General features: G+C 41.4%; 1 protein-coding gene across 1 annotated transcript; it reads right to left on the reverse strand.

Moving 5' to 3' along the window:
• Nucleotides 1-61,114: 61,114 nt before the first annotated feature.
• On the reverse strand, nucleotides 61,115-101,744 carry LOC116523608 (NACHT, LRR and PYD domains-containing protein 12-like). Its single transcript, XM_032238724.1, is given in 4 exon segments — nucleotides 61,115-62,479; nucleotides 62,481-62,776; nucleotides 98,543-98,581; nucleotides 101,453-101,744. Coding segments are annotated over 4 exon segments (1,971 nt in total). The 5' UTR covers nucleotides 101,724-101,744.
• Nucleotides 101,745-135,076: the final 33,332 nt, after the last annotated feature.

Consider the following 135,076-nt stretch of genomic DNA (forward strand, 5'->3'; position numbering starts at 1 on the left):
GGCAGTGGCGTCATAGCAGAGCGAGTGAAGGAATGGCAGCTCCGTTCACTTTGCTCCAGTTTTCATGTTGGAGATCCTGAAAAGGACAACATCGGACCCGTACAGTGCGACAGGAGAGAGGGAAATCTCGGGGGAATGTTGTGGAGATATGCAATCTCCCAAATGGATGAGAGAAACCCCTTGAAACCAACAGAAAAGAAATTGGTGCCTACGATCTATTCGGAGCTGTGACGACCGTAAATGAGGAAGAGACTAGAAAGCAACACGACAACATCAGAGAAGGAAACAACATCTAAAAACGGTAAAAGATTTATATACAAGAGTGTGAGCTAGAAATTTGAGGCTCTAAGGAGTCGGGCTGAAACACAGCCCAAACCCAGCAGCAATAAGGAGAGAGGAGCACACGAGGATTTCCTTTGGCAGCTGAAAAGATTGGGAGTAAAAAGACAAAAGAGAAGGAGGGAACACCAGAGGGTTATTTAACAACAAACCCACGGAATTTGGACATTGGTGAAATAGTGATAGCTATGAAGGTAGAATAATATAATTAAAAGGTACCTGGTGAGCCACAGGAGCGGACATGTGGCATAAAAACTTTTTTTTTTTTGCAAAAAAGACTGGAAATATCAAATGGAGAACACGACAACAGCGCCATCTAGTGAATTGAGAAATTAGAAACTGAGTAAAGAGACCTGATAAGTGACTGATGCAATTTTCTGAAAAGTTACAAGGGGAAAAGAAAGGGATTTTTGGAGGCTTGATTGTGGAAGTAAGAAAAAAAAACTTTAAAAGACTTTACCTATAAGAAAGTAGAAACCTAGACTAAACTGAATTGTGGATAGATGCAAATATTGAAGAACTATATTGGATTATATATGAATTATATGTGATTATATATGAATTAGGAATTACAACTGATGGCTAGATTGAATATAGGAAATACCCGAAATAGAAAATGTAAAAAAAAAAGAGTGGGCTGCAAATATTGAATATAGAATTAGATATAAAAGTAGATTGAATTGAATAGTGGATATATGTTAGAATTGTTGATTGCATATGAACCATGAATTATAATTGATCGTTGGATTGAAAATAGGGAATACTAGAAAGTGAAGTTGGAAACAAGTTATTATTTAATACTATTCAATATATAAGTAAATAAACAATATATATAAATATATATAGTTAAGTATTATATTTTTTTTCATTCCATATACGTATTTAAAAAACATATATTTACATAATTATATGCATAGTTTGTTATACATAGATTGATTTATTTGTTATAGATATAAAATATACCAAAGAGGGAATAATCAGATACTGTTGGGGCTAGAAAGAGGGAGGAATAGAAGAAGTGGGAGGGGAGACTAAAAGGTTAAAGTATAAACAATATAGCAGTAGACTTATATACCGCTTCATAGGCCTTTCAGGCCTCTCTAAGCGGTTTACAGAGAGTCAGCATATTGCCCCCAACAATCTGGGTCCTCATTTTACCCACCTCGGAAGGATGGAAGGCTGAGTCAACCCTGAGCCGGTGAGATTTGAACCGCTGACCTGCTGATCTAGCAGTAGCCTGCAGTGCTGCATTTAACCACTGCGCCACCTTGGCTCTTACAACTTACAAATATAAATAATTATATCAGTATATGCTATTTTGGAAAAATACTGTGCACATGATAAACATGATGAGCACAACAACCATTAGTAAAATAAATAAGAAGGCGACATATAATCCTGCATCTGCAACATCATCGCCCTCAAACCAGTGCTCAATAAGCACATGCTAAGCATAGAAAAATCAAGCTCAACAACAAACCTATAGAGTAGGCAAGCAACGTTACTTATGATTCAAGAAACAATGATGAAGACACAAGAGACAATAACAAAAAATCATGAGGAGATTAGAAAAAAACATGAAGAAATCAAAACTGAGGTGGGAGAAGTGAAAGGTGAGATTAGAAGAATAGATGACAAACTAGGAAAAATACAAAATGAAATTACCAAGAACGAACAAAAAATCCAAAAAAGTAGAAACAAAGGTAGAACAATGGAGAGAAAAATGGAAAGAATAGAACAGAAGCTGTCCACAGTGAATAGGGATTTAGAAGAAAAAATAGTTTTCCTTGAGATGGAGAAGGCAGTTTTCTTTTTAGATTCTAAAACATAGTAGAAGATAAGGAGGAAGATTTAGGAAAGACAATTGCAGAAATTCTGGTACACATATTACAAAAAAACAACAACAAGATATATAAAGGAACATAGACCAAGTGTACCGAATTCATACAAATTACGCTAGACTCCCAAATTACAAAGACTCCCAAAAGAAATACATATACGATTTACAAAAAAATCAGTAAGGGATGAAGTATATAAGAAAGTGAGAGAAGAACAGATAACATACAAAGGAAGAGAAATACAAATTCTGAGACAAATACCAAGAAGAGTTAGAGATCAAAGAAGGTATTATCAGTTCCTCACCTCACAATTAATAAGATACAACATAATGTTCAGATAGCTCATTCCAGGGGGAATCATGATCACTTGGCAGGGAAAAAAAGTTCAAAATAACCACAATAGATAAGGCACACGAGTTTTTCGAACACCACTTCACAACTGAGGAAGAACAAGAGAGTAGGGAGAAAGCAGAATGCAGAAGTCAAGAAGAGCAGCTAATAGAAGATAAGGAGGTAGAACAAGAAGAAAAAGGAAACAAGAAAGAGAACAAATAGAACGAGAGGGCGCAAGAACAAGAATAGAGACAAGGATTATGAGAAAATTAAGTACTATATACAAATAGTGCAATAGAACAAGAAATTAAGACAGAAAACAAACAATAAACCTTCTGTTCCAACCCACACAAGTCGTGGTCAAGAATAGACATGTTCTGGATGACACTGGGATTGAGAAGAGATATAGAGGAGATTGAAATAATGACTAATATCTGGGCAGACCACAATCCAATAAAAGTAGTATGGAAAGGACAGGGGAAAAAAGAGATGGAAAATTAACCAAAGAATATTGAAAGATAATGAATACATAACAATGATAGAAAAAGAAATGAAACTCTTCTACAAAGTAAACAAAAAAGAAGAAACATCATTACAAAACTTGTGGGGTACAACAAAGGCATTCATTAGAGGACTGACAATAACATATTTGGCAAAGAAAAACAAAGAAAAGAAACAAAAATGAGAATATTAGAGAAAGAACTTTAAAAAAATTGGAAGTAGGCCAAAAAGATCCACAAAAAAACAAAAAGAAAAGAAAAGAAAAGAGAGCACTGATAAAACACATATTGAATTTGATGATACAAGAGGAGATGGCCCAGAAAATTAAAATAGCTAAAAACTAAATGAAATGATCCACTCAGATCAAAATGGTTTTTAAAAAAAATGACAACTGAAAAATAACATGAGAATAATTATGAATACATTAGGATATTATGAAGAACACCCAGGGAAACAAGTTGCTCTTTTTAGACTCCCAAAAGGCTTTTGACCATCTGAATTGGTAATTTATCATTACACAACTAAAAATCATGAAATTTGAAGAAAAATTTGTAAAGATGATTGAGACCAGTGGTGGGTTTCAAAAATTGTTGGAACCTAGTCTGTGGGTGTGGCTTCCTTTGTGGGAGTGGCTTGCCACCCATGTGACCGGATGGGAGTGGCTTGCCACCCATGTGACTGGATATGAAATTATGAATTAGTACTTAGGTCAGTCCAAGTAGCTATTCAGAAACTCTGGCATTGAAGCATGCAAGTCTTAAAGCTGTCAAGTTACAAAATCCTCGCGCCCCTAACCCTTTAGGAAAAAACCCCCGGGGGTCTTCAAACCTGACAGCTTTAAGACTCGTGGACTTCAACTCCCAGAATTCCTCCTCCAGTCATGTTGCAGTGACGTCATCTGCATGGATCTACTCCATCTTCAGTTTTTTCACAGGGGGCAGGGCTGCCGCTGAAGATGCCGACGACACTTGTCAGAACCACCTTAAATTACCTCACACACAGCACTGGCAGGCATAAGAATATGAAGTAAACTTGTTTTTTAAAAGGCATCTTTGGTTTGTGTTAAAACAACTTCAACACATGCAATGTTCTGATTGCACCACAAACGCAGTAGTCATCCTTACCTTTCACAGAGGCACTGAGTTTTATAAATATGAGCATGATAGTGTAGAATAATCATATCCAAGGACCTTTTCTCTTATCCCCAGTCATGAAATTCGGTTTTTTTTTTTTTTACTTTTTTCTTTTAAGAAAGAAACGTTTTTCATTATTAGGCCCCATTGTCTTTAAAGAAGCCAACAGCTGCCAAGAGTCAAATGAAAACCAGAGTGGAAAAACGGGGCCTAACAAGGGGAATGAAAATAACGAGACAAAAGTAGAGAAAGGGCTTTTCTAAATAATTACTACCAACTGAGAAGAGATAGAATGTCAGGTGCAATCATTTTCCTAGGGAGGACTTCCATCCTTAAATAGAAGTGGGCAAAGAGATACCATCTAGGAACATGTACAAACTGAAAAAGAAGCAACGTAGGGGATAAAGAAAGAGAGAAATGCAGTTGTTTCTTGGAGAAGATGGGTAAACTTGGTAAGCCCCCTTTGTGGGCGGCCAGTCCTTGCCACTAGTGCCCAATGCTGCAGCTGAGGTGAAACCCTAAAGCCCCTGCTAGCACTGGAAACCTGCTGCTGCCTCCTCCTCCAACAGCACTGCCGGATTTTCTGCCCGACGCTGCGGCTGAGGTGAAGCCACCAAAGCTCCCGCCGGCACCCCCGCCCGTGGCAGTGACGCTTCCCCCTCCGCTCGGAGCACCTGAGCGGGGCCCCGCATTACCCCTGCCCCGCCTCCTCCTCCATTGTGCTTTTGAGAAGCCATGAGGCTTTTTTTCCTGCTCCTGCCCCCTCCGCCGCCTTCCTACTGGCTCCCGTGGCCTCATGGCTCCTCTAAAGCATGATGGAGGAGGAGGGGTGAGGGATAACGCGGGGCCCAGCTCAGGTGCACCGAGAAGATGGGGAGGTTTTGCTGCCATGGGTGGGGTTGCCAGCGGGAGCTTTGGCGGCTTCACCTCAGCCGCAGTGTCGGGCGGCAAATCCGGCAGTGCTGTTGGAGGAGGAGGAGGAGGAGGAGGCGGCAGCAGATATTCCGATGGCGGCGGGGGCTTTGGGGCTTCACCTCGGCTGCAGCTCCGGGTGCAAGTGGCTAGGCCTGGCCAGCCACAAAGGATTTCCCCAGGCTTGCTTTGCTGAAAATGGGGCGACTGGCGCTAGTTTGAGATGGGAAAAATAAACACATAGCTATTTTCAAAGGCATCAAATTAGAAATACCTTACTGCAAACATGGTTAAAAATTTAAAGAAAACATTATAATCAAATTCCAATTTAGCTATCGACTATGGAAGCACTAGTCTACCCAAATGTATTAGATATAAATACAATAATAAGATATGAAGATTTATTGGACAATCAGGTGAAACTAAAAACAAGACAAGAATTAAAAAATGAGGGAATTATAGAATGGTGGCCGTATATGCAGATACAGACTAGGTATGAGAAGGATCTAGAAATAGATGGATTTTACAAAGAACCAAATGAACTAGACAAAATTTTACAAGGGACTGAAGAAAAACTGATCAAAAAGATATACCATTATTTATTACAATTCAAAATGGAAGAAGTGGTAAAAGAAACCATGATAACATGGGCAACAAACTTTGGATACAGAAGAATTAGCAAAGCCTCTGGGAAATAAATTACAAGCTAACAATGGCAATGGCATACAGGGAACATTTGTACAAAATGTTATACAGATGGCATCTACCACCAGCAAGAATAGCAAAAACCTTTCCGGAATATTCACCTGAGTGTTGGAAATGTAGCCTGGCACACGGAACTTTTTATCATAAGTGGTGGACATGTACAACAGCAAAACAAGATTGGATAAAAATAAAAAACTGGTTGGAAGATATAATTACACAACCAATAGAATGAAAACCGGAATTATTTGTATTAGGAACAAATACAGGGAACTATGAGAAAAAAATCAAATATCTACTGCTACATGTAATAACGGCAGCAAGAATCATATCCACACAGAACTGGAAAACCAAAAATACACCAACAGAAGAAAACATGATAAAAAAAAGTACTAAAATGCACCAAAATGGACAGACTCACAAAAGAAATAAAAGAGAAAGAAGAATCCGAGTTCAGTTCAGTTCAGTTCAGTTCGCTTTATTTGTATGCCGCCCTTTTCCCTGGGGGGACTCAGGGCGGCTCACAGTTCAAAAGGGGTAGGGGAAGGACAAACAATTTACAACATAAAAACATTACATCATTTAAAAACTCAACAGTCATACAATTCGAGTAGGGGTTAGAATCTTTAATCCCAGGCCAGCCGGGATAGCCAGATTTTAAGTGCGGCGCGGAAGGTCTGGAGGGTGGTGAGGGTCCGGATCTCCACGGGGAGTTCATTCCAGAGGATCGGAGCAGCCACCGAGAAGGCTCTCCTCCGAGTAGTTGCCAGTCTACACTGGCTAGCTGATGGAATTCGGAGGAGGTCTAATCTATGCGATCTTATCGGTCTAGTGGAGGTGATTGGCAGTAGGCGGTCTCTCAAGTACCCAGATCCAATACCATGAAGGGCTTTGTAGGTGACAAGTAGCACCTTGAAGCGCACCCGGAGATCAACAGGCAGCCAGTGCAGCTCGCGGAGGATAGGTGTTACGTGGGTGAATCGAGGTGCACCCACGATCGGTCGCGTGGCTGCATTCTGGACCAGCTGAAGTCGCCAAATACTCTTCAAGGGCAGCCCCATGTAGAGCACATTGCAGTACTCCAGCCTAGAGGTCACAAGGGCACGAGTGACTGTTGTGAGGGCCTCCCGGTTCAGGTAGGGACGCAACTGGTGCACCAGGCGAACCTGGGCAAATGCCCCCCTGGTTACAGCTGACAAATGGTGTTCAAAAGTCAGCTGAGGGTCCAGGAGGACTCCCAGGTTGCGAGCCCTATCTGAGGGGCGTACAATTTGACCCCCCCAGCCTGAGAGATGGAACCCTTGGCCAATTCGTGGGAGGGAAGCACAACAGCCACTCGGTCTTTTCTGGATTGAGCACAAGCTTGTTAACCCCCATCCAGTCTCTAACAGCCTCAAGATCCTGGCTCATCACGTCCATCGCTTCATTGAGTTGGCACGGGGCGGACAGATACAACTGTGTATCGTCCGCATATTGATGGTATTTTATCCCGTGCCGTCGAATGATCTCACCCAGCAGTTTCATGTAGATGTTGAAAAGAAGGGGGGACAGGACCGAACCCTGCGGCACCCCATGTGTTAGGGGCCTAGGGGTCGATCTCTGCCCTCCAACTAACACCGACTGCGACCTGTCCGAGAGGTAGGAGGAGAACCACTGTAAAACAGTGCCTCCCACCCCCACCTCCCGCAGTCGTCACAGAAGGATACCATGGTTGATGGTATCGAAAGCCGCCGAGAGGTCAAGGAGCACCAGGATGGAGGCATGGCCTCCAGCCCTGGCTCTCCAGAGATCATCGGTCAATGCAACCAAAGCGGTTTCTGTGCTGTAGCCAGGTCTGAAGCCGGACTGGAATGGATCGAGATAACTGGCTTCCTCCAAGGATCGCTGGAGCTGAAAGGCCACCACCTTCTCAACAACCTTCCCCACAAAGGGGAGGTTGGAGACTGGACGATAGTTGTTTAAAATGGCTGGATCCAAGGATGGTTTCTTCAGGAGGGGTCTCACCACCGCCGCCTTTAAAGCGGGGGAAAGACCCCCTCCCGAAGGGAGGCGGTAACAACCACCTGGATCCAGCCTCGTGTCACCTCTCTGCTGTTTACAACCAGCCAGGAGGGGCACGGGTCCAGCACACATGTGGAGGCGCTAACAGCTCTCATCGCCTTGTCCACGTCCTCAGGGGTAACAGCTTGAAAATCAATCCAGCAATGGCTTACCAGATTATCCCTTAGTGCCTCGGCTGGTTCTGCAGGATTGGAGTCCAGGTCCGCCCGGAGCCGAGCAACCTTGTCCGCGAGAAATTGGACATAATCCTCAGCCCTGCCCTGCAGCGGATCGCCCGTGTCCCTCCTATTTAGGAGGGAATGGGTTATCCTAAACAGGGCGGCTGGGTGTGACTCAGCGGACGCAATCAGAGAGGCAATATGTGATCTCTTAGACATCCTGATTGCTCAAATGTATTCTCTGATGCAGGTTGTTAAAAGTGCTCGGCTCGATTCAGATTTACTGGACCTCCAATTGTGCTCTAGGCGTCTCTTCCGGCGCTTCATCTCCCGGAGTTCCTCAGTGAACCAAGGAGCCCTCCGGGATCCACTGCCTCAGAGCGGCCGTAGAGGCGCAATCCGGTTAAGGGACTCCGTCGCTGCCGAGTTCCAGGCAGCAACCAGAGTCTCCACCGGACTGCGGGCAAGATTATCAGGAATAACCCCAAGCTCCGTCTGGAACCCCAAAGGGTCCATACGTCGCCTGGGGCGGAACCACCTGGTTGGTTCCTCCTCCCTACAGTGGGGGTTTGGTCTCCGAAAGTCAAGCCTCAATAGGTAGTGGTCCGACCATGACAGGGGCAAGATCTCGCTACCCCTCAGACCAAGATCACAATTCCACTGCTCCGAGAGAAATACGAGGTCAAGCGTGTGACCCGCTGAGTGGGTTGGTCCCCGAATTACTTGGGTCAAGCCCATGGTTGTCATGGAAGCCATGAACTCCTGCGCTCCATCAGAGTGTTCACCGAGCAAAGGCAAGTTGAAATCCCCCAGAACCATAAGTCTGGGGAACTCAACTGCCAGCTCGGCTATTGACTCGAGGAGCGAGGGGAGGGCTGCTGCAATGCAGTTGGGAGGCAGGTACGTTAGCAGCACACCCACTTGACCCTTGAGGTCCAACTTCACCAGCAGGGACTCACACCCGACAAGCTCCGGAGCAGGGATCCTACGAGGTGCTAGAGACTCTTGGATAACAATGGCCACACCCCCACCCCTTCCCTGAGCCCTCGGCTGCTGGAGCACCTGAAAGCCCTCTGGGCACATCTCTACGAGGGGGACTCCTCCCTCCGGGCCCAGCCAGGTTTCAGTAATACATGCCAGGTCTGCCCTCTCGTCTAAAATTAAGTCCCGAACGAGAGGAGCCTTATGAACTACAGACCTGGCATTTAGCGACAACAGCCTGAGACCAGGGTCCTGATTACCGTATTTTCACCCATATAACCCGCCCACGCAGATAACCCGCACACGCATATAACCCGCGGGTTTTCTGGATCGTGTAAAATGTTTCCCGTATACCCCGCCCACGCATATAACCCGCCCACGCAGATAACCCGCACACGCAGATAACCCGCACACGCATATAACCCGCGGCGAGTAAAAGAGAAGGGAAACAGCTGAGATGGGGGGGGAAGAAACGGAGAAAGAAAGAAGCCTGCGCACGCTGGGGAAAAGGAAAGGAACGAAGGAGAAGGAAACAGCTGAGATCGGGGTGGGGGAAGAAACGGAGAAAGAAGCCTGCGCACGCTGGGGAAGAGGAAAGGAACGAAGGAGAAGGAAACAGCTGAGATCGGGGTGGGGGAAGAAACGGAGAAAGAAGCCTGCGCACGCTGGGGAAGAGGAAAGGAACGAAGGAGAAGGAAACAGCTGAGATCGGGGTGGGGGAAGAAACGGAGAAAGAACCCTGCGCACGCTGGGGAAGAGGAAAGGAACGGAGGAGAAGGAAACAGCTGAGATCGGGGTGGGGGAAGAAACGGAGAAAGAAGCAAGCCTCCGATCGTGTAAGCCTCCGATCGTGTAAAATATTTTCTGTATACCCCGCCCACGCATATAACCCGCAGGGGGGCGCTGTGCATGTAAAAACCGCATATAACCCGCGGGTTATATGGGTGAAAATACGGCACTCGCGCCATCTGGCCTTGGAGTGGGACTCATAGGGCCGGAAGGAGGGATCTCTGTAACGTAGCGAGCCCTCCTTCCCCGGTAATGGCCAGCCCTAAAGTCCCCGCCATATCTGCCCCTCCCTGTTAAGACCATAATGCTCCGGCCCACTCCCGTGTCCGTAGTTCCACCAACCACCCCTATGGATCCCGCATTCCTCGACAGGCCCTCCGAATCAAACACACTCATTCGTTCACCCAAGCAGTCCCCACGTAGTAATTAAAACACAGAAAATACAGCAATAATAGGATAATAAAAGTGGGATCATTCACTCAATCACATGCATATCCCATACACTCACCATACAAGAATAATTGCGCAAGTATTAAAAGATGTAAAAAGCGTGCAAGTTCGGGTAAAATCTGTGGATGGGTTCATATAAAGTCCAGTCCGGTGGATTCGCAGAGATATAAAGAGGGAGAAAGATTTTGTCTTCCCTCTTCTTGCGTAATAGATGGTAAAAGTGGTGTAAGTAGTCTTGGGATAGGAGCACCAAAGGGGCTAAGACGGAGTCTCTTAACAGCAACGGGCGGCAATGATTGTACCAACCAGGACTAGATCATAGGTCTGGTGTCCAGTGTCCAGTAGCCGTAAGTAAGGAATCATATGGTGAAGTCCCGTATAAGTAAGAGCAAACCGAGGGCCAGGGAGAAAAAGAGAGGCCGTGCTGTAGAAAAGGCCTAGGGGGTAGGTTAAGGGGTTGTGGTAGTGGCTGTAAGGCCGACTGCCAGGTCTTATACCGCCCCATATTAGACCAACTACCCCACTATAAGTCAGTCAACAGTGTCTAAGGAGATACCAGGAAACAGGGCCAAAGATGTCAAAAACGCCAAAACATCCAGTAATAAATCCACCAGAGTAGAGAGGGAGGGGGGGGCGCCTAGGGAGACTACAGCAGCCGGGAGAAAAGCAGCTGCCTTGCCTCACCCAGCCTCGTTCGAATCACCCACCTCCTTTGATAACAGTAATCCTCCGGAGACAATAAACACCAGGGTCCTCTCAATCAGCAGAGGAAATAGGGCCAAAGCTAGGACCATAAAAGATCGTAAAAACGCTGGTCTGAGGCTGTTTGTAGATGCCTAAAACGCCTAAGGCTTGAAACGCCGAAGCGAAGCCTTTAGCGAAGCGCCGCCATTTCCGCCAGCCTAAATGACCTGCAAAGCACACTCCAGGCTGCCGCGTGGGAGAAGGAACGTTTGGGAGCATCGACCCTCTGAGAGATTGATTATTCAGGTCCCCTGGATCTCGCTCCGTTGCAGGGACCCTGTTTTGTAGGGCTCCGATCCGAAACGCCGGTTTATTTTAGCGTTTTTCTGCTCCACCGGACAGAGCAGAGGGAACCAGCGGCCATCCTGCCTCGCACAGCAGCCATCCTGCCTCACACATGCGCAGAGTACTATTCAGTATGGAACTTATGGTACAAATGGCTAGAGGAAAGATGCAAAGAATAAGAAAGCAATAAAGGGAGGAAAAAAGATTAAGAAATCAGAAAATAATCATAAAACCAAAGAATTAACAAGAGGGGGGAAATGTAAAGAAGATTATATATAAAATGGTAAATATAATAAACAATGGAAGGCAAACTGCTTCTCTCTGGATATATTTTCAAAATATTAACCTTCACAAGATGATTTTGTATAGGAAAATGCATTACTTACTTTAGCTTCTTTATTGTACATTCTGAATCATTCAGCCCACCACATAATAGTTCCATTGTTTTGTCATCAGGACTTTCGAAGAACAGCTCTAACTCTATCAATCTATGGTTTCCCCTGAATACTTCTGCAAGATGCCTGCTGCAGGATTCACTCAATATCTCTCCATGAAGCCTGCGGAGAATAGTACAAACAATTAAAAAAACCTGGAATCTTTCCTTATAGGAATTGAAGGGAATGAGATTATGTATGGCAATTGAACTGCCTCACCCTGGATTTATTTCCAGAATACTAAAAATAAAATAAAAAACAGTTGCACAGTTGAAACTGAAAGGAAAAAAGAGTCACTTACTTTAGGGTCTCTATTGTACATTCTGGTTGTTTGAGGCCCTTACACAGTTCTATCACTGATTCATCATCTAGTTTATTGAGGAACAGGCATAATGTTCTTAATCTCTGGTTTTTCTTGAGTACTTTTGCAATATCCCAGGGGTAAATGGAAAACCCGTACTCTCTCTCAAACCTGCAGAGACAAATCCAAAAATTATTTCTGTGGGGAAAAATTGGATTATTGAGCCCATCGCATAATAGTTCAACTGTTTTGCCATCAGGGTTTTTGAAGAACAGATGTAACTCTCAATCTCTGATTTTTCCTGAGTATTTCTGCAAGATGCCCGCTGCACAATTCACTCAATATGTATCCATGAAGTCTGCGGAGATCGGTTTGAAGTATTTCTTGAGAATCCATCATGCAACGTATTTTATTGGAACTGAATGGAATGTGATCATACAGTGCATTCAGAACGGATTGGGACCTTTAGGCTTCCACCCTTGGCCACACCCAGTTCACCTCAAGCCACCCACCTCAGCCCATTCACAGCCAGCTTTTCTATTCTGCTGGCCCTCCCCCAGCAATTCACTCTAGCCCTCCACCCCTTGCCCTTCAGCTTGCCCCATTCACCCAGACACCATTTGTCCCAATTGTATTGCTCCACGGGACAAAAAGCCACCAGCCAATCAGGTGGCAGGTGGACACAATGTACCTGGGAAGAGTGACCAAGAGGGCTCAGAGGTGGATGTAACTGTTGACAGGTTACGGAAGAGAGCAAGGAGGGAAGGCAGGTAAACCCTACCTGCGCGCAGCTTGTGCTGGGAGGGGGCAGCAGGCAAATGCTGCCTGTGCCTGGTGCTGGTAGGGGAAAACAGGCAAATGCTGCCTGCACACTACTCCTGATGTTGCAGGTACAGGTGGTGTGTGCACAATGGGGGAGCAGCGCAACTGCCCATTCGGCTGGTGTCCAGGTGCAGAAATAATGGTGGTGGTGGTGGTGAAAATGAGAAGCCATCGTGGGCAATGGGCAGGAAGCAGTAGATGGGGGCTTCCCAATTTGACCTCTCACTGCCATTGTCTCTGTGTCTGGACTCTGGCTTAACCCTGAATGGGTAGTTCAGCTGTCCTCCCATTGTGCACCATACCATTCTACACCCCTAATCCCAAAACCACCATCAGTTGTGTTTACTATCAATGCACTGATGCCCCCCAAACCCCCTGGAGCAGTTTAACTCTGAATGGGGAGTACATCTGCCCTCCCATTGTGCACCACACCATTCTACACACACACCCCAACACCACCATCAACCATGTTTACTGTTGCTGCACTGCTTCCCCACCCCACCCCCACCCCCCCAGGAGCATTTGACTCCTTCCCCCTCCCAGCTCCACTAGGAGCTGTGCAGAGACATTAACCTGCTTCCTCCTACCAGCACCAGATGTGCAGGCAACATTTGCCTGCTGCCCCCTTCCAGCAGAAGCACGAGCTGTACGCAGGGAGCATTTGCTTGCCTGCCCTCCTTGCTCTCTCCTGTAACCTGTCACTAATCACATTCCCCTCCTAGCCCCCTTGGCCACCCTTCCCAGCACCATCATTGCCACTTGCCATCTAATTGGCTGGCAGCTTTTTGTACCATGGAGCGAAACACCTGGGATAAATGGTGTTTCAGCAAATGAGCCAAGACGATTCACAGCCAGCTTTCCTCCTCTGCTGCCCCTTTCCCATTGATTCTCCCTGGCCAATGGGCCTCCGGGCCTCCGATCCTTGCTCTTCGGCTCGGCCCATTTGCTGTAACACGAATTATCCCAGGTGTTTTGCTCCAGGGTACAAAAAGCTGCAAGCTAATTGGTTGGTAAGTGGCAATGATAGTGCTGGGAATGGCGGCCAAGGGGGCTTGGAGGGGAATGTGATTAGTGACAGGTTACAGGAGAGAGCAAGGAGGACAGGCAGGCAAATTCTGCTTGCATACAGCTTGTGCTGGTGCTGGGAGGGGGCAGCAGGCAAACACTGCCTGTGTGCTCCTCCTGGGAGGCTGTGGGAAAACAGGTAAATTCTGCCTGCACATCTGGTGTGGTAGGAGGAAACAGGCAAATGACTGTTGAAATTCATTTTTTTTCTCATTAATCTACATTCTATACTGTATAATGACAAAGAGAATTGTTTTAGAAATGTCTGTAAATTTTTTTTTAAAGAAACTGAAATATCCCATTGGCATAAGTATCCAGACTCTTCACTTAGTACCTCGTTGAAGGATCTTTGGCAGCAATTACTGTCTTTTTTGGTTTGATGCAACAAGCTTTGCACACCTGGATTGGGAGATTTTCTGTCATTCTTCCTTGCAAATCCTCTCCTGCTCAATCAGGTTGGATGACAAGTACCAGTGGACAGCCATTTTCAGGCCCCTCCAGAGATGCTCATTAGGGTGCAAATTAGGGCTCTGGTTGGGCCACTCTAGGACATTCAGAGAGTTTTCCCTAAGCCACTGCCCTGCCACCTGTTGCCCTTCCCAGCCCCACCAGAAAAAATATATGAAAAATTACAATTATTTCTTGAATATCAAGTATGCTATGTATTTTATAGGAACTGAAGAGAATAGGACCATTTATGGCAACTGAATTGACTCTCTAGATATATTTCTAAAATATTAACAGCCAAAAGACACTTATGCAGATCAAACTGAAAGTAAATAGTCACTTAACTCTAATGTCTCTATTGTTTATTGTGGATGTTTAAACCCATTGAACAATAATTCCATTGCTTTGTTATCTGTGTTGTTAATTTCCAAGTATAACTCTCTCAAGCTTTCTTTTTTCCTGAATACTTCAACAACATACCTCATTTCAGGACCATACTGGCTCCATCGACCAAATCTGCAGTCCAAAAAAATTACCATTACTTCTTGAAAAATAATTATGGATTGTATTTTTATAGGAATTCAATGGAATGTATGTATGGCAACTGAATTGCTTTTCCTTGGATATAGTTTCAAAATATTACTCAATTTGAAATATTTTTCATCAAACAAAAGGAATAAATATTGACATATTGTAGTTTTGTAAGAAATTCACATATTCACTTCTTACAATTTTGATTGAAAGATTCTTCACAGATTATATTTTGTAAAATGATTTTTTTAGGTGAAATATTGTACTGTGGGTAAAGAGAAAGTAAAAATACTACCTTATATTGGCACACCTGTTTGTTGTTCAGTTAAATATTTAGGTAGGAAAGAAACAATAATAAATGTAGCACAATATGGGTGATGATGTCCATTGAGAAACAGTAAATAAATGTGTGTATTTGAAAGTGTCTATTAGATTTATTCAGCACCACCAACTGCACAGAATTACAGGGATAGTCATTCTTGTCTTCTGATTGTTGAATGTTATGATGATGCTAAATGAACATGCCTTATGACTCATGCCTTCAGTTATGGCCATTGAAGCACCTCTTAGTCATGTGATTGTGATCTGGGGGCTTGGCAACACTTATAAAAAGTTGTCCAATGTCTTAGAATCTTGTTATTGCCAATTCCATTTTTTCCTACCAGCATCCCCTGAAAGTCCATGCAGAACCCAGCAGGAAGATTCACAAATCATTTCTGTCTACCACGAGAACTTGGCATGGAGATGTTTCATCTAGCCTACAGAGACAAGTGGCTTCCCTGTCATCTCTAGGGGCTCACTGAAAATGATTGCTGTTCCCAATCCTGGTTAGACAAGAGGGAAGCCCTCTAATTCTGGCAGGTGACTGAAAAAACTCTCTGCTAAAATTCAAGAATCGAAGAACCTTTGCCCCAGGGCAGAAGTTTTGACTGTATTCTGGGACTGAAAATCCTCCATAGTTTAAAATCCCTCCTTCAGCAGGGAGGTTTTTGTCAGCCAGTCCCCAGAGCACAGTGATTTCTCTGTTGGCTTTACCCTTGTTGTTTAGCCTTCACCACCCCATTTGCTAAGCAGCTAAAACTGCACTCTCTTCACAAGCCTTTCTGAAGGTGGTGCAACTTTAGCTGTATGTAGGATATGTTTGCTATGAAGTTGGGCTTGAAAAATAAATAGAACCACAGTGAGATGCTGGGTGCAAAAGGTGAAAAATTTGATTGGGAGAGGAATTGGGCAGGAAATTGGGAGAGAAAGTAGCCATGGGAATGAATGCTTGCTGGCACTTGCTGAATCTTCCTGGGCACATTGTGCAGTTCTGGGTGTGCTTGCCAACCTACAAGGCAGGGGGCAGGACAGTAAAAAGAAAAGAGGTGGAAGGGAAATTGGAGAAGGGAGTTGGTGGTAATCCCGTTTTCTTACCAAAGACCGATCCCAGAATGGCTTGGACTGGGTGGGTACTCAATGGCCCATGATTTTTTTGTTAACAACAACTGTGATAGATTCTACAGGTGAAAGGAAGGAGGCCCTTAAGGGGGGAGTTAAGAAATATTCTCACTTTAAAGTCTATTGAAATACTATATCAGGCACTCCTAAAGAAAGCTTGGCAGTTTGGTGAGATTCTTGTGAACTGTTGAATCAACCATCAAGAAACCCTTTTATCTAATTTCCAGAGCTGTTCTGGTTCCCTGTGCCTGACATTAATCTCAGGGAGAATCACCGGGAAAGGGCCAGTAGAGGAAGAAAGCTGGCTGTGAATGGGCTGAGGTGGGTGGCTGGAGTCAAAGGAGGCATGGCCAAGGGTGGAAACCTGAAGGTCCTAGACCCATTCAGAAATTACTCAGACCCCCTTCACTTTTGTCAATTTTGTTATGCTGCAGCCTGATTCTATAGTTGTTGAAATTCATTTATTTCTCATTAATCTGCACTCAATATTGCATAATGACAAAGAGATTTTTTTTAGAAATGTCTGTAAATTTATTAAAAAGAAAAAACTGAAATATCCCATTGGCATAAGTATCAGGACTCTTCACTCAATACCTTGTTGAAGCATCTTTGGCAGCAATTACTTTCTTTTTGGGTATGATGCAATAAGCTTTGCACACCTGGATTGGTGGATTTTCTGTCATTCTCCCTTGCAATCCTCTCATGCTCAGTCTGGTTGGATGACCATTGGACAGTCATTTTCAGGCCCCTCCAGAGATGCTCATTAGGGTTCAAATCAGGGCTCTGGTTGGGCCACTCTAGGACATCCACAGATTTTTCCCTAAGCCACTGCCCTACCACCTGTCCCCCACCCCACCCCCACCAGAAAAAAAAATTCAAAAAGTACAATTATTTCTTGAATATCAAGTATGCAATGTATTTTTTAGGAACTGAAGAGAATAGGACAAAGTATGGCAACTAAATTGACTCTCTAGATATATTTCTAAAATATTAACAGCTAAAAGATACTTATGAAGATCAAACTGAAAGTAAATTGTCACTTACTTTAATGTCTCTATTGTGCATTTGAGCCCATCACACAAAACATCCGTTATTTCGTTATCTGGGTTAGGAATTGCCAAGTATAACTTTCTCAATCTCTGGTTTTTCCTGAGAATGTCTGCAATAAGCCTGGTGCAAGATTCAGTCACATAGCCTGCAACAAGTCTGCAGTCCAAAATAATCACAATTAGTTCTTGAAAAATAATTATGGATTTTTTTTAATAGAAATTCAAGGGAATGTATTTATGGCAACTGAACCACTTTTCCTTGGATATATTTTCAAAATATTACTCAATTTGGAATATTTGTGTTCATCAAACTGAAAGGGATAAAGGTTGAAGAGAGCAAGGGGGAAGGCAGGCAAACCCTACCTACGCACAGCTTGTCGTGGTGCTGATAGGGGAAAGCAAACAAATGCTGCCTGCACACCACTCCTGATGGTGCAAGGGGGGGGGGGTTCACAGTGGCGTAACAGCCAAGCTGCCCATTCGGCATCAGGCTGGAATCCAGGTGCAAAGGCAATGGTGATGGTGGTGAAAATGAGAAGCCACCGTGGGCAATGGGCAAGCAGCAGTGGGCAGGGGTTTCCTAATTTGACCTCTCACTGCCATTGCCTCTGTGTCTCTGGCTTAACTCTGAATGGGCAGTTCAGCTGCCCTCCCATTCTGCACCACACCATTCTAACACCCCCCCACACACAGACACCCACCATCAGTCATGTTTACCATCGATGCTCTGATGTTCCCCACATCCCCCAGGAGCAGTGCACAGCCAGCATTTGCCTCCTTTCCCCTTCCAGCTCCACCAGGAGCTATGCACAGTCATTTGCCTGTTTCCTCTTACCACACCAGATATGCAGGCAGAATTTACCTGTTTTCCCCAGCCTCCCAGGAGGAGCGCACAGGCAGTGTTTGCCTGCTGCCCCCTCCCAGCACCAGCACAAGCTGTATGCAAGCAGAATTTGCCTGCCTGTCCTCCTTGCTCTCTCCTGTAACCTGTCACTAATCACATTCCCCTCCAAGCCCCCTTGGCCGCCATTCCCAGCACTATCATTGCCACTTACCAACCAATTAGCTTGCAGCTTTTTGTACCCTGAAGCGAAACACCTGGGATAATTCGTGTTACAGCAAATGGGCCGAGCCGAAGAGCAAGGGTCGGAGGCCCAGAGGCCCATTGGCTAGAGAGAATCACTGTGAAAGGGCCAACAGAGGAGGAAAGCTGGCTGTGAATGGGCTGAGGTGGGTTGCTGGAGGCAAAGGAGGCATAGCCAAGGGTGGGAGCCTGAAGGTCCAAGACCCATTCAGAAATTACTCAGAACCCCTTCACTTTTGTCATTTTTTTAATGCTGCAGCCTGATTCTATATTTGTTCAGATTCATTTTTTCCTAATCTACAATTCATTTTTTCAGTAATCTACACTCAATACTGCATAATGAAAAAGAGAATTGTTTTAGAAATGCCCGTAAATTTTTTTTTTAAAAAAACTGAAATATCCCATTGGCATAAGTATCCAGACTCTTCACTCAGTACTTTGTTGAAGCATCTTTGGCAACAATTGCAGCCTCGAGTCTTTTTGGGTCTCATACAACAAACTTTGCACATCTGGATTGGGGGATATTCTGTCATTCTTCTTTGCAAATCCTCTCATGCTCAGTCAGGTTGGATGATCATCCCCAATGGACAGCCACTTTCAGGTCCCTCCAGAGATGCTCATTAAGGTTCAAGTCAGGGCTCTAGTTGGGCCACTCTAGGACATTCAGTGAGTTTTCCCTAAGCCACTGCCCTACCACCTGTCCCCCCTCCCAGCCGCACCAGAAACAAATATAAAAAATTACAATTATTTCTTGAATATCAGGTATGCAATGTATTTTATAGGAACTGAAGAGAATAGGACAAAGTATGGCAACTGAATTGACTCTATACATATATTTCTAAAATTTTAACAGCCAAAGACACTTATGCAGATCAAACCGAAAGTAAATAATCACTTACTCTAATGTCTCTATTGTGCATTGTGGATGTTTGAGCCCATCGCACAATAGTTCTATTGTTTTGTCATCTTCGGTGCCGATGTCCAAGAATACCGCTCCCAATCTCTGGTTTTTCCTGAATACTTCTGCAACATGCCTGCTGGAGGATTCAGTCAGGATATGTCCATTAAGCCTCCAAAGAAGAGTATGAAAAATTACAATTTTTTTTTTTTTAATATTAAATTTTTTTTTAATTTTAATTTAAAACAAATACAACATCTTTCTTTACATGCTATAGAAAGTGTATCAGTCGGTCACAAATAAACTTTCGTACATCTCCTCCACAGTCAACAAACATAACTCATGTTAACTCAGGCATTTTAACTCAGATAGTCATACATATCACCATCATCATATATCCATTTTCATTTGACTGTAATTATTATTTAAAAATATTGATAATAATAATACTCTTAAACAATACATGCCCACACCAGTGGGAAAAGAAAAAAACAAAAAAAAAAAAAAAAAAAAAAGACAAAAAGAACAAAAAAACAAGGCAGGGAAGAAAAAACAAAAAACAAAAAAAAGGAAAAAAAAAGAACACAGGTATATATTATAAAAAAAAAGTATATCAGCTGGTTACAACATGTTTTGGTGCATCTCTTCCATTAATTCATATTAATTCAAATATCTTAACTCAAATTTTACCATATTGACATCATTATACCTCCACTTTTAGTTAACTACAGTTATTTAAACATCCTTCAACCTTAACTATGCCAAAGATTTAGTCCATAACCACATGCTGACATTTCATTTACTTGTTTGTAAAATCCTCTATTAACATCAAATCCTCATATCCTATTTTAGCTGAACATCCATAATATTTAATACCAAAAATTCCATCTTCCATGCAGTATACTTTATTATCATTCTCCCTTCTTTATGTAGTTATATCGTATATCATAACATTTTCCCCATATTAATTAACATTTCACTGTATATATTTTATTTTATTTTTTAATAGTGATAATTATTGTAATTAATAACCTTTATATATAGTCCAAAAGTATTTCCAACCTTCCTTTCTCATACCCAATTATTATTTATCATATCAACTCCACATTATATACATTACTATCAATATCCATTATTATTCAGCTATATCTATTACAAATAAGAGTAATTAGATTTAGCTAATTTTAGGTTGTATTCTTCCATCTGTCAGCCTATGTCTCTCCAATAACAAAACCTTCTCAGTCCTATTGCCATTCGTTGAATAAATGTTTTTATAAGCAAGTCCAAACAGGGATATCTTCGCATCTTTTTGCTCAGAATGTCTCTGATGAGATAATAATGTTGTCCCAGGCTTGTTAAACTTTTCAAATTGATTTTAATTCTCAAGGGTGGAATTAAGAAATCTGCCAATGATGTTTCATAAAGTGTAGATTCTTTAATACTTCTCATTTCTCCTGCGCTCTGTCTCTTAAAATGAATCTTCTGTACTGCCCCCCTTTCCAGCATTGAATTTCTTTCTTCCTCCGAGATAGACCAGACGTCATTTCTCACATTTTTCATTTGTATTTCAGGAACATTCAAACATTCAACGTTCTCACCTTTTCCTTCATATTTTAATGTCAAATAATCCAGTTTTTTTTCAAATCTTTGATGTGAATCAAACAGCTTTTGAAATGCAGAAAAAAGTATTTGAAATGAGCCCTTGGGAATATAGATCGACGCCATGTTGTGACGCAATTAGAGACTCTAAGATATTTGCAAGTAAAAACACGCTGGGGGCTGTGCGATCTTATCTGATCTTAGACCAACACAGCCAAGCAATAAAAGTGTCGGATCGTGAAGGGCCAATTTGTAGTAGGTTAGTTTTACAACCCACTTAGAAAGAGTCAGGGGGGAATGTTGAAGAATTCCTTAAAGTGTTTAAGAAATAGGGTAACCACTGGCCATAAATCCATTTAAAAAAAAAACCAATTCGCCGCTAGATTTTTCTATTCTTTGGTTTCAATTAGCTTAAATTTTAGTGCGGACCGTCTCTCTTTGAGTAATAAAATCAGCTTACCAGTTGAATCCACTTTCACCATTCTTAGGGGCAACCTGCAGTTTCGGTTAGCATACAGCTAATCCAGAAAGGAGTTGGCAGGAGGGGTTAATTCCAAGCCCCCCAGAGACTTTGCGAACGTCTCTGAGGTCACTGGATCTCCCCTCACCTTTCACTGTCTCTCCGGGACAGCTAGGGTCCGACGACCCGTCCAAAAATTCCTTCGGAATAGGGGAATTTCAGGAGTAGCCTGAAACTCCGTCTTCTTACTGCTAAGCCTCGCCTTCTTCCAAAAATTACAATTATTTCTTGAAAAACAAGCGAGAATGTATTTTTATAGGACTTCAAGGACTGTGATTAAGTAAGGAAATTGAACTGCCTCACCCTGAATGTATTTCCAGGAAAATCATAATCAAACAGTGGTTGTGCAGATCAAATGGAAAGATATTTGCATTTCTTACTTTAGCTTCTTTACTGTACACCCTGGATCATTGAGACCATCACACAATATTTTCATTGCTTTGTCATCATAGCTTTCAAAGTACAGCTCTAACTCTCTCAATCTCTGGTTTGTCTTGTATACTTCTGCAATAGGCCCACTGCAGGATTTTGCCGAGATCTCCCCATCAAGCCTGCATAGATAAATTTGAAATATTACAAGTATTTCTGGAGAATCCATCATGCAATGTATTTTATTGGAACTGAAGGGAATGTGATCATACAGTACATTTAGAATGGATCAGGACCTTTAGGCTCCCACTCTGGGCTGCACCCAGTTCACCTCAAGCCACCTGCCTCAGCCCATTCACAGCCAGCTTTTCTATTCAGCTGGCCCTCCCCCAGCAATTTTCTCTGGCCCTCCACTCCTTGCCCTTCAGCTTGGCCCATTCACTGAGACACCATTTGTCCCAGTTGTTTCACTCAATGGGATTAAAAGCCACCAGCCAATCAGGTGGCAGGTGACAACTATGTTCCTGGGAAGGGTGACTGAGAGGGCTCAGAGGGGGATGCGATTGTTGACAGGTTACAGAAGAGAGGAGGGGGAAAGGCAGGCAAACCCTACCTGCGCGCAGCTCATGATGATGGTGGGAGGGAGAAGCAGACAAAGGCTGCCTTCCCTTGATCCTGGAGGTTGAGGGCAGCAGGCAAATTCTGCTTGTGTGCCTGGTGCTGATGCTGGTAGGGGAAAACAGACAAATGCTGCCTACAAACTGCTCCTGGTATTGTGGGGAAGGGGTCTTTTTTTTAGTCTTTTATTGACATTTATAGGCCGCCCTTTTCCCTGAGGGGACTCAGGGCGGCTTACAATTAAAGGGAAGGGAGTGCAAGACAAGACACAGAAAAAAAATGTGAATAAAAAATAAACCAATAAAACACAACATTCATACAGCATTCGGGTGGGGCGAGGTTAGTCTATCCCCAGGCCTGACGGGATAGCCAGATCTTGAGGGCTGTGCGGAAGGTCTGGACGGTGGTGAGGGTGCGAATCTCCACGGGAAGATCGTTCCAGAGCGTCGGAGCTCTCCTCCGCGTAGTCGCCAGTCGGCACTGACTGGCGGATGGAATTCGGAGGAGGCCCACTCTGTGTGATCTGATGGGACGAAGGGAGGTAATTGGCAGAAGGCGGTCTCTCAAATAGTCAGATCCACTACCATGGAGGGCTTTATGAATGGTGAGTAGCACCTTGAAGCGCACCCGGAGATCAACAGGTAGCCAACGCAGCTCACGGAGGATCGGTGTTATGTGGGCGAACCGTGGTGCGCCCACGATCACTCGCGCGGCCGCATTCTGGACTAGCTGAAGTCGCTGGATGCTCTTCAAGGGCAGCCCCATGTAGAGCACATTGCAGTATTCCAGCCTGGAGATCACAGTGGGGGAGCAGCCAAACCGCCCATTCGGCATAAGGCTGGAGTCCAGGTGCAGAGGCAATGGAGGTGATGGTGGTGAAAATGAGAAACCACCATGGGCAACAGGCAGGCAGCAGTAGATGTGGGCTTCTCAATTTGACCTCTCACTGCCATTGCCTCTGTGTCTGGACTCTGGCTTAACTCTGAAAGGGAAGTTCAGCTACCTTCCTCCTAAAACCCCCCACACACACACAACAAACTGTCAGTCGTGATTACCATTGATATGCTGATCTCCTCCAGGAGCAGTGCACAGGCAGCATTTGCCCCCTTTCCCCGCCCAGCACCACTAGGAGCTCTCCATAGGCGTTTGCCTGCTTCCTCCTACCACACCAGATGTGCAGGCAGCATTTGCCTGCTTCTCCCCCCCACTTGTTCTCTTCTGTAACCTGTCACTAATCACATCCCCCTCCTAGCCCCCTTGGCCACCCTTCCCAGTCTCATCGGTGCCATCTGCCACCCAATTGACTGGCAGTTTTTTGTACCATGGAGCGAAATACCTGGGATAGATGGTGTTTCAGCAAATGAGCCAACCCGAAGGACAAGAGTCGGAGGCCCAGATGCCCATTGGCCAGGGAGAATCACCAGGAAAGGGCCAGCAGAGGAGGAAAGCTGGCTGTGAAGTGGCTGAGGCGGGTTGCTGGAGGCAAAGGAGGCATGGCCAAGGGTGGAAGCCTGAAGGTCCAAGACCTATTGACAAATTACTCAGACCCCCTTCACTTTTGTCAATTCTTTTATGTTGCAGCCTGATTTTATAGTGTTCAAATTGATTTTTTTCTCATTAATCTACACTCAATACTGCATCATGACAAAGAAAAAATGAAATTTTAGAAATGTCTGTAAATTTATTAAAAAGAAAAAACTGAAATATTCCTTCGGCATAAGTATTCAGACTCTTCACTCAGTACTTTGTTGAAGCATCTTTGGCAGCAATTGCAGCCTCAAGTCTTTTTGGGTATCATGCAACAAGCTTTGCACACCTGGATAGGGGAATTTTCTGTCATTCTTCCTTGCAAATCCTCTCATGCTCAGTCAAGTTGGATGATGATCCCCAATGGACAGCCACTTTCAGGTCCCTTCAGAGATGCTCATTAGGGTTCAAGTCAGGGCTCTGGTTGGGCCACTCTAGGACATTCAGAGAGTTTTCCCTAAGCCACTGCCTTGCCGCCTCTCCCCTGTTCCAACCCCACCAGAAACAAATATGAAAAATTACAATTTCTTGAATATCAAGTATGCAATGTATTTTATAGAAACTGAATGAAATAGGGTCATGTATAGCAACTGAATTGATTCTCTAGATATATTTCTAAAATATTGTATTAACAGCCAAAAGACACTTATGAAGATCAAACTGAAAATAAATAGTCACTTACCATAATGTCTCTATTGTGCAGTGTGGATGTTTGAACCCATCGCAGACTCCTCTCATTCCTTTTTCTGATATGTACGACATGTCTAGGCATAACTCTCCCAATCTCTGGCTTTTCCTGAGTACTTCTGCAATATGCCTGCTGCAAGATTCAGTCATGATCTCTCCAAAAAGTCTGCAGTCCAAAATAAACCCAATTATTTTTTGAAAAATAATTATGGATTGTATTTTTATAGGAGTTCAAGGGAATGTATGTATGGCAACTGAACTGCTTTTCCTTGGATATCTTTTCAAAATATTACTCAATTTGGAATATTTGTGTTCATCAAACTGAAATAAATAAATGTTGACATATTGTAGTTTTGTAAGAAATTCACATATTCACTTATTACAATTTTGATTGAAAGATTATTTACAGATTATATTTTCTAAAATGAAATTCTTTAGGTAGAATATCATATCGTGGGTAAAGAGAAAGGAAACAATACTGTCTTATATTAGCACACCTCTTTGTTGTTCTCCATAGTTTAAAATTCCTCCTGGATTTCAGCAGGGAGTTTTTTAGCCAGTCCCCAGAGCAAAGTAGCTTCTCTGTTGGTTTTACCCTTGTTTAGCCATCACTACCCCATTTGCTAAGCAGCTAAAACTGCACTCTCTTCACAAACATTTCTGAATTTTTCAGCTTTTAACCCTTGCTTAACTCTGCTTGAGTGATCATAAAACGCCAGACTAGATGAAGCACGTCGTTCTCCCGCCTCCTCCTGTAGAGGGCACTTTTTTAGAGACATTTTTAAACAGTTAAGCACTAAGCAGAGTCATCCACGGTGATTCTGGCAGCAACTAGTTCAGCCTGACCTCAGCTCTTGTCTTTTCCTTTTACATTTTTTTTTCTTTTCATGATGACAGTTGTGAGGCTCTGCCTCCCCTGCCTCCCCTGCCTGCACATCCCTCCTGGAGCCCGTGGCACTTTCCCTTCATCCTAGGTGCCATCACTTCATCTTGGCAAAGACCAGGTCACCACACTTGTAGTGCAACACTGTTCACCTTTGTTTTGCAGTGGGAGAAGGAAGAAAGCAAATGGCGGTTCCATGATGATGCTCTGGGAGGGCATGCAGATGTCAGCAGCCAGGTAGGGAGGGAGAGCAGCAAGAGTGGTGGCAGCCCCTTCCAAGCAGAACACACAGGTGAGCAAGGCAGCCCCAGCGCACCTGTTGCTGGGGAGGCAAAGTGATCGCTTAGCCAGGATCGCCTTGGCCTCTCTGCCACATGCCATGTCCTGCTCTGGCTAGCCATGCAACTACATGTGCATGGACAGATCAGGGGCGCAATGCTTCAGGTAGGCAAACTGTGAAGCAGAGACTGGGTGGGGTGCATGCACAGTACTAAAAAAATGGTTCTGCGCAGAAGCAAAAAACAAGATGGCGCCGCCATAGGCACCACCGATTGAACCAGTTCAGGGACGTGGCAGTCCAAGTTACTACCTACTCGGCCAAACCGGGCCAAACTGATAGTAACCCGCCTCTGCACCAGACTCATTGCTCATGGGAAGGAGGCATCTTTGAACATGGTTGTGGGATCGTAGGCAGCTCTACAGTACATCTCTCCAGCAGATGCAGAAACTTTACTCCAACACCGACAGGAGACGGAAGGAAAAATGTGGAACTCAGAAGCAACGGTACTGTCAGGGCTGCTTCCATCAGTAACCAAGAAAGAAACCACTCAACTCCATTTCGCAGAATTAAGAGTACTTTTACTGATTATGATTAGATAGTAGCTAGGCAAAGCAAGATCTGAGGCAAAAGCGCGCGTAATCATAGATCTCAATATGTGACCTAACCCCCACCTCTTGGTAACCCCATCCCATAGTCCAATCCAAACACCCCATAGGTGTCATGTGGGAGACATCTTCAAAAATCATCATCAGGTTGGTATGCCAGACAGTTGGCCTTGGAGGCAACTCCTGTCTCTGCAGCATGCGCAGTAGCTGGTGAGAACAGCTCCCTTTTTACAGTCACTCCTGTACAGAATACTTCCCACACCCAAATATCATGCCCCCCCTCCCCGTTTCAATGGCAGCCGAAAGCAAGCAGCAAAACAGAGGCTGATATCCGGCATTCCATCAGGAAAGGAAATCATCCCTACAGAAATCTCCCTCAATGAGAAGAGGGGCAGGTGGTGCAGGTAGAGGAACTCACAGAGAGGAAGTGTGTTCCGGCTTCAAAAGGTTGACATGAAACACTGGGTAAACACAGTTAAGGTATTTAGGCAGTTCCAGGGTTAATAATACAGGGTTAATAATCTTTACAATAGGAAACGGACTGACGTACTTAGGACCCAGTTTCTTAGATTTCTGGGTGGTTTGGGGAAACTTGCTAGACAAAAACACGATCTCCAACCTTGTATTCCCTTTGCTTAGTCCTCTTCTTGTCAGCCTGTTTCTTGTGTGCTCGATGAGCAGCATCCAATGCCCTATATGCCAAAGGCCAGATTTTGTGGAGTTGGTCACTCCATTCTGAGAGGGACAGGACTTGTGGCTTTTCTCGTGGTACCCCCGGAATAGGTACAAATTCATGGCCAAACACTACTTTAAATGGTGTAAAACCCGTGCTGCTGTGCACCGAGTTGTTGTAGGCCACTTCAGAATGAGGTAACAACTCAACCCAATTATCTTGCTGATAATTAATGAAACATCGGAGGTACTGTTCCAAAACAGAATTAGTCCTTTCACAAACTCCGTTAGTCTGCGGATGGTGGGCGGAGCTTAGCCCCTGGGCAGAGCCAATCAACTTCAAAAACTCCTTCCAAAATAAGGAGGTGAATTGGACCCTCTATCGGAGATAATGCGGTCTGGCATATCATGCAGGCAATATACATGTGTAATGAACAATTTAGCCAAGGTTTTAGCCGACGGGATTTTGGAACATGGAACAAAAGGAACCTGTTTGGAAAACAAGTCCGTAATGACCCAAATCACAGTATTTCCTTGACTCTCTGGTAATTCAACAATGAAATCCATAGATATTTCTTTCCACGGAGCCTCCGAATGGGCCACGCCTTGGAGCAGGCCCTGGGGTTTCCCTTGTGGGCATTTCACAGCAGCACATGTGGGGCAACTGGCCACATAAGACTCAATGTCCTTCTTTCTTAAAAAAAAAAGGCAATTTTGTAACTTCCGCATTTGCTATAACGATATATCTTCAACTTCCTGGACAGATTTAAGGGATTACAAACTAATTAGCCCTGTTCCCTCGAAGATTTCTTTTTATTAATTGCCAGGGGTTTTTTGAAACTACCTTATCTCAAATTAACGTGAGTAGAGACTCTGTTTGCTTCCCTTTTTATCATGGCACCGAAATCGAAACCCAGACGCTCTTCTACATCAGCATTTGTTACGAAGCCGCTGTCCTTGCCTTCTACGCCCTCTACTGGAGATTTGCTAACGAAAGAATTTCTTTTTGAAATCCTTAAAGAGTTCAGAGAGGAAATGCAAAAATTTATTTCAGACTTTTATGACAGACTTGATGCCAAGATTGCTCAAACAAAGGAGGATATGTCGAGGTTATGAATGTTATGACAGATTATATTGCTGGAATGGAGGATAAATTGGAACTTTTGGGCTTCTGGGGGCGGAGCCTGTCGCCGAAGAGGGCTCAACCGAGCTCCTCTCAGAGATCTGGTCTGTATATCTAAATAAGATCATAGATATCACCCCTTTTTGGCTAGAAAGGGGCAGGGAGTAGCTCGGTGGCTAGGGTCTATTCGTAGTTCACAGCCTTTTTCTTTTTTTTTTGGCTGTGGACGGAGATTAGATCCAGCGTAAGCTGAGCTCTTATCTCCAGCCAGTTCTTCTCAGCTGCTTTTTATGCAGCCCTAGACAGGTGACTCCCCCCTCAGGACAAAGCAAAGTTGTTTGAAGCTATGATTAATACGAGCGGGTCCCACCCCTGAGAGATTTTTGCTTTTATTACTATCTTAAACACCAGCCTCATTTGTCCTAGAGGCTTCTTTGTTTAAACGCACTTCAAAATGGCGACTTTTTTCCGTTGGTGATTGATAGGGGACGTACTTAGCCGGCTTTACCTTCCTGCAGACCACTCCTTATTAACTATCTAAAATCTACAAACAAAATAACTTTTTTTTTGGAAACAGAGGGGAGCGAGAGCGCTGTTTATTTGTCTATTTATAATGGCTCCCAGATCAAAACCGAAGTGTTTCTCTACGAATGTCCTTAAAGAATCTACTATGAAATCGCAGCCCTTGTCTCCTACGCCCTCTATTGGAGAATTCTTAACACAGGAACTTTTTTTCCAAATGCTTAATGATTTTAAACAGGAAATTAAAGAATTTGTATTGGAGCTATATGATAATTTAAAGTCTAAGATTGCCCAAATGGAGGCGAATACGTTTGCAGCCGTGTCTACTCTGACAGATTATACTGCTGAAATGGAGAATAAATTGGAAAGTTTGGAGGAGGCTAACTCTAATTTGACTACTAATATTCAAACATTACAACAAAAAATACAATACAAAAAATACAAAAAATTAGAGATACTCAAGAACAGCTCGTTATGATAAACTTTAACAAGAAGGCATTTGCAATAAGAGTCAGAGGATTGCGCGAAAAGGAGCGAGAGAATCTGAAACAGACCTTTGTTGAAGCCTTCAGCCATGCGGTGGGAAGCCCGGGACTTAATTTTGATTGGCAGATTCGGAAAATCTATCGCCAGAATTCGTTGGTAGCAGAACAGCGACAGCTCCCAAGGGACATAATTATATATTTCTCCACAAAAGAATCCAGAAATGCGATCATGCAAAAGTTCTACAATAACAGGTTGCGAGTTGATGGGCAGGATTTGATTGTCTTCAAAGAAATACCATCCCAGATGTTAAAAGCAAGAAGAGACTATACTTTCTTAACTAAAGAGCTTAGAAATCACCAGATTCAATATAAATGGGAGGCCCCAGCCGGCATTACGGTCACATTTGAGAATCAAAGATTTCGTCTCAATTCTGTTTCGGAGGCTCGAGATTTCTACTACAAGACTTTGAAGGCGGGACTTCCTGATTCACTTGGAAAAGAGGAAAGACAAGCCGAAGGAGAAGGCAAGCAGCAGACCACATGGCTGCAAGATGGAGGGGGTAGCTCTCCCTCTCTCGGAGAAGCAGAAAAGCGGAGATCGAGGATTTAGACACTCCAAAATATTCGTCAAAGTTGTGGATTGAATGGGGGTTTGCGACCTCTCTCCGGTAGAAAAAGCGGAATTGGATATTGGTGGGGTGATGCTGAATGTATATTTACGGGACTTGTATGTCTGAACTTTAATCTAAACTGTCCAGGACTCTAAAGTGAAGAGAGTGGAGATGGTAACCTTACTGAACTTTAGCTTGGGAGGAGGGAGCCGGGTAACGCGGGATAGGTGGAGGGGGAGCGAAAGCCTGACCAGAGTATTTCGAGTTAAAAGGTAAACTGACTCTTGCGTGAATTATTATTTGAAAATAAGGTTAAGAAGATTATTTGGAGGGACTATGGGAAATAGTGGTAAACATCAGAGAAGCAAGGGACGAGGGTAAAATGCATGCGGAATGATTTACGTTGTTTAAATCCTATTAGAAGGGAAAGCTTGATGAGATCATTTTAAGATAGAATGCAAACTGATTTTTGTGTAAAGTAATATTTGATCCACGCTGCTTAAATTTTACTAGAAGGGAAAGTTTGGTGAGATTATTTTGAGCTAGATTGTAAACTGATGTCTGCACAAATTTGTATAAATTTTGACTCTTGTGTGAATTACTGTTTGAAAATAAGGTTAAGAAAGATTATTTGGAGGGACTATGGGGAAAAATATCAGAGAAGCAAGGGACGAGGGTAAAATGCCTGTGGAATGATTTACGTTGTTTAAATCCTATTAGAAGGGAAAGTTTGATGAGATTATTTTAAGATAGAATGCAAACTGATTCTTGTGTAAAGTAATATTTGAATATGTGGAATGATCCACGCTGCTTAAATTTTACTAGAAGGAAAAGTTTGGTGAGATTATTTTGAGCTAGATTGTAAACTGATGTCTGCACAAATTTGTATAAATGTTTATCTGAATATAAGGTTAAGGAAGATGAACTGGAGAGTCTATAGGAGGTTGGGGTAAATAACAAAGAAGCAAGAGACGAGAATAAAATACATATAGAATGATTTATACTATTTAAACATAAATAAAGATGGGGGGCTGAGCTTAATACAAAGAGTTCTTTTTTTCTTTTTTTCTCTTTTTTTCTTTTCTTTTCCTTTTTATAATTTGTATTTTCTTTCTATCTATTTTTTTATATATATTACTTTTATTTTTAATTCATACGATCATAAGATACTTTAGAAGGGGTTTGACAGAGGGCAGTGCCAGGTGTGGGCCCTGGGAAGTCGGGGGGATTAGGGATGGGGATTTATGGGGGGTGGGTGGGTGGGTGTTAATATAGTTTCAATAAGAAAAAGAATGCACTTGTATACAGTTGTTCTTTCTTTTTTTTTCTTTTCTTTCTTTATATTTTCTTTCCTTGGTTTATTTTTTTTTTATCATATTATATTAATAAATAACAGTTGAATAAAGGAACACACCAAGGGGAGAGGTAGAGGGAAAGAAGAGGGAGGAGTAAGGAAGGAGTAAGGGGAATGTAAGGAGGGCGTAAGGGGAATGTTGGGAGCAAGGGGAGAAAGGAAGGTTTGAGGGGAAAGGGAAGTAGGAGGGGAGTGTTAGAGGGAGGAAAGGAAAGTTGGAGGGGGAAGATGGGGTGTATGGAGGATGGAAGTGTCAGGTGGGGTTGTGAATGATGATGAGTTGTGTTTTCTTTTTTATTTTATTTTATTTCTTTTCTTATAGCAAATATCCAGTATATAAGTGACTGTAAAATGGAATGTGAAAATGAATAAAATATATTTGAAAAAAAAAAAAACAACATAAAAAAAAAGGAACTTTTGGAAGAAGCTAATTCCAACCTGACATCTAAAATTGAAATATTACAACAGGAAATCCAAATTGCCCAAAAACAACTTGTCATGATAAATTATAAGAAGACTGAGTCTGCAATAAGAGTTAGGGGATTGCGTGAAAATGAGCAGGATAATTTGAAACAGACCTTTTTTGAGGCTTTTAGTCGCTCGGTGGGAAGTCCGGGACTTAACTTTGATTGGCAGATTCAAAAAATCTATCGCCATAATTCGTACGTAACAAAACAGCGACAACTTCCGAGGGACATAATTATATATTTCGCCACAAGAGAATCCAGAAATGCGATAATACAGGAGTTCTACAATAATAGGCTGCGAATTGATGGACAGGATTTGATTGTTTTCAAAGAAATACCACCTCAAATATTAAGAGCCAGAAGAGACTATGCCTTCTTAACTAAGGAACTCAGAAACTCTCAGATACAATACAGATGGGAAGTGCCGTTTGGTATTAGTGTTACATTTGATAACCAAAAACATTGCCTCAACTCTGTTTGGGAAGCCTGAGATTTCTATTACAATATTCTGAAGGCAGGACTTCCTGAATTACCCGGACATGGAGAAAGACAAGGAGAAGGAGAAGAGAAACAGCGGAACACGTGGCTACAAGACGAGAGGCATTGCTTTCCCCCTCCGGAAGGGCAGAAGAGTAGAGAATAAAGACTTAGTTATGCTTCTAAAACATTTGCTTAATTTTTAATCTGAATAATACTTTGTGATTTCTGTCTTGGGTAAAACGGTATAACTGCATACTGACGAAGAGACATTGAGACTGAAAGAGACTGAAAGAAGTGGCAATGATTTTGGAATATATACTGTATGGGATTTAAACAGGATTCGATGGATAACTTTGAATTTCTACTTTAATTGTTCATGATTTATTTTTTAGGGTGAGGAGAGCGGAGATCGTGATCTTCTTGGATTGTGGTTCGGGTTGAATGGAGCTGGGAAGTGTGGGGTAGATGGGAGGGTAGTGAAGGTTTAAGTAGAGTTTATTTTGAGACAGAAAGTAAGCTGATCTTTGTATAAATTGTTATTTGAATATAATGTTTGGAAAGATATACCTATAGAGTCTGCAGGAAGGTGAAGCAAATATAAGAGGAGTACGGATGAAAATAAAATATATATATGGACACGGGTAAAGGCAGGATGGGAGGAGTTGGAAAAGGAAACCGAGAGAAGTATTTGAATGTTTAAATGGTTTAATAGAGAAGGAGGTAAAAGAGATAAATCAAAGGTTTGGATATTTAGATAAAGAGATATGGCCTTCGCTGGAATTCCATTTAATTAACTTACTTGGTTTCAATATAGTTTGAAATCCTGCAAGTAATAAAATAACTGAAATTAGGAATGAGGTACATTGTTTAAGATTTAAAAATGATGGGAAGCTGAGTTTAATGTAGAGAATTTGTTGATTTTTCCCCTTTTTCATTTTTTTGTGTGTGTGTGTGCGTTTTTTTTTCTTTTTTTACTATTTCCTTTTTTTTGTTTTTCATTTATCTTTTATCTTTTAATTCTAAAGTTATTTGATTTTAATATACTCCAGACTGTGCTTGATAAAGAGTTATGCCGGGTACGGGACCTGGGAAGTCGAAAGGGGGTTAGGGAGGGGGGTTTAGAGGGGGAGGGGGGAAATACAGTCCCAATTTTCAGAACAATAAGAATGCACTTGTATACTGTTGCTCTCTTTTCTTTTCTTTTTCTTTTTTTCTTTTATTTTCTCTTTTTTTTTCATTTTTCTTAATTTTAGAGTAAAATATAAACTGAATAGATTAATGAATTGTAGAGATACACCAAAGTGAGGAGTAGAGGGAAAGAAGAGGGAGAAGTAAAGAGGGAGTGAGAGGGGAATGTAAGGAGGGTGAGATGGAGGGAAGGGGAGAAAGGAATGTTTGAGGGGGAAGGGAAGTAGAAGACAGGAATGTTGGAGGGGAGAAATGAAAGTTGGAGGGGGAGAAGAAAGGGTGTATGGGGGATTGAAGTGCTATGTTGGTTTTCTATGGTGGAAGATGAGTTGTGTTCATTGATTTTCCTTTTTTTTTTTAAATGCACATAAGTGATTGTATAAAATGAAAATGAAAATGAAATAAACAGTTTTAATACTAAAAAGACTCAATGTCCTTCTTCAATGATGGCCACCAAAATTGCCTTTTAATGAGATGCAGAGTTTTTACAAATCCAAAATGGCCTGCCATGCGTGAATCATGGGCCTGTTGTAGAACCAAAGTTCTAATGGCAGCAGGAACATACAATTTATCTCCTATCCAAGGTAGACCGTGTTTCATGGTACAGTCATTTGAATGCTGTTTAAACCATTCATCGGACTCAATGCCCTCCTTGAGTTTGAAGACGAGGTCCTTTGTGACCTCAAAATTAGAGCTGCTCTGGCTTCTGGTGACCACCGGAGCAGCAAGATGACTGGGTGAACTACGCTAAGCTTTGAGCTGTTGTATTGAGGGAGTCTGGATAAAGCATCTGCCATAAAGTTCTTCCCCTCTGGGATATACTTTAAAGTGAAGTTGAACCTGTTGAAGTGTTGTGCCCATCTCATCTGTTTAGGAGATAACTTTGAAGGGATCTTTAACGCCTCCAGATTCTTGTGATCAGTCCCCTCCAGGAAATGTCGCCAGATCATCAAAGCCCACCTGACTGCAAAAGCCTCCTTTTCCCATATAGGCCATCATCTCTCTGTATCAGTCAGCTTCCGAGAGGTGTAGGTGCAAGGTTGTAGCTTTCCATCAGCATTTGCTTGTAGCAATACCGCCCCCACTGCAACATCACTAGCATCCACCTGGACCACAAATGCCAAATCCATGTCCCGGTGTTTCAAGACTGGTTCAGCCGCAAACAGTTGTTTTCATTTTTTCAAATGCGACTTGACACTCCATAGTCCAATTTAATGGCTTCCCAGGTCTAGGTTTGGCCTCTCCCTTTGATTTCAGGAGGTTCATAATAGGGAGGGCAATTCTGGCGAACGAGGGAATAAATTGACGATAAAAATTGGCAAATCCCTAAAAACTTTGCAATTGTTTGCGGGTGCATTGGGATGCCCATTCAGTGACAGCTTGGACCTTTGCTGGGTCCATCTCTATGCCATTATGGGCGATACGATATCCAAGGTAGTCAATTTTCTCCTGATGAAATTCATACTTAGACAATTTTGCATACAGTTCCGCTGCCCAGAGTTTCTTTAGCACTGCGCAGACCAATTTCACGTGTTCTTCACATGTTTCCATGTAAATAAGGATGTCATCAAGATAGACCATCACGCCTTTGTAGAGGTGGTCATGCAAAACCTCATTAATTAGTTACATGAAAACAGCTGGTGTCCCCTGCAGGCCAAATGGCAGTACCCAGAATTGAAAACACCTAAGAGGGCAGTTGAAAGCAGTTTTCCATTCGTCTCCCTCCTTAATTCTGACTCTGTAATACGTAGGTCTCTTGCCAGTCTAATTTCATGAAAATCTTTCCTTTACCCAATTGGGCCAGCATATCTTTCATTACCGGTAATGGGTAGAGGTTCTGACCACAGTTAAGGTTTTTATAGTTAACAACCAGACGAAAGGAGCCAGATGACCACAGTTAAGGTTTTTAACTGTTCTTAACTGTTTTTAACAGTTAAGTTTTGACCACAGTTAAGGTTTTTATAGTTAACAACCAGACGAAAGGAGCCATCTTTCTTCTCTCTGAACAAAACTGGAGCAGCCACTCGGGGTCTAGCAGGCTCAATGAATCCCCTCTGTAAATTTTTGTCAATAAACTTCCTTAACTCATCCATCTCCCCGGGGGTCATTGAATAAATATGAGGTTTTGGAAGTTTAACCCCAGGGAGAATATCAATGCTGCAGTTAGTGGCACGGTGTGAGGGTAATTTATCAGATGACTTTTCACTGAAAACATCTTTTAGGTCCCAATATTCTTTGGGGATTTTCTCCTCCCCCTCAATTTTTTCTTGCCCCCTGGCTGCTAGGTTGGGGCCAGCATTACTCCATTTGGGAGCCCACCCTCTCCTTCAGGGGGTGTAGCAGATCGGATGTGTATTCACCCTTTCCTCCAATTGATGTGTGGATTCCATTTGCGCAACCAGGGTAAGTCTAATATAAGAAGCTAGTACATTCCTGGAGCTACAATAAAACTTACTGACTCTTGGTGAGTTCCCATACACATGTCTATTGGCTCAGTCACAAAATGGGCCAGGCTCCCTCCAGCTATTGAGCCATCCAACTGGCAAAAAAGCAATTGGGACTTTCAAAGTTTTTAGTCTTAGGCCCAATTTTTCCACCACTTCTTTCTGGGCTAACAGTCATTCCTGCACAGAATACTTCCTACACCCAAATATCATGCCCCCCCCCGTTTCAATGGCAGCCGAAAGCAAGCAACAAAACAGAGGCTGACAGGTACTCCAATTAGTCCAGCAATAAGTTCAAAACTCCCAGCTTCCACCTACACCAATGATGCAACCATTTTTTTATGTTCCCAGAGTGGTTGTCTGAGACATTTGAAGGAGAAGCAGAAAAGATGAGAACATCTATTGCTCAATGTGAGTTTATTATGGGATCCTGAGCCACAGAATTTCCTACAATACTTTATTTGAATGACATCTTGATTTATTCTGAGTATGCAGAGGCTCATAGGCAGCATGTTGGAGAGGTGTTGCAAAGCCTTTGAGAGGACAAACTGTTTGCCAAGGTTGAGAAGTGCACCTTTGATCTCCAGCTAGTAGACTACTTGGACTACATAATTTCAACCAATGGTCTTCAGATGGATCCAACTAAGGTACAACATATTTCATCCTGGAATTCTTCCCCCACCAACATGAAAGATGTTTAATACTGGACTTTGCAAATTTTTACAGGAAGTTCATCCCTAATTTCTCCCACAGGGTTAAGCCTCTCACATAGTTGTTGAAAAAGAAAGCTAGATGGGACGAATGGAAGAGACAGGACTCGATGATCAGCAATGAACAGCTCTTTATTTGGACAACTATGTACAACCCAGCAACTTGCTTATCTGACAGGTCGCCCTTTTATAGGGAGCTCTCAGATGGGTCGATCAATCACATTTGAATTAGTTTCCCACTGGAATAGCAGACCTGAGTGTTCCTGGTTATATCTCTCCTTCCCCTCAGGCCAGCAAGCTGTTGGGATGTCTCTGACTCACTGAAGAATTATTCTGTTTTGTCTACAAAACTCTTCTATCACTACCCCACTTCTCTGTGTCTGCCGAAAGTCCTGAGAAAAGAAAGGGCACTTCCAGTTCGGCTTCGGGCCTGATAAAACCTTTGCAAAAATCCTCCTGAGTGGAGCTTGGGAGTGGTGGGCTCATCACTTCGAAGCTCTGTTTGAACCAGAAACAGGCTTTTTCCAATGGGCTGCTAAAGCCTACAGGGATACAATCTTCATGCAGGCTTCAACAACCAGTTGCTTTGCTGGTACAAACAGAGCTTTGGAGGGATGTGAATATCCCCATGGGCCTCCTTTCTCATCTACAAAGTGCTTGAGGAGGACTCCTTTCTCATCGGCAAAAGCTCCTTAAGCCCTTTGAAGCAGGGATCCATAGGTGCACAAAAACATTTCACCCACAGACTTGGAAGCTTTAGGGGGCCATGATCTCGTGCAACTTCAGGCACCCATCTGCTTTTGCAGAGAATGGATGCCTGAAGTCCCATGAGATCAGGGCAACCAGAAGCTTCCAGTCTCTGTGAAACATGTTTGCATGCCAAGGCTTGAAGCAACATGATATTGCTGCCAAAACCACCCTTCGGCATGCAAATGCTTTTCCACACCAAGTGGCAGAGAACTCACTGAGGCTGCTGCTGCTCCACAAATGGCAGACAGTCCTGGTAAGTCAGAGAAACTGAGCAGCACACCCTGGAGGATCAGGCAAAGAAACAGAGAGGCTGGAGAGGAGACAGATCTTCATAAGTTAAGTGACCAGCAGAGCAAGATGTGGGGGAGCAATTGTGGGAACTCCAGGAGAGGAAGAATGAGGTATCTTAGTGGCTCAGGGGAAGCCTTGGGTAGTCTGAAGAAGGCAGCCTGTTCCATCACTAGGCCCCGATGGCCTTCCCCACCTTGAGATACCTCATGTACACTTAATGACCCATTTGATTATCGAATGCATGGGCAAAAGGAGGCAGTGATCACAGTCAAATTATATGATTCAATCCTACAAATCCTCTGGTTACGAATGTAATTAGCAGGCTCCATTATATTCATAATTCAAGGACTACCTGTATAATCTTTAATTAATTAGCAATTATCTTGTGAGTAAATATTTATATTAAAGCAGATTCCCAAAATAGTAAGCAGAAGAAATTTTCAGGGAACTTTACTGTGTTAAAGGAAACTATTAAGCAATTGAAGAGAAAGTCCAAGAAGCGACAGCAAAATGACATAATCCACCCAAATAACAAAAAGATTGCTGTAAATTTCAAATAAAAATCTTGTCATAGTGTAAAAAAATTAAGCTATATGAGAATTCCCCCAAAATGACCATTTATAGACCTATAAATCTGCAAAGCAAAGCTGCAGATTTTTTAAATCAGTAAAATTGCTGTCATATCTGCAAATTGCTTAATGAACATTTATAAATTTCTGAGCTCATCCCTAGGAACTGATCTCTTCCCTAAAATGTAGTCCCTCTATCAGATTCTCAGCAGTTAGTGGCTAAGAAAGTATCTCATATCCCCCAGAACCAACTATCATCATACCATTTTGATTATAATCACAGACAGAATTGTATCTTAGAAAACAGAAGGAACAGAAGATAATATGGTTAAATATCACAATTGTAGTTATCTTTCCATGGATACTTTTCCAGAATTCAAGAGAAAGTAAAACATACCAAACTTAAAAGTAATACTGATCACTCACTCTAGTTTTTCAATTTTGCAGTCTGGATCTTGGAGCCGCTCACACAGCAATTCTACTGTCCTGTCATCTATGTTGCCGAAATTCAAATGTAACTCTTTCAATCTCTGGTTGTTCTTCAAGACTTCAGCAAGATGCCTGCCGCAGAACGCTTTGAGGGACCATAAACCCAAACTGAAAGAACAGCAATTACTCAGAAGAATTAGAATGATACCTTCTGGTTAGTAGTATCACATATAAAAATAGACAATAATAATTTAAAACAAAACAAAAGCAATACGTATGGACATATAATCAACAAATCGAAGGTATCATATGGTTAGATATACTGTAGATACTATATTAACAGTACCATATAAATAATTTATAATTTTAAGTTGAAGTAAAAAAAAAATAAGTCCTAGAATGCAAATATTGGATCTGGCACATTTCATGTGTGCAGTTGTAATCTAAAATGTATTCCAAATAGAGTGGAATTCTAAATCTAATTTCTTTTAAAATAAGGAAGTAACCTAGGCAGTGAACTATATTACCACAATTTGGTTAGCTATTTTTAATCAGAAGGCATCAAACATCATTTTCAATAAATAAATGTATAGAAATATCATAGGTTTTGACATAATCGTAGTACTTGGTATATTTCTTAAAAATGTGTCATTTAGTAACCCTTAATAAAAAATAGAGTAAAATGGGATTGCAACTTTCAAAAATTGTTCCAACCTACAATGAATTATTTATCAGTACTCTTGGACATTAAGTATTGCCAGCACATATGGAAGAGGGATTATTACGTGAAGTTGTTCTGAAAATAAACTCAGTTTGCAGGGGGGGTGGATTAATAAAAGGAGGACAACTTTATTTCACTGAGCATACATAAAGAAGGAAAGGAGGGATTACCAAATACTTCTCAAAGAATGCAAAACAATTACTGATGCTGAAACTCTCCAATTAAAATTAGTTGACTATTTTGATAAATCTTCACTGACACTGGGGAAGTATAGTTCTGCATCTTTCATATACAACAGCTAGTCACAGGATTATTTATTTGCTGGGGCAGCCCTGAGCTTTCTCCTTATCCTCAAATTCAAAAATGCCATTCAGATTTGAAAGACAGAACTCAGGTGCCAATGTTGCTTTAAGGAAACAACCATTGCAACCCCCCTCCCCAAGTGATGATGGGTAACTGCCCTGTGCAACTCAGGTCTAAAAAATGGCTGCCAGTATGAGTGAGCTCAGAGTGAAGTCCATGGCTGTCATAGAGGCTATGAAATATGGTGTAACACCAGATTTCATCCTGAAGACCTGGAACATTCTTACTTGAGGACTTCACCATAATCAAGCAATGAAATCTGAACAATACTGCTGAAGAGCAATCATCTCCAGCCTGTCCCTACGGCGTCATGTAATGGCACAATAGAAAGAGACAATTGTTCTCTGCAAAGGTGCCAGGTACAATAGTTGCTATCCCCTTCCCTAACTAAGGGTCTTGGCCGATGGAAGAACAAAACTGGGTAAAGATATCCGGTTCACTGACAAATGCGTGCACGACAAAAGCGCACCAACAAAACCGTGGTGAGAAAACTGCGATGTCGAAATTGCGCCCACATAGGCGCGCCGACAAAAGAGGGCCGACAGAAGCGTGCCATCAACAAACAGCGCGAAAACAACGTAAGAACCCTAAACCTAGCCCTAACCCTAACCCTTACCCTAACCTGTACCTTAACCCTAATCGCGCTTTTGTGGGTGCACCTTTGTGGGCGCACCTTTGTTGGAGCGCCTTTGTGGGCGCTGTCGACATTGTGGTTTTATCGGCACTGTTTTGTTGGCGCGCTGTTGTCGGGCACACATTTGTCAGGTCACAAGATATCCATGTATCCATGTGACTGCCTGCTAAGGCTGTTTTTATAGCAAGCTGGCAGTGATTACTTGGATGGAATAGAATAGAATAGAATAGAATAGAATAGAATAGAATAGAACAGAATAGAATAGAATAGAATAGAATTCTTTATTGGCCAAGTGTGATTGGACACACAAGAATTTGTCTTTGGTGCATATGCTCTCAGTGTACATAAGGAGAATAAAATACATTCATCAAGAATAATAAGATACAACACTTAGTGGTAGTCAAGGTTACTAACAAGCTATCAAATCATACTAGGAAACAAAAACAATATAAATTGAAAGATACAAGCAACATGGCTATACTCATAAGTGGGGGGAGAGAGATACCAGGAAGGAAGAGAAGAATAATAGTAATACAATCTTAGTAAATTATTTACAGTGTTGTGGAAATTAGTTGTTAAACAGAGTGATGGCATTCAGGGAAAAACTGTCCTTGTGTCAAGTTGTTCTGGTGTGCAGTGCCCTAGTTGTTTGGAGGGTAGAAGTCAAAACAATTTATGTCCAAGATGTGAGGGGTCTGTAGATATTTTCACAGCCCTCTTTTTATCTCGTGCAGTATACAGGTCCTCAATGGAAGGCAGATTGGTAGCAATTGTTTTTTCTGCAATTCTAATTATCCTTTGGAGTCTATGTTTGTCTTGTTTGGTTGCAGAGACAAGCCAGTTAGTTATGGAGGTGCAGATGACAGACTCAATCATTCCTCTGTAGAACTGAATCAGCAGCTCTTTGGGCAGTTTGAGCTTTCTGAGTTGGTGCAGAAAGAAGATTCTTTGTTGTGCTTCTTTAATGACATTTGTGATGTTAGGTGTCCATTTTAAGTCTTAAGATATGATAGAACCTATAAACCTGAAGGTCTCTACAGTTGATACGGTGTTGTCTAGTATTGTTAAGAGGTGGTAGTCAGAGGTGGGTTCCTACCGATTCAGACTGATTCGGCCGAATAGGTAGTAAAAGGTTCGGCTAGACACACACCCAAACCGGTTCTATCAGCGGCACTGTAGGCGCCGCCATTTTATTTTTTGTTTCTGCACATGCACAGAAGCATTTTTTTTACTTCTGAGCATGCACAGATAGCACACGCCCAAGGTGCGTCCCTGAGCGAACTGGCAGTAAATGAAGCCGGAACCCACTCCTGGTGGTAGTATACAAGGTTTTCTTCTAAAATCCACCACCATTTCTATGGTTTTGAGTATACCGTATTTTTCGGAGTATAAGACACACCTTTTTCCCTCAAAAAAAGAGGCTCAAAATCTGGGTACGTCATACATCGAATACAGAATTTTTTGCCTCCCGAAGCCCCGCCCTCTTCACCAAAATGGTCATGCATACCCTTATGGAGGCTTTTAGAGACCTCCTGGGGGCTGGGGAGGGAAGAAATGAGCAAAGAATGGACTGTTTTTTGCCCCCCCAGCCCCCAGCAGCACTCTATTATGCATCTCCATAAGGCTGTTCTTGGAATTTTTTTTTACAAAAACCAGACCCGTTTTCTGCTAGTTTTTGCCCCCCCCCCAGCAGCACTCTGCAAGCCCCCCCAAGGCTATTCATGCCTTTTATTTGAAAAAAAAACAGGCCGTTTTGGGGAGGTTTGCAAAGTGCAAAAACTTTTTTTTCCCTTTTGGAAACCTCTTTAACTGATTGATGAAAATTATATGGATCAAATGCTGTGCCAGCAGGAACAAAGTTAGGTGCTGTAGATTGTCAGCTATTTCCTTCTCCAGCACATGGATAAGTACACCTGGAAACATCTACCTACCTACCTACCTACCTACCTACCTACCTACCTACTCTCTCTCTCTCCCTACCTAACTACTGTATTTCTCCCTCTCTCTCTCTATCCCTCTATCTACCTACCTACCTACTCTGTCTTTCTCCCTCCTTCCCTCCCTACTATATTTCTCTCTCTCTCTCTCTCTCTCTCTCTCTCACTCTCGCTCTCTTGCTCTCGCTCTCTTGCTCTATCTACCTACCTGTTAGAGGTATCTCTGTTGGGAGACAGAAAATAGTGCAGCGGAATGTACAGCTAGAGAGAAAGAATGTTGCTAGTAGAAACACACGAATAGAGTTTCAGACACTGCTAGTAAGTAGCTTTACTACTGATAATTGCTTCACAAACAGTGATAGTAGATAGTAGATATTAGTCCAAACACAATTCAAAGAACAAACAATAGCTTACAGACATAGTTCACATTCCAGTCATCAAGTCATCAAACATAGGACAAGCAGAGAGAGAGAGTGAGCTCTCTTGACTCCTTCTTATTGTAAAGTTAATTACAGCTGTTAAATACATCCACTCATTTAAAGCAACAACGACCATTTGTTATTGTAGATAGATATAGATTGCCTACCCAACACTAGGAGTATACTCCCAACATTCTCCCCTTTGGGTAGCCAATATATATTTACAATTTTAGTCCATATCGTTCACAACTTTCTTTATGTTTAACAGCACCCTGAGCCTTTGTGAAATGGTTGGCTATATTACCCTCTGACATACAGTATGTTAATTCCACTAGCTTATTTTTAATACTCTCCCGTACATTTAAAGAATTCAAATCTGTATGCTTCGTTCTAGTTTTAACTGGCAAATTAGTAGCCATTTGAATAGTTGCCTGGTTGTCCTCATATACAGTAATAGAATCATTTACTTCTATTCCTAGATCTATCAGTAACTGTTTTTAACATATTAAATCAGTACATAGTAGTGATAGACATGAGAATTCTGCTTCCATAGTAGACAGACTCAGATGTTTCTGCCTAATAGATCTCCATCCAACTAATGCCTTACCCAAAAATACAACTATTCCAGACGTTGCCTTAACTCCTCATTAGGTTCAAGGTACAATGCATAGTGCATCGTTTGCTTCAAATACCTTAAAATCCTTTTTACAGCCTGCCAATGCCTCTCAGTTGGGTCTGAATTATACCTAGCTAATTGGTTCGTGCTGTATGCACTGGCATTGACCAATTGCTTAGATATGACAAACTTCCGATTAGTGATTGGTATAACCCCTTATCAAACATAGCACTTTGTTCATTGCTATTGTTGAAATCCTGATTCATAGGAGTCTTTAATGGTTTACATAGTTCCATCTTGAATTGTTTCAATAAATTGTTTATTTTATCCGTCTGTGATATTTTAAACCCTCCCCTGGTTTTATCTGTCCTTAATCCTAAATACTGGCGTATTTCACCTAGATCTTTTACAGTAAAATGTTTCTTCAACTGTTCAATTATATTAATAGCCTCTTGTTCTGCCTTAGTTAACAAGGCTATATCGTCAGTGAATAAAAGAAGTAATGAAACATTTCCATCCCGTTCCATTCTAAACAGACATGGATCAGCTAAACCAGCTTTAAATCCAATGCTAGTTAAAGCGTAGACTACACACTGGTTCCACTCATAACCAGACAGTTTTAAGCCATAAAGACTCTTCTTCAGAAGCCAACATTCAGACGCGTCATTGTCTTTGATTCCTGCTGTTTTTTTCATATAGATTGTATCTTGTAATGATGCGTGTAGATAAGCTGTTTCTACATCTAAGTGTTTAATCAAATACTTATATTTTGCAGCCCAAACTAAAGCGGCTCTAAGTGTAGTGGATTTTAGACTAGGTGTGAACACTTCATCGTAATCTGTGGCTGTTTGATCTAAACCCTGAGCCACTAGCCTAGCCTTATATGTTATGGCTCCATCTACTCCAGTTTTTATTTTATATATCCACTTACTACTGATTGCTTTCTTACCTGGAGGTAAATCAATGTTTTCATATACTTTCATATTCTGCAAAGACTTAAGTTCTTTAGTCATTGCCGTTCTCCATTCCTTTTGATCTGCTAGAGGAAATGTGGTCAATTCATGGTATGTTGCAGTAACTTTGTTAATCTGATAAGCCCTAGTTGCCTGATACCTATCAGGTGGCCTAGTTACTAGTGTTGAACGCCTTGGTAATTCAGGACTTATTACCGGACTTTCTATTTTCAATTGTTCCTGCTCTACTACTCTCCCTTCAGTAGACAACTCATTTTTATTATTCAATCCTGGTTTCTCATCACCTCCATTAGTGCTTGGCTTGGTTTCTATAATCACTTCATTATTTGGATTTAACCTATTCCACCCGATATGTTCCCTAAATTTGGCATTTGCACTGCTAACAACCTTTGTTGATCCTCTTTGCCAAAACCCGTAGGACCTGTGGTTAGCATTATAGCCTATAAAAATTAGCTGTTGAGCTCTTTCTTTCCTTTATGTCTTAATTGCGAGGGAATATGAACCCACCCTGGAGTTCCAAATATATGTATGTAACTGAGGTCTGGTTTCTTGCCATACCATCTAGTAAACGGTATTTCACCAGTTGTGGTGTTAATTACGTTGTTTAAAATATGATTTCCACACATCATCGCCTCACCCCACAATGATTCAGGCAATCCAGCATCAGCCAGCATCATTCTAACCATAGATTGCAATGTCTGCCCTCTTGTTTCCACAAATGCATTATGCTGTGGGCAATAAGGTGCAGAACATTTATGTTGTATGCCAGCCTTTTGCAACGTAGTTGTAAAATTGGAGTTTGTGAATTCTGTACCATTATCAGTCACTACGGTAACAATCTTATGATTTGTTTTCCTCTCTACAAATTTAACCCAGTTAGTGAATCGTTGAAATGTTTCTGTTTTGTTCTTTAATAAAAAACAAAAACCATATCTGGAATAGTGGTCTAAAATGCTTAGTACATAACAGGCACCCGCCAAACTAGGTTTCATTGGCCCTATTAAGTCTGCACTTCTAGTGGTTTCTTGGTCTTAAACCCGTTTAACCTATTAGCCAGAGTAGCTCTACTCTTCTGTTCATTACAAACATTACAATTTAGATAATGACTATATGGCTTTATCTTCACTCCATCAACTAACTTCACTGTTTCTTGCAAGATTTTGAAACTGATATGTCCCATTCGCCTATGCATTAAGTGAATACACTCATTGTGTGGTTTAACATTCGAATACACAGAATTCACAACATAGGAATCAGACATTGCATACAACCCATCTTGTAGCTTAGCAGTAACCTTAATACTCCCTTTTTCAATAAAACAATTATCCCCTTCAAATGTTACAGTGTAGCCACGATTAACCAAAACTTTAACTGAAAGCAAATTAAACCTAATTTCTAGTACATATAACATATGCAATGTTTCATCAATATATGGACATTTAGCAATACCTTCACCCGATACCTCTAGCCTCCACCGATTTGCTAAAGAAACATGTTGTTTACTTGTGACCAACTTTACAAACTTTTTTTCTATTTTTAGTAATACACATCAATGTCCCACTGTCAACAACCCACAAATTGTGGTTAAATGATGCATTATTAGCTATAGTCACATTAATCTCATGTTTTCTAGATTGTAGAGGTTTCTGTAGTCTTGGCTTCTTGCAAAACCTGGCAATGTGACCCTTCTTACCACAACAACATTTTACAGTATATACATAACTAGGTAAATCACTACTCTCTGGCATCCTCTTTCTTAACTGTTTTCTATCTTCTCTTCTTCTAGACTCTTCCAGCAGTCTTGAGGTAGTGGAGATCAATGTAATGTCCTGTTGAGATAGAACTTCAAAAGACATTACAAAATCGTCATAGCTTTCATCAAATGATGAGAGAATAATATAAACTTGGTGCTGCTCCGAAAAAATTAACTCTTTTTCATGTAGCTCTTGAAATATCTGTTTCATGTAGTTCAGGTGTGCTAACATGTTACCACCCTTGGTGAGTCGTGTTCTAAAGAGTTTTCTTGTAATATTAATATGAGCACCCACAGAGTCTCGAACATATAGTTTCTTTAAATTGTTCCAACATTTTGCAGCAGACTGTTCACCTCGGGCATGGCTCAGTTGTTGGTCAGCCAATGTGAGACCAATAATGCATAACGCCCATTCATTCCTTCTCTGGAACTCTACAATCTTCTTTGCATCATCATCATTGTTTGCATCCCAGGCAGTGATATCCAGTGGGGTCTGTACTACGTCCCATAGCCCTTCGTTACGCAATAGCAAACTACATTTTGCAGACCAGGGTACGTAGTTTGTGCCATCCAGCTGGGTGACAATGATAAATTCAGAGTTTCGCCTTGTGCCATCTTCCCAGGTATGTCTGACTAACCAGATGTTTGCAAAACTATAACGTATGTAGCAACTCTATTCTCTTAATGCTGCAGCTGGCACTCTGGATATACTGGGTATACTGGGCCCATAACCAGTGTTAGGGGTATCTCCGTTGGAAGACAGAAAGTAGTGCAGCGGAATGTACAGCTAGAGAGAAAGAATGTTGCTAGTAGAAACACACAAATAGAGTTTCAGGCACTGCTAGTAAAAACAAGTAGCTTTACTACTGATAATTGCTTCACAAGCAGTGATAGTAGATAGTAGATATTAGTCCAAACACAATTCAAAGAACAAACAATAGCTTACATTTGCTGTTCACATTCCAGTCATCAAGTCATCAAGCATAGGACAAGCAGAGAGAGAGAGAGAGAGAGAGAGAGAGAGAGAGAGAGGGAGAGAGAGAGAGAGAGCTCTTGACTCCTTCTTATTGTAAAGTTAATTACAGCTGTTAAGCAACAGCTGTAATTGAAGCAACAACGACCATTTGTTATTGTAGATAGATATATTGCCTACCCAACACTAGGAGTATACTCCCAACACTACCTACCTCCTCTCTCTCCCTACCTACTGTATTTCTCCCTCTCCCTCTCTCTATCCCTCTATCTACCTACCTACCTACTATCAGGCCTCCAATTATATTCCTTTTAGAATTTTGGCCTGCCACACTTTCTCTTATTTCATTATGCTGTTTCATTAGTATAGTTGATGGGAGGGGGGAATAGAAAGGAGTAGGATTGTGGAATGTGTTGTTGTCATTCCTTTCTAGAAGCCAAGGTCATCTTTTGTCTTCGCACTTTTACACCTGACTGGAAGCAGCTGGATGTAGATGACAGCGTGGAAAAAGATTGGACCATGTGATGGATTGTGGGTGTGGGGACAAGATCATGAACTTTTAACTGGGTGGGATTTTGATGTAATTTCCAGAATTGGGATTACACAGATGTGCTAAAATGTCTGATTTATTAAATTGGAACTTTAAGGATTGTTTTGCCTTGGACTCTGCTTTAATTCTACATGATACTTGGAATCCTGACACCTACTCTGTCTCTCTCCCTACCTATCTACTGTATCTCTCTTTCTCTTTTTATTTCTCTCTCTCTATCCCTTTACTTACCTACCTACCTACACTCTCTCCCTATCTACCTACTGTATTTCTCTATCTATCTCTATTTCTCTCTCTCCCTTTCCCTCTACCTACCTACCTACTGTATTTCTCTCTCTCTATCCCTCTATCTACCTACCTACCTACCTACCTACCTATTCTCTCTCTCCCTACTGTATTTCTATCTCTCTCTCCCTCTCTCTCTATTTACCTACCTACCCCTCTCTCCCTACCTACCTACTGTATTTCTCTCTCCCCCCCACCTACCTACTGTATTTCTCCCTCTCTCTCTCTATCCCTCTATCTACCTCTTTCTCTCCCTACCTATCAACTGTATCTCTCTCTCTTTCTATTTCTATCTCTTAATCCCTTTACCTACCTACCTACACACACACACACACACATACACACTCCCAATCTACCTACTGTATTTCTCTATCTTTCTCTATTTCTCTCTCTCTCTTTCCATTTATCTACCTACCTACTTTTTAAAAATTTGCCTCTTCAAAACCTTGATGCGTCTCATACTCCGGTGCATCTTATACTCCGAAAAGTACAGTATTTATTTCAAGATAGTTCTGGCTACACCACCAGGCTAGTTGTTCAACCTCCCGTCTGTATGCAGATTCATTGCAGTCTTGAATGAGACCAATCACTGTTGTATCATCTGCAAACTGGAGTATTTTAACAGAGGGATCTTTTGAGATGCAGTCCTTGGTGTATAGAGAGAAGAAAAGTAGAGAGAGCACACAGCCCGGGGGAGTTCCTGTGCTAATTGTACAGGTATCTGATGTGATTTTGCTCGGCATTCAACACCATCATTCCTGAAATCTTTGTCTACAAACTGACTTAATTAGCTGTGCCTGACCATAGTTACAGATGGATCATAAGCTTTCTAACAGATAGCAAGAAGCAAGTAAAGCTAGGCAAAATCACATCAGTTACCTGTACAATTAGCATAGGTGCCCCTCAGGGCGACTTGCTCTCTCAGCTACTCTTTTCTCTCTATACCAATGACTGCATCTCAAAAGATCCCTCTGTTAAAGTACTGAAGTTTGCAGATAATATAACAGTGATTGGTCTTATTTGAGATGATGACGAATCTGCATATAGATGGGACATTGAAGAACTGGCCCTGTGGTGCAGCTGGAACAATCTTGAACTGTACACATTCAAAACTGTAGAGATGGTAGTAGATTTTAAGAGAAGCCCTCCTATTCTATCACCTGCAACAATCTTAGTCAACACAGTATCAACAGTAGATACTAGAGTTTCTGGGTTCTATAATCTGCCAGGACTTGAAATAGACACCTAATGTTAGAAACATTATTAAAAGGCACAACAAAAAATGTTCTTCAATTCAGAAATCTCAGAATGCCCAAGGATTTGCTGATACAGTTCTACAGAGGTATAATTGAGTCTGTTATTTGTTCCTTGATAACTGTCTGGTTTGGCACAGCAACCAAAAAGGACAGGTACGGACTTCAACAGAGAGTTAGGACTGCAGGAGAAAAAAGTTGCAACCAACCTGTCTTCCACTGAGGACCTGTATCCTGCACGAACCAGAAAGAGGACTGAAAAAATATTTACAGACCCCTCACATACTGGACATAAACTGTTTCAAGTTCTCCTCTCAAGATGCCACTATAGAGCATTGCACACCCAAATATCTAGAAACAAAGATAGTTTCTTCCCCCATGCCATCACTCTGCTAAAAACCTAACTCCTACAGTATTTATGCCTAAAGATATGTATCCATATAGTAACCTGTATTGCTATTATCCTTGTTATCTTCTCATCTTTCTCATCCTCTCATCTTTCTCACTTTTCATCTTTCCTACTAGCTTCTCCTATTGGTATATTATGATTTATCAATTGTCATTGTATGTTATGATTTATGATCTATGACTTACCATTTTGTTGTTTGTACGTACACTGAGAGCTTATTGACCAGAGATAAATTCCTTGTGTGTCCAATCACACTTGGCCAATAAAGAATATTATTCTACCATGTTCTGTTCTAGCCTATTTCCTGCCTCTCAATAAGAAATTCCAGTGAAAGTATTGCACCCTTCCTTGAGTTTTCCAAACTATGTTTCCTTCTTTTTCAGTGTCAATTATAACTCAGTTCCATGGTAGGCTTTAGGAACTCCTAGTAAAGCATCTTCTATTGTTGACCAAGAGAAATTGATGAGAGACTGCTGTAACAATATATTTAGTTTAATACACAAACTTCTAATATTATATAGGGGTTTCATTATCAATACCATCTAAAATAAAATGCTAGCACTTTCTTACTTCAGATATTCTAAGTTTCTCAGTTTCGTCAGTGCTTTAAAGACGTCTTCCTCATTTCTTTCATCCAAACACTGATGCCTAAAAAGGAAAGATGCAGACTTTTACTTCAGTATTTCCAGTTACTCTACTTTGCAAATATATTTCAGTCCATTTGAAAAGTAATCACAAATAAATTCACTCATATTGCAGCTTGAGAAATTAGTAGTAGAAAAAGACCACTTTGTAAATGAAATGGTTATTCTTTTGACCAACAACGGTTGGAATCTGCCCATTACAGTCAGAAGTCATGACAGCTGTGCAGTTTCCATGTGATTGTCTTACTTATAACTCCCTACCCATGCTCTCCCCAAAGTGGTCATTAAATGAAGCACAGGGTGCACCATGTGCTTGCTGGGAGGCTCTGGGAGGCTTAATGCAGGTTCTGCCATGGGCCTCATAAAATCACTCCTGAGAAAACCCCATGCTCTGATTCCCTCCTCTCAGGCTCCTCATAGACCTTAGGCCTGCTTCCCAACCTACCAAATCCCATATACTCCACCCCATCTGTCATCACCAATTGCTCACTTATATTTGTGGATCTCTTTTTTTTTTTTTTTTTTTTTTTTTTTTTTTTTTTTGTAGATTTTATTGGTAAAAAGAAAATACAACATCCATAACTTGTAACAAAACAATACAACTACATTTCGAGATATTCCCATACTATCAAATCATTATAAACATCAAAGGTTAGGTATCTTTCCCTCCCTCTTTTCTTCCCTCCCCCCTTACTTCCTTCTCCCCTGCCTTCCCTCCTTTCTTTTCTCCTTTTCTCCTTTCCTTCCCCCTCCTTTCCCTCCCTCGCTCCCCCCCTCCTTCACACATACCTTCCCTCCTTCCCTGCCTCTTTCCCTCCTCCTTCCTTTTCTCTTAATCTCCCTCCTTTCCTCCCTCCTTCCCTCCTTCCTTTCAACTCTCCTTCTCTCTTTCTTTCCCTCCCTCTTTCCCTCTTTACTACCCTCTCTTCTTCCCTCCCTCCTTCCTCCCCCAGTTTCTTCTCTTTCTTCTCTCCTTCTTTCTTCCCACCTTCTTTCCCTTCTCTTCTTTCTCTTCCTCCTCTTTCTTCCCCCCTTCTTCTGCCTTTCCTATTCCTCTCCTTTCTCCTCTCCATCCAGACTTCCCTACTATCCTCCTTCCCTCCCTTCTAACCTTTGTTACATTTGCATATTTTCCTCTGCTGAGGACAATCTGGTTCTCTTTCCCTTTCCTTGCTTGAAGAGGCAAGGATTATACGTCTTCTCGCCTCATCTAAAGTGAAGTTTGATCACTAATTTCATGCAGGTAATTATAGCGAATTTCCTATCAGCTTTTTAAAGTTTTCCCAGCATTGTAGCGTGACAAAATTGCTCGACGGTGGGTTCTCGCCCCTGATACATTTCTCCTTTCGTTTATCTCTCAGTTGTTGTATATTGTTCATTTAAGTTATTGGTTTAATCGTGATAGGTTAGTTAGCTATCTCTTTTTGTGTCTAGGTCTTCACTGACTCATCAAGCCATTTGTATAGCTTCTCCCAGACTGTATAAAAGTCTGTGTCTTCTTTGTCATTAATTCGCATCGTCAGTCTGTTCATTTCTGCTAGTTCTAAAATTTTATTCATCACCATAGTGTTGGTGGGGGCATTTTCACTCTTCCAGCACTGTGCGTAAACAATCCTTGACGCTGTCAGAATATGGACTAGGAGGTATTGGTCAGATTTGCAAATTTTTTGATCTATTATTCCTAATAAGAAAGTTTCCGGCTTAAAGCATAGTTTAATTGACAGGATTCCATTCAGCCATCCTAGTATTTGCTTCCAATATGCTTTGGCTACCGGACACGTCCACCACATATGGTAGTACGTGCCCAGCACCGTTTTACATTTCCAGCATATGGCTGAAACTTTTGAAGACATTTTCGCCAGTCTTGTCGGTGGAAGATGCCAGCGGTAGAACATTTTATATATATTTTCTTTATAGGCCGTCGACTTTGTCAATTTTAGATTCCATTCCCAGACTCTTTCCCAGTCGTCTAGATCTATTGAGTGGACTTCCGGTCTGACGTCACGCTGGAACGGGCTGCTGACAGACTCTCTGTTCGGTTCGCCCGGTCTTTCCACGAGCGTGGCCGTAATAGGCAAGGTCCCTTCGAGGTGCGAGGACCTTTGGAGAGGGGAAACCTCTGTGCAGTGGAGGGTGAAAGGCGATCTCCTCCCACGAAGCAAGAGGCTCCCTCAGAGTTCGTGCAAAAGAGGTCGGCTGATTAATGGCCGACCAGAAGGCGTGACTGCCAGCCACTAATAAGGAAGGGAGAGACAGCTGCAGGGAATATATAGCGGACCAAATGACGGTAATCACAAGATCTGACTTAAAAGCCTAAACCTAAAAGATAAACAACTTTACTGCAATAAATACAGATACGTGTGTGGGCGCATTTATCTGCAGTGGCTATTAAATACAAACAGTGGACTTTTGTGAAAGCTGATTGACGTTGTGAATAGAAGAAGACAGGCTTTGGACTAGTTAAATTTGAGGATTAACAGAGGACGAGACGAAGAAGAGAAGCTGGATTTGCCTGCCTGGGAAAAAGGAAAGAAGTTTAATCACAAGGGTTTGAAGTACCCGGTGTCATATTACAGCCAGAGACAGCAGAAGGAAAACGCTACACTGACAACAGGAAGAGATTGATGGGTGAGTTCTAAATACTTTCTGGCCTCTCCTGCACCCTGTCGTATCACGCTGAAACGTTTCTCTTCCTGACTCTCCCAGATACTAGAGAATTAACTGAGCCTATATTTCACAGCCCTGCTCCAGCTTAATTACCCTGTATGTACCCCGGGCTCTGTATAACTACTTAAGCAGCACTCAGAAGGTACTAGACTTACACCTTATAGGGGAAGAGCTGAATTAAAGCAAATGGCAACGAAAACAGTAACCTTAATTAAAGGGAGTAAAAAGCAAACTCCCCTATCTACCCCGGTGAGGGAAAAGTCCCCTGAGGGCAGGCAAACGGGAGATAAGGCAGCCCCAACCCTGCAAGACCAGGAAGTAACAATGGACTCCCTACAAGAGACAATATTGAAGATGGGGGAAAGTGTCGCCAAAGGCCTGGAGGGAGTAAAGAATGAAATGCGTGAAGTAAGAAACAATATGGGAAAAATTGAGGAACGTATAGGAGTAATACAAACAGCGCTGCTGAAAAATGAGCAGGAAATTCAAAATGTTAAGGGGAGAACGGAAATAGCGGAAAAAAGGATAGACAAAGTGGAGGACAATCTGGAATCTATAAACTCAAGCCTGGAGGAGGCCATCCTCCAGCTAGAATTAGAGCGATCAGCATATTATTTAAGACTACAAAACGTGGAGGAAGCAAAAGATGAAAACCTCCGGGAGCTGATTGGAGAAATCCTGGGATTAGTCCTCGGCAGGCCGAAAAAAGAGGTTATTAATGATCTGGACGAAGCCTATAGAGTCAATACAGGCTTCGCGAGACGCCACCGGCTTCCGAGGGAGATCCATGTGAGGGTGTTGAGAAGACAGCTGAGAGAGGACATTCTAAGTACAATAAGAGGGGACTCTCTAACATACAAGGGTAAAGAAATTCTCATCTTAAAACAGACTCCACGGAGAGTCAGAGAGAAGAGAAGGAAATACAACTTCCTCTCCACACGTTTAAACAGAGACAGAATTCAGTTCAGATGGCTCCTTCCAGAAGGAATGTTGATAACATGGAGGGAAAAGAAATACCGAATAGATACCTTGGCGAAAGCTCAAGAATTCCAGGAACTTTTACTAGCAGACGATGAGAGATTTAATAAAGAAGGACTTTTAAGACAGGGGGACACTATAATTGAAACTCAACCAGAGGGGCGGGGGCCAGGAGAGGCCAGAGAACGAGAGAGATATGGCAGAGAAGATTCGAGAGCAAGGTCACCCATCGAGACTCGATCCAAAGGTGCCCTCAAAGCGAATAACGTGTAAGGGAATTGAAGAATGGGAAACGAATGTACTATCAGCTAATGTAAATGGTCTTAACATAACTTCCAAAAGAAAACGAGTACTGTTGGATCTAGTGAAACAAAAGTTAGATGTAATCTGTCTTCAGGAAACTCACATTAAAGAAAAATACAATAACCTGTTGGTCTGTCCAAAACTAGGTAAAACATTCTGCTCGTCAGCACAAACCAGAAAAAGAGGAATTGTGATGTATATAAAAGAATGGTTGAACCCCAAATTAATATATGCAGACAAAGATGGTAGGGTATTAATGGTGGAGATAATTAATGGTGGGAAAATTTTTTTACTAGTTGGAATCTATGCCCCAAATCAAAAACAAGAGAGATTATATATTAATCTATATAAGAGGATAAATGAAATAGAGTGGCAAAATATATGTATTCTAGGGGATTTCAACGCTATAGCAGATGGTAAGATGGACTATAAGGGTACCCACAAGAAAAGCACAAGAAGGAAACTACCGTCTGCCTATGTAAATATGGTGAAGGATTTAGATCTTTATGATGTCTGGCGAGCAATGAATGACAAGATGCAACAGTACACGTTTTACTCCCATCCACATAATTCATGGTCCCGTATCGACATGGTTTGGTCAAACTCGGAGCTACTCATGGATACTGTAAATATTGAAATAATAACCAACAAGTGGGCCGATCATCACCCAGTCTTATGGCAATGGAAAGGGAAGGCAAGGATAAAAGCTAGGTGGACATTAAACCAGAACATACTACAAGAGAAATAATTTGTACAACAAATAGAAAAGGAATTGGGCTACTTCTTTAAAGAAAACGGTAAAGAGCAGACCTCAATACAAAATGTTTGGGACACGATGAAGGCAGTTGTGAGGGGAATTTCCATAGCCTATATAATAAGAAGAAACAAAATGCACAGGGAAAAACTTAATACACTGAACAAAGAACTAAGAGAGACGGAACTGCTGACCCAGAAAGAGCCAGAAAATAGTAGACACAGGGAAAAAGGAGAGTTAATTAAACACCAAATAAATTTGATCTCCCAAGAGGAAATAGCACAAAACATTAAGAAAATGAAGCAGAATTATTTTGAACATGCAAATAAAACTGGGAGATGGTTGGCCCACAAAATAAGAAAGGAGAAGGTCAAAAGAATTATTAAACAACTGTATGACGAGGAGGGGAATCTGAAACAAGAAATAGGAGAAAAGAAAAAGATAGTACAGAACTATTATAGGAAACTATATAAACAAGACGAAATTAATGAACAGGACATTAGAAAATACCTTATAAAGCAGAAGCTTCCAGTCTTGTCGGAGGAGATGAGAGAGATGCTCGATAAAGAAATTACACAAGAAGAACTGAAAAAGGCCATTCAAAAACAAAAAAACAATAAAACACCTGGGCCGGATGGGCTCCCGTCGGAAATATACAAAAAACTTCAAAATACCATAGAAGACAAATTATTAGAACTATGTAATGATACATTGCAAAATGGTGGGGTCCCAAAATCATGGGGGGAAGCTTACATTACCCTAATACCAAAGGAAGAGGCGGACAGTAGCAAGGTCCAAAATTATAGACCCATATCCCTGTTAAATGCAGATTACAAAATCTTTGTATCAATATTGGCGGAAAGACTAAAAATAATATTAAATCAAAGTATCCATTCGGATCAAAACGGCTTTCTCCCAAAAAGACATATTAGAAACAATACAAGAATAATAATGGACACCCTGGAATTCTATCAAACAAGATCCGAGAAACAACTCGCATTAATCTTTGTCGACGCTCAGAAAGCCTTTGATAACCTAGATTGGAACTTTCTAATCACTCAACTAAAAATGATGAAATTTGGCGATAAATTTATTAAGATTATAGAATCTATATATTCACGGCAATCTGCAAATATTATAGTCAATGGGGAACTAATGGAGAGGATACAAATTGGAAAGGGTGTTAGACAAGGGTGCCCGCTCTCCCCACTACTATTTATTACGTCTCTAGAGGTCCTTTTAAATCGGATAAGATCAAATCAGGAAATTAGGGGCCTGACCATAAAAAAAGAACAATATAAAGTACAGGCCTTCGCGGATGACATGGTCTTTATCGTGGAAGACCCCTTACTTTCAGGACCGAATTTGATGAAGGACATTGAGAACTTTGGGTGTGTGGCCGGTTTAAAAATAAACAAGGAAAAAACAAAAATGATTATAAAAAATTTCCCCAAAAACCAGATTGGAGAACTAGAGGAAACAATGGAATTAAAGGTAACTAAAAAAATTAAGTATTTAGGGATCTGGCTGTCTGCGAAGTGCTCTTCCATAAAAGAAGACAACTATGATAAGTTGTTACAGAATACCCAAAAGGACTTAAAAACCTGGTCAAAACTACAACTATCACTGATGGGAAGAGTCGCAGTAATTAAAATGAATGTTCTCCCAAAAATCCTCTACCTATTTCAAACGGCACCGGTTAAGCTAGGGGAAAAATTTTATAATGATTTGGACAAAATGATTCGAAACTTTATATGGAATGGCAAAAAGCCCAGAATAAAATATATGCACCTGCAGGATAAAAGAACTCAAGGGGGAATGGGATTACCGGAATGGAAAACATATCATCAAGCAGCAACAACTATGTGGATAAAAGAATGGGTAATGTTAGCTAATAAAAGAATCTTAACAATAGAGGGCCACGACCTGCAATACGGGTGGCACAACTACTTATGGTGCGAGGGAAATAAAATCCACAATTATTTTAGTAGTCACCATTTAAGGGGGGTATTGATTAAGGACTGGCTCGAAATTAGAAGGAGATACTATACGCAACTACCTAAATGGATATCTCCGACGGAAGCCCTGATATACCCGAATTTGATAAACTTGGATAAAATTGTTACCTACCAACAGTTGCTAGACGACCAAAACAAACTAAACCCCAGGGAAAATTTGGCTGATAAGGGAATAAACATCGATTGGTGGCCATATCTTCAAATTCAAAACAAACATAAATTCGATCTAGCACAACCTGGCTTCCAGAACAAGAACCAGGAATTAGATAAAATTTTAATTGGACCAGATGAGAAATTAATTTCAAAAATATACAACTGCTTACTGATTCGAAAAACGGAAGCAGAAAGAGTAAAAGAAGTCATGGTAACCTGGGCCCAAAACATCGGCCACTCAATAGATCTGTGGATCTCTTTCTAAAAGCTCTGGAGATGACATTGAGGAGATCTCCACAGCTCCACAGTGCTCCATAGTGTCAGCATTCCAACTAACCCCTCATAACAATCCAGAACTCCGAGACAAAGTCCATCAAAGTAAGAATTTATTGAAGAAGTCATATTGGCTTATCTGGAGAAAACTCAAATCTGAAATATTGTGTCCCCCCCCCCCCCATACTAAAACTCACATCCTGCCCTGTTCACTGACATTCACATCACATGGCCCAATCAACTCCCTGTCTCAACTGCTGCCAAACTTTGATCACTCCGCTCCAGGTGCCAGCAGTCTGACCTTGATCCAGGCCTTGATCTCATGAAAGAATATTGTTATGATTTACTCCCTTTGCCACTCTCCCGGTCCCACTGTGGCAGCCCTATAAGATGTATCCAGGGCTGACATGTAGAGCACATTGGAGAAGAAGAGCAAACTGTTCTGTCCCAAGGCTGTGTGCTTCACTTCCAGAAGCAGATGCCATTTTCAGACTGACTTCAATGAATTTTGGCCACTGCAAAATCGTGCTCACTTCTGAAAGTGGGCCATGGAGTTTACAGATGGACCAGCTTTCTCTTCTTCTCCAATGTGATCTATGGGGCACTGTAAAGACTATGGAGCTCTCTGGAGATGGCTCTAGAGAAGAGCAAGCTGCTCCATTGCTAACCGACATGGCCTGCTTTCAGAATTGAGCACCATTCTGGACTGGCCACTATTCAATTGGCCACTCTTAAAATGGTGGCCACAGCTGGGATCAAGCCACATGGCTAGTGGACAGCATGACTTCCCCTCCTTCCCTAATCCAAGTTCTGGAGCTTTGGAGTTCTTCAAAAGGTTATGGGTGCTACGGTTGATGAAAGGTGAGGAGAATGGTGTGGGATCCAGTGAGGTGGGAAGCCATTTAAAAGAAGATACAATAGCACTGAGCCTCTTCAGATCAAGCATTTATTTTAAAAAGCTTCTTCATTTTGTTAAGTTGCCTAGAAAAATAATAAAGCAGTCTTTAAAAATAAAGTCTAATCATTTGAACATTCTATAGGCATTTATAGTTATTGACTTACCTCCTTGCAGCAAACAGCTTGATTAGCACAAGAAAAAACAATCTGCCTCTGCCTCCCAGCAATTTGCCTTGTGCAGCAAACAGCAAGTTTCACTTTCAGTTTCAGCAGGGGCCTCCCAATCAACGGCTGTTTCAGACTGCAGGGATTGCTATAGCCCAGTGATGGCTAACCTTTGTGCCATCATGTGCCAAAAGCGGGGGGAGTGCAGGAGAGATCATGCGCTGGCATGCCCACACCCATAATTCTATGTGCGAGACCCCCCACATGCATATGTGCACGATCCCCACCCTCCCCCTGCTTTTGGCGCATGATGAACCCATTTTTCACCCAGAGGCTTTCTAGGAGCCTGGGGATGGCGAAAATGGCATCCCCCCCCCCCCCGAGGCCCTTCAGAGACTTCAAGAGGCTTCCCTGAAGTCTCTGGAGGGCAAAAAACAGCTGAACGCACATGCATGTTGGAGCTGACAGAGCAATGCCACGTGTGCCCTAACAAATGGCTCCACGTGCCACCTGTGGCATGCGTAACATAGGTTCACCATCCTGGCAATAGCCTATTGCCGCCTCCAAAAAACCCATGTTCCCTGTTTGCTGCAAGAAGGTAAATTTCTAAGAGGCATAGGCCAAAGAGTGGGGGCCAGTGGGTGAGTGAAGCTACATTCAGTGTATAAGACACACTCAAATTTTCATCCTCTGTTAGCGGGGGAAGGTGTGTCTTATACGCTGAAAAATATGGTAGTTGTAAGGGCGAATGACTGCAGGGATGTTGCAGCATTCATAACTTCAGAACTGAATTGTTAGTAACTTTTGCAGGTCCATCTTAACTTTAAACAACCTATCATAAGTCAAGAACTTATTGTATGTCTAGAGCATCTCTTGAAGGAATTAAGATTTGAAGTGGCATCCTGAATACAAAGAAAAGAAATAAGAACAGAAAATATTTCAGGAATCTCTAAGTGCAACAACACACTGTATTAAGCACAGTCTGAGGAGAACATGAGCTCAGCCCTGTGGCTAAAGCAGAAAAGTCTGAAACCTGGGAAGAGAGCTCTTCAGTCAGCTTTGTTTCCAACAGGTAACAAGCAGCTACAAAGTACAATGTACAAATTATTCTTGTTTCCTTCTATTGGATGGAAAAAAAACCTACATTGAAGCCAATCTTCACAAGAATGAAATAATTTTAAAAAACTGTGAAACCATAAAGCTGTAAAAGTGGGGCCTTAAATGTTAATCCTGCAGTTTATTCAGTATAACAATTTTATCAACAAGACTAGAAAATGAGCCCTTTATCAATTCAATGCTGAAGCAGAGAAAATATTCTCCCAGGAATTGTCTTCAAGTCACACCACTGGGAGGAATTCCTTATCTTTCTCAATCTATATCTCTTATTTGAAATGAAAAATGAGATAGGGTTTGAATTAAAATCTCAGATAAAATCTCAGATATAGTCAATCTTTTTTTAAAATGACTAATTTCAAAATGACCTTGTTTTAAGGGAGGAGCTTAAGAAGTTTCCAATTATTACAGAAGCACCTTTTTATGTTATCTGCCATGTAAGAGGGAAAGATTTACATGCAATGAAACTCTCAAATGTAACATTTGAGAGTGTTGAATTAGCCTTTTTAATTAAAGGGAGAAAGACCCTGAGTTTTACTATGGCCCAGTGAACTTCAAATTTCTGTAAAGACTGTCAGGAATGGGCTCTGCATAAAATAATCAAGTTTTTAATTTGTTTATTTAAAACTGCTACAGCATCTAGATCTCAATAGCAATTGCCTCTCTGCTCTTGAGCTGAAATAAACACTTCCTGATGATGTTATGATAAGGCTCTTTAAGTTTGAGCAGGATTGATTGATATTGGCCTCACAAAAGGACAACTGCTCATTTTAAATCATCCTCCTATCCCAGCTAGCCCAAGCTATCTTTTCATTCAAATAGAATAGAGCTGGAAGGGACCTTGGAGGTCTTCTAGTCCAGTCCCATGCTCAACCAGGAGAACCTATACCATTTCAGAGAAGTGGCTGCCCGATCTCTTCTTAAAAATCTCCAGTGATGAAGCACCAGGGGTGGGTTCCTGCCAGTTCTAAACTCTTCTATAGAAGAGGTTCCACAAATCTACAGTGCCATTTAGAACCGGTTCCAGCTCCCTCCCCGCCATCCGTCCGCACATCATCAAGATGTAAAGCAAGAGGAGGAATTCTGGGAGTTGAAGTCCACAAGTCTTAAAGCTGTGAAGTTTGAACACCCCTGGGTTTTTTTTTCTAAAGGGTTAGGGGTGCAAGGATCTTATAACTTGACAGTTTTAAGATTTGCGTGCTTCAAATGCCACAGTTTTTGAGCCAACATTTTGGTTGCTAAGCAAGAGCGTTGTTAAGTGAGTTTCACCAGATTTTACAAGTTGACCACACTCACCCAGTCACATGACTGCCAAGCCACTCCCACTCAATCACATGGCTGGCAAACCACTCCCACAAAGCAAGCCACACCTACAGAAGAGGTTCTAAAAATTTTTGAAACCCACCACTGTGAAGCACCCACAATTTCTGAAGGCAAGATGTTCTAGTAATTGTTCTCACTGTTAGGAAGTTTCTCCTTAACTCCAGGTTGCTTCTCTCCTTGATTAGTTTCCATCCATTGTTTTCTTGTCCTGCCCTGAATTTGACCCCCTCTTCTTTGTGGCAGCCTCTCAAATACTGGAATATTGCTTCACTTCTCAGAAAATACTTATCTTCACTTCTAAGGACTGAAAGCCATCATTAACTTAGCTGCCCAAACACACTTATGCATACTCCCAAATGACATTTTTCTGGTCTATTATTATATTTGAAACAGTAAGTTATAGAAACATGGTGACAGGATCATAAACTAAATGAAATGTTCAACAGACTTTCAAAATACTTACTCATTTTTTGGAATATCAAAATATTTAACAGATAGTTCCTTTAAATTCTGGAAGTGTTGTATACAATAGCTGAGCTTCATCAATTCCATATCAGAGCGGCAATCAAAATCCATTTTAGTTATGCCACTTAGTGCATTTTTTAGAAAATTGTCATTTTGTGTCTCATATAAATAACTGAACATTTCTGTTAGCTCTCCGAAACCATAACTATCTTTTTTAAGATTATTTTTCACCCAGTCTTGCATGAATTCTTTACTCTTAGGAGAAATTTCCCATCCAAATTCTTTTTTCAACTCTCTCATTCTATTTTCTTCATTTAAAAAACCAAAGAGGAAGTGAAATCCTACTTCAAAATCAGTCTTAAAAGATGTATTTGTTTCTAATAATGTCTGCAAATTTTTATTCAGATTTTGAGAATGCTGCTCATCTCCTTCTTCTTCTAGGACATAAAACAGAGCAGCAAAAAACTCCTGGAAGCTTAAGTGAATGAAGCTGTAGGTTTGAATACAATCAATGTCCCTTTTGAAGATGCTCTCATTCAGAAAAAGGGGGAGGGAGTTTCCCTGATCTAAAATGTGCTTCTTGACTTCTTCCTCCATAAATAGTATTTGCCGTTTGCGGATTCCTTCTTCAGCCAAAGAGCATAAGCCTTTCACATTGGTTTGGACATCCTTTATGGTGGATTCTTTATGGTGATACTTTAACAAACTGGAGAGATACAGCATATAGATTTCAGTGAGGGTGTATGGTGTCTTCTGAAGATCTTTGCCTCTCTCCATCTCCTGTTTCATTACTGTACAGATGATCCAGCTCACAAGGGGAATGACACACATGATGAAAAGCGTATAATTTTGTTTAACAAATCTGAGAACTTGAGTTGCTTGATCTTTATTTCCAAAAAAATTGTAGAAATATTCTTCTCTTTCCTTTGTAGAAAATCCCAGTATCTCAAAATAGCCTGGGCGCTCTAAACATTGATGGAGTTTCTTCAAAGCAGTTGGTCTTGTTGTGATTATAAGAGAGGATTTACGAAAAAGCTTTTTTTGAAATAAGCTGTTCAAAAGAATTCTCACTGGTTCCTTCTTCCAGGGATCAGTGCAAAAGTAGTTTTCAGGCTGATCAAAGGAATATCTTAATTCATCAAACCCATCAATTATGAATAGAAGCTTTTCTTCATTTTTCAGTATATTTTGAATGACATTTTTCGATTTATGCTCGAGCCATCCTTCTGAAATTATCTCTGCAATGCTCTTCTCTACCTCTGCATGGAGATTCATCTTTCTACAGCAAATATAGAAAACATAATTAAATTTGTCCTGGTAAAGATGTTGAGAAGCCCAATCAAGCATGATTTTTTTTGACCATTATGGTTTTTCCAATTCCTGCAGCTCCTTGTAGTACAACAACTTGTGGAATTAATCCACATTTATCAGGGTTAAATAATGCTTCAATACTGGTGGAAGACTCAGCTCTTTTGCTGATGATTTCATCATGTTTCCATCCTATAGCAAGAATTTCATGTTCTCTCTCCTCTTTGGATGGGTGATAATCTAGGATCATTAGCTTTGAGTATCTCTGATTGAAGAGCACATATTCACCTGGAACAGCATTAGGATCTTGTATTGTTTCGAATTTGTTTTTTATGTAATCTCTGTATTCTAAAGAAAGAATGAATAAAATTAGAAGTGTGAAAAATAAAGCTTGCACAAGACACTTAATTAAGTGTTTTGTCTGTGTATCTTTCTCCTTAATCCAGAGTGTGGCCCCATCCACCCTCTGGATTAATATGTTGAAGGAAGTTGTAGGATACTTTGTTAGTTGGTTTGTCAGAATTTATGTTAATAGGCAAATACTTGTTAATCAGTACATTAAATAGTTATCATTTTTAAATTCTTTTTATTCAACACAACATTTCTCGAATGCATGAAACACTAACAGGTTATATAAGGTTCTTTCTTTGGATTTTGATAGATGGATATTTTTAAATATTACCACCACCACCCCTTGGATATAGTAAATATTCTCAGAATGCACGTAATTCCCAGCATATTTCATGTTTAGGGTAGATTGTTTTTTATTCACAAAGAGAAAACACACACACAGAGACACACAATGATGGATTTTACACAATGAAATATGTTCTTCAGTAAATTTCTATGGGGTTCTTCAGTTCAAACTGTCTCTTTCTACATATCCGTTTCAATATATCTTTAACAAGATGCAGTTGTTATTAAAATATGAGGTTTCAATTCCCCAAATTCTGAATTGTGCAACTATTCATATGTACTGATGATACCAAATGTTGAACAATTTCATTCAGCGTAAATTCTCTCTCCTAAACCGTCTGTGTGTGTGTGTATGAGAGAGACAGAGAGAGAGGGGGGGGAGGGAGGGAGGGAGGGAGAGAGGGAGAGAGGGAGAGAGAGAGAGATACAAACAAAAATATATGACATTTTAGTTACTTAAATTTCCTTCGGAATATAATAGATTACTAGATAATCCCTATCATTACTTCAAACTCAATATCATGTCTTCTCATATCCAGAAAATTGCATTTTGGTCCCTTTTCATATGTTAAATCAATGAAATGCAATAATCAGCATGTCAGGTCCCTGTCAGAATGCTGTCCTTCTGAAGAGTGGGGGAGGCTTTGTGGGTTGAATGTTTTGCATACTTTCACTTTTGATGGTTGGGACTTTTGGGGGAAGGGAGAAAGGGCCATCTGTAGAGGCTCCCTCTCAGCTGGTTCCAGCCTGGAATTCAAGGTCACAGTAATCCTAGGACGACCTCATCTCACCATCCAGCCTCAGACTTTTCAAAACAGTTTTGCAGCATTTTAATGGCTACTGATGGACATGGGGCACTGGGGTGCGAGCTGAAGATAAAAGTTAGCCTAATGCTTCACACACACATTTCAGACTCCACCTGACTTCTGTGCAATCATTACTTCTCAGTAAAAGTTCCTTTTCAAATGCAAACTGCTTCAACAGTCTTGCTTTCTTCTGAGGCAGATCGTTACATTGGGTGGAGTCTGCAAAGTGATCAACCTGGAGAGGAACCTACCCTACCATGGGGACTGTGCAAATGATGTCAACACAAAACAGTGATCAAGAAAAAACTGAATTCTGGAGCAAAGCCTCTGCCAAGCCTCAATCAGGCATGAACTCTACCGGACGGACAGAAGAAGCTGCCAGTCTAGGTCAGACTCAGCCAAGAGTAGATGGCCCATAATTGTTGGCATGAAGGACAACTGGGAAAGAAGGACAGAAGGAGAGACCTTTACCCAAAGCAGTCACGGGCAGAGATGGAGAGAGGAGATGGAAGTGCTGGAGGATGAGGATGAGGAAGTGATATGAAAGTCCTTCCCTGGGCATGAAATCTGATGGAAACCTTCAACAATTGGGGGTTTTCCTAGCACAGGTCATCACCTACATGCAAGAATATGGTAACAAAATCCCTATCAAGGGAGATAAGGTCAAAGTCATCACTCTGGCAGTAGAAGGGGTTGCAGCCAGGTCGATGATAACTCTACACAGTGCCAATGCCTCTGAGCTGCAGAACTTCTATTGATTCATAACTGCCCTGAGACAGCAATTTGAAGACCAGAAAGCCAGAGATTGTAATGACGTGTATGTTTTGTGTTATATTTCAAGTTCAATTGTTATGCCTAGCTCTTTAAGAAGGTTAGGAAACAGTTAACTTTTTTAATGATGTCATCTAGGGTAGAAGGTAGTTTCTAAGATGGCTGCCGCTGAATAAACACAGGCCTCTAGTTCAAGCTCCTTGCTGTCTGCCTTTATATTATGCCAAGTCATCACATGGTACCAGGAGTGGGGTGAGAAGAGTCATGGCAGCAAACAGCAACACAAAGAACATTCCTTCCCTGGATTGGGAGTCAGGGAACATATCTGAAAACTGGTCAAATTGGAGGGAGCTGATAGAGCTTGTGTTTGCAGTACTTGATGCAGACAAATGGACTGATCAGCAGAAAGCAGCACACTTTTTAATATGTGTGGGACAGGAAGGACGCGATGTGTGCAGAGCCTAGGCAAGCAAGTGGGGAGAGCACTGCAGAGGACAAAAAGAAAACAGGTACTGTTTGCAAAGTTTGAAGCATACTTAAGGTGACCAGACGTCCCGATTTTGGCAGGACAGTCACAATTTCGCACAATTTGTCCCGCGTCCCGGGGTGTTCTTAAAAAGTCCCGATTTTTGTGACCGGACCCAGAAGTAAGCCTGCCCCACCCCCAGCCCTGTATACCCGTCCCAGCCGGACAGTATTTTGTCCCTTCTGTCTCCCATTTCTCAGAAAAGCAACTTCGGGAAGGTCCTTTGCTAGCAGGTAGGTTCTAGGATGCCTGCCGCCACCAAAGGACCTTCCCAGAGTTGCTTTTCTGAGAAATGGGGAGACCGAAGGGACAAAGTACCATCCATTTTCCCCATGCCATGAGGGCAGCAGGAAGACTAGGACAGGGATCTCCTCTCGGCTCCAGCCTGGGAGAGAAGTAGCAGAGAAATGTAAATTAGCATTTTATATTTTATTTGCTTTATTTGCTTTCAGCTCGAGCAGGGCGGGGAAAACACCTTGCCAGAGGCTGCTCGAGAACTCTTTCCGAAGAGAGGGTTTGGGAACTGGGCGGGCGAGATTGGAATGGGAGCGCACTTGTTCCCCTTTCCTATGGCCCGCCTTTCCCCATGGAGCCTGTGGACGCAGCTGCTGGCTGTTCAGGTGGCCTGGAGGGAAGCACCAAACCTCCTGGTGTGGACCTGGCATTGGAGAGCCGCATTTCCAAAGCATAGCATTATTTCACTCCTCTCCCATTTTCGGGGGGGGGGGAGATACGAGAAGTGGGTGGTGGCCACTTGGGGAATATTTGTGTCCCTGGGAGATCTGCTCTTCCCTGCCCCTTACCTCCGAAGGGGAGGTCAGGCGTGGGAGAGAGTGCTAATGATGACGATTCCCTCCTGTTTCTGCGGGTTTGGGGGGAGGGGGGAGAGAAGGTAATTGCAGAGCCTGAACTGAAGTTAGGAGGCTGACTCACTACAATAAGCAGTGACCATTATTTGGAGGAAGAAAAAGCATAGCTGTGCGACGGAGATTCACTTTTTCAGAACCTGTATCATCTTTTTATCAAATTTTAAAAAAGCCTTTTAAGCATTCTTATTCCTAAAGGCAAAACCCCCCATGAGGCTTGCTGGAGAATGGAGCAGAGGTGACGTGCGAGGGGGAGGTGGGGTGCCATGGTGGGGGGGAGATGTTGCTGAAACAATTCGATCTGTCAGGAACTCAGAGGTGGGGGGGAGGTCAGTGAGAAGCCTTTGCTGGCCCGACGCCAGCCATAGCTCTGAAGTTGCTTTCCTTTCTATTGAAGCTCCCACTCAGCAAAGCAAGTCCTTTGTACCGGCTAGAAAAGGTCTTCACTCACTCCCTCTTGCAGCATGCCCCGATGTGAAAAACGCCAAGATCGGCGCACTTGGGGTTGCTACTGCTGTGACGTCCAGGGAGGCTCCGCTAGTCTGGAGCCCATCCGTGGTGGGAGGGATCTCCCTCCTGTTACTCGTCTTCCCTGATGGGCTGGTAAGGGGATAGAAAAAGTTTTTCTCCAGTCTCAGGTTTCAGCTTCTTGGCTTCATTATCTCTTTCCAGCTTCTTTTGTTGAGCCTGTAATTAAGGTTCTTTTTTATGTCTTAGGAAAGATCACTTGGTTAAAAAGAAGAAAGAGGCTCCACTGGTCCAGAGCCCATCTGCAGGTTGGGAGGGAGGGAGGGACAGACAGAAAGACAGACAGACAGAGACACAGAGAGAGAGACACACACACAGAGTGAGTGATTAAGTGAGTGAGTGAGAGACAGGCAGACACACACGCACAAACACACATATACACACAGAGTGACAGAGAGAGAGGAAGGGAGGGGAGAGAGATGGAGAGAGATAGAGAGAGAGGGAGGGAGAGAGACAGAGAGAGACACACACAGTGAGTGATTAAGTGAGTGAGTGAGTGAGTGAGTGAGAGACAGACAGACAGACACACACACACACACACATACACACAGAGTGACAGAGAGAGAGGAAGGGAGGGGAGAGAGAGGGGGGGAGGGAGGGAGACAGACAGACACACACACACAAACACACATACACACAGAGTGACAGAGAGAGAGGAAGGAAGGGGAGAGAGGGGGGGAAGGGAGAGAGCTTTCAATTTGTAGGGATGTAACCTGGCTGTTTTTGCCTGCTCTCAAAAAGATGACCAGGGTTGAACCTGGCTAATAATTGGAGGGGAACCCACCTGGGAATCTCATTACTATATATTTAATAGGAAAATATTAAAAATTGTCCAAAAGAAACAATGACAATTTCCATACTACTGCTAAGAAAATTACGACACATCAATAGGATTTTTTTAGGATTTTATTTATGATTTATAGGCCGCCCTTTTCCCTGAGGGGACTCAGGGCGGCTTACAATACATGGGAAGGGGGGTGCAAAACAAAAACACAAGACAGTGCATAAATAAAAATAAAACAATAAAACGCAACTTTCATTCAACATTCGGATGGGGCGAATTAGAATCTTATCCCCAGGCCTGGCGGGATAGCCAGATCCTAAGGGCTATGCGGAAGGTCTGGACGGTGGTGAGGGTGCGAATCTCCACGGGGAGGTCGTTCCAAAGGGTCGGAGCTGCTACTGATAAGGCTCTCCTCCGCGTAGTCGCCAGTCGCCACTAACTGGCGGATGGAACTCGGAGGAGGCCTAATCTGTGCGATCTAATCAGTCGAAGGGAGGTAATCGGCAGGAGGCGGTCTCTCAAGTACTCACATCCACTACCAAGGAGAGATTTATGGATGGTAAGTAGCACCTTGAAGCGCACCTGGAGATCAACAGGTAGCCAGCGCAGCTCGCGGAGGATAGGTGTTATGTGGGCGAACCGCGGTGCGCCCACAATCACTCGCGCGGCCGCATTCTGGACTAGCTGAAGTCGCCGGATGCTCTTCAAGGGCAGCCCCATGTAGAGCACATTGCAGTATTCCAGCCTAGAGATCACAAGGGCTCGAGTGACTGTTGTGAGGGCCTCCCGGTTCAGGTAGGGTCGCAACTGGCGCACCAGGCGAACCTGGGCAAATGCCCCCCTGGTCACAGCCGACAAATGATGGTCGAAAGTCAGCTGTGGGTCCAGGAGGACTCCCAAGTTGCAAACCCTATCTGAGGGGTGTAAAATTTGACCCCCCAGCCTGAGCGATGGAACACTGGCCAAATTATTGGGAGGAAAATACAACAGCCACTCGGTCTTGTCTGGGTTGAGTACCAGTTTGTTAGCTCTCATCCAGTTCTTAACGGCCTCAAGGCCCCGGTTCATCATGTCCACCGCTTCATTGAGTTGGCACGGGGTGGACAGATACAGCTGAGTATCGTCCGCGTATTGGTGGTATTTTATCCCGTGCCTCCGAATGATCTCGCCCAGCGGTTTCATGTAAATGTTAAATAGTAGGGGTGATAAGACCGAACCCTGCGGCACCCCATATGTTAGGGGCCTCGGGGACGATCTCTGCCCTCCAACCAACACCGACTGCGACCTGTCCGAGAGGTAGGAGGAGAACCACTGCAAAACAGTGCCTCCCACCCCCACCTCCCGCAGTCGTCGCAGAAGGATACCATGGTCGATGGTATCGAAAGCCGCCAAGAGGTCAAGGAAAACCAGGATGGACGCAAGGCCTCCATCCCTGGCTCTCCAGAGATCATCGGTCAATGTGACCAAAGCGGTTTCTGTGCTGTAACCAGGTCTGAAGCCGGACTGGAAGGGGTCAAGATAACTAAAATTATAGGAACTGAGTTTAACTCAAGAGAAACCTTTCTAAAGATAGACAGTTATATAACAATTCCACAATTCTGAAAGAACAAGCTTGTTCTATATGAAATTTAATGCTACAGCAGAATGAAGTAACACTGAAGATAAGTGCAGGTAGTCCTCAATGCACGACCACAAATTTTGAGCCCAAAATTTATGTTGTTAAGTGAGTTTTGCCCCATTTTACAATTTTTCTTGCCACATTTGTTAAGTGAAAAAAAAAAGTTTTTTTAATCAACCCCTTCCCCCCCCCCCCCCCCCCGGTCAATGGTGTCCCTCTTTACCAATGTTAAAATCTGGTCACCTTAAGCACACTGCAACCCGAGAAAAAACTCCACAATGCAGAGAAAATTGTTTTATGAGAGAAACCAGTGTGGAGGTGAATCTGTGGGTGAATGGGTAGCCCAGCTGTGCTTGCTTGCCAAAGACTGTGCTTTTTATGATGCTGGAGATATGATTAAAGACCGTATTCTGATGGGCAGTAAGTTTAAGGAAGTTCAGGAAAAACTGCTGCAGGAAGAAGACTTAAATTTTGAGAAAGCCATAAGGATTGCCAGAACATATGAAATGTCAAGAAAGGACATGCAGGTACTGGAAGGAACACAGCACCAGATCAATGCTATAAAAACTCAAAGCAGTAGATATGGTCAAGAAAGGGCACACAAAGGAACAAAAGGCACTTATGGCACTGGAGCAAGTAACAGAGAAGCAGCTTGTGGATATTGTGGAAATATGCACCATAAAAACAGTGTCTGTCCTGCAAGGAGGCAAATATGTAACAAATGCAAGAAAAGAGGACACTTTGCCAGGGTGTGTAAACTGTCTTCGCAAACCAGAAGGCCATAAATACAGGCTGTACACGCCATAGAGGACAATGATGACCATGCAGGGTCAGACTCGGACTGCTCCCCGATATATCTTGCAGCGATACAGAAAGCACATCAGTCTGCAGATAAAGCCAAGGAAACATTACAGATAGGAGCCAACAAAACTCCAGTCACATTCAAAATAGATACTGGAGCACAAGTAAATTGTGTGCCAAGCTACATATATCTGGAACACCTCAGGAATGAATCCCCCTTAGAGACTCTGGACCTACCGAAATTAATGGGATATGGTGGTGAAAAGCTAAAAGCACCAGAGGAAGGCCTGGTCCAATAGAATGGAAGGGGGGGCACCCAAAAGGCCGCGGCAATGATAACGTAGCCAGCTGCCGGATCTTATCGAGCACCATGTCAGGCTAATCATCCCTTCTTTGGCATAGTTTAATATAGACCAAGGGTCGCCAGAACAAGAGTAGAAGGTATCAGCAAAGATGTGGGAAAAGATGTTAAAGATGCCAGAGAAGTGATGTGCCAGTGCCTGGAGGCTGTCAGGGTCTGGATGGGAATGAACAAGCTTGCACTCAATCCTGACAAGACTGAGTGGCTATTGATGCTCCCTCCCAAAGATTGGCTAACTATTCCATCTCTCAGTCTGGGGGGTGAAATTATACGCCCCTCAGAGAGGGTTCGCAATTTGGGAGTCCTCCTTGATCCACAGCTGACTTTAGAACATCATTTGTCGGCTGTGACCAGGGGGTCCTTTGCCCAGGTTTGCCTGGTGCACCAATTGCCACCCTATCTGGACCTGGAGGCCTTCAGATAGTCACTCACACCCTCATGACCTCAAGAATGGATTACTGTAACGCGCTCTACATGGGGCTGCCCTTGAAGAGTGTTCAAAGACTTCAGTTAGTCCAGAACGCAGCCGCGCGAGCGATTGTGGGTGCACCTAGGTACACCCATGTTACACCTATCCTCCGCGAGCTGCACTGGCTACCCATTGGGCTCCGGACACGCTTCAAGGTGCTAGTTGTTACTTATAAAGCCCTTCATGGCATCGGACCTGGGTACCTGAGAGACCACCTCCTGCCAATTACCTCCCAAAGACCGATTCGATCGCACAGACTTGGCCTTCTCTGGATTCCATCTGCCAGCCAATGCTGGCTGGCGACCCCCCCAGGGGAGAGCCTTCTCTGTTGCACCTCCGGCCCTCTGGAACGAGCTCCACGTGGAAATCCGGACTCTTACTACCCTCCCAGCCTTCCGTAAAGCCACTAAGTTCTGGCTGCTCTGGCAGGCTGGGGGCTGTTGAAGTATCCAGCCCCACTGTAGCTATGAATGTTGTTGTATTTTAAATTGTTGTATTGTCTTATTAATCCCTTCACCTTTTTATTCAAATTTTCAAATTTCCCCTTTTTATTGTAAGCCGCCCGGAGCCCTTCGGGAGTGGGCGGCATACAAAACTAATAAAACCAAACCAAACCAAACCAAACTAATGGGTTGCTATCATGTAAAATGTGCCTACAAGGGATTTGAAAGGGTTTTACAATTGTTTGTGATAGAAACACAAGCCCCAGCTGTGCTAGGTCTCAAAACAAGCAAATAGATTGGACTTGTGAAGATCATAATGACTGTGGATGGTGGGCATAGAGGTCTGACAGAAGCTGATATTAAACGTGAATACTGTGATCTATTCAAGGGCCTGGGGTGCCTCCCAGGCATAAGCCACATATGTATAAAGGTGCACAGCCTGTCATCCATGCCCCAAAGCGAAATAGCTCTAACTCTTGTGGATAAAGTTAGACAGGAACTCACTAGGATGGAGAAGTTGGGAGTAGTAAAGAAGGTCACTGAACCATCAGAATGGGTCAGTTCTATGGTTGTGGTGGAGAAGAAGAACACAGGTGCATTTTGCATATGCATTGACCCGCGGGATTTGAACGAAGTAATAATGAGAGAACACTACAAACTCTCCACCATGGAGGACATAGCACACAGGTTAGTGACAGTGTTCAGTGTATTAGATGCCCAGTCTGGTTACTGACAATTGCATCTTGATAAAGTCAGCAGTTACCTCACTACTTTCAACTCCCTTGCGAGTCCATGGCACTTCACAAGGGTACCTTTCAGCATAGCGTCTGCACAGGAAATATTTCAAAAGAAATCACATGAACTGATTGCTGGTCTACAGGGTGTTGAAGTAATAGTTGATGATTTGTTGGTCTATGGAAAGGATCAAGTAGGGCATGACAGAAACCTTATTGCTTTGCTCAATCGATGTTGTGAGAGAAATCTTAAACTCAATCCAAATAAAATGCAAATTGGGGTAGGAGAAGTGACATACTTTGGACACCTACTAACCAAAGAGGGCTTGAAGCCTGATCCGAAGAAGATAACAGCAGTTCTTAACATGAAGGCCCCAACCTCCAGAAAGGAACTGGAGACATCATTGGGCATTTTCAACTATCTATCTAAATTCTCTAAGGGCCTCGCTCAACAGACAGCACCATTACGTACATTGCTGCAGAAGGATGCCATTTGGTGTTCGGCTGCGAACACAGAAAGGAATTTTGACAAAGTGAAGAAACTGATCACTAAACATCCAGGGCGAATACTGAAATACTTCAATGCAAATGCTGACACCGTGCTTCAAGTGGATGCATCCCAGTTTGGGCTAGGTGCTGTACTGACTCAACAAGGACATCCTGTGGCATATGCTTCACATGCACTGACCACGATACAAACTAATTATGCTCAAATTGAGAAGGAGATGCTGGCCATTGTGAATGGATGTGAGAAATGTCACCTATACATATATGGTTGCCCAGTAGTTGTAGAAACTGACCACAAGCCATTGGAGTACATACTACAAAAACCGCTAGCTTCTACACCTCCATGCTTGCAGCGAATGGTTATAAAATTACAGCAGTATGATCTCACAGTGAAGTATAAGCCTGGGAAGGAAATCCCAATGGCTGATAGCCTGTCAAGGGTGTTTCCAGAAGGACATGAAGCCAGGGATGAACCTGAGTTGGAAGAGCAGGTACATACAGTGCTACTAGAACTGTATGCCAATATCAGATGTACGGCTGGGGAAAATAAGACAAGACACCAAACAGGACAAAGTACTAGAGAAACTAACTCGTGTCAGGTGCAATGGCTGGCCAAAAAACACAAGAAGTTATATCCTGAGCTGCAGGAATTCTGGCCTGTGAAAGATGAACTATCCATTCATGAGGATATCATATTAATGGGTGACCGTATCCTTATTCCTAAGTCACAGCAGGCAGAAGTAATGGAACAAATTCACCAGGGACATTTGGGCATTACTCTGTGTAAGCACAGAGCATGGGAGGTGGTCTACTGGCCTCATCTGGACTCTGATATTGAAACACTTGTAAAGAAGTGTGACACCTGCCAGACATTTCAAAAAAACAATGCGAAAGAACTTCTTACACCGTGGAATGTTCCTTCACGGGCATGGAGAGATTGGCTACAGATATTTTTCATTTTGAAGACATCCACTACCTGATGATAGTAGACTACTACAGCAAATAATTTGAAGTAGTGCAGCTGGGAAGTCTAAAAGTATCAACAGTCATATGGGTTTTTAAGACAATACTTTCAAGACATGGAGTGTGTGAAGAACTTGTGTCTGACAATGGGCCACAATTCTCATGTGCTGAATTCCAGTGCTTGAATGGGGAATCAAGCACAAACCCACAAGCCCTTATCACCTACAGGCCAATGGCCTAGCGGAGAAGTATATTGGCATAGCCAAATCCATTATACAGAAAGCACAATCATCAGGGCAGGATGTGTATTTAGGCCTATTAAACTATCGTGCAACACTCATTGAGGATGCAGCTGCTAATGTGGAGAACACTGAGGACTACAGTGCCTACTGCTCTGCATAAATTGCAGCCTCGTTCCATCCCACATGAATGGGTAACAGCTCAGAGGAACATAAATATGAGAAAGCAAAAACTGTATTTTGGTAAATCTACCAAGCCTCTTTGTCCACTGTGTGCTGGGCAAGCTGTGAGACACAGAGTCACTGGGAGAACATGGGAACCTGCTCGAATTCTCAGAGAAGACAATTCACCAAAATCATATGTAGTTGAAACCGAATGTGGACAGCAATTGAGAAGAAACAGGTGTCATCTTCGTCCAGACACTGCTGCTGATATTGCGTTGGAAGAAGTAAACAACAAGGAAAATGAAGCGCAAGCACATGATGGCACAGAATTCCTGAAAACAGATATACAGCCTACCGAGAACACCAAGGATAATGTAAGCATATCAGCATGTGACAATGCCGGGACTGACTCACAACCTGACAGCAATTTTACTGATGATCAGACAGCGGTAACTTTCTCTCGCTATGGTGGAGCTATTAAACCAAAAATATGGAAAAAAATTCTATCATATTAGATGTTTTATACTTAAGGGAGATGTAATGATGTGTATGTTTTATGTTATATTTCAAGTTCAATTGTTATGCCTAGCTCTTTAAGAAGGTTAGGAAACAGTTAACTTTTTTAATGATGTCATCTAGGGCAGAAGGTAGTTTCTAAGATGGCTGCCGCTGAATAAACATAGGCCTCTAGTTCAAGCTCCTAGCTGTCTGCCTTTATATTATGCCAAGTCATAACAGAGACCACATCAGAAATGTGAGGCAAGAGTGCAGACCAGCAGCAGAGTGCACAGAGGTGTTTCAGGACCTGGCCTGTCACCTCATGAGTTGCTTCAAAGATGGGCTGAAGGATGACCTGCATATCATGTGTGTTGTGAGGGTGGCCCCTGCTCACCTCCACAACTGATGTGTGCTGGTTGAGGAGGTGGAGATTGAACAAAACCAAAACAATTATTGTAGCAGCAAGGCATGGAAGAGGTTACTCCTGGAAACAAAGAGGGAGGCCACCAAACCCCAAGCCCAGCCGCAGAACCTGACAGAGATTTGGATAATGACCTCTTGGTAAGTGACCTCATTGTACCCGTAACTATGCCCATAGAATTACACCTCCCAGGAACCAGACAGAAAGGCTCACTGAGAGCCCTTCTAGACTTGGGGTGCATCAGGTGCTTAGTAAGCCCAGTTCTGGTGAAGAAAATGGGGATTCATCTAAGGATTCTAAAAACCCTGATTGCATTTTGTCATCTGGTGGTGGGGGCATTCCTGCCACATTTGCCACTGAACATTTAGAGATACAGATGGTTACCCACTCAGAGATTTAAACTTCATAGTCTCCCTGGGGATGGAGGGGCCTCTGGTCTTGGTACTAGCCTTGGTTGAAATAGTGGAACCCATGCATGGAGTGGAGGGTTTATTGAAATTCCCACCAGGCAGAAAGCCCAAATACAATCAAGAATGTGGGATTAAGAGAGTTCTTCACCAAGAGGTGGGAACTGCAAGGGAAACTTTTCCCGGCCATCCCAAGGGAGTATCAGGACCTGAGGGAGATGTTTAGTGAAAAGAGGTTGGACAAACTTCCCCCTCCTCAGCTTACAGACTGTCCTATCAAAATTATCCCAGGGGCTAAATTGCTGAAACCAAAGCTCTACACAATGACCCCCAGGGAATTAGATGAGCTCCATGCATTCATTGACAAAAACCTAGCTCAGGATTTTATCCAACCAGCCAGATGCAGAGTGGATGCTCCAGTCCTATTTAAGGAGAAAAAGGACCAATCTTAGGGTCTTTGTGTTTTATTACAGAGGACTGAACATGGTCTGTGTGGAAAATATACACCCCCTTTCCCTCATGAAGAATATACTGACCCTTTTGGCAAAGAAGAATTTTTTTTACAAAGTTGGATTTGTGGGAAGCTTACTACTGCATTAGAGTCAGAGAAGGAGATGACTGGAAAATTGCTTTCAACTGCTGACCTGTTTTCAGTTTAGGGTACTCCCCTTTGGACTACAAGTGGTGCCCAGAGTATCCATGCAGGTGATAAATGAAGTCCTGCATGAGCACCTGTATAACGGGGAGTTGGTTTATCTAGATGACATTTTACTTTACACAGAAATGAAAGCTGGGCATGTGAAACTAGTCAGACCTGTTCTCCAGGACCCTGGTGCTACTAAGTTGCATGCCAAACTATCCAAATGTGAGTTTCATCAGGGTAAGATTGCCTATTTACGCTATCAAATTTCCCATGAAGAAATCAAAATGGATCCGGAGAATGTGTGGGTAGTGCTGGAATGGGTACCACCCTATACCAGGAAGCAAATGCAGAGATTCCCAGGATTCACCATTTTTATAGACAATTAATTCCTTCTTTTGTGCAAATTGCCCTCCCCATTACACACTTACTGAAGAAGAAAGGGGGGGGGGAACAAACCTAAACCCAGCCAACCACTGAAATAGACTATGGAGTACCAGGGACATTTGAAAAACTCAAACAGCTTTTCTCTGCCAATTCAGTGCTGAAGGACCTGGATCCTGACAAGCCATTTATCATCCAGGCAGACACCAGTGATGTAGCGGTAGGAGCCATTCTGATGCAAGAAAATGAACAGGGACAGTTACAACTTTATGCCTACACATGCAAAAAGCTGACTGAAACTAATCAGTGCTGGGCCATATGGGAGAAGGAAGCCTATATAGTTCTGTGGGCACTGCTTTCTTGGAGGCATCTTTGGAGGAGAGTAAAATTTATTTCCAGGTATGGACTGATCACCAAAACCTGGAAGCCTTAAAGACCTCTGGAAAGCTCTCCTCTACACAGGTGCAATGGGCCCAGTACTTTCAGAGATTCAATTTTATCCTATGCTTTTTGCCAGAAGGAAAGAATTTCTTTGCTAACGCTTTGTCAAGAATGCCTCAGTACAATAGCTCTAAGGTGGAAGTAGTCAAACCTATATTCCCATTGAATCAGGTGGTTGACCAAGTAACCATGAGAACACAGGGAAAAGGAAAACTCTGGATGGGCCACAGCAGGGGTAGGTTTCAAATTTTTTTACTACCGTTTCTGTGCACATGACTTGTTTGGTGGGTGTGCTTGATGATCATGTGATGGTGGGCATGGCTTGTTGGCCATGTGACTGGACAGGCATAGCTTCATGGCCATGTGACTGGTTGGTCATGAGACTAGGTGGGCGTAGCTGCTTGGTCATGTGACTGAGTGGACGTGGCCAACTTGACGTCACTCACATCAAGGGGTGCCTTACCTGGCCTCTCCTCTCCTCACAGGCCTTAACGAGATACAATTTTTCTGTCTATTTATTTACTACTAAACATCCAAAATATATTATTTAATCCTATATATATATGCCATATGTGTACATACATATTACATAGTATATAGTGTGTATAGGCACACAAAAAGATACATTATCTACTATATACTGTATGTGTATATACGTACATACACATACACACACACACAAACAAACACACACACACAAACACACACACACACACACATGCAATAGGTACACAATATTTGCCATAACTTCTCATATCTGGTAAAGAAGTCCATTGCACAGAGAAAATGTTGACATTATTTTAAATTACTATTTAAACTGTGGAAATTTGGATAACACCAATAAGCATCAAAAGAAGTGGAGGAGGAGGCGGTTTACCAGTTTTAGATAGATTTGAGCCAAATATGACAAAATAATCCAGGTGATAGGATAGAATAGAATAGAATAGAATAGAATAGAATTCTTTATTGGCCAAGTGTGATTGGACACACAAGGAATTTGTCTTTGGTGCATATGCTCTCAGTGTACATAAAAAAGTTTCCCAATATAAGGTTTCCTGCTGGGGCAGGGGGTTGGACTAGATGACCTCTGAGATCCCTTCCAACCCTAGATTGCTCTGCTGTTTCAAAGCGTCTTCTGAAGCCACGTCTAGTGCTAGGGTTAGCGGTCCTTCTTTCCTCTCCTTTCTCTCCTTCCTCTCTCCCTCCCTCCCTCCCTCCCTCCCTCTTTCTTTCTTTCTTTCTTTCTTTCTCTTTCTCTCACTTTTTAGGATTCCCATCTAAAGGACCTCTAGAAGTGTTCAAAACTGATTGTACTCTGTGGTAAAAGCTTTAGCTCAGATTCGTTAACTTGACTATAAATGATCCCATTTAGATAATTTAGATAATTTTTAAGAATGTGGAAATGAGCAAAACTATATAGTAGAGAAAGAAAGAAAGAAAGAAAGGAAGGAAAAAAGAAAAAGAAAAAGAAAAGGAAAAGGAAAAAGAAAAGAAAAGAAAAGAAAAGAAAAGAAAGAAAGGTGTTCAGTTCTTAATATTTGAATATACAATATCTTCTTAATAAACATACCAGTAATAATGTATTAGAATATTTCCTTTCCTCCCTCTCTCCCTCCTCCCTTACTTCTTAAAAATTGTTTGGGGCCATGTACAATTCCTTCCTTCCTTCCTTCCTTCCTTCCCTCCCTCCCTCCCCCCTCCCTCCCCCCTCCCTCCCTCCTTCCCTTCCTCCCCCTCCCTCTTTCTCTTCTGAAATTAAAAACCTCCTTCTGAGCAGGCTTTTCAATTTAAAGCAGAAGTCTCCAAAGTTTTCAACATTAAGACTTGTGGAGTTCAACTCCCAGAATTCCACAACCAGCCATGCTGCTAAGTTTTGAGACTCCTGATTTAAAGCTACAGCTTTGTTTTCCTTTGCCAAGTGATTTCCTGGCTGAAAAGTGAGTCCTGATTTTTTCCTTCTAACACCTCACTCTTTCTTTATTCTTCTTTCTCTTTCTTTCTCCCTTCCCTTCTTCTCTCCCTCCCTCCCTCTCCCTCTCTCCCTCTCTCTCTTTCAAGGAAACTGGCAGGGAAAAAAGGCTTTTAAAAGTTTTTTTTAAAGCTTCTGTGTATTGTGCGCCTCAAGCCATTTTTCCCTGCTGGTTCGGGCATTTCAGCCTTACCTGGAAGCCAATAAAGCCCACCCACTGATCTCCTGCTAGCAGGCTGGTTAATGGGGTGTGCACGGGGAAGCCAGAGGGGAGCTGATGAGAGCTGTCTGAAAGAAGAAGACTGAGGGAAAGAGTGTGTGCTACAGCATGCTTCCCTCCTCCCATGGTCTCCTCAGTGCTTGTTCGTGCTCCCCCTCCCCAGTCTAGCTTGACTGCAGGCAGAGCCACATTGCCTTTTACAAGGCTGCTATCTATGAAGCTGGGTGCTGGTGAGAGCTGGCTTTTTGCATAGCGTTGTCCAGCTGTTGGAGGGGAGGAATGGCTTCCTCCCCAGGCCCCTGACCTTGTCCATTTTCCCCCGATTCGGTACCCACAAATTCTTTTCAATGAAGATTGTTCTGCGCATGTGCAGAACAGAAAATAAAGATGGCGGTGCCCAGGATAGAACCAGTATGGTCATGTGCCTGGCCAAGTTACCTCCTATTCTGCTGAACTGAATAGGTAGAAACCCATCTCTAGGCCACAGCAGCTGCTTTTAAGGCCACTCTAAAGGATGACACAAAAAATGTTTGGCCCATTCAGGACAGACTAACTTGGGTAGAGGTCAAGCTATATGTGCCTGCCAGTCAGAGACAAGTGTGCCATGATGCCAAACAGGTGGGACATTTTGGGTTTGTTAAAACTTTACACCTCATAAAAAGGCAATTTTGGTGGATTTCCTTCAAAAAAGACATTGAAAGTCAGGTTTCCAGCTGCTCTATTTGTGCTTCAGCAAAGTGAAGGCAAGGGAAGACACCAGGTCTCCTCCCCCAACTGTAGCTGAGCCCTGAGCACACTGAACAAAGATCTCTACGGACTTTATCATGGAACTCTCTGAAAGCTCAGGGAACACAGTAATTTAGGTCATAATGGACCTTTTCTCTAAGTAGTTCCATTGTATCCCCTGCCAAAAGATCCCCACAGCTAAAAGTCTGGCAGAGATGTTTCTACACCACTTCTATTGATTACATGGCGCTCCACAGCAAATAATCTCCAACAGGGGGATCCAATTCACTTCTAAATTTTGGAGAGCTTTTTTGGACCTACTGAGTACTGAACAAGAACTAGGTTCTAGTCACCATCCTCAAACTAATGGTGGAATCAAGGAATCCAACTCGGTTCTGGAACAATACCTGAGATGCTTTGTCAATTATGAAGAAGACAATTGGATGGAACTCTTGCTCTTTGCTGAAGTTGCCTACGACAACACAGTGCACAGTAGCACCGGTTTCACTTAGTTCCAAGTAGCTACAGGACAAGAATTCAAACCTAGGCCTAAATTACCAGAGAAGGATCCTCTAATTCCATCATTTAAAAAGTGGATTACTCAACTATAAAACACCTGGCCTATAGTGGGAAACAAAAAAGAGAAATCTTGGGGAGGGTTATTCAAACAATCTATTGAAAAGTGGTAGAAAAAATTCAGAAGAAAAGACATAATACATATAAAAAGAAAAAAAGAATCATGGGATAAAATTAATGGGAAAATTAATGAAAAGTGGAACATTAAAGAGAGTAAGAGATGAACTAAGAGAAAATGGTTAGAAAAGAAGGAAGAGAAAGAAGGGCTATATTAGAAGAATAAGATGAAACATGTTAATACTGTTAATGGTATGTAGCTAATTAAGATGTGAGGGAATTATATTAACATTATTGTGGATAACTAATTAAGTAAAATGCTTATTATATAAAAATTGAATTTGAGGATATATGCTACCTATAGAAAACAGAATAACAGAAGGAAAATGAAATGATAAATTTGATTTATTTCTGAAGGGGCAAATAATGATATTGTTTATGTGTTAAGAAAAAAATAAGTTTAAGATGGAAAATATGGATAGAAAATCATATGGCTAAGATTAGAAATGGAAATATGATGTAAAATGAATTATGTATATGAGAGAATGTTAAAGAGGAAAACCCAGGCAACACTTCAGTTACAATTTTTTTTTAAAATTTGTAACAAAAAATTAAAAAAAAATGTTTGAAAAAAAAGAAAAGAAAATTAGACCAGGTCTTATTTTCAGGGAAACACAGTCTAACAGCATCTAGTTGAAAATAATATTTTCCACCTGAGTAGAAAAGAAACCATCCCAATAGCAGAGGAACAAAAGATCAACTTCTAATTGACAAAATGATTTTGGAAAACTGCAAGAAAAGGGAGACCAACCTGAACATAGTATGGATAGAGTACAAAAAGTACTTCAACTCTCTGCCACATGACTGGATAATCAAGTGCTTAGAAATAACAGGAAGCAGTAGAAACACCAGAAGTTTGGTGCAAAGACCGATGGCACAATGGAAGACACAGTTGCAGGTCAATAGTGAGAGACTGGGAGAGGTTAATATCAAGAGAGGAATATTTCAAGGAGATTCACTGTCACTACTACTATTTGTCATTGCAGTGTTTCCTCTCTCAACAATACTGAATAACTCAGGCCATGGCTAACAAACATCTACTCTCCCACCTCCTTTACATGGACGATCTGAAGCTGCATGGAAAAACTCAGTTTAAAATAGAATCGCTGCTCAACACTGTCCGTATATACAGCCAAGAAAATGCAATGGAATTTGGATTAGACAAATTGACTCACTATCAAACAAGAAAAAATAGTGAAAATTGAAGGAATCAAGATGAAGATGATTATTACAAACATCTGAGTATCATTCAAACTGACAACCTCAAGCACATTGAAGGTAAGAAAAAGATTAGAGAGAGTATGAAGAAGATCTTAAAGTCCAAATTCAATGGAGGAAACACCATCAAGGCAATCAACACCTGGGCAATTCTAAGCAGAACTAAAAGCAATGAATAGGAAGACCAGAAAAATAATGACAATGAATCATTCTCACAGTGACACTGACAGACTCTACCTACCAAGGCAAATAGGTGGGAATGGATTGTTGCAAGTACATCAAATGGCTGAAGAAGATAAAATCAGGGGTGAAATCCACTTATCTTTGCTACTGGTTTGGTAGCAATGTGAGCGTATGCACAAGCGTAGGACCTCCCAACTTTTAAAAGCATTTTTAAACTACCTGTTCAGCTATGCTGTGTAACTGTCGGAACTTTTAAAAAACTTTTTAATGCATTTTATAACTACCAGTTTTTCCAAATGTTTTTTCTGACAATTGTGTGGCATAGCTGATTGTCACACAGCTGATTATCGGAACTTTTAAAAACTTTTAAAAGCATTTTTTTTTACTACTGGTTCAGGCGAACGGGCCTAAACTGGTAGCATTTCACCTGTGGATCAAATGGCTTTGGAAGAATATGTGAAGGACAATGAAGAAGATGCACTGAAGTCAGTATGCCAAGAAGGCTTACTGACTACTGGAAAGACCAGATTGACGTACAACAAGGCCAAAACAGAATACAGATCAGAATGGAAGCATGGGAAGACAAATGTAATATGGCCATTACATTATAAAAAAAAAAAGGAGCAGGGAAAGCAGATAATAACAAGACCTGACTTTTGCTGATTGCTAAGAGCAGGAAAGTTGAAGAAAGAGACCAAGAGATTAATTCTGACTGCACAAGACCAAGCCTCAATGACAAATGGATACAAAGCCAGAATTAAGAAGACAGGAACAGACAGTAAGTGCTTCCTATGCAAAGAAGCTGACAAAACAATGGACATTCTGACAAGCTGTTGCAAGATGATTGGCCAGACTGACTACAAGCAGCAGCACGAAAAAGTAGCAACAAGGGTGAATTGCAAGATCTGCAAGAAATATCATTTGCCTGCAAGCAAGAACTGGCGGGATTATAAAATAGATAAACACATAGAAAATGAAGAGGTTAAATCCCTCTGGGACTTTAGAATTCAAATAGACAGACACCTGCCACGTAATATCGGGGACTGTGGATAAGAAAGACAAAAAAGTCTGGCTAGTGGATGTGACAGTGCCTGGAGACAGTAGAATAGAAGAGAAAGAATGGGAGAAGATAACAAAATACAAAGACCTACAAATAGAAATAGAATAACTGTGGCAAAGGAAAACAAGGGTAGTACCAATAGTAATAGGTGTTTCAGGTGCAATCATTGGCATTGACAAAATGCAATAAGTCAATTGCAAAAGGCAGCTTTACTGGGAGCAACTTCCATCCTGTGACAATATCAATAACACCATCAAACATTCACATCTACCTATTGCAGGTCCTTGGTAAGATTTCAATAGGTTAACAAAAATGCCAAATCCAGTCTGAACATCTGGCTGATTGTGTGATGATCTATAATAATAATGCTCTTCAATGATATCTGTAACAACATCAAGACAATTACCCAGTCTGAAAATCTGGCTGTCTACAAAGCAAACCAATAATTATAATAAATAATGACTACAACAACCACCCATGAGCTTTACCTTGTCATCGTGGTGGAGGGGGCTTGTGTGCTCTGTTGAAGAGCCAGGTTAAATTTGCTCCAAACCCATTTAACTGTTATGAAAACACATCAAGTGAATTCTATGCTGAATCGAGTATTGCTCGGATCAACAAGACTCGCATTGAATACTCCTGGGTGTTCAGCAAAAAACATACACAAGACTTAGCACCCTCTGCTACGTAACCAGGGCATGGAGGTGACTGGAAGACAAATGAAAAAAAAAGGAAAACATCTGAACATACAAAGAAAATTACTCTGTTATGGAAGCTTATCTGAGCCAACAAAGCCAAGTTCTGGAAGAAGAATCACTTAGATATGGAAATCAATGAACAAAGACTTATGGACCAGAGGCATGCTATTTTGAAGCATAAACTCTTCACTAATGCAGAATTACAAGAGATCACAAGCAGGACATCTTAAGATCAAGACTCAAGTGTAACTGATAATAGAGATGATTTAGAAGTAGAACAACAACTAGTGGAGAAAAGGAAGGAAATCAGACAAGTGGACGAGGAACAAGAAGCAAGAATTGGATTAGATCTTGAAGAACCAACAGCTTTAACTGAATTAGCTGAAAAAATTAAGACACAGATGGAAAACAAGGAAACAATTTGATTGCCAAAACTGAATTAAGTTAGTAAGAGAAATTTGGCTAAATTGTTGAAGAATGTGAATGAAGCTGCCCAGACTATTCCACCAGAAACATTAATTCAAATAAACCAGCTAATGTATGCAGCAGCTTATGTTACTATTGAAGAGTTGAGCTTGAAAATTGGAAAGAATAAAGCAATTAAAAAGGGAAAACCAAAGTGGAAAATCTGCCTGGAGTTAAAAAATAAAGAAAATTCAATTGGATTTAAATAATTTGAAGAATTTGAGGCAAGAGAACCTTTAAAAAGTCAGAATTAGCTGACAACAAGATATGTCCTGGAAAACAAGGAAATTGTAGTTGTGGTTGAAGAGCTGAAACAAAGAGTTCTGAATATTGCAGAGAAAATAAAGCAATAGGATAGCCGAATAATGTCATTTCAGCAAAATTCACTTACAAACTTATTTTACACATACAAAACTATCTTAAAAATTTATAACAATACATATTATTAAATTTATAAAATATATTTATTTATAAATATTAAATTTATAAAAATCCATCCTAACTAATTAAGTCATTAAATTTAAATGATTCCCTCTAGAATATCTTCATAGAATGGAAACTTTTTCTTCTTAGGGATGTTTATCAAGTCTGTTTTCTTCAAAAAGTTGTCATATATGTATGTATGTATGTATGTATGTATGTATGTATGTATGTGTATATGTATGTATATATGTATGTATGTATGTATGTATGTATGTATGTATGTGTATATATATATATATATATATATATATATATATATATATATATATATATATATATATATATATATATATATATATATATATGTAACTCTAAATACATACCTATCACCCTGGCTCAGCTGATAAGGAGTAGAACTCTGTGGCTTAGTGGTTAATACATCTCCCTAAGATGCAATACAGCACAGGTTCTAATCCCAGTAAGGATATGGCTAGCTGATGAGAGCTAAATAGCTTGAAATAGATTTATACTAGTCTCCCCCCCCCCCCCTCTCTCTCTCTCTCTCTCTCTCTATCTATCTATCTATCTATCTACACACATACATACATACACACACACACACATACACACACACACACATATACATACACACACACACATATACACACATACACATACACACACACACACACACACACATATATATATATATATATATATATATATAGAGAGAGAGGGAGACTAGTCTATATATATACATGTATGTATGTATGTATGTATGTATGTACATACGTACGTACGTACATACATACATACATGTATGTATGTATGTATATACATGTATATACATAACAAAAATGTTCCAAAGTTGTTTTATTAGACATTGTAGACTAACCTGGAGCAAATTCTCGCAAAGTTTCCTTCTCTAAGATGTCTATCATATCTTTTTTTCCTCAAACAATTCTTGACATTGTTAGTATCCATGAGGAAAAAGTCCCAAGCATGACCTCTTTTGAGAGTTGTGAATTTACTAGGCACTCTTGTTTCAATTACACTGGGAGGGTTCTACCATCATATGTCAGCCTCTGCTTTGCTGCTGCTTCGGCTGCCATTGAAACGGGGAGGGGGGCATGGTATTTGGGAGGGGATTACTAATTGTGCTGGAGGAAGATTCTGGAGTTCTGCTGCCTGTCGGACTGCGCATGCGGAGGAGGTTCCCGTCAAGGCCAACGGCACCGACATTCCATCTTGGTGATGCCTTTCGAAGTTATCTCACACCTGACACTTGGGAGAATTATGATTGGACTGCAAATGGGATGCCAAGCGGTGGGGAATGGGTTATTTTATATATCACTCGCTTTCGCACCTAAATAATCAGTCTTCGCTTTGCTACGCTTCTGATCATTTATAATTAGTAAAAGTACACTTGATTTCTATCAATGGAGTCTTGTGGTTTTCTTTCCTAATTACTCAATGAAGGAGTGCTGACAGTAAGCGAAGACTGATTCACACCCCACCAGGAGGTTTCAACCTATCATGGAGGGTGTACTCAAAAGAAGGAACGGAGAAAAAAATGTCATTGCAAGCGAGCGATGATGAGGAGACTGGAAGAGAAACTGCAGAACCATCTTTACCTGAAAGGCTAGCTGGGCTAAGGGTAGATGAACCTGCAGTTCGGCCCCGATGGACTTTGGGAGTGGGGCAAAAGGAGGATTGTGAAAATTTGGATGCTGGAGTTACCAGAAGAAAAAAGAAAAAACCAGCCGACTGGGATGAAGCCATGACCGAGCGGAGGTCCCGAGAAAGAGAGCAAACGGAAGAATTTGAACAAAGGTACTCTATGCATAAATTTAGGGAGGGTGAAGAGGCCGAGGGGGGTTCGGAGCAAACAAACCCAGAAACAGCTTCCCCCCCCCAGCCAGAGCTGCTGCCAGAGTAGGGGGCCCCCCAGAAGATGCAGAATGGCAAAAGTCCCTCCCTTGCCAGTAAAATATAATGGAAATCCCAGGGACCTGGGTCTTTTTGTTATACAGATTTGGAATTATATGGAAATTTACAGGCTCGATTTAGAAACAGATGAGATGAAGGTGCGAATGGTTTTACTTTCTTTGGAAGGAAAAGCGGCCGATTGGATGGTCAGCTTACACCAATGTAACTCCCCCCTCCTGAGGAATTTTGATGTCTTTATGACTGCACTAAAGAGGAGATTTGATGATCCGCTGATTGAGAAACGGGGGAAGGTGAAATTTATGGCTCTCAAACAGGGAGATAGACCGGTGGCTGAATATATTCAGGAGTTTCAACAGCTTTCTTCATATATGAGAGGTTGGTCTGAAGAGGCCTTCCTCGATCAGTTTGCATTGGGATTAAATGAGGACATTTACCAACAATGCGTTAACAGACATCTTCCTAAGCGAGTTACTGCTTGGTATGAAAATGCAGCAGACGTTGAGCTCGACTTGATTAGATTTCAACGTGTGAAAGAGGAGAAAGCAGAGAGATCACACCCCCCCCAGCTCAAAGGGCCCCATTCCACATCAGGGGTGAAGGGAACGGAAGCTCCGCCGGCAAGGCCAAGCCTTTCACGTGCTTCCGTTGTGCAAAAGGGGGCCATCGCGCCATGGATTGCCACGTTAAACTTCCTGCAACCACCACCCCCCTGCCAAGAGGGAAGGGAAGACTAGCAAGGCCCCAGGGAGGAAGAAAGAGGCTGCTATCGCTGCTGAAAATACCCCCCAGCGTTTCCGGCAGGAGGCAGAAGAAGAAGCAGACGTGACCACCAGCTCCTCTGATGACTCTGATGACGACGCCTCGCCTCGTTGGGTGAGTTCGAATAAGGGCCCCATGTTGATCCCAAAAGAGTTAAGGGTGCCACCCGATGGGGAAACAGAACAGCTTCCCGCCCTCCTTGATTTGGGCTGTTCTAGATGTATGATTAATCCAGCAATGGTTGAAAAACTAGGCTTGAAATTGAGGACTTTGAAAACCCCTATTGTTTTTTGCCAAATCGATGGATCCATTGCAGGGGGTGGCCCGGCCCATTTCTACACTGAACCCCTAGAGATGAAGATGGGCACCTATGTAGAATTGATCTCTTTTATTGTGGCTCCTGGAATGGACAGACCCCTTATTTTGGGACTCCCCTGGCTTCGTAAATGGAACCCTCACATCAATTGGAGGGAGGGGTGGCTGTGTATTCGGACCAGCACAGCCCCAGACGGGGAGGCCGACGCCCCAGAGCCTGCTGGCTCCAGCCGCGCATTGGCTGCCAGGGGCCAGGAGAAAATTGAAGGGGAAGAAAAGATTCCAAAAGAGTATTGGGACCTGAAGGGGTTTTTTAGTGAAAAATCTTCAGATAAACTTCCAACCCACAGACCTACTGATTGCTCCATCGACATTTTACCTGGAGTAAAGCTTCCGAAGCCCCAAATATATTCAATGTCCCCTAGGGAAATGGAGGAAATTAGGAAGTTCATTGATAAAAACTTGAAAAGGGGTTTCATTGAGCCAGCACGGCCCAAGGTAGCAGCGCCAGTGATGTTCAGAGAAAAGAAAGATGGCTCCCTCAGATTATGTGTTAATTTAAAAAACTTGAACGGCATCTCAGCTCAGAACCTATACCCATTACCACTGATGAAGGACATGCTGGCCCAACTGGGAAAGGGCCGTATTTTCACTAAATTGGACCTAAGAGAAGCATACTGTAGGGTCCACATAAAGGAGGGGGATGAGTGGAAGACGGCTTTCAACTGCCCCATGGGTTGTTTCCAGTTCCGGGTGATGCCCTTTGGCCTGCAGGGGGCGCCTGCAGTTTTCATGCAATTAATTAATGAAATTTTGCATGACCACCTTTACAAGGGCGTTATCGTATATTTAGACGATATCCTTATTTACACTCAAACATATGACGAACACGTCAAGTTGGTCCGCACTGTCCTGAAGAAGCTCCGAGCCGCTGAACTTTATGCCAAGTTATCCAAATGTAAATTTCACCAGGAGAAAATTGACTACCTTGGGTATCGTATCTCCCCCGCTGGTATTGAAATTGACCCCGCTAGGGTCAAGGTGGTCACTGAGTGGGAGGTGCTCCATACACGTAGGCAATTACAGAAGTTTTTGGGTTTTGCCAATTTCTATCGTCAGTTCATCCCTTCTTTTGCCAAAATTGCACTTCCCATCACTAATTTGTTGAAGTCCAAAGGTGGGCCTAAACCTAAGCCTAGCAAGCCGTTGAATTGGACCATGGAGTGTCAAGCTGCTTTTGAGAAGTTGAAACGACTCTTTGCTGTGGAACCGGTTCTGAAGCATCCGGAGATGGACAAGCCTTTTGTCGTTCAAGCTGATGCCAGCGACGTGGATGTAGGGCCTGTCTTACTTCAAACTAATGACCAAGGTAATTTACAACCATGTGCATACACCTCCCGTAAACTCACAGACACAGAAAGACATTGGGTAATTTGGGAGAAGGAAGCATTTGCTGTACGTTGGGCTTTGGCCATGTGGCGCCACTTTCTGGAGGGTGCTAAGCACCCGTTTGAGGTGTGGACTGACCATAAGAACTTGGAAGCTTTGAGAACTCCGAGGTGCCTCTCCCCTAAGCAAATGCGCTGGGCTCAGCATTTCAATCGGTTCAATTTCATGCTTAAGTACATCCCAGGAGGAAAATTTTTTATGGCTGATGCTTTGTCCAGACTTCCTCAATACAACTGTTCTAAGCTCAGCATTATCCAGCCCGTGGTTCCCACATCCAGCCTAGCTGCTCCTGTTGTTACTAGGCAGCAGACACGCTCAAAGGTGGAAGTGTCTCAAGATTTTCTCTCCAATCTCAAAAAGGCCCTTCCCCAGGATGACTGGTTCCAGCAGCATCAAGGTGAATGCACAATGAGAGACGATTTGCCATGGATTGGAGCGAAACTTTACGTCCCTGCCTCTCTTCGTCTTGTTGTCCTCCAACGGGCTCATGATTCCAAGTTTGTGGGGCATTTTGGATTTGTGAAGACGCTGCATCTGGTGAAACAGCAGTTTTGGTGGCCATCTTTGAAGAAGGACATTGAACTTTATGTTGCCAGCTGTCCGGTCTGTGCAGCCGCTAAACGCCCGCCGGGGAAACTGCAGGGTTTACTCCAGACTGTAGCCCACCCTGTCGCCTCCTGGAAGGATATTTCTATGGACTTTATTGTCGAACTTCCTGAGAGCCAGGGACACACTGTCATATGGGTGGTTACTGATTTATTTTCCAAGCAAGTTCATTTTATACCATGCCATAAGATTCCTTCTGCAAAGGCACTTGCTAAACTCTTCATTTCTCATGTTTACTGGTTGCACGGCGTGCCTGATCGCATCATTTCTGATAGAGGTGTACAATTCACTTCTGTTTTTTGGAAGGAATTTCTTAAGCGCATTGGCTCCGCCCAGCGTCTAAGCTCCACCCACCACCCTCAGACTAATGGGGCTTGCGAGAGGACTAATTCTGTTCTAGAACAATATTTACGTTGTTTCATCAATTACCAGCAAGATGATTGGGTAGACTTGTTGCCGCACGTAGAAGTGGCTTATAATAATTCCGTACATAGCAGCACTGGATTCACTCCTTTTCGAGTTGTATCTGGCCAGGACTTTGTTCCTATTCCCGAGGTTCCTCTTGAGCAACCACAGATTTCGTCCGTCTCCGAATGGAGTGAGCGGTTGAGGCATATTTGGTCTTTGGCACTTAGTACTTTGGATGCTGCGCATCGCACGCATAAGAAACAGGCTGATAAGAAACGTGCACAACCTTATCAGTACAAGGGGGGTGACCAAGTTTATTTATCCACAAAGTTCCTTCAAACTACGCAAAAGTCTAAGAAGTTGGGGCCTAAGTACGTGGGCCCATTTCCCATAATCAAGGTCATCAATCCTGTTTCGGTTCGCTTGCAGCTACCCAAGCACCTCAGCCGTCTTTATCCGGTTTTCCACATTAATCTCATTAAACCTGTTCGTTTCTCATCTTTACGTCCATCAGTGGACCCACCACCTGCCCCCCTATTGATTGATGGTGAACAGCATTTTGAGGTCCGGGAAATATTGGACTCTCGGCAGAGGCGGAATCGGATTCAGTACCTAGTGGCTTGGAAGCATTTTCCTCCATCTCATGCCGAGTGGGTGGACAAGTCCCACCTCCGTGCTCCCCAGCTACTCCGCCAGTTCTATTCTACTTATCCTGACAAACCCTGATTGACTCTCCTTCCTGACTTTCTCTCCCCCCCCTTTTTCTTTTTCTGTTTTTTGTTGTTCGTCTGTTTGTTTGTGTTTTGTCGTTTTCCAGGCCTGACCGCCTTTTTCCGGAGGATGGCCGGATGTCAGCCTCTACTTTGCTGCTGCTTCAGCTGCCATTGAAACAGGGAGGGGGGGCATGGTATTTGGGAGGGGATTACTAATTGTGCTGGAGGAAGATTCTGGAGTTCTGCTGCCTGTCGGACTGTGCATGCGGAGGAGGTTCCCACCAAGGCCAACGGCACCGACATTCCATCTTGGTGATGCCTTTCGAAGTTATCTCACACCTGACACTTGGGAGAATTATGATTGGACTGCAAATGGGATGCCAAGGGGTGGGGAATGAGTTATTTTATATATCACTCGCTTTCGCGCCTAAATAATCAATCTTCGCTTTGCTACGCTTCTGATCATTTATAATTAGTAAAAGTCCACTTGATTTCTATCAATGGAGTCTTGTGGTTTTCTTTCCTAATTACTCAATGAAGGAGTGCTGACATCATCATAATAAAAGATGTTGCCAAGTTTATATTCCAAAGGTACAGTTAAGTTGTTTGCATTGTCCAGCATTTGTAGAGTTGACACAGTGAGTTTATAATTTTCTACGTCTAATTGTTGCTCTTGTTCTTCTTTAGCATCTACTTTGGATGTTAAATGATATATGGTATAGATCAGAGGTGTCAAACTGACAAACCACAAGCTGGATGCACCCCAGCTCTGTCAAGGAGAACAACATCATGAAACATCACCTGACAGCATCGTAACACGCTGAGATTGACAGCCATGGTATAGACAATTTTCTGTACAAATTTTTCAAAGATCTCTTCAATGATAGACTCCAGCTCAGAGTTAAACATCTCCATAACTCCCTCTAGTAGTCAGGGATAATTAATTAATTAATTAATTTTCCTAGTCAATCAGAGTTCATGAAAATTGGAAAATTTCAACCACCCACAACAAAAACAGTACAGGGCTACAGATTATTTAAAAGTAGTAAATCAAGACCACAACTTTTATCCTTATACTTCAAAAGAAAAAATTATTCCACACCTATTTATTTTGGCTGCCTCTAGCAACCCTCTTCCTCTCATTTAACAATAAAGAAGTCTCAAAAACAGTGTTCAGTGCTTCAAAAATGAGTTATAAACTGTAACTAAAGAGAGTCTGTTTTTAGGTAATAAAGATCATACTCTCATAAATTGATTGAAATGAAGGGCAGAGCCTATTGTCCATTTGAAAAATAAATTCCAAAATGACAGTTTTATCCAACAACAAATTGTTCTTTGTCCACTTTACTTTGGCCACCTAATGAGAAGGAAGGACTCACTGGAGAAGAGCCTAATGCTAGGAAAGATTGAGGGCAAAAGAAGAAGGGGACGACAGAGAACAAGGTTGCTGGATGGAATCACCAAAGCAGTAGGTGTGAGCTTAAATGGACTCCAGAGGATGGTAGAGGACAGGAAGGCCTGGAGGAACATTGTCCATGGGGTCACAATGGGTCTCAACTAACAACAACAACAACACGGTTCTAGCCCTGCCACCCAGCTTCAGCTTCTAAAACTGCTTGCAGACTGTTGTTGTTACCAGAGGATCTTGAGGGATGATTCTGAGACTCCTTAATTCTGGAGAGTCAAATAAACAAAGGAATAAGCCTGTTCCTTCTGTTGTTGAGATGGAAAATGACAGTCCAGAGAGAGGACCTTCTCTGAGTGTGCCATTAGCTAGCCATGTCTTCCCCAGAAATCAAGTTTTAGCAAAAATTACATTTTCAAAGGGTTGCTTAGATACATGGAAATTTTGAACTTATTAGACCTAAATATTCTGACTTCGAAAAAAAAAACCTGCCTATCTACTCAGACATAACCTTAACAGATCTTAAGTCTTTGGTTAGGACTTGAACTGTTAAGAAGTTACCAATCCCAGACTGTGAATCAAATTGAAGATTAGCCATAATAATAACATCTGAAGGGCAGTGAAGAAGATGCACTGAAGACAAATCCCTAAGAACAAATGCATACCTAGCCAGAATTGAGAAGACAGAGACAGGAAATGTTGTTTCTGCAAAGAAACTGGAAAAACAGTAGACTATCTGGTTAGTTGCTGCCAGAAGGTCTCCCAGACAAACTACAAGCAATGGCATGACAAAGTAGCAACAATAGTGCACTGGAAGGCCTGCAAGAAATATCATTTACCTACCTGCATTTTGGTGAGACCATAAAATAGGGAAAGTCATAGAAAAGGAAGAACTAAATTGCTCTGGGATTTTAGAATTCAAACAGACAGAGCACCAGCCACAAACACCTCTGACTTAACAATTGTTGATAAGAAAGACAAAAAAGTCTGTATAATAGATATGACAGTACCTGGAGACAGCAGAAGAGAAGAGAAAGCACTGGAGAAGATGACAAAATACAAATAGAAATAGAATGACTGTGGCAAAAGCAGGCAAAAGTAGGCAATTGAGTGCAATTCCAAAACAATTGGAGCACCACTTGAACACCATTGGCATTGAGAAATTCACCATCAGTGAATTGAAAAAAATGGCTTCACTGAGAACAGCTTCCAGCGAAAATATCTGTAACACCATCAAACATCCACATCTGCCTATCCCAGGTCCTTGGAAACGACTTGCTACATAGACAAAAATGCCAAATCCAATCTGGACATCTGGCTGACTATGCAATGAATCAATGATATAATGGAAACATTTAAAAAGGACAACTTATACAAAAATGACACCAAGACATGCCCACATACATGCATACATTCCATCTTGAATACATAGTAGAAAAAAGAATGTTGAGTGTTTTCATTGTTGGTACTATATGAACAAGTTGTTCTTGTTTCGCCAGTCCACCAAACGCTCTACCTAACCCTTCAAACTGACAGCGGGGGCCATAACTGAATTACAGCTACAAAGCTGGGCACTTGAACTAAGTTATTGTGCTGGAGCAGTATCTGGAGAGGAGTGTTGAAACCGGGTGATTGAACTCACAGAAAAAAAATAAAAAGCTGATCTTAATCTTAAAAAGGATCCCGAAGCAGAATTAGCGGCTAACTGGCTTTCAAGGAATGTTATTGAAAAAAAGTGGCAGAGGAGGCTAAGCACCAAAACCTCAGAGGATTTTGTCTTCTGTAATTTGGAAGTGAATAAAAAAAAGGAAGAGTCCAGGAGGAAGTCTCCATTCTCCTTATCCTATTCTATTCTTTGTGGATTAAAAGTGTTTTTGATCGATCCAACAGAAATTCTTCAAGCCGGCGACAAAAAGTTGAGCCCCAGGCTGATGAAGTTGGGACGGCTCCGAAACAGAAGGGAAGTGGAAAAAGAAAGTGTGTCCATCTGGTGAGGAAACTTTATTGTTTTGCAAAAGACTGCCCAATTTTTTTTTAAAAAAAAGTTAAATTAAATCCAAAAGCAGAAGAAAATAAGCAGCGAAATTAACCTATATTGGATTCCTTGGGATAGTATGTTTAATTTTACTTTGTGGATTGAAGTGCTCGGAACTTTTTTAAAAAAGAGAACAGATCAGCTTTTCTTCTTCTATTTTTTTTATTTTTTAACCTATGGATTAAAGTTTTCTTTATTTCAACAAGGACTTTTATTATTTGCTATTAATTCCATTTAAGAACTTAGTTTCTTTTAAGTTTGAAATAACATTAGAGAGTGGGAAGCAATACTGCCACTTGGAGGCTGGAGGCTTGTGTTTTTGAAACAATGCACTTTCCCTTTTTCTTTTATCTCACTGACTTTGTATCTCGAGGCTTGGCAATTTGTTTATAGAAAGTGATAAGAAGCAAGGACACAAATTGTTTTTACAGGTGCACTTTGAGAGTCTTACTGGCAGTGGGAGAGAAAAAGAGACAGAACTTTTTTTTTTGAAGATTATAAATGAACTTGTGTTTAAGTTTTATTTTTATTTATTATACATTTATAGGCCACCCTTTTCCCTGAGGGGACTCAGGGCGTCTTACAATAAAAGGGGAAAGGGAGTGTAGGACAAATACAAAAAGAAGTGTGAACGAGAATAAATTAAACAGTAAAACACAACATTCACTCGACATTCAGGAGGGGCAAAAGTAAAAACTTATCCCCAGGCCTGACGGGCTAGCCAGATCTTGAGGGCTGTGCGGAAGGCCTGGACGGTGGTGAGGGTACGAATCTCCACGGGGAGATTATTCCATAGCGTCGGAGCCGCAACAGAGAAGGCTCTCCTCCGAGTAGTCGCCAGTCGGCACTGACTGGCGGATGGAATACGTTAATTTAATAACGTATTATTATGTTATTATGTATTAATAACGTATAAGTTAATTTAATATAACAAGCATTGAAAGCCAGAGTGGCAGTATCTACTAGCTTGTCAAAATGGCACAACATTCAAAAGAAACAATAACTTTGCAAAACATCTTGGCTGGAATTCAAAATTTATTAGAAATAACAGAGAGAATTGAGAAGAAGATGGAAAAAATAGAGTTTATAACAGCAAAAAATGATGGGGTCAGAGTCCCAAAAATTGAAGGGGAAAATGATTATAAAGACAAGACAACTGATTACTTTACCAGTGGAGTGAAAGTGGTTGAAAGTGGGAAAGGGGGAGTATGGAAAAGGGAATTAGATAGACAGGAACTATACCTCAAATTTCAAGGCATGGAAGAAGAAAAAAGAGGAAAAACGATGGATTTAAGGAGAGAGAACTTCTCAGAAGAAAGATTGACAACCAAAGATAACCTGATTAAAATAGCAGATGGAGGGCATCGAGATTACTTAAGTGATGCTACAAGCAACAAGCTGTGAAGAGAAGTCCACAAAAAAATTATTAAGGAAATAAATAGAAGATCAATTCCACAAATGACAAAAGAAATAAGACTGTATTATTACTGGAAGAATACAGGCTGATATATGAAAGTTGATAATAAAAATTAGTTAATTTTAGTAATTATGATTAGTAATTTAGTAATTTCTAGAGTGCTGTGTTAAATAAATAATTGATAAGGGTAATAAGGTACATAAATGTGTTGGTTTGATGAGAGGAAATTTGATATAATTAGCAAATGAATTTTTGTTAATAAATAATATCTATAACAATAACAATGAAATGACAAGGGATATAGTGAACAATATGTATGTATGTATGTATGTATGTATGTATGTATGTATGTATGTATGTATCTACGTACGTACGTAAGTATTGGTTTAATAAAAGGAATTGGGATATAAATTGTAAACAGCGATTTGGAAAGGACGATCAGAAACCTTGTTATCAAACATAATTAATTTTTACTTAGAACATGCTATAAAGGAGTAATGTTATTAGATAATATTAGAAATAATTAATGAAATGCTACTATGTGTTTATGTTTTTTTAAAATTTTGGACTATTTCATGTAAAAGGATGTTAAAACAACCACAGTCAAATGAGAAGCGTGGTATGTTGATAGTAAGATTTATAAAGATTTTTGATTTAAAATGCATAATGTGATTTGAATTATAAGCAATGACTGTGGAAGAGATGCATGAAAGGTATTTGTAACTAATCAACACACTTCTACAATATGATTACTGATTAGTAATTTAGTAATGTTTAGAGTGATATGTTAAATAAATAATTGATAATGATAACAAGGTACACACATGTTGGTTTGAAGAGAGGAAACCTGATACAATTAGCGAATGAATTTCTATTAAATTAATAACAATTATAATAATAACAATGAAATGACAAGGGGATATACTTATTATTTATGTATGTATGTATGTATGTATGTATGTATGTATTGGCTCAATAAAAGAATTTTGGGATACAAATAGTAAACAGCGACTTGGAAAAAGGATTAGAAATTTTGTTATCAATCATAACTAATTCTTACTTAGAACATGCTATAAAGGTGTAATGTTATTGGATGATATTAGAAATAATTAATGAAATATCATTATGTGGTTGTGTTTTTTAATTTTGGATTATTTTATGCAAAAGGACATTAAAACAATTATAGTCAAATGAGAATTGTGGGATGTTGATAGTAAGATATATAAAGATTTTTGATTTAAAATATACAATGTGATATGAATTATAAGTAATGACTGTGGAAGAGATGAACAAAAGTTATTTATAACCAATCAACACACTTCTACAATACGTAACAAAAGATTATTTTATTGTATTTTATTTTTCTGTTGTGTTTGTTTGTTTAACCAAAAATTAAAAAAAAATCTTTTCAAAAAAAAAAGAAAGAAGGGGGGGGGGAGTGAGAGTTGCGGCTGCAGTGTGACCTTGGATACAGGAAGAGACTTTGTAAACAAAAACATTGTTTTGACTGTAATTATCTATAGCAGTGGAAGAGAAAAAAAACCTTAATTTGGATGGGTCTGGACAAATTTTAAAATTGAGCAACAGAATTTGGAAGACCATAATTTGCAATTAAATGTGGTAGAACCCAAAAATTTAAAAATCTGTTAAAATAGTTATATAGTTAAAATAGTTAAACTTGCATAATGAAGATTTGGATGTATGATGAACTATTTGTGATACTGAAAAGCATGCGTGAAACGTTAATTGGTAAAGAAAAGCCAGGAAATCAAAGGGAACATCCAGAACAAGGAATAGGAGAAGAGGGGAACACAAATGCGGCACAGGAAGATAAGGTGGGAAAAAGAAGAATTGAAAATAAAATGCAGATAGAAGATTTCACTGGGATATACAATCACAAAGTAAAAACAGATAAAGGAGATGTTCCAAAAAAGAAACCACAAAATAGTAAAGAAAGGAGGAGAACAGGGAAAACCCTGGGGAAAGTTACTAGAATAATAAAAGTAAATACTTTGAAGAAAAGATACAATAATAAAAAAAATAGGAAAAAGAAAAAGAAGTTAGGGGAAAGGGGGAGAAAAAGGAAAAGAATTAAAATTGGAATTTTTGAGAGCCCAAGAGAAAACGATTAAAAGAGGAAGAAAGGGAAAAAGAACTATATTTGTAGACTAAAGAGAATAGTAGTAAGATTGTTATTGTGATGTAACTAATTAAGAAATAAAGAAAAATTGTAGAAAAAAATTGAAAGAAATGCTCTTTATCCTTAAATTGAACTAGAGAATTTATGCTGTTTGTAGCAAAATATACCAATGGAGAAAATGAAAGGAAAATTTGGTGTAACTTTGAAGGGGCAATTGAAGATATTGTTTATGTATTAAGAAAAAATAATCATAAAGATGAAAAGTAATGGAAGAGAATAATTTGGCAGAAAGTGAAAACGAAACTATGATGTAAAAGGGACTATGTAAATGAGAGGATGTAAAAGAAATGACCAGAACAACTCTTTGTTCTTATATAAAAATATAAAATATAAAAAACCTTGGATGAAAAAAAAACAAATCTATATTAAAATGTCCAATAGAGATCATATTTTTTCAACATAAAATAATATTATTGATCTGTAGATCCCTATTACATTTCTATACAAAAGGAATTAATAAGCACTGCAGTTTATGAGATATAACAGGAATAACATCTCATTTAAAAATACATATTTGCAAAGTCTTACTATTATATTTAGTATGGAGGCTATTATATGCCTCAGATAGATTTGGGTTTTAACTTTTGGTGGTGACTATATTCTTTTGAACTATTTCTTGGAAATTGTTGCTGGACAACAAAAAATGATTCTCTGCCATTCTTAGCAGTAGGAGACTTTTTGTTTAAGATTACAAAGGAACATTTATGGCCTCAATTAGCCAATGGACAGAAGACTTCATGTTACTTACTCATTCTGAATAAATTGTGTACAAACAGAAATTATGAATCAACAATTATAATGTAATACTAGAAACCTCTGTCTTGTTGGGTAATCATTTTAGATATTTCCTTATCTAAGCAGAAAAAGAGAATGACAAGGGAGAGAGGAAAAAAGTAATGGGGTCGAACTGGGTTTCCTTTTGAGAAGCTGGCAGGATGTATTGGAAACCCTTCCTTCCTTCCTTTCTCCTCCCTCCCTCCCTTCCTTTTTTCCCATGGTCAGCATTACAAAGCCTCCTGGAGTTTTCCCCATTCACAATACTTTGCATAGATGGAGAAGGAGAGGAAAGGAAATGCTCATGCTGAATTAGTTTTAAACATAATTCAATGACCCTTTGAATGATTCCTGTCTTACCTGATGAATCTGGAAGTTGGTGAGCATCAACATCTGCAACTAAAGATGGATTAGAATTAGTGAAATACACATTATAAAAATGGGTAAGTCATAGACTTTTTTCAAAAAAGTACATGCATGGGTTTGTAACTTCTATGAATGTCTAGCAATAGCAATATCACTTAGACTTATATACTGCTTCACAGTGCCTTATAGCCCTCTCTAAGCTGTTTACAGAGTCAACATATTACCCCCAACAATCTGGGTCCTCATTTTACTGACCTCAGAAGGATGGAAAGCTGAGTCAACCTTGAGTCAATGAGAATCAAACTGCTGAACTGTAGGTAACCTACAGAACTGCATTCTAACCACTGTGCCAACCATGGCTCTTAACATTATATACAATGGTGGGATCCTCCCAGTTTAACAATTGGTTTGGTAACCATGCAATTTGTTTCTTCCTGATTTCTTCAAGTGATCTGTCACCTCCTTTTGAGCAGGTGGAATCATCTCCTCCCATCAAAAATAATTTCCCATCTCTTGGGTTCAACTACATGTGGTCCCCTGGGAGGCCTTAATTAACCATGGATATAAAAGAGGACAGGATTCAAACCCCCAAGGAGCCCAGCCACTTCCTCAATGCTAACTGGGGCAAAAGCCAAGACAAGTTGGCTTGTGCAATGGGCAGTGACTGACTGACAGTATGGTAGAATTTGCTGAAGAATCCACATGCACCAGCCGCTAAAATTTGAATAAAACAAAAAAGTAGCACATTATAGAGTTTGAAGTGAGATTATCAATGAGAAATATCAGGAATTTGCTTATTTTTATACGGCAAAGTTTTCCTTGTCAGGAAGGAGAAAAATTATTTTGCCTCAGCTTCCTCCTATTAAAATCCCTCCTATCAAAAGGGACTCTTGAGCTCCCCCTCGCCCCATTCTTCTAGGAAAGCAAGATGTGGGCCTCAATACTCACTGCCGATGTCAGCCAGGAGGATCCCATATTTCCTCCTGCAGTACTCCCATTTCTATCCCAATTTCTTTTCCATGTGTGGATGGTGGGGACAGAAATCCTTGACCTCCCAACAGTGAGGGCTTTGTGGTGTGTGGTGAGTGTAGTCCACATTACAAGCCACTACAATTTATTCTCCAAGTACATCTTAAATTTGGGGAAACTTGCATACCATCTTCATCACATCATCAAGCTCACAATTTGGATAACAATTCCTTTGTTTTTTCCAATTGTGTATATATCTCTTTCGGGCATTAGAGTCTTAAAGCTGACCAAGATTTCTTGCCAACAGTAAGTCTCCTCTGCCAACTCGGTGCCCCCATTTCTTCACAGGACATCTCAACACTGGAAATTCACTTTCGGGATTACTTGATGCAGGCGCTGGATGGACAGCTGGGTAAGTTAGCAGGTGTGTCAGCAAACGGACTGTCAGAGGGGAGCAACAATGGGAGGGCACTGGATGGACAGCAGGCATGAGGACGAGCAAGCAGGCTGTCAGAGGGTGGCAGCATTAGGTTGGCTCTGTTCTGAATGCTGAACTAGAGATTCAGCTGCAGCAGAGGAAGGGGTGAAGGTGGGGAGGAAGTGGCAGGTGGGGGCTTCCTTATTTGACACTCACCACCAGTGTCTCTTGGGCAGCTTCAGTTGGGGAGTGAGTGAACAGGTTTTCAGAGGGCAGCATAGCAGCAGCACTGAGTGGCGTACTTCCCATTTTGACCCTCTTACCACCGCTGTTGCCTCTGCAAATTGGCTCTGGACCGAATGGGCAGATTGGCTGTGGTGGTGTGTGGGCAGCGGGCTTCTGCCACGCTGCAAGTTTTTGAACTGCCATGGCCCTGCCAGTTTCTTTCTATGTTGTGGCTTTGCCAGGTTTTTTTCTACAGCGACACACCTCTGCACGTTTTTTAAAAGCACTGTGGCTCTGCCATTTTTTTTTATGCTATGCCTCTTCAAGATTGTTTTTTAAAGTGCTGCTGCCACATTGCGAGGTTTTTTGTATATGGATGGAAGTGTTGTAAAAAAAATCTGGCAGAGCTGTGGCACTATAAAAAGGTGCAGAGCCACACCATGGGGGGGGGGGGAATGGGAGAACTGCAGAGCTTTAAAAAGCCTTGCAGAATGGAAGACGCCCTGCCGCTGCCCACGTCCCACCACATCCAAATGGCCCATCCCTTGCCAAGGTTGGAGTTGGGCTAGAGTTGCCTCTAGATCCTTTGCTATTTCTTCTAGTAGTTCATGTAGTTTACATTTAATACATTTATAATTTGGGTATTCTTTGGGCATAAGCACACACATTGAACATATATTGCATACCACAATAGTGTCAGTCATCTGTTCAATGAGTTTCTTTTTTGCTGGTTGCTTTGAGGGTTAAATATATACAGTATATAAAAGTAGGATATTTTGTCTCAATATATATTTGAAGAAAAAATATAGTTTAAAAATATTTTATTTTGGTAGTTCATAAAAGGAATTAAGAGAATGCTGCTCTCCTTTGTTCTCTGACTCCACCCAGCATAACATGCCCTGCTCTCTTCCTTAGTAGCAACAGTAGCATCACAACCTATAAGATACTTTAATACTGTATTATGTCAGGAAGGATGCTGGAAAAAAGGATGGATTAAATTAAACTTTTAAAGATCTCCCTTAAATTCAGATCAATGAACTAACATCTTTGGCTTGAACTTGGCCTATCCATTTATTTTAACAGTGAGAAGAAAATGTCAAGCTGAATGATAGTGCAGATGTTCCCTTAGGTTTGATTTCAAGCTCAAGATCTGGAATCTCAGACTGCTGATCCTAACCACCACCAATAAATCAGACGAGCAAGATTCAGTGGCAAAGAAATGATAATGGATCTTTATTGCCATTTGATCTTTAGTGGAGATAACATTTCTGTAATATGTTGAGTTTTCTTACCTTTCTGTCCAATTTCTTCAAGTTTTTCTGCAAGATCATTTCTGTTGCATTTTCGAAGGACAATAATGCACACCTCTAGAGCATCTTCTCCATAATGTTGAATCAGGAGATCTACAACATTTTGTGCCTCTGCTTTCTCCAGTGAAGCTGTAGAAATGTTTGGCCTTCCATTATAATCAATAGAATTTAGTCTCCATTTAAATTCTTTTAATTGTTTCACAAGGAGTTCATTCAATGCATTGTAAATTTCTTCTTTCACAGTGTTATTCATGTCAATTATGATGGATTATATCCGATCTAAAATTAAAATTAGAGAATTAAACTAATATGGAAAATGAGATTTGAAGGCAACAGGATTCAAGTTATACTAGTTAGCTCATTCACAAAGGCACGACAGTTTATTTATCAATTCATTCATACTTGTTTCTGTATGTCACCTATTCCATACATTCTAGGCAGGCTATATTCCTAAAAGGTAGACAGCACTCATCCTGACCTGAGAGGGCAAGCTATGACCAAGAAGCCTGTCCTTCAGGTTTCCACCTGTCTTTTCCAATGATGTGAACCCAGAGCTTTCCTCTTGGATTTAACATAATGAGCAGAGAGATTCCCCTTGAAGTAGCATATCCCTGTTTGGAGCCCCACTATTCAGAAGGTGCAAAAACACAGTAAACTGTTATTTCTGGATTGTCAGAATGGGTGCCATGGGAATGTAGAGGGTGTTTTCTTATTATCTAATCCCATTTAGGTCATTCATAAGAACAAACACTGTAACTTCCATCCCTGAACTAAGATCAGAAGAGATGCCGATGTGGAAGTTGGAGATGGAATGATAACTATTCAAATGATGACTTTATATATACAAAAAAATAGTAGAAAGAAATAGTAAAGAAAAAGGTATAGACAAAAGTGTGGAAAATAATAGAAAGCCAAGATGATAAAAAAAAAAACAAAAAGAAGCTATTTCTGGCCTTTTTTTTTTTTTACAATAATTACTTGATACAATTTCCCTCTCAAAATTATATAATATAGTTCCATTTCCCCAAATGCAGTCCTTTTGAACCAGTAAATCCAGGAGTTCATTTTTATCCATTTTGAGCAAAAAGTCCTTAAGGAGTTTTTAGCCTTTTATAAAGTGATTTTTCTTCCTTTCCTAATCAAACATGTCAATTTAGCCATTTATGAAAGTTCTACCACCATTGTGTTTCACTCCGCCATTGTGGCTATCTCTGTATTTTTCCATTTTTGCTCCCTGAATTTACCATATATAAAACCAATCACCCATGAATCTTTTGTAATTGGCTATTCATAATTCCTAGTAAGGAAAATTCTAGTTTTATTGGAATATTATTTTTTTTAGTTCTCTGCATAATCATATATATTGGCATTCACTATTTCATTAGCCTGCCATGCATGGTAAACTGTCCCTTTATGGTTTCCAGCTTTTCAACAGCAATTAGAAGTGCCTTTCTAAATTTTAAATAATGTATCATACATCAACAGTACAACATAAAAAATATTTTAAAGTTCTAAGGTAGTATGAATTTCAGACCTTTTGACGATCATCTCCAATTAATCTATTTGTATGTTATAACCAACTTTCTTAGTTATAACCAACATTCTTAGTGCATTTTATCATGCATTTTAACTTGTTCCATTTCAAAACCTCAACAAAAGTTTATATATTTTTGCAGTTATATATTTATTGTATGTACATTATTCCATTTCAAACTCTATGCTGTTCTATTCCTGGTAGGTTTTTATCTAGATTAAACCTCTCCTTTAATTATATGTATGAAAACCAAAAACAAGCCAATTCTTCTGCAATTGGTAGTTTCCTTGATTTCTTCTTGGGTTCTCCATTTTCTGCAGTAGCACATCCTGATGTATTTACCATTTTTCTTTGTCCTCTATTTCTTTTCTATAAAAAGCTTCTTGTTCTGAGGCCATTAAATATATTTTCAGGAAAAACCTGGCTCGGTTTTTCACAGAGCTGTAAAGCATTGTGAAGCAGTCTAATATTGCTATTGCTATTAATTTGTCCATTAAAATATATTCTTTCTATTGGATTTTCCAGAATTAAAACCCAACCCCAGCAAATGCCCTTCATTTATATACTTATTTTTTAACTTTCCCTCTGCCCATGTTTTTATCCCTTCTGCTCTGTTCAGAATTTCAAGAGCCAACATGAATAACAACAATAAAAATTGGGCATCTCAACTTGCTCCCTTCTGCATTTCACAGAGTTCAGTCAGCTCCCCATTCACAATGTAGGCAGCCCTCCGTGTATGACCACAATTGAACCCAAAATAATTACTTGATACAATTTCCCTCTCAAACTTCCATAATATAGTTTCCCCAATACAGTCCTTTTTAACCAGTAAATCCAGGAGTTCATTTTTATCCATTTTGAACAAAAAGTCTTTAAGGAGTTTTTAGTCTTTTTTAAAGTGATTTTTCTTCCTTTCCTAATCAAACATGTCAATTTAGCCATTTATGAAAGTTCTACAACCATTGTGGTTCACTCTGCCATTGTGGCTATCTCTGTATTTTTTCCATATTTGCTCCCTGCAATTACCATATATAAAACTAATCACCCATGAGTCTTTTGTAATTGGCTGTTCATAAGTCCTACAAAGAAAATTTCTAGTGTCATTGGAATATTATTTTTTTAGTTTTCTGCATATATATTGGCATTCACTATTTCATTAGACTGCCATGCATGGCAATCTGTCCCTTTATGGTTTCCATGTTTTCAACAGCAATTTGAAGTGCCTTTTACAAATTTTAGATAATGTATCATATACCAACAGTACAACATCTTATAAAAATTCTTTTTAGGTTCTAAGTTAGAGTGAATTTCAGACTTTTTGACTATCATCTCCAGTTGATCTATTTGTATGTTATAACCAACATTCTTAGTGCATTTTATCATGCATCTTAACTTGTTCCATTTCAAATCTCAACAAAAGTTTGTACATTTTTGCAGTCATATATTTACTGTACGTATATTATTCCTTTTGAAGACTTTGGATTTAATATTTTGGTTGATGGGCTTTGTGCCAGATTTTACTTTATTGGAACTTGGGTGGGGGGCTGTTTGCAGGTAAGTTTAATGCAAAGGGGATCAGGGAAATGACATTAAGGGCTGGTGGTGTTTAATTAAAGTCCTTAAACACTCTGCGTGTGTGCATGGGATCTGAAACAGCATTTAGAAAAATCCTCTATTATGGAAAAGTATGTTCTGTTTATATTTTAAGGATTTGGACAATCATTTTAAAATCCCCAAGACATACAAATAACACCCAAAGAGTAATGTGGACTATCCTCTTAAATTGAATAGAGAAGATTTACTGGTGTCCCTTGATGGAAACTACAAATGGGTAAAGATGATAAAAACTTCAACAGAAAAAAACAAAGAGACTAGAAGAAAATAGGAGTTAGAGTTCAATTATATTTATGGAATTCAAAGATGGCTGGAAAGAATAAGGGAAAATTATTTATTATTAATGGTTAAATAATGAGTTGCTATTTTTGGTGATATGTAATAGTTTATCTGATTTGAATAGTATTTCTTTTGGAAACTTTTAATGGTGCAATAAATTAGTTTGTAATAGTTCTGTTACTGTTTTGGAATATCTAAGGGGTTATTTCTGGTAATGATTGATAGTTTTCAGTTTTACAGGGTGTTCCATAGACTAGGGGCCACTGGGGAAAAAGTCCCTCTTCTAGTCCCTGCCAACTGACACTCTTTGATTGACAGGATCTGCAGCATGCTCATTCTGCTAGGTCACATGGGTAGGTCTCTAGGGTAGAGACTCTTGGTAATAGGCAATCCCTCAAGTAGCTCAGTTCCAGGCATATGAGGCTTTAAAGGTAACCATTAGGGCCTTGAATTGAACCCGGAAACACACCAATAATCAATGCAGCTTGTGCAGAAGTGGTGTTACATGTGACTGGCACCATTTACTACTTGCCCAGCCACATTCTATACCAGATGACATTGCCAAATGACCTTCAGCCCCAAGCAGAGCATGTTGCAGTAGTCTAAATGAGAGATTATAAGGGCATTCAATCAGCAAGGCCTCCAGGTTCAGGTATGGATACTACTGGTACACCATTTGAAGGTGTGCAGAGAGCATCCTAGCCATGGCTGCCACTTGCTCTTTTAGCAGAAACCATGAGTCTATGAGACCCAATTTGCATCTTCTCTCACATACACACAAACTTTCCTCACACAGAGGAACCCAACATACATACCGACATCTGTCCCTCCTGAAACAGAAGGACGAAAAGGAGATCCATTTATCAGTACTTCCTCTATCACAAACATCCTCTATCACAAACTGATTTGTTTCCTCTTAAAATCACAGAGACAACTTCAGCCTCTTGAAAATTGAACATGTGATTGTGCTCCTTCATATGTGTCCAGATCTGAGAGCGCTGTTCTTTGCAATTTTCAAGAGGCTGAAGTTGTTGCCTGTGGTGCAACTAAAGGGGGATGCCTATTGAAGGAACCCTGGTTTTCCAACAATAACTCCATCAATGGGCACATCGATTTGCTACCGACTTATCAAGCATTGAGGCACCAGGAAAGATCCTGCAGGATGAGCAGAGACCAATTCTTATTGGGGAGTAGAGATCAACAGCACCCCACTCCCTTTGGGCATGTAGATTTGTCCCGTGGAGGCATAGCCAGCCCGGACCAAATGCCGAGGATCCCGGCAGAGCAGCTTCAAGCCATAATAGACATGGACAATGATGAATGAGCCAGGCCAGTTACAAGATCACGGGCAAAACAACAAACAAATTTGGTTGATATATCAAATGTGACTGTGAGGTGGAGGAATGGCGGTGTGTGGGAAAGGGCTGGAGAGAATGCCGTTAAAGCATTCTCAGCGTCAGATATATTATATTCAGAATATAAGAAACAATACATTTTATGAATATGATTGAATAAATGTACAGAAGAACAAGTGAGATAAATCCCACAATTGGAAATATAATACACTTAAAGGATACAATTTGTTCAGAAATTGAACTAACAGAGAGGCTTCAATGCATATGGAAAATATTGACTCAGATGATACTTCAAATGAGGGAACTCTGTAATATTGTAAAGAGTCCCAGATATAGATATGGAGAGCAATGAAACAGTAGTATTGGTGCCTAGTATTCCACAGTGGGGACTCCCGATGTAGAAGATAATTCTTCAAAAAAAAATTCAAAATTTGCAAAGACACCTAGAATATTAGTAATAGGAGAGTAATAGCATGGCTATTTTTTGTCAAATATGTCTCTGCACCTGTCCAAAAGTCCTATGAAGTCAATTATTTCTTCGACTGTTAGAAGACCACTTCTGTCTGCAATATGATAATAAGAAACTGACACTCCATATTTCTGGCTTCTGATTTTCAGTGCTTTAAAGACCAGTCCTTTGTGGAGTGCTCAAAATCTCATGGGAATAAAAGTAGATTCAGCAATGGTGGATCTTTTACTCTGCATTATGCATTGTTGTCTGCATCCAGCCTATCATCTCTTACACTGGTTGAGACGTGCAAACACTTTTCTTGTATTGTAGGGACCATATAGTGGCCAAATGGACAGATAAGCTTTCTGCAGAAATGAACATTCCTCTACACCAATGAACCCACCGAGAGACAGAAGTTCTTGCTTTAGCACATTGGCCATAACAAGCCACAATGACTTCAAAATTGTGACATTTTATGACATCATAACACAAATTATGCCTGATGCAAGCAGATGAATTCCATTATTTGCGCTGCAGTCCTGACTTAGGCATCATCATTTGCCTTATTTAACTGGGTGGCCTTATAAATCTTATTTATTTATTTATTTATTTATTTATTTATTTATTTATTTATTTATTATTTATTTATTTATTTATTTATTTATTTATTTATTTGGTTGGTTGGTTGGTTGGTTGGTTGGTTGGTTGGTTGGTTGGTTGGTTGGTTAGTTAGTTAGTTAGTTAGTTAGTTAGTTAGTTAGTCCTGCTCGCCTTGTACTCAATAAATCAACTTTTGTTCTGAGGATTTGAGTCTTGCTTTGAGCTGCTAATGCAGCTGGAATTCCTGGCACGGAGACAATTCTGCCGTCGGCTGGCCACCCCCCCCCTCCCAGAAGCAATCTGTGAGGCTTTGGCTGGCACAATGCCCGGCAAAAAAGCTCACCTTATCTTCTCGCCCGAAGATAAAGGTAAACAAACTGTCAGATGGCTGATAGATGGCTCATCTGACAGTTAAACATGTCCAAGATTCTGGAGCCGAAATGACCAGCTCCCGTCAGCAAGAAATCTCAAACCGGAAGTAAATTTTTTAGCAAATTGAGTCAGCAACTTGCCCCCACAGTCCGGGTCCTCATTTCACCCACCTTGGAAGGATGGAAGGCTGAGTCGACCTTGAGCCGGTGAGATTTGAACTGCTGAACTGCAGATCACAGTCAGCTAAAGTGTCTTGCAGTACTGCACCCTAACCACTGCGCCACCTCGGCTCTTATTAATACAAAAATAAGTCAACAAGATTTTAGAATGCTGGAAAGCCAGGAAAATTTGTCAAAGTGATAAGAATAGGCTTTGTGGACTAGATCAAGGTCCAGCCCAGGATTTCACACCCAGCAAGAATTCCTAGAAATGGATATGAACATAGAAAAGGCCCTTTAATGTATTTTCTCCCAATCATGAATTCAGTTCAATTCAATTCAGTTCAATTTAATTCAACCAAAGATTGGCTTTGGTTTGTCTATAGTGAGCCGTAGCATGTGAGGTAAATATAGAGTAGCTGTGCTGAATTACAGTGAGATAAATAAACTAAGGTTATTTGTGTAAAAAGGAATGAACCTGACAGACTCCATTTTGATAGACTCTATTTTACACTTCAGTTAAAGTTAAAGCTAAATATTAAAATACTGAAATGCTAGAGACAGCAGTCTCATAAGATCATAGTGACCTTTTCTAACACTTAGCTAAGAATGTAATAAACAACAAAACTATTAGGGGCTTTCCAGAAGGGGAAGTTTAAGGAGAACTTGGATCGGCCAGAAGGAAACTGACATCAGTATCAGTCTCAAGAGGCTGATATGGGTTGATTGATTACTTTCTTTTAAGGAGAATGTTTACAGAAAACAACTGGTTGAATAATGGCCAAGTACACTTTTATAACATGTCTTTTGTAATGCCTTTATGTAAAGAATCTATTCTGTAGGAGTGTCCTGTTTTGTGGGAGTGGCTTGGTGGCCATGTGACAGGGTGGGAGTGGCTTGGCAGTCATGTGACCGTGTGGGTGTGGCCAAACTTACTTAACAATACTCTTGCTTAGCAACCAAAATTTTGGGCTCTATTGTGATCATAAGTTCCTTTGTTTGTTTGTTTGTTCTTTCTTTCTTTCTTTCTTTCTTTCTTTCTTTCTTTCTTTCTTTCTTTCTTTCTTTCTTGTGTCTCTCTCTCCCTCTTCTTTCTTTCTTCCCTTCATTCCTTTCTCTTCCTTCCTTCATTCTTCGTTCCTTCCTTCCTTTCTTGTGTCTCTCTCCCTCTTTCTTTCCTCCCTCCCTCCCTCCCTTTCTCTTTCTTTTTCTCTCTTCCTTCCTTCCTTCATTCTTCCTTCCTTCCTCTCTTTCTTGTCTCTCTCTCCCCCACTTTATTTTTTCCTCTATCCTTCTTTCTCTTTCTTTCTCTCTCTCCCCTCCCTCTGTCTCACACACGCACATCCCTTCCAGTTGGTGAAAAATTCCTCACTATCCATTTAAAACTAACCTTATCACCCTAAGCACATTTAACTGGAGTGAGTTGGTTGGGGGTTGATTTTCATGGGAGAAGAAGGGGGACTCTGTACTTGGCATTGAAGGCTTCACTCCCAAGATGCCCCTGTCTTCCTACCTATAATCGTAAGCATTGAAAGCCTGAAAACGCCACCCCCGTGTTTTCATGAGGGCAAGTAGTTCCATGAATTCTATTGAGGAATTGAGCCAATTGGCAGCAATGACTGGAAAGGAGGATGTCAGCCTCTGCTTTGCTGCTGCTTTGGCTGCCATTGAAACGGGGATGGTGGGCATGGTATTTGGGAGGGGACTGACTGGAGGAAGATTCTGGAGTTTGAACTGTCCACCTTACTGCACATGCAGAGGAGGGTTTCCCGCCAAGGCGAACGGCACCAGCATTCCATCCTGGTGATGCCTTTCAGAGTTATCTCACACCTGACACTTGGAAGAATTATGATTGGACTGTGCATGGGATGCCAAGGGGAGGGGAATGAATTATACAATATATTATTCACTTTCGCGCCTAAATAATCAGACTTCACTTTGCTTCGCTTCTGTTCATTTATAATTAGTAAAAGTACACTTGATTTCTATCAATGGAGTCTTGTGGTCTTCTTTCCTGATTATTGAATGAAGGAGTGCTGACAGAGAGACGTTTCACTTTCGGGGCTCCTGCTCTGCTCAGCTCCAGGGAGGGCTTAGGTAGTGGTGGTGGCAGCAGCTCCTGGGGAGTGAAGTCATGGCCATTGTCTCCCCTGAGCTGCCGGCTGAGTCTCTGAGGCACCTGTTGCTTGCAGGAGGAAGGGGAGGGGCAGTGTAAAGCAGCGCCGCCTTAATCCAAAGCCTCTGGGTAACTGGGAAAGAAAGCTGCACTTAGAACCTGCCGAAAACTGCCGCTCAAAAAGCATGTCTTTCTTTCCCAGTTACCAGCTGTCTGGTTTCCAATGGGAGGGGAGAGAAATCCATGTGTTAGAGGGAAAGGAAGGATGAGCTTCTGCTAGGGACTGCCTATTTCCTCCCTCTCAAACATATGGATTTCTCCCCCCCCTCATTGGAAACCAGGTGGCTGTCAAAGAGAACGGAGCTTGCGCTGTTTGGACTTCTCCCAACAGCTGAATCCTCCTCTCCTGTTCCTTCTTTATTGTTGGAAATTGGTGCTGAAACCCAGGAGCAAGATGTCTTGTCTGGAGAAGAGTTTTGATGGACCTTCGGTGCCAGCAGAGCTTCCATTTTAAATGTTCCGAGGGGGGTGAAAATGCTTTTCCAGAGAGATTGCTCAACTACATTGAACGGAGGCCTGGACAATGAAAAAGCAGAAAAGCCCAATTTAGATTAGAATTGGAGAAAGTGGCACAATTTCTACGGTTTCAGAATGTAAAGAAAGAAAAAGGTGAGGATTTACTAGTCACGATGGCAGACCTTATGGCAAAGGCTTTGGGAATAGGAAAGGATGAGATTGCAAGTGAGATCAATGAGACATATAGAATCCAGACAAACTATGCAAAAAAGAACAATCTACTGAGAAAAGTCCATGTAAAGTTTGTTAAAAAATCAATACGTGACAAGGTGCTGAATAGAACAAGAGATGATCTGATAATACACAATCAATGACAACTAACAGTCCTAAAACAGGTACTGAGGAGAATCAGAGACCTAAGAAGGCCCTATCAATTTTTAAGATCTGTACTGAATAAATACGAAATTAACTTCAGATGGCTGATGCCGGAGGGCATACTGGTAACTTGGAGAGATAGAAGACTCAGAATAGACACGGTGGAACAAGCGGAAGATTTCTACAATAATCTTGTTGGGCAGAAGGATGAGGAAGATGAAGGAGAACAGCTGGGAGTAAGGATGCAAGGACTCAGGGCATAGTTAAGAAGAGAAAATGAACTAGTAGAGACAAGAAAAGAAAAAGAAGTTGTTTTAGAGAAAAAAGGGGAAGAACCAAAAGAAGTGAGAGAGATAAGGGCAACAAGAAGCACATGACCTAAATACACATAGAATCATGTCGGGAGAAATCAAGATTCTATCATTGAATATCAATGGTCTAAACTTACCCCAGAAAAGGAAAACCACCTTTAATAAACTAAAACATTTGAATTATGATATAATTGCAATGCATGAGGTCCATATAACTAAACGACAGATCCAGATCTTGGAATATCCTAGATTGGGTAAACTTTACACGGCATTAGCTGATCAAAAGAAAAGAAGAATAGCACTATATGTTAAAGACACAATCCAGACTAAACTAATTTATCATGATGAGGAAGGGAGAATATTAATTGTAGAAATAATGTTAAACCAAAAAAAGGTTTCACTGGTTGTAATATATGCACCTAATGAAGGTCAGGAAAATTTTTATTATATACTACATAGCATTATTTGAGAGATGGGAAATGAAAATGTCTGTTTAATGGGTGATTTCAATGCTATAGTTGACCAGAAATGGGACTATAAAAGTGGAAAGAAGAGAAAAGGAGGTAGGAGAATTTTGCCCAGGTGATTCTTCCAAATAGCTGAAGAATTAAATATCTATGATGTATGGCAAGAAAGATGTCCAGAGGGAAAGCAATATACCTTCTACTCGAATAGACATGAATCCTGGTCAAGGATAGATATGGTCTGGATGTCAATGGAGTTAATTTCGGAAGTGAAGGTGATAGACATATAACCCAATTTATGGGCCGACCACAATCCCATGAGGATTATATGGAAAAAACAAAAGGGCAGTTATTGTTGGTTATTCAGTGGAACAATCCTAAAGGATCAGGAATATATTAAAAGAGTTAAGCAGGAATTAAAATTTTTCTTCAAAAAAAAAAAAAAAAACTGGCCACGAGACACATCCATACAAAACCTATGGGATACAACTAAGGCATTTATAAGAGGGGTCACAATATCAGCTACAGCTAGGAAGAAAAAAAATTGAGAATCAAAAAATAAGAGAGTTGAAAGAAAGGTATAGAAATTTAGAGAGTAAACTTCAAAAGAAACCACAAAATAGAAGTATAAAAGGAAGTATGGAATTGATTAAACATGAATTGGCTATATTTGAAAAAGCAAAATTGACACAGTCTATTAAAAAAAGCAGAACAAAATTTCTTTGAGAATGCAAATAAACCGGGGTGGTGGCTATCCTATAGGCTGAGGAAGCAGAAGCAAGAGAATTGGATCAATAAATTACAAGATGAAAAAGAGATCTGCTATCAACTAGAGGAAAAGAAAAGGATTACCCAAGAGTTCTTTGAACAATTATATAGAGAAAACCGAGACTATACAAAGGAAGGAATACTACAATATCTGGAAAAGTCAGATCTGCCAAAGATACCAGAGGAAATAAAAGATATGCTCAATGAAGAAATTAAAACATCAGAGATAATTGAGGCCATACAAAGACAAAAGAACAATAAAGCTGCAGGGCCAGAAGGACTGCCAGCGGAAATATATAAAGAATTCCAGGATATGCTTGTTCCAATGCTGTTGGAAGTTTATAATGCTGTGTTGAAAGAGGCGAAGACACCGTTATCATGGACGGAGGCGAATATTGCATTATTACCTAAGGTGGACACAGACCAGATGTTTATACAAAATTACAGACCAATCTCACTGCTAAATGCAGACTACAAAATTTTTGTTCTAATAATAGCAGAAGGGTTGAAAAAATTCCTTACATCATTCATCCACACATATCAAAATGGATTCCTCCCCAGAAGACAAATTAAAAACAATATGAGAATTATGCTGAACATTCTCGAATATTATGAAGTGCATAACGAAAAACAGGTTGCACTATTTTTTCTCGATGCCTAAAAGGCATTTGATAATGTGAACTGGGAATTTTTGCATCAACAATTGGAACACATGGAATTTGGGGATAAATTTATAAACACGATTAGAGCAATATATACAAATCAAAAAACCAAAGTAATAATTAATGGTGAATTAACGCAAAGTATAGCAATCCAGAAAGGTGCAAGACAAGATTGTCCCCTATCCCCACTGCTGTTTATATTAACCTTAGATGTTTTAGCCAGGAATGTATGTAAAGAGAAACAGATAAAGGGACTAGAAATTAAAAAGGAATAATTTAAGTTACAGGCTTTTGCGGATGATCGAGTGTTTGTTTGTTTACCAGATTTTATAGTCTGGTATGAAACTTATTGAGTAATTGAGAGAGTATGGGAAAGTAGCGGGTTTAAAGATAAATATGACAAAGACTAAAATGCTGGTTAAAAATATGACATCAAATGCGAAAGAGGAGTTAACAAAGAAATTGGGTATCCAAACTGTCAAAAAAGTCATATATCTAGGTATACATTTATCTGCGAGGTGTGTGTCCATCAAAGAAGATAACTATACTAATTTGATCAATAAAACTAAGAAAGACTTAGAAAGGTGGAAAAACCTATAACTGTCCCTGATGGGTAGGATCGCAGTCATAAAAATGAATGTATTACCAATTTTTTTTTCCTATTTCAGAATATTCCCATTAAATTAGAAAAAGGTTTTTTTTAAGGATTTGAATCAATTGGTTTCGAAATTTATTTGGCAGGGAAGAAAACCAAGAATAAAACTCAAGGCTATGCAAGACACTAAGAAAAAAGAAGGATTTGGCGTACCAGATTGGGAACTTTATTATACTGCAGCCACTCTAACATGGTTAAAAGAATGGATAATGTTGAGAAATAAAAGATTACTCAAATTGAAAGGTCCTGACCTCCAAGCAGGATGGCATGCCTTTCTATGGTATGAAAAAGGATCTGCACATAAATATTTCAATAGACATTACATCAGACAGTCCCTGTTATTAATATGGAACAAAATTAAACACGACCGCTATACCAAAACACCCATTCGGCTATCTACGATGGAAGCATACATACACCCAAATTTAATTACGGTAATATGGAAAATATAGTTACATATAAAGTTATTGAACAGACAGGGGGAGATCAAAACTATATTAGAATTGGCATCACAAGGGGTACAAGTAGAATGGTGGTCCTACTTACAGATACAATCAAGGTTTGCACAGGATAGGAAGAAGGAAGGTATTGCCAAAGATTACATAATATTAGATAAACTTTGATACAGACAGAAAACAGGCTGATCAAAGTGTTGTATAGATTTTTGTTGGAATATAAGCTAGAAGAGGAACATGTCAAAGAAACTATGGTCGTCTGGGTGAAAAAATTTGGTTATAGTATGCAATTGACTAAGTGGAAAAAACTTTGGATACTTAATCAGAAACTAACAATGGCTACGGCATATAAAGAAAATCTTTATAAGATGTTCTACAGATGGCATCTCCCTCCAGCACGGCTCTCCAAAATGTTTAAAAATCTGGCCCCAAATTGTTGGAAGTGTAAAAAAACACCAGGCACTTTTTATCATAAGCGGTGGACGTGCAATGAGGCAAAAAAAATATTGGAAAATGATTTGGGAGACCAAATCTTGTTTAAACAAGAAACTTTTCTCCTACGCATAATACCGGAGGGGTTTAAGAAAGATACACTTTATTTAATTATACAAGTACTAACTGCAGCGCGCATAACTAATGCACAATATTGGAAAAAAGGAAATACACCATCAGAGCTAGATATAATCAGAAAAGTGTTGGCCTGTGCAAAAGCAGATAGGCTCACTCTTAAACTTAAAAATAAAGGGGAATCAGAATATTTTGAAGTCTGGAACAGATTTTATGATTGGTATAAGGCAAGGTGACAAGACTGGAACAAACTGTATATATTGTGATTGGACAGAAGGATAGACAATGTATTAAGTAGGCTAATTGTTAATGGTTGAGACTAGCTGTATATAATGTGAATGTATGGTCACTTCGACTTCACGGTACTGCATTGTTTTAAATGTAAAAATAATAAAAATATATTTTTAAAAAAGCAGAAAAGCCCGAGCTGACCTGAAACCTCAGTGCACTGAACCCGGTGACTATGAGTACGATTTACTTATTGGGGGGGGGGGTGTCCCTGGGTGGTCTATTTCCTTTCTTGAATGTTTGACTGTGATGTGTGCTTGGAGCTTTCCTCTGCGGTTTAGCTATAAAGCTAGAGGCTGAGCAATGATTCAAAAAGCTAACGTAACTTTAGATGGTTGGGTAAATATGGGGCCCCAATTTGGAACATTTGTTAAGGATCCTGGGAAATATGCAGATGGAAATATAAGGAAATTCCTTCAATGGCTCTCCTATACCCCTTGTCATTTAGATGGATGGAGTTCTGCACTGGGTAGTAATCAGGGGTGGGTTTAAAAATTTTTTACTATCTATTCTGTGGGCATGGTCTATGTTGTGGGCATGGCTTGGTGATCATGTGACTGGGTGGGCGTGGCCAACTTGTAAAATGTGGTGAAACTTACTTAACAACACTCTTGCTTAGCAAACAAAATGTTGGCTCAGGAACTCTGGTATTTGAAGTGTGCAAGTCTTAAAGTTGTCAAATTACAACGCTTGACACCCTTGTATCCTTAACACTTTACAAAAAAAAAAAAACCAGGGATGTTCAAACTTGATAGCTTTAAAACTTGTGGACTTCAACTCCCTGAATTCCTCCTCCAGTCATGTTGGCTCAGGAACTCTGGCATTTGAAGTGTGCAAGTCTTAAAGCTGTCAAGTTACAATACACTTGCACCCCTAACCCTTTAGAAAAAAAACCCCAGGGATGTTCAAACTTGATAGCTTTAAAACTTGTGGACTTCAACTCCCAGAATTCCCCCTCCAGTCATGTTGGCTCAGGAATTCTGGCATTTGAAGTGTCCGAGTCTTAAAGCTGTCAAGTTACAATACACTTGCACCCCTAACCCTTTACAACCCGCCCAAAAAAGAACTAAAACATAAAGCATTTTGCACCCAGGGAAAGTCAGAGCAAGGCATACCAGCCACACACCACCTCCACCTCCACTTTGAAGTCTTTCTATCATGCTGCCAAAACCCCATGCCACTGTTTACCTGTGGTCACCCTTTCAATCTCCCACTTGTGGAGGATGCGTGGTGGTCCTCCTGGAGGGGCAGCTGAAGGACACTTTCCCCCACCCCCAAATAGCGGGTAGGCTGAGAAAAATGAGAGGGGAGATGCAAGGTGGCAAGAAGAGGCAAGGTGGCCCTTCAGAGGCATCACTTTTCAGCCTGAAACAAAGCGGCAGAGAGGAAGGAGTCTCTGGTGGCTGCAGCAGCAGCAACAGCGGTGGCAACAGCTGAAACACAATCCCAGGCAGTCAGTTCTGCTCTCCTTTCCCCAAGCACTTTTGGTGAATCCGGCTGGGCAGCTGGGCTTTTGCCATCACTGAGAGCATCACTGGCAACTGTTTCTTGCCATTGCTGCCGAGCCAGATTCCCCAAAAGCAGCGCCAGAAGCAAATGGGACATGCTCGGGGAAGGGAGAGTCAACTGACTGCCCTGGATTGTGCTTCAGCCGCTGTTATGAAAATTTCTGTTTTGCCAGCTTGGAGGCTGGCAAAGAAGCCTCCATTTCCCTGCCACTGCCGAATGGTCACGATGCCCTCCCCCTATGGATTGACGCCGATGGAAGAAAGAAGCCGGTCTTGGGAGGGACCTACCCTCCCCCTCCAGAGAGCCCATGCTGGGAGAGAGGAGGCAGGCTAGTTTAAACATGGGCGGGTGGTTTGGGGCTGGTACCTCCTTCGCTCATTTGGCAGGCGGAGAAAGAAAGGAAGCATGTCATAAAGCACCCCTACCACCAATGGCGAAGGGGAGTGCCTTTGTCCTTGGCTATCACGCACCTCCTTTCTTTCTCCACCCACACGAATTTTAATGGAATCAAACTACAGATGGTATAGTCCAGAGATGGTGAACCTTTTTTGGCTTGCGTGCCGTAAGTGGGGGGAGCACAGGGGGGTCTTGTGCGGGCATGCCACACCCATAATGCAATGTGTGACCCCCCAATGCGCATGCACGCACTAAAGGTGCAACCCCCATTTTTGTATGCTTTTTTTGCCCTCCCCAGGCTCCAGAGGCTTTATAGGAGCCTGGGAAGGGCAAAAACAGCCTCTCCCACCCCCAGGCACCCTCCGGAGGCTTCAGGGACCTTCAGGAGGCTTCCCTGAAGCCTCGGGAGCAGTCAAAACGACCCTCCAAGCAAACCAGAAGTCACCTCTGGAGGGCGAAAAATGGCTTTAAAAAAGGGTGAACTCGGCTGGCCAGCGCACGCTTGCGCGCTGGCCAACTCACAGGGCAGCGCCTCGCATGCCCTGACAAATGGCTCTGCGTGCCACCTGTTGCACGCGTGCCATAGGTTCGCTATCACTGGTATAGTCTTTATTAGATAAGTGCCTAGAGCATCTCCAGAGAGGAGATGGGTAGTCCAGTGCTGTAAGGAATAGAACAATAGGGGTAACTTTAAGGAGTTCATTAAGGTGATTAGGAAATAATTAGAGATTGGGAAGAAGTCGAACCTGTCTAAATGAGAATTAGCTGTTTTTTAATAACGTGATGTGATTGTTGTTAACTGTGTTTAGGATGCATATTTATTCTTAAAGTGATAAATGTTATGTGTGGTCTTCTGGCAGATGACAAATTAAGTACATTTCTTGGCTTGAGCTTGAAACTGTGGGAAAACAGGGGTGGTTCGGGCCCAAGATCATATCTTCGATTAAAAACCATGCCTGAAAGTTTCCCATTGCTTGAAGAATGAGCCATAGGATGCCGGTGTTGCTGGCTTGTTAGGAAATAATTTTATATGTTAGTTTATATAAAAGGATTGATTGCAGTACCCAGGAGAAGTGATCCTGAGACCTGTGAATGCCTGTGTGTAGGGAGTCTCCTTTTGTATAAAGAAATAGTAAGTTGGAAGGTTTGTTGTTGATGTTGTGACAGCAATTGTGAGTGTTTGAAAGAAAAAAGAAATGAGAAAGATCCCATGAAAGTGGGAGATGTCTGTGAGTTAAAAGGTTATTTGTGAGTTCCTTTGCTGGAAGGATATTGTTGGAAGGATTAAGGGTTTTTCTCCTCTCTTTGTTTTCCTCTTCTTTTGCTTGGAAGCAGAAGGAGGGGGGTGAGAGAGGGAAGGTGTGGCTTGCTTTCTCTTTTACACATTTTTCCTCTCTTTGCTGAGTCTGTCTGAAAGAGAGAGGAGGGGCAAATGGGTGACTTGCTTCTGCAGAATAGCTGGAGCATATGATAGCTATGCAGGACTGCTCTGAATTGCGATTTTAATTTTATTATTTCTGGAATTTTTTTAAGTGTTTAAATACACTTATAAAACAGAGAAGTTGACATTAAAGTTTCAGCTAAATATATTTCAGAGCAGAGACCCAAACTACTTCATTTAATTTCCCCCCCTTTTTTCTGAGGGCATTATTTTTTAATACCCTCTTTTATGTTTTTATGTCTGTGCATTTTGAATGCTGAGGAGTTATTTGTAAACAAGCAGAGGCAAATTAGGATTTATAATATTTTAGTGTGATAGATTTGACAGATGCTTTTCGGACCTGCCTGTAGGGCAGAGGAATCAAGGGATATTTTTGCCTTCCAATGGTCTGACCAGATACAAATGGTAATCAGCAGTACAGGTGGTGTGTTCTACCCCAGGGATTTTCAGAAAGGCTGGATTTATTTTGACAACCGTTTGACCAGGTGTTGGAAGTTTAAACAGTCCAGAGGTATACAGTTGTTACAGTATGTAGATGATTTGTTGTTGTCTGGAGAAAAGAAAGCAGACGTTGAAGATAGTACAAATGAGTTTTTGAATTTTTTAGGTAGTCAGGGGTTGAGCGTGTCAAAGGGATAGTCACAACCCTTACCTAAGAATAAGAAGGAAGTTAGGAAGTTGTTAGGTTTGATTGATAGAATATTGTAGGTTGTGGATAGATGTCTGTATGATAAGTTGTTGGATGGAGAGCCTTGGAATGTTTTTTGGAAGCAAAGTGATGAAGAAAGGTTTGAAGGATTGAAGTAAGCGATGATACAAGCTCCTATTTGGAGCTTGCCAGATTTAGGAAGCCCTTTCACTTCTTTGTAGCAATGGAAGATAGTATTGCTAAGGGAGTATTTAGCTCAAACCTGGTCTGGGAAAAAAGAAACCTGTGGAGTTTTCTCAAAATTGATCCAGTAGTGCGAGGTTGGCCTTTGGCTTTTGTGTGGAATGGTATAGTGGTGAGTAGTCCGTATCAGATGAAAACAATCCTGATGCCAACTCTAAAGTATGAGAGGATTTAGAAGATTGTCCTATATAGGTATTAACTTATTTATTTATACATTGTATATGGATAAATAAACAGATTATGCAGCAACAAGTAGCTGGGGGAAGATGGATGGGTTGAAGCCTTTCTATGTGCAAGAGCAAAGGCACAGATGATGGTGAAAATTATATTGGAGCAGATAATACCTAGATATGGGTTGGTTGAAACCATTGATAGTGATAAAGGTACACAATTGGGAATTGATTGGCAATAGAACAAAGTAAAACATGTTTTGTTCACTGGAAGAACAACTCCAGGTTCTATGGATGAAATGTTTGCCTTTATCTCTTTTATGTCTCTAAAAATAAAAACAAAAATAAAAAGATGTTTCATTATATAAAATGAAGGTTGGGTTACAACACTTGGAGATTCCACAATATGGCACATATGATGTTTTTGTAAAAGAACTGTATACTCGGGTTGTCCTATTTTTAAATCCTATCTCAGGAAAGAAGGTCTGCTGTTTCTTGAGATGACCTCTCAAAATTGCTGTCCATAAACAGAAACCTAGTGATTGAATCCTGATAACAAGCCTAGCCTGGGACTGGTCCTGCTAAATCCTGATGGCCACTGACACAGCAGTGGGGACAAAAGACTCATTCTTCAGATTTTCAGTGAAGCAAGGTTCATCAAATCCTCTTACACTAACTTTTCCTCATCTCAAATCACCTGATTGCAACAAGGCAAAGATTGAAGCTTTGCCCAACAGGGAAGCCAGTGCTAGTAACTTCTGTCCTTGTTATATATGCAGCGTTGGACTAAAATCATGCCAGGATGGAGTATCTCTGCCTACCCTCAATGAATGAGATAACACAGGCTTCACGAAAGCCTAGCGGCAGTTATAAAAGTGGTGACTGGGTCCTGATCAAATCTTTGAAGGAGAAGAAATTGCAACCAATGTGGGAAGGCCCGTACCAAGTACTGTTAACAACCAAATCGGCTGTGCGAACCAAGGAACAAGGCTGAGTGCATTACTACAGAGTGAAGGGACTGGTGGATTCAACTTATGGATGGACAATGTCATCAGATACATCTAACCCACTTAAGCTCACATTCTGAAGACAAGCATCAGATTAGCTTAATAAATTTATGGAACATTGGGAGTGGGAACTGCTTATTTGGCTGGGGGTAATAAACTTCTATATCGTGTTTTTGCTTTTTCTGAAAAAAGAAATAATAGAGTGGTTGAAATCTATGTTGTTTCCTCCAGTGAATGTAAGCCTCCAACTGGCTGAAGACCTGGACGTTTAAGGATAAACTTTTGTTTTAGACAAACCCTGAATAGGAGGCCTAGTTCATTAGGACAATGAAATTCACAGTGATGGTAGTGATTGCCTTGTTGGATGTCTTACCACATATGCAAGTAGGATGGAACCTTTTGACATGTTGCCAAGTTATCCTATAACGTGGCATCAACTTTGTTTCCATACCGAATATTATGTAGAATTATAGCAATGGCTAAATTGCCCTATGTGTGGAAGGGTAGTTGTGCAATAGGATATGTTAAAGTTCTACCACACATAAAACAAAATAGACAAGTGGTTGGACAGTCAAGACCTGGACCTAATAAACAAGTCAGTGATCCAAATAAAAAGGAGGGAAATATTTTTTCTGGATTTAATGAAGGTAGCTTTGAATAGTTCATCTTTTTGTGTGAAAGGAGAGACAACAGTCTCCGATATCATGTCTACATGTTTTGCAGGAGTGCCTGTCCCTGGAAAGTTTTTTATCTGATGAAGCAAAAATCACCATAGAGCTTAATAATTATAATCTTTCCCAAGTAATTATGCTTTTTGGAAGTCCACCTAAACCTAATAAGTGGACTAACCAAAAAGAATTAATGATAGAATTAAAAACAGTATTGCCTGCTTATGATTGTGTATATTACAAAGATCCAGAAAAGAAACAGGAAAAGGTGATATATGTGCAGGTACCTATTGATCATGTATTTACTTGTTCTGAGGTGGAAGAGGTAGAAGCTGCAGGACCGGTATTATATTTACCTAAGGTTGGTTTCTGTTTTGTGGCTTACATGCCTATGAATATGTACCTTCTAATGCAATAGGAGGTCCTTGTACTATTGGACAATTAACTACCTTTATGGCAGTACCACATTTTAAGGATATTAACCAGCAAACAGAGTTTTATTATGAAATGATGAATCAAAGTCTCTATCATAGTAACAGTGCCACAAAAGGTGATTTCAAAGGATGCTACACGATGCTACTAAAGATAACTTTTGCAAAAGTTTAATCTAAATAAATGCTTTTTAACTGTTCATGGTCTCCTTGCTCTCGTTCCTTTACAAGATAGAGATTTATTTTTCTCACAATCTTATTAATACAAAAATATATCAATGAGATTTTAGAATGGAGGAATTCAAAATTATTGTAATTTGTAAGTAATTGTAATTTGTATTATTATAAGTAATTTGTGTGTGTGTGAGTTTTACCTGCCTCTGCTGGCGTGCGGGCTGGCACTTTATTTTTTATTTTTAAAAGCCCTGCCGCCGTGCTGGCCATAGAGCAGGACGCGTCCCACTCTATGGTAGGCACGGCGCCGGGACTTTAAAGCCCTGCTGCCGGGGCCCTGCGGCCACTAATGAGCTGCTAGGTCAACAGCTATCATCTGGTAGACTCAAGATGCAACTGCGGGGTTGTTGGTTTTTTTTTTAACCATAGTCGGAGATTCCCCAACCACTAGGCATGTTCGCCTCCCTGGCAGTAGGAACTCTCCCGGGAAGGATGGTGCCACAAAACTAGGCTGGCCTTCAGCAGGGAGGTCCTGGTCTGGAAGAATCTGCAAGGCCGGACTTTGGCAGGAGGCAGCATCTCCAGGCATGCCACGTGAGGACAACAGCCTCCACTCACCCTCAGCCAGGCAGATAGAGGGTTAAGCCAGGCGGGGCCGAGCAGCCGGCCAGCCAGCCAGCCAGCCGGCGAGAGCGGCGCCTCTGCAGGGTGGGGGTCGGGTTCTGGCCCCGGTCTGCCTTGCTTGTGAAGTTGTCCAGGGGCTGGAGAGAAGTTGATGGTGCTGGGCGGAGGCAAGGGCAGTGCGGCTGGGCTGCTCGCTCGCTTCCCTACCGGCCATGGCGTTCTGCAGGCGGGCAAAGAGCCACCCACTCTTCAGCCAGGAGTTTCTCATCCACAACCACGCTGACATCAGCTTCTGCCTGGTGCTCTGCGTGTTGATCTTGCTTATGTTCGAGGTGAGCAGTGGTTCACTGTGGCGGCAGGGCCCTGGTGGCAGGGTTTTAAAGTCCCGGTGTTGCGTCCACCATAGAGCAGATGCGGCGGCAGGGCTTTAAAGTGGCAGCGGGGCCCCGGCGGCAGGGCTTTAAAGTACAGTGCCACCTCCGCCATAGAGCGGGATGCGTCCCGCTCTATGGCGGATGCGGCGGTGGGGCTTCGGTGGGGCTTTCGGAAAGCTGCGCTGGGGCTTTGGCGTGGCTTTCCGAAAGCCCCGCCAAAGCCGCTGTGCTGGCAGACATAGGGCAGCTTTTGCCCACTTGCCTCACTGGCCATGAACCTCACCGCATGTCACTGATAGCATGTAAGGTAAACACAGAGTAGCTGTGCTGAATCACAGGGTGATGGAACCGGATCACTGGAACCAGCAGCCACCCAGGCCTGCCACGCCCTGAACTGATTCTGTTTCTTGCTTCTGGGTATGTTCAGAACAATTTTTATTGCACTGTCCATGCGCGTGCAGCGCACATCAAGCATGCCCACGGTGTGCCCACAAGCAAACCGGCAGGAGTGACTGCCAGAACCCACCCCTGATTGGGTCTATTATTGGCTGTATTAAGTCTGTTATAACAGAGTCCAGATCATGGGGTACAGCCACTTCAGACTGAGAGTTGGAGGCCATCCTAGTATTTCATGGAAACGACTCTTATCTTTAAATGCTCAGTCCCAGGACAAACTAAGCTGTGCTTTTCAAACTCCTAGAGTGAAATTCTTTAGGATCATTCCAACCCAGTTTCCCTGGGTATTGACAATTGGCCAATTAAAAAAAAAACTTTGCTTATGAAAAATCCCTGAGTGGACTGTTCAGCATGGGTGGAAGGGACAAAGGCTACTGCTGAGCTGGAAGGTACAAAGTCTTCACTGCTGGCTCCAGGCCTCCTACCATGGAGGGAGACGCACAGCAGCAGGTGAGGCTCCAGGTGGAGCAGGTGGTTCTGGAAACTGAGGCAGAGGGGGAGGGATGGTCCTCCTTATATTAGAAGAGTGAGGGAAAGTAGTTCACATTAATAAGGAGTGCAATAGCTCACATAGTTAGGATGCTGGATGCCACATTTGAGACCTGAGTTACATGGTGGGGTGAGCTCCCGTCATTCAGTCCAGCTCCATGACAGAGACAAGAAAAAGCGTCCATGGCATCCTTCAAGCAATGAAGATGTCACCAGTTACTCCTTTCAATCGGAAGCCCCTTAAAAGGTGCCTCTGACATGAACAGGACGGGAGTTCCCATTTAATCAAACCCCAGCCCAGCTATCAAGGCACAGCAACCAGACAGATCTGCATTGTAATATCTGAAACACTCCAGGTTCTCACATCCTCAGCCAGCTATTGGGGTTTGCTTATGGTTGCTCTACTAGGCAAGAGCTTTTCTAGAGTTAAGTTTCTGCCCAGGATGACTTGTGTGAAATTGCTGCTTGCTAAAATAAAGTACAGGGAAATAAAGTACAGGGAAGTACATTGCCAAAATAAAGTACAGGGAAATACTTTCCTCCAGGCTGGCTTTTGCTACATGAACACTCTGGATGCCTCTGATAACTAGAAGTGTCTGAATGTGCCCATTCACAAGCATCTCATGCAAGCATCTACCCAGAAGAACAATTGATCCATGTTGAACAATAAAGTGTTTAGACTTACCACTCTGTGGTGAACACGTACAGGCATAATCCGATGCTGCTAAGTGGATGAAAAGGTCTGTTTACTGGATTTTCATACAGGATGTAAAGAGTTGTTTCACTTTTAAAAGCATACCTGTTGCTCCAACCCTCTTCCTGCTTGTATTTCCTGCTTGCTTGTTTTTCTGTTTTTACTGTTGATGGTTGACCTTAAAAGGCAGAAAATATTCTCCACTTCAGTACAGGTAACTTCTTCACTTACAAAGGAACCTGTTACAGTCATGAGTTGTCATAGTGTCTGTTATCACAGACCCAATTTTACAACCATTTTTTTCAGCAACTGATAACTAAATGCTGCAATCATCCAAATGGGGCATTTTTGCCCCAAACTGGAAACAAATACTGTTTTAAACAAAAATGTTGTAAATTGGAGTCATACGACCATGTGGCTCTGCCAACACCCATAAAAGTGGACCAGTTGCCAAGTGCCCAAGATGTGGTCATGTCATCATGTAAGGCAGGCATTTGTCAGAACTTCAGAACTGCGTTGTGAATACCTTGTTGGGGGGGGAGGCGTCCATCATAACTTTGAATTAGTTAACTTGCCAAGCCAAGTTTGTTGTCTTGTTTGTTGTACCTGGTGGCATTGTTTTGTTTTTTTTATATTTAATCTTAGTCCCATTTTTGTCACCATGCTCTCTAACTTTCATTACTAGAGTTTGCAAACTCTTTGCCTTGTCTGCAATCAGAGTAATGTCCAGACAACAGTTCAGACAACAGTGCCTAAAAGAAAGACTTTTATACTGGTATTGGTATTGGTATTTATTCGATTTGTAAGCCGCTCTATTCCCCGAAGGGACTCAGGGCGGCTGAACAAAAACCAGGGGAAGGGTAAAACAGATACAGAAAGTAAGACAAACAGGACAGTGATACAACAATTTAAAAACACAGCAAGCACAGTAAATTTGAGTAGGGTGGGGAGAACTCAACCCCAGGCTTGCTGGGACAGCCAGGCCTTAACGGCTGTCCGGAAGGCCTGAAGGGTGGCGAGGGTCTGAATCTCCACGGGGAGCTCGTTCCAAAGGGCCGGAGCAGCCACAGAGAAGGCCCTCCTCTGGGTGGTCGACAACCGGTATTGGCCGGCAGATGGAATTCGGAGGAGGCCTAATCTGTGGGATCTAATGGGTCTATGGGAGGTAATTGGCAGGAGGCGGTCTCTCAAGTACCCAGGTCCAATACCATGTAGGGCTTTATAAGTAATAACTAGCACCTTGAAGCGTATCCGGAGACCAATAGGCAACCAATGCAGCTCGCGGAGGATAGATGTAACGTGGGTGTACCGTGGCACACCCACAATCGCTCGCGCAGCGGATATTGGATCAATTACATTCCATGTTTCCATATTCCTACTATATGTGATCATGTAAAGCAAGCAAGCAAGCAGAATTCTATAGCTATAATACGGGTTCCATCTGTTTTCTATTTTCTATTCTATATAATAAATTCTCCGTTTAACTTGTAACAAAGAAAATAATAGCCTGAATTAAGTTCTCAACAATTAACATCTTTATTAGAGCTATAAAGTGTTATATTAAAGCAGGACGTAAAGTGAGATTTGGACATTAAGTGTGAAACCTACTGGATCAGGCTGGACAGCCTCTCGGGGCCCTTTTACTTCTATATTAAAAAGCCACATAGACAGAGTTGGAGCTTGCAAAAGAACAGGAAGCAAGTGCCTAACCACAAGATGTCCCTATGTCAAAACCTATGTCAAAACCTATGTCAAAAGTCCAAGGTTCAATTAAAGTTTGTTAATGACACATACTCCATAAGAAAAGGAAAAGTAAGACCCCATCTCCTTATAAGGCTTTCTCCTCAAGGTAACCACTAAGAAATTAGTTAAGTGTTTCCATGTTACGCTGCCTTTGAGAATGTAGAAGAACATGTGCTTCAATAATGAAGGTTGTTCAGAACTTGCAATGCTAGCCATGGGCTAGCTTTCTGGCTGCCAAATAAACTTTTCCTGTATCCTGAGAAGTCTAAAGCCTGTCATTTTCTGCATCAATATCTCTCCTTCCCTCCTCTTATCTCAGGTGATACACACTGCCCATTTGCAGATCTTCCTTTTGCTATTTACTATATGCCAGTGATGGCTAACCTTTTTCTAAAGGCATGCCAAAATTGTGCGCGTGCAAACTATCATGCGTGCCCCACCTACCTGCGTATGAACGGGTAACCCCTTCACACATGTGCGTGTGGCCCCACACACCGGGGGGGGGGGAGTTTTTGCCCTCTCCTGGCTTCGGAGGCTTTCCTGAAGTTAGGGGAGGGTGGAAACGGCCCTCCAGAAGGTGGAAACGGATTGTTGCTGAACTTCCAGTTGGCCCGTTGGGCCTGTTTTTCACCCTCCCCAGGCTTCAGAAAAGCCTCCAGAGCCTCGGGAGGGTGATAAATGGCCCAATGGCCCAACCGGACATTTGGGAATGAACTTTTGGTTGGCTTGTTGGGTCTGTTTTTTGCCCTCTCTAGTCTCCAGAGGCTTTCCTGAAGCTTGGGGAGGGTGAAAACGGCCTCCCTCAGCCCTCTGGAAGGCCAAAAATCAGCTGGCCTGCACACACATGCAATGGCAAATATGGCTCCACGTGTTTTTTCTTCCTAAGATCAATAAAGACGTTTTTTCAGAAAATATGTCAAGAGCTGTAAGTAATGATTTAATTAGGTTGGGCTTTTTTGGCTGTTTTAATTTATATCATGTATGTTTAATGGGGGGAGGGGCTTTGAGAGGTAAAAGTGGCCAATATGGAGGATGCATCTTGCCCTCCAAATGTGTCTCCTCTGCAGATCTCTGGAGAGGAGAAAGGGGTGGTGAGGGAGCTGGGTGAGAGAAGGCTGCCCCAACCAGCCAGCATCCTTACCACACACAATTGGAAACAGGAGTCCCCCTTCAAGAAGGGCCAACCTCCCTCAGGCAGGACCAGGGAGAGCTGCTCCCCTGCCTCCTCCTCTTGCTCTCCAGAGATCTCTCAAGGCAGAAATTGGACTGGGAGGAAACTGCTTCCTGAAAACTTTCTCCTCCCTGCTTTCGCATGCAGCAGCAGCAGCGTCTGCCTCCTGCTTTGTTGGGAGGGGCCACCAGACAGGGAAACGCCAATGATGTCTGGGATTGGGAATAGAACGTCTCCTTTGGCATGCTGCACACACAGGCATACACACACACACACACACACACACACACACACATCTGAGCTTACATACTGCCAATTATACTTAGGCTTGGGGAGAAGGTCCTCTCCTTCCCCTGTGGATAAAAGTCCCCAAACCTGGAATGCAGTGTATGTGTGTGTGTGTGTGTATTCGCAAGCATGCACACACACACACACACACACACACACACACACACACACAGAGACAAACACACACACGGAAGGGCACACCCTTGGCTGCCAGCAGTTTGGAGAAGCGAGGAGCTTGTGGGCCAGTAAATTGTCCCCACATCGAGTCGCCACTGCAACTTGTTCCATCCCAAATCAGCCACAGCCAGTGAGCAGCATCGAGCCAGCCACAAACCACACAGCCATGCCTGGCAACCCCGTGACTGGCCCCTTTGAGGGCAACCATTATGCTTATGTGGTCCTCAATGAAAATGAGTTTGAGGTCCCTGGTTAAAGATTACAATAAAACATCCATTTGCCCCAATAAAGAGGAATAAAAACAATATTCTTTTTTTCTCCATCTCCTGTGAAAAGGTCACAAAGGACTTACATTTACAGTGAATTTCTTCAGTGACTTTTCTCACGAGAAAAATTGGCCACCGTCACCACTTCCGTCATCTTTATTAACCATTCCTCTATTGTGAATACACAGCAGAAAGAGGAAGCTTGAGAGTTCACAAGATTAGTGCCATATAGAAAAAACTGAATCCAGATGTTCCGCTTTGACTACCACGAAACCTCCTCCCAGAAGGTAACAAGAAAATAGGTTATGAAGAGGATGGATAGCGTCCCAGACAATACTGCAGACCTTATTCATATTTATAGCTGTAGGAAGTTAGAACCCACCCTTCTCCTAGAAAAATGAAATATCCTGGGAAATATTGAAAAGGCAGAATATTATATTTCCCTGGATAAGAAATGGAGAAACATATTTTTAGGAAGAAAAGAGACTCACTCTTAATAGCTTCCACCTTTGTCAATGGGCCATTAAAATGCCTGAGCCAGTCTATTCTACATAATAAAGATCTCCCCCTTCAGCTCAAGGGTGATGGGATTAAGGCATGATAGTATTAGCCCTTTACCCATCTCACCACAGGCTACCTGGGAAGAAGCAATGCTCAACCAAACTTGGATTCAAGACAGCCTACACGGTTGCTCCTGCATGGCCCCAGGGGAGTCTGACAACCAATCAGAATACAAGCTCAGGTTCAAAGGCCAGAAAGGGCATAAAACCAGGGACTTTCAGCATCTCACTCTCTCTTTTCTTTTTCACCCAACATCTGGAAGCATGTGTTCCCCCTTTTCTACTTAGGAACTCAAGCCATGTGACCATTAAACCATCTTTCCAAGCAGCCTCCATGTTTCCAGTTGGAACTGAACCCAGAAGGACATTTCTTCTCTCATAGCAAAGTTTGATCTTTATTTTAGAAAAAGTATGAATTTAGTTTCCCTTTCTAAGAAAAGCAATAATAGCTAAATAAATAGTTGTTTTTGCAGCTATCATACATTTTAAGAACCAATACTAAGTAATGCAATAGAGTTTAGAATTATAAGAAAAAGATAGAAAATGTTTGCAGGTCCAAAATCAGGCTAGCTGACAGTTTTAATCACAAGAGCTCCCACATAGTCTAGAATTGTTTGTTTCCATTTCTCTTTATGCAGCTAAGTTGAAAGAAAACAGGAAATGTGGGTTAAGCAAAATGCATACCTTACTAATAGAAAATCCACCTTAAGTGGCAAAGGTAATTTACTGAGATATCAAAAGGGGGGGGACTAGATAAGGGGTGGGGCGGGCTGTAATTTCGGGAAATTCTAAAAAGGAGGGAACTAGGGTTGGACCATTGGGTGCAGTGGGACTGGGGAAAGAGGTGAATCTGAATGGGGAATAGGAATTCTAGACCTAGGGAAAATAAAGGGGATGTGGAGTCAAACATCCTGGGAATCTTACCTCCCAATAGTCTGTTGGGGAGGATGCTAAAATATAGGGAAGGTAATTCCTGTGCAAGGTATAAGGATAAGAAGGAAATGATTAAATATTGGTAATGTATCAGGGGGGCATTTGAATACCAGGGGGGGGGAGTGTATCAATGGGCAATAAGAGTTTGAAGGGGGGGGGATGCCTCCCCAGCCAGTGTGCCAGCCAAGAAGAATAAGAAAAACAATATTTACATTCTGGAATGGACTTTCTTAGGGAGAATGTTTGAAGTCAATGCCTCAAACAAGGCATTTGGACCAAGGAAGGGTGATACATTACAGTGTATGCGTCTTGCCTAAGTATAAATTCAGAGGTTTTATATGGCCTCCCATCAGTACCAATGATTTGGCTATAGTATAGGACTTGAACATTTATATAGATGAGATTAAGGCAGGAACAGAGGAATCACATTATGCAGCTATTTGGATGGCACCAGAAAGTAACCTGATGCAGATGTCTACGTGGGAACTCTTGGACAATCTTCCTCCCTATCCTGGCCCAAAACAGGAGGAAGATGGCATTGTACCTATAGGATCCCAGATTAAGCCATCTGCACCGGAGGGCCTACCAAAAGAAACCAAGGAATTAGTCAGAAATAATCAGGACTTGGAGAAAAAAATAAAAAAAACATGGCAGAAAGTTATTGTCTTCTGTTGTCTTGTGGAAAGTTAACACCCAGCCCTCTCCCAGAAAAATGAAATATCCTAGGAAATATTGAAAAGGCAGAATATTATATTTCCCTGGATGTGAAAAGGAAGAAACATGTTTTAAATTTAGAATAGCTCCCTGTAGCTTCCTGCCTCCACCCACTTTGTCAATGGGCCAATAAGAAGGCCAAGCCAGTCCCTTTACATAATAAAGAGTTCTCCCCTTCAGCTCCAGGGTGATTGGATTAAGGCATGATAATATTGGCCCTTTACCCAACTCACCACATGGCATCTGAGAACTCAACCAAACCTGGATTCAAAACGCAGCCTAGAGATTTGCCCCTGCATGGCCCCATGGGAGTCTGACAACCAATCACAATACAAGATCAAGATCAAAGGCCAGAGAGGGCATAAAACCAGGGACTCAGCATCTCAGTCCTCCCTTCTCTTTTTCTCCACCAATATTGAAGCATGAGATCACCTTTTCTGTTCAGGACTCAAGCCATGTGGTCCTGTCCACCAATAAACCATCTTTCCAAGCAGCCTCCATGTCTCCAGTGTCTTTTTCTCCACTTGGAGCCCAATCCAGAAGGACATTTCTTTCATCAGTCTCAAGACAACAGAAAAGGAGACATGTCTTTATGGCACCCTTTAGACAGGTGACTATGAAAGAAGGCAATGTGGGGCATTGAAATCAAGCAGTTTAAGTGGGGGGGATGCCTAAACTAATAGAATAAACATCAACCAAGTGGTTAGACTGGTTAAAGAGTCAACGTGTGTGTGTGTGTGTGTGTGTGTGTGTGTACACACGTACAATGGACCCTGACAATCCAGGGCACCAGATGAACCTGGTGCCCTGCATAAACAATAAAAAATGGATGGGTGAGAGATCAAAACTATGGAGGATCTCAGAGAAGTTCCAAAAGGATACTGCAAACGAGAAGAGGAGAGAGACAAGACAAAAGTCAAAATGATGGCTCAATTATGATGGGATCAAAGTGCCATCTGTAAAGAAAGAGGACACTGGAAAAATGAGTGCCCCGCGAGGAAAGAGGGGGAAGAACTAGCTGAATTGATGAGTGTCAGGAGGTGCATTTGTTTTCTGGTCCAGCTTTTCAAGAACCCCTGATAAGCCATAAAGTTGGACCCCTGGAGGAGGGAGTGGTATTCCTACTGGATTCCAGAACCATCAGATCTACCCTGAACTATATCCCTTCAGGAAGGCAAATTGGGGAAGGGAAGATGAAGGCACAGGGAATTGGGAGACATGTAGTAGAAGCACTGATGTTTAAACCTGCTATGGTCCAGCCTGTAGCAAAATGACTTGGAGTATGGTGCAACTTTGTATTGGTAGAAGGGACCTGCAATTTGGCTGGTAGGAACTTAATTAGTAAATTGCAAGTTGTTGTTATGGGGAATGAAAGGGACATAATTGTAAATATTTTGAATTTGAGCAAGGAGGTATAAGGAAAAAGAACCCGGATGAAGCAATTCACCAGAACAGTTTAGCATTATGTTAGGAGGAAGAAGGGCTTCTGAAAGACAAATGTGTCAACGTGCTGATGTTAATTACTGTGGGAAGTTATCATCCAGCCCTCTCCCAGAAAAATGAAATATCCTAGGAAATATTGAAAAGGCAGAATATTTCTCTGGATGTGAGGAGAAAGAGACATGTTTTGAAAGACAGAATAGTTGCCTGTAGCTTCCTGCCCATCCCCACTGTTAATGGGCCATTAACAGGCCAAACTAGTCCACTTTACATAATAAAGACTTCACCAGCAGCTTTCCAGCTACAGGAAAGCATGATAATATTGGAACTTTACTCAACTGACCACATGGCATCTGAGAACTCATCCATACCTGGATTCAAAACACAGCCTAGAGAGTAGTCCCTGCATGGCCCCATGGGAGTCTGACAACCAATCAGAATACATTTCTTACACAGGAACAGGAAACAGAGACGTGGGACTAAACAGGTTATAAAAAGCCTAGCAAGCCCCTCCTTCAACCCTTCTTTTTTTTTTCCTTACTTTTTTTTATTTATTTTTTTATTTTATTACGCAGACAACAATGGGAAAGGGAGAAGATGGGGAAAAAAGGGGGGGAGGGGAAACCCATCTTCACATACAATATGTCGTTTAATCACAGGTGCACCTACTAAGTTTATACATCCCGTATCTCTCTGTTGTATATTTAATAAGCACCACAATAAGCTAGGGTTTAAAAAACAAAAAACAACAAAATAAAACAAGAGAAAAAAAAGGTGGGGGGAGGGGGGGAGGCCAAAAAGGACAAAAAAAAAGTCCAGGAAGGAAAGGAAAAAAAAAAAAACCATCATCACATGCAGCATGTCGTTTGGTTACGGTTATTTTAACATCTACATCTTCAAATAATATTTACCATCTCAGATATTTCCTCTAATGTAACTAAAGGTCTCATTTTCCTTCTACAATATATATTCAGTTAACATTAGCATTGTTTTCCCCCAGAGAATATACTTCTATTCATTGTTAACCTTGCATTTCATACCTTCAAACAGAGGTCTTATTCCTTCATTGTTCAACAAGGCATCGCTGCCTATATATACCAGTTTTCATTTGTTCCCCTATTAGAATTGCCTTATCAGCAGCGAAATATCATTATAATAAGTTCTTAACCTTATACATTATATCACCAGACCTTATATTAGTACTTCCTTATATCATTGTTGAATTATTTCACAGCATAATTATATCATCATTTACTTTTTCCAATTAAGGCATAAGTGTATCATTTTTCATTTCCAAAATTTTGTTTTTTTCCCCTTAGCCATTGATAAAACAAGTCCCATATCTTATAAAATTGTTCATCCTCTTGCTCTCTAATTTCAAATGTCAATTTACTCATTTCGGCACAGTCCATTATTTTTCGAATAATTTCTTCCTCTTTTGGTATTGTTTCATTTTTCCAGTTTTTTGCAAATACAATTCTGGCTGCTGTTAACACATTTACAATCAAATATTTTAAGTCTTTGTTGTAGGTTTCTGGTAAAATTCCCAATAAAAAGACCTCTGGTTTAAAGTCTATTTGTTTGTGTATCATTTTCTCCAACCACATGTGGATTTTAGTCCAGTATCTTTTGGCTTCAGTGCAAGTCCACCACATGTGGTAGTATGAGCCAGGTATCTGGTGACATTTCCAACACTTTTCTGATTTATTCTTGAACATTCTTGCGATTCTGGTCGGGGGTAGATGCCACCTGTAAAACATCTTATACAAGTTTTCTCTATATGCAGTAGACATTGTCATTTTGTAATTTTGAGACCACAATTTCTGCCAATTCTCTAAATCAATCCCATACTTAAAAAATTTTCCCCAAGCAATCATAGTTTCTTTAACTTGTTCTTCATGCAATTTAAACTCCAATAAGTATCCATATAGTTTTTTAATTACTTTTTCATCAGTACCTGTTAGAATTTTGTCTAGCTCAGTCATTTTATTATAGAGACCTTTAGTTTTTCTATCTTCATTATATCTAGATTGTATCTGTACATATGAATACCAGTTCATTTCCATCTCTTCTTGCTTCAACTCTTGACTAGATTTGAGCTCACCCTCTGTATTCAATAATTCTGTATATCTAACTGTTTGTTCCTTTTTATGTATTATCGGATACGAAAATGCTTCAATTGTTGATGTCCAGACTGGAATTTTTAAATAATATAATTTTTTAATCTTTTCCCAATTTAACAACAACGCCTCCCTTATATAATGTCTTCTAAAATAACCATGTGGTTTAGTTCCCTTATACCATAAGAAAGCATGCCATCCCAACAGCAAATCATGACCTTCTACGTTCAATAATCTAGAGTTTTTTTAATGATATCCACTCCTTAATCCACATCAGGTTTGCTGCCTGATAGTATAGCTCCCAATCGGGTAACCCAAAACCTCCTCTTGATCTAACATCTTGTAGTAATTTAAGTTTTATTCTAGCTTTTTTCCCTTGCCAAATAAATTTCAAAACTATTTTATTTAAATCTAGAAAAAAATCCTTACCCAGTCTGATTGGGATTGTCTGAAACAGATATAGAATTCTAGGTAAAATGTTCATTTTAATTGTGGAAATTCTTCCCATCATTGATAAATGCAAGTTTTCCCATTTCTCCAAATCGAGTGCTATTTGTCGTTTTAATCTGGTATAATTATCCTCTTTAAGAGTGCTACATCTAGGTGATAAATGTATCCCCAAATATTTAATCTTACTTGTGTTTTGAATCTGCAACATTTCTGACAACTGTTCCTTTTGTGTAGCTGGGATATTCTGTTAATGGGCCATTAACAGGCCAAACTAGTCCACTTTACATAATAAAGACTTCACCAGCAGCTTTCCAGCTACAGGAAAGCATGATAATATTGGAACTTTACTCAACTGACCACATGGCATCTGAGAACTCATCCATACCTGGATTCAAAACACAGCCTAGAGAGTAGTCCCTGCATGGCCCCATGGGAGTCTGACAACCAATCAGAATACATTTCTTACACAGGAACAGGAAACAGAGACGTGGGACTAAACAGGTTATAAAAAGCCTAGCAAGCCCCTCCTTCAACCCTTCTTTTTTTTTTCCTTACTTTTTTTTATTTATTTTTTTATTTTATTACGCAGACAACAATGGGAAAGGGAGAAGATGGGGAAAAAAGGGGGGGAGGGGAAACCCATCTTCACATACAATATGTCGTTTAATCACAGGTGCACCTACTAAGTTTATACATCCCGTATCTCTCTGTTGTATATTTAATAAGCACCACAATAAGCTAGGGTTTAAAAAACAAAAAACAACAAAATAAAACAAGAGAAAAAAAAGGTGGGGGGAGGGGGGGAGGCCAAAAAGGACAAAAAAAAGTCCAGGAAGGAAAGGAAAAAAAAAAAAAACCATCATCACATGCAGCATGTCG

Source organism: Thamnophis elegans, unplaced genomic scaffold (genome assembly GCF_009769535.1).
Source record: "Thamnophis elegans isolate rThaEle1 unplaced genomic scaffold, rThaEle1.pri scaffold_62_arrow_ctg1, whole genome shotgun sequence".
NCBI lineage: Eukaryota > Metazoa > Chordata > Lepidosauria > Squamata > Colubridae > Thamnophis > Thamnophis elegans.